Genomic DNA, 138,604 nt, shown 5'->3' with positions numbered 1-138,604 from the left:
ACTTGTCATCAGGGAAATGCAAATCAAACTACCATGAGATACCATTTCACACCGTGAGAATGGCACATAAAAAAAACTAGCAACAACAAATGTTGGCGAGGGTGTGGAGAAAAAGGAACTCTTCTGCACTGTTGGTAGGAGTGCAAACTGGTCCAACCACTATGGAGAGCTGTGTGGAGATTTCTGGACCTACGAAACATAGAGCTTCCATATGATCCAGCAATTCCACTCCTAGGTATTTACCTAAAGGACACAGAAACATCAATTCCAAAGAGCACCTGCACCCCTATGTTTATAGCAGCACTGTTTACAATAGCTAAGCTTTGGAACAACCCAAATGCCAAAATTAGATGACTGGATCAAAGAAGATGTGTACATATATACCATGGAATATTACTCAGCATTCAAAAAAGATAAACACATGCAATTTGCAGCAACATGGATGGCTCTGGAAGGGATCATGCTTCAGCGAAATAAGCCAGAAAGAAAAAGAAAATACCGGATGGTCTCACTCATAGCAGGAATCTAGAAAACTTAAATAGGGGACCAGGAAAATGAATATAAGAAAGTGAAAATCAAAATCAACAAAAAACTATGAACCAGAGACACTTTTTGGGGGTGGAGGGCGGGAGGGAGAAGGATTGGGGTCAGAATGGGGCGTTTGCAATTGTATGGGGGAATATAAAAATTAAATTTATTATTTAATAATAAATAAATAAATAAATAAATAAATAAAAATAAACAGATTAAGGGTGAAAAAAAAAATGGCGGGAGAGTATCAGAGAAGGAGGCCCTTGTGAAGGTGAAGATGTGGGCCCAGCTGTCATGTTGTGAAAGGACACACATCCAGCCTCACAGTCCAGAAAACCCCCACAATCTGGGATGGCTCCTGAGGAAGAAAGGAAGGTGCAGGACCAGTCAGGTGAATGTGGTCATCGTTTGGTGCCCTTGATGGCCCAGAAAGCAGACTGAGGCTCCAGCATCCCCTCTATGTCCCTGGGCACATTCTCCAGACAAACTCCCAAATCCCGCTCAGCTCCGTCTCCCACGTCCACTGCAAAGTAATGTCTCCCTGAGGTGAAGTCCTCACAGCCCGGGACACAGGGTCACACGCTAAACCTCCTAGAAGTGTGAAGCTTCTTCTCAAGGGTGTGTCCATAAGTCACTTCTCTCCGGTCCTCAGACAGAATTAGGTCATCCTGAGCTGTGTCTGCATCCAGAGTCACGCTGACTGCAGAGTGAACAAACAAACTAAAAAAGACATGTCTTTCAGCTAACGACAGTTTACCTCAAACAAAACCAGCCTATGTTCAAATGCAAGCTTGCTTTCCCAGTAGCTGTGTGAGTCATTCTTTGCCCCTCTGTTTAAAATATAAAGTAGATACTGCCCCCGGGTTCCCAAGAGTGAAGGGGGAAGGCAGGGGTTGATCTAATGTGTGCTTGCTCATGCTGTGGGAAATGAGCAAAAGGAGGGGCCATTATCAGTATCATCATCATCACCATCGCAGAGACACTGAGGACCTGAACAACCCAGGCTTGACAGAGACACTGTCCTCGCCAAAGCCCTTCCTCTCCCGTGAAGGACGAGGAGGCATCAAGGAGGCTGGGAGAGAACAGGCCCTTCCTGTCTTTCCCAACCACCACCCACCCCGAGGATCAGAGAGGAAAATAACACAGCTCATGTGACAGCTTGTCACTGAGGTCCTAGGATTTCCCCAGGCCTCAGGACACACGCCAGCCCCTCGGCTTGCTAGGGTGAGCTCTGTCCTGCTTCAGGTGATGTTCCCTGGGGATCAGCCTCAGGAAATAACCTCCACACCAGTGTAGCAAAAACAAATAACTGGAAGTCAAGTAAAATGGCAGCAAGTGTGCTACGCTGATGTGTCCTCTGGGGCCATGGGAAAATGAAGTGACAAGGGCATGTTAGCTGCTGAGTTCACCACTCACTCACTAGATGAAACACTGACGGGCTGGGCTGGACAGAAGCAGTGAGGGAAATCAAGGGGCAGAAACCCTTCCTCTCCTGGGGTGCGCTTTCTTTTTTCCAGCCAGGTTGCTTTCCACCTCTCTGGACTCTGCTGTCCCCAGGAAGGCTGACCCCTGTGCACACACCCACCAGACTCTCTCCCCTCTTACTCCTGTTTGTTTCAGTCCATGGGAAGCACTAGAGACCAGGGGCTAGAAGACTTTGCTTCTTTGCTTAGGAGCACATGACAGCTAGGTGAGAATCAGTCATTGAAGGTTGAATTATCAATGCAGACATAGAAAACATAACATCTATCTATAAGTATATCTATATGTATCCAGAGGAACTTTTTCTGTCAGGAAATCATAATGATTTTATGCCATAACATGAAGATGTAGAGAACTGATCTATAGTAAAATGAAGCATATAAAAAATTATACAATGGAAAATTTCCAGGCAAAATTTACAGGAAAATCGATAACCTTTACAAGCAAGTTTTAGAAAAAGAAGGTGACAGCCACTACACTCTGAAGCAAACTGAAATCAGAAAAGGGCAAGAGAAACCCAAAGAGAATTGTCTAGTAAGGAAAAATAGAAATTAAACATAATGAAGGTCAAAATGCAAAGAAAACCACAAAGAATGGAATGAAAATTGTCCTCCCCTCGGTACCTGTGACAAGAGGGATCCCAGGAGAAGGCCACTGGATAAGGATGTTTGAAAATTAAGAGAATTGATGATGATCTTTATGCTGCTATGAAACTGAGCAGAACTGACCAAATGAATCACTTTATGTAAAATCATTTCTTAGTAAAACTTACTCAAGGGTAAACAACGACATGAGTAAACCAGTAGCGAAATGATCACTGATTTAACATCTATAAACAGATAAGAAACAGGGACATACAGGAAACAAAGACCTTGCCATTTTTTTTTTTTTAAATCCTACCATTCAAAACATTGGAAACAGGAATTTAATACTAAATCTTCCAAAGAAAAGAGAATTACAGGACACTTTCACTTACAGACATGAAGTACTATAAAAATAAACAAAGTACTATAAAAAGAAAAAACAAACTTGAAAAATTATCGGATGGTTTCACTTATAGGAGGAATATAGGAAACCAATTAAGACTTCAGGGGAAAAATAATAACAGTACAAAACACAACACAACGAAACAAAAGCAAACAGACAATTATAAACCAGAGACATCCTGCAGGGAGGAGGAGGGAGAGGGATCAGAGGGAGGGAGGGAGGAGCACAGGGGGCTGAGGTGATGGTGCGCGGGGGCATTGATGGAGGAAACTGTGGGGACTACACCTGAGGGGGAAAAAAAAAGTAAACATTGTTTAAAAATGAACAATGATGTAAAATATATATTAATTAATTATTTAAAATATATAAAATTATTAAAACAAGATTAAATTTAAAAAACAGGGTCACATTTTATTTTATTTTATTTTTTAAAAGATTTATTTATTTATCCATACTAGAGCTGGGATACAGGTCAGAGACAGGTTGGTGAGAGGATCCACCAGAGACAGAGTGAGGAACAGAACAGGCAGAATGACTGAAATACACTGCTGAGGGGAGCAGCGGACGAGACAAGAGAGGTCTGCTGCGCCATGTGGGTTTCTCCCTGGCTGGCTGGGGCTCAAACTTGTGCTGCAGAGACTGTGAATTGCTTCATAGTGCGGTGCTTCACCCCTTAAGCCACCAGGGAGGCCCAGGTCACAATTTTAACAGAGGAATCAGTTGCTCAGTTTTCAGGAGAATGAAGACAAAATTTGACATGGATAGCAAGAAGTCATATAAAGCTCTTCAACACATATCTTGGCCGTGCCCCATTAAATTCTTTACATATCCAAGTCAAAGATGTGCCTTTTTTAACATTAGCATGATTATTAAGCAGCCTGGTCTATTTTGAGAATCTAAATCTGGGGCTGGGAGGTCTCGCAGCCACTGGTCATGCCTGTGACCACACCCAGCCTGTGCTTTCCTCTCCCACCATCACAGAGAAGAGGAGCTTAACCGTCATTTTGCTCAAATGCCTCAGCCTTGCTGTCATGACTACACATGATCCGCTGATCTCTACTTGGGTCCACATGTTGCTGGTGGATGTTTGAAACATTCTGGTACATGAGGGAGGCAGTGATTTTATCAAAAACCTCCAAAGCAACAAAGCAGCTAAGTCCATGCATCTGTCCCTAGAGACTTTCATGTGGGCATAAAATGAGGCAGCACTTCCACACACACACACCATCAAATACCTATTTGACCAGTTGTTTGCCTCCTTGGGATATCCATCCTCCTCTGCTGGAAGAGGAACACCTCTGCATTCTAAACATCCTGCTAGGGAACGTGGTCCCCTTGGTACAATGCCAGTCTCTTTCTCTCTTTACTTTTTAGATGTCCATGGAGGAGAAATGACACCTGCATTTTGGTGGAAACTCCTGTGCTGCAATGAAGTTTATGCTGTTCTGTTCAAGGACACAGTTTAAAAATCGCTATATGTTTTAAACAATAGGTATGGTTCTTGAAAATAGTCACCAGAAATTTTTGGGGAATGGATGGGAACAGCATGGAGAGCTGCTTCTCCCGCTAACATAATCTTTTACTATACTGAGAGGTTTTCTTCCCTGTAAAGCAATTTGCTCTGACATTATTTCTCAGTGTGACTCATAAATGTGAGTGTTCTCATGAATCCGTGAGCATATCAGGGGCCCTAAAGTCTATAATAACTTTTGTTTTCTGACAGGCTCAGGAGGAGAGATCATCAAAACCCATGGGGAAGATGATTTGCAATGCTAAGGGGACAGTCTTCAGGGATTGGTATGATTATGCTAAAATGAAGGTGGTTTTTTCCTGGTCCCTTATTTAGGTTTTCTAAATTCCTGCTATGACTGAGATCATCCAGTATTTTTCTTTTTCTTTCTGACTTATTTTGCTGAGCATGATCCCTTCCAGTTCCATCCATGTTGCTGCAAATTGCATGAGTTTATCTTTTTTGATTGCTGATTAATATTCCATTGTGTGTATGTACCACGTCTTCTTGATCCAGTCATCTATTTTTGGGCATTTGGGTTGTTTGCTAATTATAATAAAGTAAAAATCAAACTCAACAAGCAACTATAAACCAGAGATACTCAATGGGGGGGAAGGAGTAGGCTCAAAACAAGGGGATTGGGAATTGTATGGGAACTATAACCAAGATGAAAATGCATACCTTGTGCAAAAATGAAAAATGATGTAAAAAAGTACAAAATAAAAAAATTTTAAAGATGTTTAGAATCCTTATTCTACAAAATAGATAGATAGATAGATAGATAGATAGATAGATAGATAGATAGATAGATAGACAGACAGATAGATAAATAGCTTAAATAAAATGAAAGTGGGGATACGCAGGCTGACCCAATAGGGTTGGTTTGTCTGCCTTCCCAGTGACATCTGCAGATGTCCCCTGTCACCTCCTCCACTGGGGCAGCGGAAACAGCCCTTTTCAGGGACAGGTCAGAGGAATTGTTTTATAATTTAGTACAAACTAGCTTTGAGATCCAACTCTGAGCTGAGAAATAATTTCATAAACATCCATGGGGATGGATATGCCAAGAGTCCAGTCTCAAGACAGGTGGACCCCTGAGCTTCAAACAGAAGCAAGGAGTGTGATAGCCCCCTGGCCCCTGCTGTACTCTGTGAATGCTGGGTGGTCAGAATAACCTCTGCTGGTGACCATGGCAGTACACTGACTCCTGGCATAGAAGCCAATAACTATGCCACCAGCTTTTCTAAAAAAAGAAATAATTTAATGCAAGGCCACCTGCATTATGGCAGCAAAACCCTCAAATCAGTCTCCTTAAGAATGGATTTTGAGCAGTATTTATGGGGTTGAGGAACACATAAAGTGTAAAAATACAAGGTGGTAGAGTCTAATCTGTAGCTTTCTGCTGAATCACGGATGTAACTAGAATACAGTTTCAGAACTGCAATGAAATTAAGCACCCCTTGCTTCTGAATGTTGTTTAATCATCAACCAAGCACCACAGTTATGTTTTCCATGGCTATTTTCCTATCTGGGCAATGTAGATAATGACTGTTCTTTTGTGCCTGCACTCTGGAACATAATTTATCAATTTATGAAAAGCTGTTATTTTCATCATTTAAAATGGGTCTGGTTAAGAAAGGGAGGGAGTAGGATAAAACAGGGGAGGGAAGAGCACAAGGGAATATGGTGATGGTGCATGGATGACTTGGTGATGGGAATTTTATGGGGACTACACCTGAGAAGAGAAAGCATACATTGTACAAAAATGAACAATGTAAAATATTGATGTAAATATATTTATTTTAATTAACAAATAAAATAAAATGGATCAGGAAAAAAATAATGAACTTTACAAATACCTCTATATGTGTTTTCTACATGCATGTAAATGTTTAACATAGATAACTTATTATATGGATTCATTATTTTTGCAACACATTAAAATAAAAACCCAATATGACATATACTATATGTGTCATACCTATTCTATTTACAATATAAACTAAATACTAAATATATTGAAATATAAATATCCAATATGTAATTTTAGAACTATTGTTATAAACATATATTTTATATATGTAAGAGTATGTGCTTTCTTTCCATTGATCTGACAGTGTATCTATGGATTATAAAATTGGATGGCACTTATACTATGATATATAAACATATAAGATACATAAATATGTAAAATGTATTTTTTTCATATTTTTATGTAAGAGAATATTCAGCCAGATATACATTTGGAATGTGAAAATATGCATGAGAAATATATTTAATGACATAAAAGAGGCAAGAAATATGTATGTAAAATCCTGTTACCCTGCATATGTGTACATACTGTGCACAGTTAGTATCTATAGTACAGGACCAGGATGGTTTCGTGATCAAGTAGAGAAACAGTGCAGGACTCAAGGTGAGGAACCAGCACACACTATTGTCATCAGAGAGCTGCAGGTGGTGCTCATAGGCATGGGAGGGAGGTGCCTGCAGAGGCCCCACTGACAAGAACAGATGTTTACCTTATACTTTAGAAGGGCTGGCGTGTAGGCAACCTCTCTTCAAGCACCTCGCCCCTGTCTTTTTCTGAGAATACATCTGTGGTTCAACATTAGAAAGTAAATATCCATGATCACATATACACAGTGGGGGTAAATCACATGATCCTACCAAGGAAAGCAACTAACTCATGGATAAAGTCAGTGCCCAAGGATGGCTTAGCCCTCTGTTCCTTGAAGAATATGTGTTTGTCTGAACATTGAACTTTCTCCTTGGATCTCTATACTTTTTAATTGATTACAGTTTATTTGTAACAATTATGTAGTAAGAAATGTCTTAATAATGAGGGCTTTGAAAAGAAATAGAATTCTTTAGGGGTGACAGAGGCTCATTTCAGAAATACACTGAACCATAATGTAATGTCTTGTGTAAAAGATAACAGTAATAAGTCAAGAGAAAGACATACAAGGAATCCAAATAGGAAAAGAAGAAGTTAAACTATTACTATTTGCAGATGATATGATAATATACATAGAGAACCCCAAAAACTCCACAGAAAAACTAATTCAACTAATCAATCAGTTTAGTAAAGTGGCAGGATACAAAATCAACATGCAAAAATCAGTAGCCTTCCTATACACAAACAATAAATCTGAAGAAGAAGAAATAAAAAAAATCACTTTTATTATTGAAACAAAAAAAATCAAATACTTGGGAATAAATCTAACAAAAGAGGTAAAGGACCTATATAAAGAAAACTATAAAACACTGTTAAGAAATAGAAGAAGACACAAAGAAATGGAAAGGCATCCCCTGCTCATGGATTGGAAGAATTAACATTATCAAAATGGCCATCCCACCAAAAGCAATCTACAGATTCAGTGCTATTCCAATAAAAATTTCAATGACATGTTTCAAAGAAATAAAACAATTATTGATGAAATTCATATGGATTCACCAAAAACCCCAAATAGCCAAAGCTCTTCTGAAAAAAAATGAAGAGAATGGAGGCATCACACTCCCAGACTTCAAACTATACTACAAAGCCATAATCACCCAAACTGCATGGTATTGGAACAAGAACAGACACACAGACCAATGTAATTGAATAGAAAATCCAGAAATAAACCCACACACTTATGGTCAACTAATCTTTGACAAAGGAGCAAAGAATATGCACTGGAGCAAAGAAAGTTTGTTCAATAAATGGTGCTGGTAAAACTGGGTCGCTATATGCAAAAGAATGAAGCTTGACCACTACCTCATACCATACACAAAAATCAACTCACAATGGATTAAAGAACTAGACATAAGACTGAAACCATAAAATATATAGAAGGAAATAAAGGCAAAACACTACATGACATGCACCTCAAAGACATCTTTACAGATGCATCACCTAAAGCAGTGATAGTGAAGGCAAAGATAAACAGCTGGGACTACATCAAATTAAAGAGCTTCTGCATAGCAAAAGAGACAATAACTAAAACAAAGAGAAACCCCACAGACTGGGAGAACATTTTTGCACACAACACTAGTGATAAAGGCCTGATCACAAAAATCTACAAAGAGCTGATGAAACTCAACAAAAACAAAGAAAATAATCCAATCAAAAATGGGCAGAAGAGCTAAAAAGAAACTTCTCTGAAGAAGAAATGCAAATGGCCAACAAGCATATGAAAAAATGTTCAACATCACTTGTCATCAGGGAAATACAAATCAAAACTACCATGAGATACCATCTTACACCAGTGAGAATGGCACATATTAAAAAAAACGAGCAACAACAAATGTTGGTGAGGTTGTGGAGAAAAAGGAACTCTCCTGCACTGCTGGTGGGAGTGCAAACTGGTCCAATCACTATGGAAAGCTGTGTGGAGATTTCTTTTCTTTTCTTTTTTTTTATTAAAGGATTTTCTTTTATTAAAGCATACAAGAACCAGGGTACAGGCCAGATTGTGTGGAGATTTCTTGATCTACTAAAGATAGAGCTTCCATATGATCCAGCAATTCCACTCCTAGGTATTTACCCAAATGACACAGAAACAGTAATTCCAAAGGGCACCTGCACGCCTATGTTTATAGCAGCACTATTTACAATAGCTAAGCTGTGGAAACAACCCAAATGCCAAAATTAGATGACTGGATCAAGAAGATGTGGTACATATACACAATGGAATATTACTCAGCATTCAAAAAAGATAAACACATGCAGTTTGCAGCAACATAGATGGAGCTGGAAGGGATCATGCTCAGCGAAATAAGTCAGAAAGAAAAAGAAAAATACCGGATGGTCTCACTCATAGCAGGAATTTAGAAAACCTAAATAAGAGACCAGGAAAAAGACTAATCAATACAAAGTAAAAATCAAAATCAACAAGCAACTATAAACCAGAGGCACACTACAGCGGTTGCGGGGGGGGGGGGGGGGGGGGGGGGCGGGGGGGGGGAGGGTAGGGAGGGGCAGGGAAAGGAAAGACGGAAAGACTAGAGTCAAAATAAGGGGGGGTGCAATTGTATGGGTAATATAACCAAAATGAAAATGCATACATTGTGCAAAGATGAAAAAAGATGTAAGAAATATATAAAATAAAATATTAAAAAAAATAACAGTAGATAAATTAACTCCATTAAATATAAACACGAGTTACATCAACTCCTGCTTTTCCATTCCATGTATCTTTATTGGATTAAACTCGGAGATACTCTTTTTAAGTTGCTGGCACAGTAACTGTCTACAGTGGAAAAGAACCACATACAGGTTCATAATCCCTTATCTGAAACTCTTAGGGCCAAATATAAAAATTTGGAATACTTTTGAGGTTATAATGACAAAACATACAGGTCCTCTGAATTATGTGCCCACCCCAAACAGGGTCTGCCTTAGCCTTGAATCAATACGACAGTCTTAAAGCAGGTAGGACTAATAAGATGTTAAGTAGAGTCAGATGAGTGCAGTTCAGGGGGGACCACAATGGAGGGTGATTCCCAAGTCTCGCATGATCCCTGCCTCCTCATTTTCCCAGCCTTGTAAAATTCCTTCCATTTGAGTGTGTGCACAACCTGAGAATTGCCTCTGAGCAATGGCAAAAGTGATGGGATGCACCACTATGGTCATGTTTCCTGACATCAGACCCCATATTACAGATGACTTTATTTAAAGACTATCTCCTCAGCTCAGCTCACTCTCAAGAAATAACAGGCCATGTGGAAGGCCCAAGTGCCATGTGATAAGTGGTGGCTTCCAGAAGCTGAGGCAGCTCTCAGGTAACAAAAGCAAGGGCCAAGTCCTTTATTCACAAAGAAATGAATTCTGCCAACAACAGAAGAAGATGGGGAGAGGATTATTCCCCCCATGAGTCACCAGAAGACACGCAGCCCAGCCAGCACCATAACTGCTCTTTGTGACCCCACCTGTGCTGTGCCCAGATTTCCCATAAAGATTCTCTGAGCAAATGTGTGTGTTTAGTTGAAGCTACTAAAGTTTTTGTAGAAATTTATAAGTAAAAAAGGCAGCAAATAATTTCTGGTTAGGGCTAATTTAGCAAAGAAATGAGTTAGGGGGAAACACTTAGCTTTTTAGAGCCTTTCTACTCTGTAATGGTGGATGACATGGGAAGCCATAAAAAGCAAGTCCTGACCACTTTCAGATTCCACCTGCACCCTCACTGCCACCCATAAAACACACAGACACACAGACACACACACACACACACACACACACACACAGAGGCATGTCAGCACTTCATTTGAAAATGTTGGCCTCAGGTCTCCCTGGTGGCTCAGGGGTTAAAACAGTGCTATCAAGCTATTGCCAGCCACTGCAGCATGAGTTCTATCCCTGGCCAAAGAGCTATCCACATGGCACAGCAGACCTCTCCTGTCTTGCCTGCTGCTCCCATCAGCAGTGTATTTCAGTAGATCTGGCTGTTCTGTTCCCCACTCTCTCTGGTGAATCCTCTCACTCCCTGAACCTCTGGCTTGTATCCCAGTTCTTGTATGCATAAATAAATCTTTACAAAAAAAATGTTGGCCTGGATTTGGTCACTACCTTCACCACTCAGCACAGTCCCATATTCACTGCGAGTCCCTCCACACTGTGATTTCTTGTAGTTACAATAAAGAACTTAACTTTGACTGTAAAACTCAGAAATAAAAATAACATTGGGGTCAGAGTCCAGACATTAAGAGGCTTTGCTAATGTGTTGTGTACTCAGCTTATCTCAAGAGGATGTGGGATACAGTAGAAATAACACCCTTCATTTGTAGCAACAGAAAAAGGTGACAAAATACTGAGCAGGAATCTTCTGTGACAAAATGTAGAGATGTAAATGAACAGTCCAGTGGACTATAAACTGAACATCTTTCAAATAAATGAAATTGACCAAATACACGAGAAGATGTTCAATGCTCACAATTTGCACGTTAACATAGTGAGGTTGACAATAGCTTCCCTAAGAGTCATACAGCTTCAGGCACTCCCTATAGATACACGCTGTGGTTCTTTTTTGCTGTTGCTGTTACTTTGGTGTTTTGCTTTTGTTTTCATCTTTGTAACATCAGCCAATTTATTCTAAAATTCATCTGAAATTCAAGGAATCCAGAACAGCCAAAACAACTTGACAATGATCAACGCTGCAGGATTCACTACTTGCAACTTCAAATCTACATAACTACAGTGGTCAAGACTACGAAAATGTACTCGCATAAAGATATATGATTTTTAATAGTCCACAGATCAATGATTTATAATAGTCCAGAAATAAACCCATACATGTATACTAATTAACATTGACCTTTGTGAAGAGAATCCAACATCCAAAGAAGAATCGTCCTATCAAATGACGGTGGGGAAAGTACATACCCACAAGCAAAAGAATGAATTTGATGCCTGCCTCAGATCACATACAAAACTTAATCAAAATGTACAAAGAACTAAATGAAAAAACTGAAATAATTAAGCTTCAGGGACAAACGAGTGTTTGTTACCTTAGACCAGTTATTTGGATGATATAAAAGACCAACAATGAAAAACCGATAGAGAGGACAATAGCAGATTCTTGAACTTACAGTACTCTGTCAGGAATGTGAAAACAACTCAGAGAATGACAGGCAATTTTTGAAAATCATGTACCTAATAAGGGAATTACCTAAAATTACAATTTGTATATAGTGAGTTCCACAAAGACAAATAACCCAACTTAAAATAGGCCATGATCTGAATAACATTATCCCAAAAAAGATACAAAACAGACAATAAAAACATGAAAAGATGCTCTATCACCAGTCATTAGAAAATGCAAAACAAAATCACAACAGTCATTAGGACAGGTAAGTTTAAAAATACCCCATTAACAAGTAGAGAAATGGGAAACACATACATAGCTAGTGGAGATGTAAAATGATGCAGCTTCCTGGCAAAACATGCAGTTCTTTTAGAAGTTGAAGAGTGACCACATGATTCAGCAACTCTACTCCTAAGTATATATTCCATACTTCATCTAAGCCAAAAGTCAGTGAAGCCATCTCCTAAGTATATATTCCAAAATGGAAACACACTACATAAAAACTTGTACATCACTGCTCAGTGGCATTATTCAAATTAGCCCCAAAGTGGAAATGTCCATCCATTGATGAACTGACACACACAATGTGTGAAATTCACACAGCGAAGGTCAACCTTGCAGGTTTTGTTACAGGGCAGGGAGAGGGGCAGCCCAGATCCCGCAAACCTGTCTGCTCTAAATAGGTTTTGCCATTCGCCACATCAACACAAAACCTATGAGACTCTGTGGGAAGGAACTTTAATATAATGAGGAAAGAATACAGAAAAGACAAAGAACATAGTTTCCAAATCAAGCTCCCAAAGTTAACCGTCCCCTCATGGATAAAAGTGCACCCAAGCAGGATTGGCCCAGACCAAGGCCCCAGAGCATTTTCCAAGTCTAAAGCATCTTCCAGTGGAGACCCAGAGAAAAGGATCAGAAACAACCAGACAAGTCTGAAAGGAAAAGAGCAAATTGAAAATCAATACAAAAACCGCTATTGTCACCTCCCCACGGGTCTCTCGCCCACATCTGTATCACCCAGTCCATGACCAAAAGGCAAGAGCAGTTTCTTCATGTGTCTCTCCGCTCCATGTGCCTCCTCCATGTCTCCTTCTGGCTCCATCCTGCTTCCTTTCTCAGTCTCCTCTGCAGCTTCTTCTCTCTGCTCAGCTCCACCCTCCCTTGGGTGAGGCAAGAAACCTGGAACCTCCCCCTTTTCTGGGGACCACCCTGCTACAGATTTACCTCTTGCAATTTCAAATCTATATGACTATATTCATCCATAAAAACATACAAAATAGCAATTCATGCACCAGCAATGATGAATTTTGCAACACTGTATTGTTAATGGACAGAAGCCAGACACAGATATCACATATTGCATGATCATTTTTGTTAACTGCCTAAAACAGGCAAATTCAGAAAGAGAAAACATACGTGAATCCCCGTGGGAGTATGAAAGTAGAGGGGTGGAGAGTTACTTCTTAAAGATATGAGGTTTGTGTGTGAGCAGATGACAATGTTTTGGAATATAAATAGTGGTAACTGTTGTACAGATTTGTGAATACACTATAACTTTTTTTGTAAAGGTTTTTTTTTTAATTAATTAATTTATTTATACAAGCACTGGGTACAGTCAGAAGCACAGGAGGGTGAAAGAATTCACCAGAGCCAGAGTGGGGAGCAGACAGGCAGACGGAGGAAGTACACTGCTGAGGGGAGCAGCAGGCGCAGCAGGAGAGGTCTGTGCACCATGTGAGAACCTCGCCCGTGGCCGGGGATCAAACCAGCGCTGCAGAGGCTGCGGGAAGTTTGCAACCCAGCGCTCACCTGCTGCACCACCGGGGAGGCCCAATACACTATAACTTTACACTGGGACACTTTGTAGATGTAGATTTTATGTGCCACAAAATAGATCTTGATAAAAAATTCATTTCCTTGGAAAAACTATCCACATATGTAAAGGAATAAGAGACTGTGACCCATAATGAAAATAAGAATCAATCAATCAAAAATTAGCAGGACTGATACAGTTGTTATAAGCAGAAAATAGAAATTTAGGTAGTTGTTTTAACTACATTTCATAAATTCCAAAGTTGCAGAGACACCTAAAAGTAATTTATTTCTAAAACTTTTTTAAAGATTTATTTATTTATTTATACAAGAACAGATGCAGGCCAGATGCACAGGAGGGTGAGAGAATTCACCAGAGACAGAGCGGGGAACAGAACAGGCGAACTGATGAAATACATCGCGACAGGAGAGGTCTGCCATGCCATGCGGGATTCTCGCCTGCTGGCCAGGATGGAACCAGCACTGCAGAGGCTGCAGACAGCTTCACATCGTGGCGCTCAACTGCCTCTGCCACCAGGGGAGGCCCACCTAAAAGTATTTTAAAAGAAAGGAAACTCTGGTATGTGATATAAAGGTACAATGTGTGGAATTAATGATTGATTAACAATATGATGCAGTTACAAATGGCCAGTCTCTAGACGGGCATTAACAAATTTGTCTTTCCCCTATTTCCTGACAGGTTTGTCTTTGATGGGCATTAACAAGATGAACTGTTTGTCTTTCCCCCATTTGTTGCAATTTCCCCCTTGTTTGATAGATTTATGTTTATGACCCAGCCTCCCAGACAAGCACTCCTGCATTTCAAGGAAGAGAAAGTTAAACATCAGCTATGGAAGAAAAACAAGCTGGCCCCCACAGGTCTCAGTGCCCACCGCTTTCCCTTCCCCTTTGCAGGCCCTCGCCCATCTCCACTTTTTTCCTTTGTATAAATACCCCTGCCCTCTGCAAAGAGCAGGACGGGGTCTTTCAGACATGAGTCTGCTGCCCTCCTCATTTGTCAACAAATTAAACCACTTTCCTTTTCCTCAAACTCTGTTTCCTTTTATTGGCTGAGGGAAACCGGGGCCAGAATCCGGTAAAAATTGTGAAAGAACCAATTAGGAACTAGAAGGATACAGAAACTCTAGATAATGAAACCAAAAGAGAATAAAAACAATGCCCAGGGCATCTGTGAGCTGCGCCATCAGCCACAGGAGGACGAACAGGGGAGGGAGTAGAAAGAGCATGAAGAGAAATAATAGCTGGAAACATTTTAAATCTTTCCAGGAAACAACTCAGGGCACCTCCAGGGGAAAGAGTGACCAGGGGGTGGGTCCTCCCCTGCCCAAAGTGGACTCACTGAGAGAATGAGGGTAGGGTGGAGAGGAGTTTTATTTACAAAAGTACCTAGAAGGGATAAAAGCCAGAGACAGGGTATGTGTGTGTGTGTGTTCAGTAACCAACACGTGATCAAATACTATCAATCCTGCAAACAACAGGTACCTGGCACATTCAGAAGCCAAAACTCCCCGGCAAAAGAGCTCACTTAGTTCTACAGCAAGCATGGCCCCCAAGGGAAGTCCCTTCACAGCATGCTGGGACTTGTACTTCAAGGCTTGCTGGGATTTTAAGTCCACAGAGACAAGACTTGGGGGAGACCCTGGCTCCACTTCCTGGTGTTGCCTGACTCATCCCCGTTTTATCAAAATATATTCTGTATCAAAAACTCTAAACTGGGGGGCTTCCCTGGTGGCACATGGGGTTAAGACACAACCTATGAAGCTATCTGAAGCCACTGCAGCACGAGTTTGATCCCCAGGCAGGGAGCAACCCACATGGCTCAGCAGACCTCTCCTGACTTGCCCATAGCATCCCACAGCTCCGTTAGCAAGCAGCCTATTTCAGTCAAACCTGCTCTGTTTCTCCCTCTGTCTCTGGTGAATCCTCTCACCACGCCCCACCTCTGGCTGGTACCCCAGTTCTTGTATGCATAAATAAATAAATCTTTAAAAAAAAAAAACAGGGCCTCCCTGGTGGCACAGGCAGTTGAGCAAAGAGCTGTGAAGCTGTCTGCAGCCTCTTCAGTGCCAGTTTGATCCCCGCCATCCTTGGAGCAACCCACATGGTGCAGCAGACCTCTCCTGTCTTGCCTGTTGCTCCCCTCAGCAGCGCATTTCGTCAGTCTGCCTGTTCTGTTCCCCGCTCCGTCTCCTATGAAGGTGAATCCTCTCATCCTCCCACACATCTTGCCTGTACTCCAGTTCTTATATAAATAAAATAAATCTTAAAAAAAAATACTCTAAGCCTACTAATCCTGAAATTCAGTGAACCCATTTCAGAAGCAAGGCTTTACTAAGAGGTGGGAACAGGCGAGCCTCCTTAACTTGTCCTCTTTCATTTCTCAAAATGATCTGAAGGAAACAATGAAATGTTAATATTTTTTTTAACTGACAGTAGAACAGCAGATTTGCATTACACTCCTTTTTTACTTTTCCATTAGAATCACTCACAGTCACTGCAGAGGAAGCTGCAGGGGGAGGGGAGGGTTCTCTGGCATCAGCCTGACCCCCAGGATCTCTGATTCTGTCTCCCCCTCCTCTGCTCCCTGAGCAGACCCGCACCCACACCACCAAGGACACCCTCATTCCCTACTGTTCACTCCCCCAGTCAGACTCGGTTTCTCCCTTTTCCAGACCCACTTCCAGAGGCTGCAGGGTTGGGGCTGGTGGGGGCAGGGCCAGCAGGGCAGGGGTGGAGTCAGCATTGGGGAGGGGTTCCCAGAGGGCAGGGAGGAGAGGTCAGGAGGAAAGAGCCCCCAGTAGGCGCTCCCTGGAGATTTCCTTTCCCATAGATGCTGGCGGGGCCTTTGCTTGTTCTCCTCCCTCTGCGTGCTGTGGGGACTGGAAAGCGCAGCCCCCCCCTGTTGAAGCAGCCCCTGCCTCTGTGCTCTTGTTTCTCATCTGCGGGCGTCTCCTCAATAACTGACCATCAGTGAGAGAATCACCCAAGAGCATGGTGGGTTGTTCTCAGACAAGAGCCAGTCATGACAAGCATCTTTATCAGAGATCAACTTGCCCCATGGCCTTTCATCACTTTAGTTTCCAGGACGATGTCGCTGACAATGCCAGGGACAGGCTGTCACTGAAATTCCTGCATCCTCACAGGCAACAGCCCTTGTCAGCTCGTGGGCTGTGCAGAGGTTGGATTTCATCCTCTGACCACGGGTTCCCTGTAGATGGAAGTGGGCACTGAGGTCAGGACAGCCCAGGCACTGCCCTGCTTATCTGTGACAGCTCAGGAATTTCCCCACCTCAGGGGGCCCAGGGTAGAGGCCCAAGGCTGTGTGTTACCTTGAGTGTCTGCAGCACCCACAACATGTACACAGGGGGTGTGTACTTTCCTCTGTCATTTCTAAACTGAAGTTGTTTTTGTTTTTTTTTTTTTCTGGAGAAATGGAGACCCAAAGAAGAGAGAAAGTTACCCGGGAATCCACAAATATGAAATGATAGTGGCCCAAGCATCCCTCATTAGCAGGTCACACATGTGGAAGTGCTTTGCAGTCATCATATGAATCAACACCCCCAAAATCCTGTTTTTGTGCTCTATGCCTCAGGCTTTGTGCCTGAGCATTTCTCACAACCTGGGAGTAGAGCCCCAGTATTACATGGAGGAAACCGAGGCCTAGATGGATGGTGTCACTTGTCCAATTTTAAAGAAAATCAAATCAGACATAAACCAGGCTCTGCATTGGAAGGTGGAAAAACTTATTTTTATCTCCATCTAGTATCTTCCTCAGACCCACATGTCCATCTCACTAAAAGCGGCACTCAGGAGTGGTAGCATCATGTAAAAACAACCAACCCCACACATTCCCACCATCCTCTAAGAGGTCAGGGCTGGAAGAACAGAGAAGTAGGAGAAGGGCCGCTGAAATACAAGGTTACAGGAAGGAGCAATCTGAAAACTGAAGTCCCTGCCTGCCAATGACCAGCCTCGGCAAAATGTCACGTCAGGAGTCCCTAAAAGGATGAGATGGCATCGGCAAAACTTAAGGGCTAAGGGGAAAGGGATGAGGCAGACACAGACACTCTTATTTTTGGTGCAAGTATCTCCTACTCAAAAATACTGACACTGGGGTCCATTCTATCTCCTTCACATCACAAACCAGCCTCTAGAAGGACCGGAGAACTTCTGCTGCTGGGGATGCAGGACGCAGCATCGATGCTATGCTCTGGGAGGATGCACCTGACATCCGGGCTACATCCTGGGCTCTGTATGCGTGTGCACGAGTGTGTGTGTTTTCACACAGTTGCTCTGTGCCTTCAATACTCCTGTTCTGGACAGATAATTCAGAAGACTTCAGTGTCAACTAACATTGATGTTTTATATCAAAACAAATATAGTAATGTTTGACCACTTAGTGACTTTTTATTTTGTACTCATTGATGCTGTGTGACCAGGCTGACTACGCCATGGTGCTGCCTTTGCCAAATCAGGTCAGGAAATGAAGATGTGACAAAGAGTATACCTGTGTGTAGTGAAGGTCTATGTGAATATATCAGAGCCATAAAAAGACTATCAACAATTCTGACACTGATAAATATTTTTTGAAGTTTCCTAATATTTCAAGATAACTGGCACTAGCACAGTCAGGCACATATCTTCTTTTCAGGTACTGAGACCCCAGGAAATTTCATATTCTCTTAAGCTCCTCCGCATTGGGAGCCTCTCACTAGACCTCTGTAAATCTCTCACATCACTCCGTTATCACCCAAGTAGACTTGCTAAATCTGGTTGTTGTCTGCACTTGGGAGTCACCCAGGACTACAGTTCAGATAAACCATCCACATGGCAGTGGTGAAAAGAATCTAGGCCACAGGCTTATCCTGTTCTGGCAGTTGACGGAGGAAACTACAGATTCATCACCTCCCTACGTGTCTTTTAATGGCATCAAACACACTGGAGTACTCTGTCGCGAGCCTGCCGCAGCAGTCTGGGTGTCAGGGGTTCCTGAAGGATGGGAAGGCGTCGGCGCAATTGTAGAGAAAAAGGTAAGGGAAAGGGAAGGGGAAATGAGGAGACACGGACACTTGATCAGGGTGCTGACATCATCCTACTGAGGGTCTCAGCAGTCCTTTATTTATACTAAGCAAATCGTGAGTGCACAAGCATAAGGTAGGAAGGTAATCATCATCACATGTCCTTTTTCAGGAGCAGCCAAGGGTCTGTTTGCCTTCCCACAGAGGTGTAACATGTATTATTCTTTGTCTTAAAGAAGGCACAGGTGCTAAACAAATGTTTTCAAAGTAGTTATTTACAATCCAACAGTTATTGTACTACTAGCAAAAAAAAGCCTATGTGTCTGCAACTAACATTTCTAAGTTTGCCATGGTGAACAATTAACTAAGGGCTGAGGGAAACAAAGGGCAGGAGGTTACCTGGGGGAAGGGAGACAAAGAGATTATTTCTAACTAACCTATAAAGTTTAGACTAACATATAACTAATTGATTAAAGTAAAAACCAGAAGCCTTTTATATAGAAATCATCATCTATAGTATATTGTTTTAATATTGATTTGATATAAAGGAACCAAGGGCCTGGAGGGCTTTAATGCCAGGCAAGCCGCAGTGACTCTTCCCTAGCCCCAGCTCTCAATGAAGGGAGGAAGTCTCCTAATCTAAACAAAGAGTTTTCTACCTATCACTCCTCTACTTATCTAGTCAGCCTAGTTTCCGTATTTAACTTTAAGATCAAGGGGCAATTTCCTCTTCCATAAGGTTGCTGGTTGTTGTTCTAAAGAACTACGAATATTTTATCAGGGGTAGGGGAGGAGATGGTTATAGCCTTTGGTTCTCAAAAATGGTCAATATATGACATGGCAGTAGTTGTAACATTGACCATTTCTGAGTGCATTATTTGTGCTGCCATGGTTATCAGCTCAACCATTCACAAAATTGCTGTTGACTTATTCTTGACTGTATACTCTAACAGCTACCATACCAATTGTCACATCCTAGGGAATCAGCTCTAAACAAACAGGAAGAATTTAGCAGGAGTCAACTATGGTGTCTCCTGGTTTATCAGGAATTTTCTTATACTTGGAGCATGGCTCGCCTCTGCCACCCAACTGTTATCTTTAACTTTAAAGTAAAGGAATTTCTTTCTCCAATTAGCTCTTGCCTCAAGAGACCACATCTCTATATCAAAGACTTGGCCGATAGATGTTTACAACCTTTTGTTTCCAGAAGTTTTTTCACTGGTTAATGTAAAGCCAAATGTTGAATTGCTGCCTTTTTGTCAGAGGACTACCAATTTTATGAAAAATGTGATATTTGTATCATGCAGTGCCATTTGTCATCAAATTGGTTATTCAGTGATTGATCAGTATTTGCAGCTTTACTTTTAAGTGCGTATTTTAGCAATGGTAGAAACTAGCCATAGACAAATGAGGAGAATCTTGGAGTCAGCTAACGAGATTTCTGATTTTTCAGAAATCTGCCCCATGCCCGGACTTTTGTCAGACTGTTATAGAGCAGCCCCGATATTGAACGGGTTCCTTGCTGTGGGTCCTCACCGCGCGCTTAAAAGGGACTTATGAATACTCCACTACAGGCACACACAAAAGGTTAATAAAAGATTTATTTACAAGGGAAAAGGAAATAAGGAAAATGTACAACTCAGGGAGAAAATAGGGAAATAAAGTCTTTAATGCGTCCTACCTGATCCGCTGACCTGGAAACCCAAAGTCACTCTGAGAGCTGGCTGGACGCTGCGAGCTGGCAGAGAGCCAAAATGGGGATCCCCCAAAGCCCACGTGTCTGCCTTTTATATCCACCTGGCTGCTTAACCCCACCCTCAGGTCCCAGCCACCTTCCCTTTGGTGGTGATGGGATTTGGAGTTCCCAGTGTCTTTGGCCTGGGGTGGGGGTGGAGTCCACAAAGCCTGTATGGAATTAGCTTTAGGACATCCTTTTCCCCCTAACAAGACAACATGGGTAGCGCAGCTCCCAACAGTACTCAGCCCTCCAGGCCGCTGGCCACGCTGCTGCTCAGAGAAGGACTCTTGGAAATGAAGCCTCTGACCCCACTGAAAAGGGACGGAGAGGACGACATGTGATCACGGCTTTTATCTTGCTCCCCCCCAGCACAGATTGATCATCTACAGCATCTCAAGTCTTTATACCCACTCATTCCATGCAGATTTATTATTGATCATTCACTGACAGCTCAGTCCTGTTCCCAAGATGGGGAAATTAAGGTAAAGAAAACAAATGAAATTTTTGCCCTAAAGTATTTCTATGAGGGTTAAACCAACAAGAGAATTCACTCGTTTCCTGACGCATCTGGAGGAGGAAGGAATAAAGAAGAATGACTAACACTGAGAAAGGGCCAGAGAGTGTCATGGAAGGAGGCTTTTGCCAAAGTTTCGATGTGGAGGCCAGCTTTCAGGTGTAAAAGGATACACGTCCAGCCTCACAATCCAAAAAGACCCCCAAATCTGGGATGGCTCCCAAGGAAGAAGAGAAACTGCAGGACCAGTCAGGTAAATATGGTCATTGTTTGTGCACTTGATGGCCCAGAAAGTAGACTGAGGTTCCAGCATCCCCTCTGCGTCCCTGGGCACATTCGCCAAACAAACTCCCAAATCACACTTAGCTCCTTCTCCCACGTCCAAAGCAAAGTAAAGTCTCCCTGAGGCGAAGCCCTCACAGCCTGGGACACAGGGTCACACATTAAACCTCCTAGAAGTGTAATGCTTCTTCTCAAGGGTATGTGCACAAGTCACTCTCCTCTGGTCCTCAGACAGAATTAGGTTGCTCCCCTGACGTCTCTGGTTGGTACTCTGATGTCCCTGGTTGTTCCCCTGACGTCTCTGGTTGCTCCCCTGATGTCCCTGGTTGTTCCCCTGATGTCTCAGCTGCAGGGGCTGCAGTCATGGCTCCTCCTGAAAAGCTCAAAATTGTGGTTAGAGGCAGAGATGAAATAGACACAATTCTTCACAGTGAAGGACACTCAGGTCACCTGGTCCTTCATGCCTCCACAAATACTGTTTAACTGATTAGTGTATTTGTAACAATTATGTGTAAAACATGTCTTAATAATGAGGGCTTTAGAAAGAAAAAGAATTCTTTAGGTGCAACATAAGCCCATTTCAGAAATACACTGAACTATAATGTAATGTCTTGTATAAAAGAAAACAGTAAATGAAAAACCTCATTGAAATCTGTACACGAGTTACATCAATTCCTGCTTTTCCCTTTCATGGTCTTTATTGGATCAAGCTCAGAGACAGTCTATCTTAAATTGCTGGTGGTATTCACTTGTCAGGATAAGGGAGAGGAATCACTGACAGGTTCTGCTGGAGACCAGCTCCAGCTAGAAGTCGTGTCAGGGGTCTCAGAGAGGAGAGGACGGCGTCGGCCAAGTTTTCTCTCGGAGGACTGAGGGGAAGTGGAGCAAGGTAGGAGTGAGGAAGACACAGACACCTTATTTCGTGCAAGTATCTCCTGCTGAGGGTCTCAGCGGGTCTTATGGGATTACATCAGGTAAGCATTGAAGCAGAGCAAAGACAATCAACACATATTTTCTCATGACCATGTAAAGACTCCCTTGGCCTAACACCTGTAGGCCATTTCTTTGGTAACCTAAGAACAATTAGTTTCCTAGGTACAGCTCATTTACTAGCATGATCAACAGCACAACATTTGGCAACATTTAAACTTTCCCAATTACAAACGTGGGTGTAAAGTTCCTATTCTATATTCAATTACTAAAATCAATCTATTTCCTAGCACTCAATTATCTTGGTTAATATATTAATTACTTCAAAGTGGTCTAAAACAACTCATCAAATCTATGTAAGTTCTACTGAAGTCTAACTTGTAACTGGAAATTCCTAACCTCCACACGGCCTGCAAACGATTGACCTCTTGCATACACCAGGAAATGTATTGTTGCTGCAAACAGGTACCCACCAGGTTAGGCTACGATTTCCAAGCACAACTGGTTCAGGGCAGCTTGTTCTCCATAGTTCTCAGGGCCAGGACATTTCTATCCTAACTATATCTTTAAAAATTTTTACTTCTTTAGTGATAGTTCATGCATAAGATCAATAAGCCAATTGTCACCTGGGTCCAAATTAGGTTTTCACAGGCCAATTTATAACTAACTTACTTCAGCATTAACCAAGAACAAAGAGGAGAGCATTAGCAGGCATTGCATGGAGACTCCCTAGTTCAGATCTTTTTTGGGAAGTGCAAGAACTCCCCTCTTCTGGGAACTACAACTTTCCCTCTTCGGGGGAGCACAGGAACTCCCCTCTTCTTGGGACACTCCCCCAATGCCCAGACCATGTCAAGAGAGAGCCCGCACAGCCTGCTGCAAGGTTCATAATCCCTTATCTGAAACCTTTGGGGACAAATATGAAAATTCAGGATATTTTTGAGGTTATAGTGGCATAACATACAGATCCTCTAAATTATGTGCCCACCCCCAGCAGGATCTGCCATAGACTTGAATCAATACATAGGCAGTCCTGAAGCAGGTAGAACTACTAAAGATGTTAATTAGAGTCAGATGACTACAAATCTGGGGTGGCCACAATGGAGGGTGACTCTAGGGTGTTGGCATGATCCCTGCTTCCTCATTTTCCCAGTCTTGTAAAACTCTTTCCATTTGAACGTGGGCATAACCTGAGAATTGCCTCTGAGCAATAACAAAAATGATGGGATGCACCACTATGGTCATATTTCCTTACATCAGACCCCATATTACAGTTGACTTAATTTAAAGACTATCTCCTCAGCTCAGCTCACTTTCAAGAAATAACTGGCCATGTGGAAGGCCCAAGTGCCATGTGAGGAGTGGTGGCTTCCAGAAGCTGAGGCAGCTCTCAGGTGACGAGAATCGGGGTCTAAGTCCTACACCCACAAAAAAAGAACAGTGCTAACAACTGAAGAAGATGGGGAGAGGATTATTCCCCACATGAGTCACCAGATGACACGCAGCCCAGCCAGCACCATAACTGCTCTTTGTGACTCTCCCTGAGCTGTACCCAGAATTCCCACACACGATTCCTGCTTTAAGCCCCTAAAGTGTTTTACAGCAACATGTAACGGAATAAGCCAACAAATAATTTCTTGTTATGGCTAATTTAAAAGAGAAATGAGTTAGGAGGAAACACTGAGATTTTTAGAGCCTTTGAACTCTGTAATTGTGGATGAGGGGTTTGAAAAACGGCATTTGGGTCAAGGTCTTAAAACTATTTGCATCATCTGCCTTTCTTGCATTGTTCTCAGACTTACTGAAATATTAACAGTAAACTTTATGGCCCAGGTACTATACTAAGCTCCTTACAAGGGTTGAGGCACTTAATTTTTGTGACAACCAGTGCAAGGAAAACTGGAATGAAGGAATTGATTCTTCTTGGAGACACATTTAATCAATGGGCAAGCAGCATTTGAAGAGTCCCTAGAGGTCCCCAGTATCCTGTCCCTGAGGAAGCACTGGGGCATCCTCAAATCTCTACTGGAACAACTACACAGCCTGTCTGTCTATCAGCCTGTCCAGAGGTAGGTTGTGAATGTGGCTAAAACTGAAGAATTCTTGACTTTCCATACCTTCGTTGGTCTTTAATTTTTTCCTCTCATCACGGTGGAGCTCAGAATCCTTGCAGTCAGTGCGAGGCTCCGAAGACGCAGACTCTGGGACTGAACCCCTAGACTCAGAAGAGGGCGGATTTCTTCAGTGGGACATCCCGTGAGCTCTACATAATCAGACCCCTTCCCTTCAAATAAAAATAGCGCTTACCTGGTCAAGGTGACTTTCATGTCCTACAGAGACACAAGGACAAAAGGAGAGTTAGGGAAATCCCATGTTTCATGAGGCGTGACATGAGGGGTTTCTCTTTAAACCGTCCATCCAACACGGAAAGGAGTGGTCCTACCTGGATGCTGATGGACGCCCAGGTCTGATGAGTCCCATGCCCACCCCCAAGGGCCCAGAGCACAGCAGCACATTGATCCTCCCAGAGCTCAGAAACCGGCTCACTGTGACTGTGATCACAGTAGTGTGTGGGCAGCATGAGGTACAGGGTAGGAGACTATGTGCTCCCCCTTTCCTTAGTGAAGAATCCACACACAGCTCGTGAGAATGGGCCACTGCTGTGGTGGCAGGTGGCCTGTGCAAGTGGAGCAAATCAGGTGACACTGAAACCTTTCTGTGGGACTGAGTGGCAACTAAAATAACAGTGCTCACAATTACTGTTTCGGGGTTGATCCCTCATGACTTGGAAAAAGATCCAGGAATTCCTCTTGAGCAAGTGAGCTATCCACGTACAGGGGAGGAATTTTCATTCACGTGGCTGCCCATCATCTGGTGTTTGCAGCAGTCATCTCAGGGTATCTCTCAGGAGAGAGTCTCAGAGTCAGGGTTCTGTGCATATGGGACTGAGACCTGAATCCTTATTGTAAAAAGAGAAAATTGATCTCTTTTTAAAACATGTGTTTTCATTCTAAGTCATTGAGTTCAAAGAGATCACAGTATCATGGCTATTGCAATGTCTTACTAAAAACAGAGGCTGTCATAACCCTAAATGAAAGTAAAGTGAGATGTGCATTTAAAAGGAAAAAAAAAGTATTAAACATGGATATTTTCAAGGTATGGAATAGGGATCTGTGAAAAGGTCAAAAGGTAAAAGCAAGCATTAATGGTCCAAAAGAGAGTGAGAGGTTTTAAAAAGTAAAAGCTAATGCTGAGAGTCTGAGAGAGAGGGTAGATTAAGAAATTTTAAGAAAGTATTAAAAAGGCCAAAAAGCAAGAAAAAGTAAAAAGACAAAAGCAAGTCAGTCAGAGAAAGGAAAGAAATTTTTAAGAAAGCAAAAGAAAGTTTTAAAAAGTAGTGTTATAAGAAAGGAAGAAAAAGTAAAGAAAGCAAAAGCAAGTGTTAAAGTAAAAAGCAAAGAAAGTGTTTAGGCGTGAGAGAGGGATGGTAGGGAAAACAAATGTGTACAAGCTGCAGTGACTCACTGCAAACTCTAAAAGCACAAGCAATTTTAGCGGTTTATTTCATTAGCCACAGAGATTGGACATGGCCTTGAAGACCAACATTGACAGGGAGGAGACCAGTCAGGCTGAGGAAAAGATACAAAAAAAGGGAGAAGGACAACAGAAGGGCCCAGTATAGGGCAGCTGACACTGCCAGCCCCCTGTCACTTCAGACTCGCCTGAGGCCCCATTGTCTCAGGCATTCAGGACCTCACCCCTTCGTGGGCTGCCAGGCTGCTTCTTACTGCAGCAACTGGGACACCTCAGCCACGAGTGTCTGAAGAAGCCACCCCCATGGTGTGTCCTCAGTGCCACTGCACAGGGCACTGCAAGGGGGACTGTGACACTTTGAGAGAGACAGGGGGGTCAGCAAAATCCACTGGCCAAGATGGGAGGACAGGCTTGACCATCAGCTGCCTCTGACTGAAGAACCTGGTACAGGAGAAGATGACATTTTCTAAAGCAGCCCAGAGGTGAGACAAACCCAGGTGACCCTAAAAGTGGCAGACAAAAATAAGTCACCATCTTGGTGAATCAGGGGCCAAGTTTTCCTTACACTGACCTACTGATGACTAGCCTGAGTCAAGACACTTTCACACTTCTAGTGACATAAAAGAAAACCTAAAGTTATTAAAAATATCTATAGTATGATGTCCTTATAAGCGGGACAAGGATCTAGTTGGCTACAATCAATCTTGGCCTGTATAGCAAACCAATTTCTGTCCTGGTGGCTCCTCTTTATGATTTTCTTGTTTGGGCCTTGCATCCTCAACACCCTCGTCAAAATCATCTCCTGTCACCTCAAAGCCAGCAGACGTCAGATGGTCCTTTAGATGGAGCCTGATAGGACACCTCCTCCATCCTGCTCCCAAGGCCCTTAGATCGCCGCCCTACAGTGGCGCCCTGACTGCTCGCCCGTGTCACCCATTTTCAGCAGGAAGCAGTGACTGGTCAGATCGACACCCTCTGTCCTAACAGCATTGAGGGCTACATGTGTAGAAGGGGTACTGAGTTCCAGGTCAAGTCAGGGTTAAGGAGGCAGCTTCAGGGACAGTGCAGGCAGGGGATGTCTGAGACAAGGACAGTAAATTCCAAGTGCTAACCAACACATACACCAGAGGGGAGGTCAGAAAGTCCAGGAGGATGAAACAAATATAGTACACTGGGCAGTGTCTGGTGACTGACTGTAGTTTCTCCTACACACACTGGAACCCTAAATAAACTGTCCTTGAGAACTGCACCCAGAGATATGACCACCATAGAAATGACGGAATAGAAGTAAAAAGGGGGAAATGAAGTGGAATGAGTGAGGCTGGCTGTGGATGAGCTGAAGTCGGGACAGAGCCTGTAGACCGAGAATTTCGGGGAACAATGGATAAATGACCTCAAGGCCACACGCGCCCTGACTCACACATCCCCAGCTGCTGTGTCCCTTGCTTTACTCAATAAATACTCTGTACCCTAGTTGCTGGGGCTCAGATTGTGGAGAGAGATCTCCTCCGGGCTGCGGGTGTGAAGCCGCCAGTGTAAATAAAGAGCTTCCCTCCTCCTCTCTGAGTGCTCCTGCTCCCTCATGACAATCTGCCAGAACAGTCACCCTTAAAATAAAAGGAAACTCTGGTGTGTTAAACATGGATCGGTGCGAGCCAGGCTACTCATGCTGTGTGACAAAGCCCAAGCATGGGGGAAATTCTGAAAATGAGGAGGGTCCGCAGCTGGTTCCTGCTACTTCTTTTCATTTTGTTTATGGCAGTTCTTGCAATTATGGCCATTTTCTATGGGCTTCAGAATAACAAAATGAATATTGACATAATGACAATTTCAGTAACGCATATTCCAGTAATTTGAGTGACGTACATTCCTACACAACAGGCAATAAGACGATTTCCAATATTTCTCAATGTCCTCTGATTTGTAATTCATCTACCATGAGTAATGCTGAGTTCTTTAACAAATTACGCTTGAAAGAACTATTGGAACCAAGCCCAGTAAAAGTCCCCACTGAGGAAAGCCCTAAGGCGCCCTAAAATGACAAGATCCAAGAAAAGAAACACCACATGATGTAACACAGTTTGGGGGCCTTTTGGCCCTGCATATAAAATAGGAGGCCGCCTTTGGTATCCCCCTCAAGGCAAGGCTATGAGTAAAACAGATTTTCTTACTCCTACCCTACCCATTCCTTATACTGGAATTGATGATGATATGAACAAATGGTTCAAAATTAACGGTACGAAGGTTCTGGCTTCCTCGGTATCCTTATGGGAGAGAATAAAAAGGTCAGGTCCCCCTGGGTGCCTCTGGAGCAAACATAAAAGGCAAAAGAACAGGGAAAGGTGGAAAAGATATTTTAATAAAATGTAGTTATTGTAAGTTGCCGCTAGATGACATATAAACTCTGTAAGCTGGATATGTAACCCTTTCGCTTGGCAGAAAATACATAGCTTAAAGTTTAACATTTACTCACCAAGCTTGCATGACCACTTAGGTCACACTCTGTCTAACACCTTTGTTTCCCTTTTTTAGAATTGTTAAGGTTATAGGAACAATAATAAGGTCAACTTGACCAGAACTAGGAAAAGTAAAAGTAGACAGTGTGCTTTTGTTAAATGATCAGCTAAGTTAATTCAAAGAAAAATGTAATCACAAAATCAGGTCATGAAAAAATGAAAGAACAAAGAAATTTTCTAATGTATAAATAAAGCTCCGCTGAGGCTATCAGTAGGAGATGCTTGCCACCTGATCGAGTGTCTGTGTCTCTTCATTTGCTGATGCAGTTCTTTCCTTCGTGAACCCTACCTCGGCTAGAGCGGACTCCAGCAATGGACGAGCCGGGGAGACACTTTGGCAGAGACAAAAGGACATTATTCTCATGCTCCAGTAGGATTTAAAAACAGAACGTGGGAAGGGGGCGGAGCAACATGGCGGCGAGGAGACGCTGCGAGTAAGATCTCCCATTAAAAAAAGTGAATAGGGAGGAAAAGCGGCAGGTCCCAGTGAGAACTGGGACACGGAAGATAAACGGACGACTCCAGCAAACTGCCCGAAGAAGAAAGTGGCCATAGAAGAGGACGAGAAGGGAGGGAAGCGCAGAACCCTGCTCCCCTCCCCCGCCCACAGAGGCGGCACTCTCCGACCGGCAGAGAGGAGGGAAACAACAAACCAAAACAGCCAACAAGAACATACTACACAGCAAGCGGGACTGTGAGTGCAAAGGAACTATTGCAGCCACCACACCCCGTGAACGGGAGCTGTGGAGAACCCTGCAGGATCCGCCGCGGAGGTGAGCTCCAGGCGCCATTAAAGAGAGCACCGCCCCCCAGGAGGAGGCCAGACCAGCACACAGCCCCGGCCGCCCGGTAAGCTTGCTCGGAAAGCGGCGCTGATCCGGATAGATCGCAGCTGCCCAGGTCCCCGCGCCTGCGACCTAGGCTTGCGGGGAGACGGCGGAGGCCCTCCCTGAGTGAGCAGGAACAAGGCGCCCAGGCAGGGGAGCGGGATTCAAAAGGCGCCATTCCCGCGCCACTGATCTGGGCTACAGCCCGCGTCCTGGAACTGAGGGCTTTGGAACTGAGACCCGGGGCACGAAATTAGGGGCGTGGGTTCCCCACAACGGTGGGGCACAAGGCAGACAGCGCACCCCAAAGCCATTGAGGTGTACCCTACCATCCCCGCTCTGCTTCCTGTCCCACGGGGTGGAAAATCAGCTCCCCAAGGGCTCTAGGAGAGATCTCTGGCGCCACCTAGCGACTTGAAGCCAGCAGAGGCTCCTGAAGGAGCTAGTGGCCAGCTGGGGAGTTAGCCCACACCGGGCCCCTTCCGAACAAGTAGTCTGAGCCCACAGGGAGAGCGAGCACCCACAGCCGGGGCAGACCAGGCGCGCAGAAGAGTGTGCCTGAGACCAGACGCGCAGGGAGTGTGTCCCACATCACCATTTCTTCAGTAAAGACTACCTGCAGAAGGCTTCCTCAGGAGCCAGAGGTGAGCGGGGGAAGTTCGCCCACGCCAGACCCCCTCTGGCCTGCAGTCCAAGCCCAGAGGGGAGCAGGAACCCACCGCCGGGGCAGACCAGGCGCACAGGGGAGTGTGTCCCCATATCGGCATTTTAGAACAGGGACCTTTCTCCAGTAAAGACTGCTTGAAACTGACAGATGACTCCTAAAGGAACCAGAGGGGAACAGAGAAGCCCACCCAAGATGCCTGCCAGTCCCAACAACACAGTGTCCCAACGCATACGGCAAATTAGAAAACAGACAATAGGGAGGAGAAGAACCACACGCAACCTAGCAACTCTCCAGAGAAAAAGCACACCACAAAAAGAAAGCCAGCCCCCAGATTGCAACGACAATAACTTGGAAGAATTTCTGAGCCTTACAGAAAGAGAATTTAAAATTGCCGTGATTAAAAAACTGACAGAAGTCATAAAGGAAAACAATGATAAGGGAAAAATAATCAACGATCAGAAGAATGCAATTGAGTCCGTAGAGAGGGAAAACAATGGTCAGAAGAAAGAAATTGAGTCTCTAAAGAGGGAAGTAAAAGAAATGCAGGAGATCAAAGAATTAATGGAAGAACTAAAGAATTCTGGGAAAAGCAATGAAAGCAGAATAGATGAAATGGAAGAACGAATAAGTAATCTTGAAGACACAGAAATAAAAAGAACCAAAACAGAAAAGGAAAGAGAAGTACGAAGGAAAAAGAAGGAAGAAAGACTTCGGGAACTATCTGACTCCATGAGGAAAGGAAATATAAGAGTTATAGGAATACCAGAAGGAGAGGAGAGAGATGTAGGAACAGAGAAAATATTCAAAGAGATAATTGAAGAGAACTTCCCAAATGTGAAGAAGGAGCTGAAAATTGATATACAAGAAGCAAGAAGAACACCAAACTTCCACGACGAAAGGAAAAATACAGCAAGACACATAATAGTAAAGCTCCCAAGAATCCAGGACAAGGAAAAAATAATGAAGATGGCAAGAGGGAAGAAACAGATAACATTCAAAGGAAAACCAATCAGGCTGACATCAGTCTTCTCCGAAGAAACACTACGGGCAAGGAGAGAGTGGAGGGACATAGTCAACAGACTCCAAGAAAACAGATGCCAACCAAGAATACTCTATCCCGCAAAGCTCTCCTTCCTCTTTGAAGAAAGAATATGGACCTTCCCAGACAAACAGAAACTCCGGAATTTCATTGCAACTAAACCCCGAATCCAAAAAATACTACAAGGAGTCCTAAAGCCAGAACCTCAGAGGGACGAATAACAATGAAAGGAGGCCAAAAAAAAAAAAAGTTATTAAAAGAATAAATAAATAAAATCAAAGGAAAGACAAACACAATGGCAAATACAGATGTTAACATATCAATATTAACTCTAAATGTAAATGGACTAAACTCTTCAATAAAAAGACACAGAGTGGCAGCCTGGATTAAGAAACAAAGCCCAACCTTTTGCTGTCTCCAGGAAACACATTTAGCTACAAAAGATAAAAATAGTCTCAAAGTTAAAGGATGGAAAACAATCCTACAAGCAAATGGACCAAAAAAGAAAGCAGGAACAGCTATACTTATATCAGATAAAACAGATTTCAAACTCAAAAAGATAAAAAGAGACCCCAATGGTCACTACATTATGATCAAGGGGACAATACTTCAAGAAGAAATAACACTCATTAACATATACTCACCAAACGAAGGAGCACCAAAATATATCAGACAACTGTTGTCCTCTCTGAAAACAGACATCAGAGAAAACACATACGTAGTGGGAGACTTCAACACACCACTATCGACAATGGATAGATCAACAAGACAAAAAATAAGTAAAGAAACCAAAGCTCTAAATAAGGACCTAGAGCAATTGGGCTTAACAGACATCTATAGAACACTAAACCCCAAAAAAACGGAGTACACATTTTTCTCAAGCGCACACGGATCATTCTCCAGGATCGATCACATACTGGGGCACAAGACAAACATCAACAGATACACCAAGATTGAAATCATATCAACCATCTTTTCTGACCATGAAGGCATCAAACTAGAAATAAACCATAAAAAGAAGGCAAGGAACTTTCCTACCTCATGGAGATTAAAAACCACACTACTGGAAGACCATTGGACTAATGAGGAGATCAAAGAAGAAATTAAAAAATTTTTTGAATTGAACGACAAGGAGGACACCAATATCCTAAATGTATGGGATGCAGCAAAAGCAGTAATGAGGAAAATATATAGCAATAGAAGCTCACATCAAGAAACAAGAAAGAACGCAAAGAAACAACCTAATCTCGAAGCTCAAAGATCTAGAAAAAGAACAACAAAAAAACCCCAAAACCAGTAGAAGAAAAGAAATAATAAAAACCAAAGCAGAAATAAATGAAATAGAAACTAAAAAAACAATCCAAAAGATCAATGAAACCAAGAGCTGGTTCTTTGAAAAAATCAATAAAATAGACAAACCCCTAGCCAGGCTCACAAAGGATAAAAGGGAGAAAGCACAAATAAACAGGATCATAAATGAAAGAGGAGAAATCACAACGGACACAGAAGAAATCAAAAGAATAATCAGTAACTACTATGAACAGTTATATGGAAACAAGTTCAACAATCTAGAGGACATGGACAAATTCCTACAACTCTACAATCACCCAAAGCTAGATAAAGAAGAAATAGAACACCTGAACAGACCAATTACAATTAGCGAAATTGAAATGGTAATCAAAAACCTCCCCAAAAACAAAAGCCCAGGACCTGATGGATTTACAAATGAATTCTACCAAACATTCAGAGACGAATTAGTGCCTATCCTTCACAAACTCTTCCAAAAAATTGAGAAGGAAGGGACAATACCAAACACGTTCTATGAAGCCAACATTACACTAATACCAAAACCGAACAAGGACAACACAAAAAACGAAAACTACAGGCCAATCTCCCTAATGAACACTGATGCAAAAATCCTCAATAAAATTTTAGCTATCAGAATCCAACAATGTATCCATAAGATAATTCACCACGACCAAGTTGGATTCATTCCAGGGGCACAAGGATGGTTTAACATCCGAAAATCAATCAACGTTATCCAACACATCAACAAAAAGAAATATAAAAACCATATGATAATATCAATAGATGCTGAGAAAGCTTTTGACAAAGTGCAACACCCATTCATGATAAAAGCCCTTGAAATTCTTGGGATACAAGGAACATACCTCAACATCATAAAGGCCATCTATGACAAGCCAACAGCCAGTATCATTCTCAATGGTGAAAAGCTGAAAGCAATTCCATTAAGATCTGGAACAAGACAAGGATGTCCACTCTCACCATTGCCTTTCAATATAATACTGGAAGTCCTAGCCAGGGCAATAAGACAAGAGAAAGACATACAAGGAATCCAAATAGGAAAAGAAGAAGTCAAACTATCACTATTTGCAGACGATATGATATTATACATAGAGAACCCCAAAAACTCCACAGAAAAGCTAATTCAACTCATCAATCAGTTCAGTAAAGTGGCAGGATACAAAATCAACACGCAAAAGTCAGTAGCCTTCCTATACACAAACAATAAATCTGAAGAAGAAGAAATCAAAAAAACCATCCCTTTTGTTATTGAAACAAAAAAAATCAAATATTTGGGAATAAATCTAACAAAAGAGGTAAAGGACCTATACAAAGAAAACTATAAAACACTGTTAAAAGAAATAGAAGAAGACACAAAGAAATGGAGAGACATCCCCTGCTCATGGATTGGAAGAATAAACATTATTAAAATGGCCATCCTTCCAAAAGCAATATACAGATTCAATGCTATTACAATCAAAATTTCAATGTCATTCTTCAAAGAAATAGAACAATTATTGATGAAATTCATATGGAATCACAAAAAACCCCGAATAGCCAAAGCTCTCCTGAAAAAAAAAGAAGGGAATGGAGGCATCAGACTCCCAGACTTCAAACTATACTACAAAGCCATAATCATCAAAACTGCATGGTATTGGAACAAGAACAGACATACAGACCAATGGAATCGAATAGAAAATCCAGAAATAAACCCACAGATTTATGGTCAACTAATCTTTGACAAAGGAGCAAAGAATATGCATTGGAGCAAAGAAAGTTTGTTCAATAAATGGTGCTGGGAAAACTGGGTCGCTACATGCAAAAGAATGAAGCTTGACCACCACCTCACACCATACACAAAAATCAACTCAAAACGGATTAAAGATCTTGACATAAGACCTGAAACCATAAAATATATAGAAGGAAATATAGGCGAAACACTACGTGATTTGCACATCAAAGACATCTTTACAGACACATCACCCAAAGCAGTGATAGTGAAGGCAAAGATAAACAGCTGGGACTACATCAAATTAAAGAGCTTTTGCACAGCAAAAGAGACAATAACAAAAACAAAGAGAAACCCCACCAACTGGGAGAACATTTTTGCACCCAACGCTAATGATAAAGGACTGATCACAAAAATCTGCATAGAGCTGATGAGACTCAGCAACAACAAAGAAAATAATCCAGTCAAAAATGGGCAGAAGAGCTTAAAAGAAACTTCTCTGAAGAGGAAATGCAAATGGCCAACAGGCATATGAAAAAATGTTCAACATCACTTGTCATCAGGGAAATGCAAATCAAAACTACCATGAGATACCATCTTACACCAGTGAGAATGGCACATATTAAAAAAACTAGCAACAACAAATGTTGGCGAGGGTGTGGAGAAAAAGGAACTCTTCTGCACTGTTGGTGGGAGTGCAAACTGGTCCAACCACTGTGGAAAGCTGTGTGGAGATTTCTGGACCTACTAAACATAGAGCTTCCATATGATCCAGCAATTCCACTCCTAGGTATTTACCCAAAGGACACAGAAACATCAATTCCAAAGAGCACCTTCACCCCTATGTTTATAGCAGCACTGTTTACAATAGCTAAGCTTTGGAAACAACCCAAATGCCCAAAAATAGATGACTGGATCAAGAAGATGTGGTACATATATACCATGGAATATTACTCAGCATTCAAAAAAGATAAACACATGCAATTTGCAGCAACATGGATGGCGCTGGAAGGGATCATGCTCAGCGAAATAAGCCAGAAAGAAAAAGAAAAATACCGGATGGTCTCACTCATAGCAGGAATCTAGAAAACTTAAATAAGGGACCAGGAAAATGAATAACTATAAGAAAGTGAAAATCAAAATCAACAAAAAACTATGAACCAGAGACACTTTTAGGGGGGCGGGGGCGGGAGGGGAGGGACTGGGGCCAGAATGGGGGGGCTGCAATTGTATGGGGAATATAACAATAAAACTTATAAAAAAAAAATAAAATGAGAATAACAAAAAAAATAAATAAAAAAAAAAAAAAAAAAAAAAACAGAACGTGGGATGGGGGGACCAGGTGGCAGGAGGGACCTGGGAACACTGTTTACTGGGGAGAGTTCCAGGTTGGGAGGAGGAACCCGCTGTGCAGGTGGAGAGTGGAGATGGGGCTCCACAGTGTGATGCTGATGCCAGTAAAGACAATGCGTAAGATTGGGAGCAGGTACATTTGTGATTTGTTCTTTTTAACACTAGCCCCTATGCCCTTATCACACACACACCCCCACCCCCACACATACACAATGAAAAGTCTGTTCAGTGCCTCCCTGGTGGTGCAAGGTTAAGATGCAACCTATTAAGCCCTCCGCAGCCACTGCAGCATGAGTTCGATCCCTGGCCAGGGAGCTACCCAGATGCAAGAGGACAAAGGGCAGATGCTAGATAATTCATTGTGTAACTAGGGCCAAGGTACACCACTGGGGAAACCCAGGTTTTCTCTGAGATACAGTCTCCAAGTTTACCATTCTCCCCCGCCTACACGTTCTCTTTATTGGCATCATCTTCACACTGTGGTGCCGCCATCTCCTCTCCATCTGCACTAACAGTTCATTCTTCCATTCAGCTTCAAAAACACTCTTCACATGTGTCCGAGGAGGTGGAGGATGTCAGAAGCTTACTGCTGCCTAATCAACTGGGAGCTGTCATAGTTCTCTTTATTGTCATCATCTTCATATTGAGGTGCCCCCATCTCCACTCTCCACCTGCACAAATAGTTCATCCCTCCAACTGACACCCACCCACTAAACACCATCACCTTTGTTCCTTCTCTCACCTGGTCCCCACCAGGCACAGGGGTATGAAAATCACCATTCCCGAGGGAGTGTGTGAAGGGAAGGCTTTTGTTGAACCTCACTAAGCAAGGCCGGTAGGTGACACCCAGGTTCTCAGAGGGAAGGCCGGGGTTGTAGAACCTCATCATATTTACCAGCAAAAAGCATCCACCCAGCCAGAGTCCCATGTATCAACCGTTAGCTCACAACCAGTAGAAACCAAGCTAACCATCTAGGGGGACACCCTTAAATTTGGCAGATACAGAAATGCAGTTTCCATGGTTATACTATAAGCTCGTGCAGTGTGGCGGTGACTGAGATACTGTGGTCAAGGTCACTGACCAGGATGAACTGGAACGTTTGTGGAGGAAGAGAGAACAGCTCGAACTATTGCATTGGCGTGGTTTCCCTTCATGTCGGTCACAATGGAGGTTCTCCCCGCTACCCAAGACCCTAAAATGAGGGACGTGTGACTGTTCTTTGAGCGTGAACTTTAACACCCACACACAAGGGATTAGTGCAGAGGCTGGAAGACACCCCTGAGAGAAGAGGATGACTAATAGTCTGGAGCACTAACTGCCAACTGAGGGATGACCTCAATCTTCGCTCAAGGCTGGGTTCTCTTCCCAGGAGAGGGGCAGCCACGAAAAGTCTCAGACACCCCCAGTGCACATGAGCAGCAGCAGCTCTGTCCTCATCGTGAGCAGGAGGGACATGAACTCACCTGGAGCGACCCTGTTCTCACTGCTCGCAAAGAATGGTTTATGGAACATGGCAAGCAGTTTGGGGGGGCATATGCAAATGCTCTACGGTGGTGACTGTGTCAAAGTGATATGTTTGAGGTCTTCAAGTCATGAAGTTATTTAACATTCCTGTTCGTCTGTCTGAGGTATTTATAATGTGAAACCCAGTCTAGGATGTTCTATGCAAGAAAGATCAAATTCTGTCTCTATGGGCGAGGTGCTGGGCATCCTAACCAATCACTATTATAATGCTGGAAAGATACAGAGAAATTCATGCACACACTAGGGACATAAAAATAAAGCAATTTCTTTGGTTCTCATCCATTTCTCAAGGGCTAGTGACAATAAACCATTAAGTTTATACTCTCTGTGTATGTTGTAGGATGGGCAAGACTCAACTTCTTACCTCCTGTTCTCTTGTGTCTTCTCTTGACTCCAACTTCTTACTCTTAGATGGGGTGAACAGTTCTCTACTCCTTTTCCGAGCCGCCCTGCGTTTTTCCTGATCAAAATTGAGTGAAGAAGAAAGCGTAGTTAAGATGACAGATTCATCAGGTCCCTGAGAGGAATCCCTGCCTTCCAAGAGACTAGATTGTCATGAAATATTATTGAATCCTTACACTTTCAGTATAAGCGCCCAAGGACTGTGTGCAGTGATATAGTTAATTCCTTCGTCTCAGAGCACTTAGCAGGATGGCTGCCATAGTACCTGCTCTGTTATCGGAGGCTGGGGATTGGGTACTAACCTGCCCACGGCTGCGACCATTGGCTTCTTGAGCCTCATGTGCTAAGGCTCAGGTAGAGCTACATGGCCCTCGACAGCCTTGTCAGGAAACACTGCACACAGAACAGGACAGCTTTTTTTTTTTTCAGGGTTCCAATTGTTTAGCAATTTCCATGGCACACTATCAGCTCACACAGTGTGGCAGTGCTGAGATATCGTGGTCAAGGTCACTGACCAGGATGAATTGGAACGTTTGTGGAGGAGGACAGAACAGCTCGAACTACTGCATCGATGTGGTTTCCCTTCATGTCTGTCACAATGGAGGCTCTCCCCGCTACCCAACACCCTAACATGAGAGACGTGTGACTGTCCTTTGAGTGTGAACTTTAACACTCACACGCAAGGTATTCATGCAGAGGTTGGAAGGCACCCCTGAGAGAGGCAAGAGGACTAAATAGTCTGTAGTACTACCTGCCAACTAAAGGATGACCTTAGTCTTTACTAAATGTGGGTTCTCTTCCCAGGAGAGGGGCAGCCACTTGAACTCTCAGAGAACCCCAGTGCGCATGAGCAACAGCAGCTCTGTCCTCATCGTCAGCCTCATGAGCAGGAGGGACATGAACCCACATGGAGGACCCTGTTCTAACTGCTTACAAAGAATGGTTTGAGGAACATGGCAGGTAGTGTGGGGGGCAAATGCAAACCCTCAACGGTGGTGAACGTGTCAAAGTGATATGTCTGAGGTCTTCAAGTCATGAAGTTATTTAACATTCCAGATCTTTAATCTGAGGTACTTGCATTGTGAAACCCAGTCTAGGATGTTCTATGCAAGAAAGATCAAAATTCTGTCTCTATGGGCTGAGGTGCTGGGCATCCTAACCAATCACTATTATAATGCTGGAAAGATACAGAGAAATTCATACACACACTAGGAACATAAAAATGAAACAATTGCTTTGGCTGTCATCTATTTCTCATGGCCTGGTAGAATAAACCATCCAGTTTATGCTCTGCCTGTACACATACTCTGTATATTCTAGCCTGGAAAAGACTCAACTTCTTACCGGCCTTTGTCTTTCTTCTGTTTGATGCTCAGACTGTAGTTTCGAGAGTTTCACAATTTTCAAAGCCTAATGATCAAAATTAAGTGAAGAAAGAAAGCATAGTTACGATGACAGATTCATCAGGGTCCTGAGAGCAATCCCTGCCTTCCAAGAGATTAGAAAGACATGAAATATGGTTGAATCTTTACACTTTCTGTATAAGCAACCCCAGGACCATGTGCAGTGATACAGGTGACCCCTCACACTCAGGGCACGTGGCAGGATGGCTGCCATCTTGTCCACTGTAGAATCAGAGGCTGGCGAAGGGGTAACTAACCTGCCCATGGCAATGACTATGGGCTTCTTGAGCCTCATGTGCTCACCCTCAGGCGAGGCCAAATGGACCTCTACACGCTTGCCAGGTAATGCTGCACACAGAACAAGACAGAAACCATCTAAAAGAAGACTTTCTCCTCCTCCTCTATGTGGAAAGCTGTCTGTGACCATGAGGACTCTCTTCCGGGAATCTCCCCAGATTTGCTCCCAAATTGCTGGGACCATACCCACATGACCGAACTCCAGGTACTTTTCTTTGGGTGACTGGTTAGCCTCACACACCGCAGGAGAAATAAAATCTGGTGGTCTCTGCGGCTGTTTTGGGAATCTGTCACATGACCTTTCACATCGTGGCTTCTCTAGTGTTATACACACGTGCAGATAAAAAAGGCAGGCTGGTATTTCGACAACTGTACACTACAGCAGGGGGTCATCACGGTAAGAATGAGTAGGGAAGAGACTCCCCCTGTCCTAAGAACTGTACACCAACCAGGGGATTGTATCTTGGGGAAATGTGTGAGAGACAGGGGGTCAGCCCAAACCACAGGCCAAGAAGGGAGGAGAGGCTTGACCATCAGCCCCCTCTGACTATGAATAACCAGGTACAGGAGAAGACATTTTCTAAAGAACCCCAAGGTGAGACAAGCTTTGGGTGATGCTAAAATGCAGACTATATATATATATACACACACACACACACACACACACATAAACATAAACATATATATATAAAACATATACATATAAAAACATATATAAACATATATAAAACATATACATATAAAAACATATATAAACATATGTTTATATATAAACACACACATAAAACTATACATAAATAAATAAATAAACAAACAAATATATATATATATATATATATATATATATATATATATAAAACAACATTTTGGTGAATCAGGGGCCTCGATCCATTTTATTAGACAGGCCTACTGATGAATAGCCTCTGGCAGGGCACTTTAACACTTCTAGTGAGATACAAGAAAACCTGAAGTCATTAAAAAATATCTCTATTACAGATGGCCTTACAGAGAGGACAAGGGCCTAGTAGGCTACAATCAATCTTGTACTCCACGTGGAACCAACTTCTGTCCTCCTTGATCCTCTTCTGGTTCCCTCTCTAATTTTCATTATGATATTCCTGTTTGGGGGTGCATCCTCAACACCCTCGTCAGAATCATATCCTGTCACCTGAAAGCCAGCAGACGTCAGATGGTTCCTCAGACGGAGCCTGATGGGACGTTCCCCCCATGACCCTTACATCACCGCATGCAGTGGAGCCCTGACTGCTGGCCCACATCACTCATTGTCAGCAGGAAGCAGTCACTGCTCAGACCAATACCCTCTGTCCTAACAGCAGTGAGGGGCTCGATCCGTAGAAGAGGTAGTGAGTCCCAGGGCAAGTTACAGTTAAGTAGGCAGCTTCAGGGACAGTGCAGGCAGGGCCTTCAGGAGAGCTGAAGAGGCACCTGAGACAAGGACAATAAATTCTAAGTGCTAACCCACACATACTCCAGAGGGGAGGTCAGAAAGGCCAGGAGGACTAGTACACTGGACAGTGCCTGTAGCTTCTCCTCCACACACTGGGACCCAAAAAAAGACTGTCTTCGAGGGCTGCACCCAGAGATGTGAGCACAAGAGATATCATGGAATAACATTAAAAAGGGGGAGAGGAAGTGGAAAATGTCTGGCTGCCTTTGGAGGAGCTGCAGTTGGGACAGGGCCTACAGACTGAGAATTTCAGGGACCAACGGATAAGTGCCCTCCAGGCCACAGGTGCCCTGACTCACGCATCCCCAGCTGCTGTGTCCCTTGCTTTACTCAATAAATACTCTGTACCCTAGTTGCTGGGACTCGGATTTTGGAGAGAGATCTCCTCCTGGCTGCGGATCGAAAGCCACCAGCGTAACTAAAAAGCTTGCCTCCTCCTGTCCGAGTGCTCCTGCTCCCTCATGACAATCTGCCAGAATAGGCTCCCGTAAAGAAACAGGAAACTCTGACACGTGTTACAACATGGATGATCCGGGGAGACACTTCGTTCGGTCAGACACAAAAGGACAGTATTCTCATGCCCTGGGAGAATTGAAAAACAGCACGTGGGATGGGGGACCAGGAGACAGAAGGGACCCAGGGACACTGTTTACTGGGGAGAGTTCCAGGGTGGGAGGAGGAACCCGTTGTGCAGATGGAGAGTGGAGATGGGGGCGCCACAGGGTGACGCTGATGCCAGGAAGTAGAATGCATACGAAGGGGAGCATGGGGAATGTCGATACTTGTTGATTTGAACACTCTCCCCCACGCCCCCATCACATACACGCAGAAAAGTCTGTTCAGCTTCAAAAACATTCTTCACATGCGTCCCTGGAGGTAGAGGATATCAGAAGCTTACTGCGGCCTAATCAACTAAGTGGCTGCCATAGTTCTCTTTATTGTCATCATCTTCATATGGTGGTGCCCCCGTCTCCACACTCCACAAACACCCAGAGTTCATCCTTTTCAACTGAAACCCAACCCACCAAACACCATCACCTTTGTTCCTCTCCCACCTGCTCCCCACCAGGCACAGGGGTATGAAAATCTCCATTCCTGAGGAGTGTGTGAAGGCAAGGCTTTTGTTGAAAATCACCAAGCAAGGCCGGTAGGTGACACCCAGAACCTCAGAGTGGAGGTGGGGTCGCAGAATCTCATCATATTTACCAGCAAAAAACATCCACCCAGCCAGAGTCCAAGTATCAACCGTCAGCTCACGACCAGTAGAAACCAAACTAACCACCTGGTGGGACACCCTTATCTTTGGCAGATACAGAAATGCAGTTTCGATGGCTACTTATCAGTTCTCACAGTGTGGCGGTGAATGAGATTTTGTGGTGAAGGTCACTGATCAGGACGAACTGGAACATTTGTGGAGGAGACAACAGCTCCAACTATGGCACTGACGTGGTTTCCCTTCATGTCTGTAACAATGGAGGTTCTCCCCGCTACCCAAGACCCTAACATGAGGGACGTGTGATGGTCCTTGTGTGTGAACTTTAACAGTCACACGCAAGGGATTAGTGCAGAGGTTGGACGACACCCCTGAGAGAGGCAGGAGGACTATATAGTCTGGAGCACTAACTGCCAACTGCGGGATGACTTCAGTCTTAACTAAAAGTGGTTTCTCTTCCCAGGAGAGGGGCAGCCACAGGAACTCTCAAAGACCCCCAGTGCGCATGAGCAGCAGCAGCTCTGTCCTCATCGCCTGCTTCGTGAGCAGGAGGGACATGAACTCATGTGGAGGGACCCCGTTCTCACTACTCGCAAAGATGGTTTGTGGAACATGGCAGGTAGTGTGGGGGCAAATGCAAACCCTCTACGGTGGTGAATGCGTCAAAGTGATATGTTTGAGGTCTTCAAGTCATGAACTTATTGAACGTTCCAGTTCTTTAATCTGAGGTACTTGCAACGGGAAACACAGTCTAGGATGTTCTATGCAAGAAAGATCAAAATTCTGTCTCTATGGGCTGAGGTGCAGGGCATCCTAACCAATCACTATTATAATGCTGGAAAGAGACAGAGAAATTCATACACACTAGGGACATAAAAGTGAAGCAATTGCTTTGGCTGTCATCTATTTGTCATGGGCTGGTGAGAATAAACCATCGATTTTATGCTCTGTCCGACCATGCCCCCGTGTATATTCTAGCATGGAAAAGTCTCAACTTCTTACCAGCCTTCTTATTCTTTCCTCTCCTTCCTGATCAAAATTGGGTGAAGAAAGAACGTGTAGTTACAATGACAGATACATCAGGCTCCTGAGAGGAATCCCTGCCTTCCAAAAGACTAGAATGACATGAAATATGGTTGAATCTTTACACTTTCTGTATAAGCACCCGCAGGACCATGTGCAGTGAAACTCGTGACCCCTCACACTCAGGGCACGTGGCAGGATGGCTGCCATCTTGTCCACTGTAGAATCAGAGGCTGGCGAAGGGGTAACTAACCAGCCCATGGCAATGACTATGGGCTTCTTGAGCCTCATGTGCTCACCCTCAGGCGAGGCTATATGAAAAAATGTTCAACATCACTTGTAATCAGGGAAATGCAAATCAAAACTACCATGAGATACCATCTTACACCAGTGAGAATGGCACATATTAAAAAAACTAGCAACAAGAAATGTCGGCGAGGATGTGGAGAAAAAGGAACTCTTCTGCACTGTTGGTGGGAGTGCAAACTGGTCCAACCACTATGGAGAGCTGTGTGGAGATTTCTGGACCTACTAAACATAGAGCTTCCATATGATCCAGCAATTCCACTCCTAGGTATTTACCCAAAGGACACAGAAACATCAATTCCAAAGAACACCTGCACCCCTATGTTTATAGCAGCACTGTTTACAATAGCTAAGCTTTGGAAACAACCCAAATGCCCAAAAATAGATGACTGGATCAAGAAGATGTGGTACATATACACCATGGAATATTACTCAGCATTCAAAAAAAGATAAACACATGCCATTTGCAGCAACATGGATGGAGCCGGAAGGGATCATGCTCAGCGAAATAAGCCAGAAAGAAAAAGAAAAATACTGGATGGTCTCACTCATAGCAGGAATCTAGAACACTTAAATAAGGGACCAGGAAAATGAATAACTATAAGAAAGTGAAAATCAAAATCAACATAAAACTATGAACCAGAGACACTCTATGGGGGGTAGGGGACGGGGAGGGGAGGGATTGGGGTCAAAATAAGGGGGCTGCAATTTTATGGGGAATATAAAAATAAAATTTATTTAAAAAAATAAAGCCACAATTATATGAAGAACTAATCTTTGACAAAGGACCAAAGAATGTGCAATGGAACATGGACCGTGTGTTCAATAAATGGTGCTGGGAGAACTGGACCTCTACATGCAAGAAAATGAAACTAGACCACTACCTCTCACCATGCACAAAAATCAACTCAAAATGGATAAAAGAACTGGACATGAGACCTGAAACCACAAAATATATAGAAGAAAATACAGGTAAAACACTGCAAGACATACATCTCAGAAACATCTTTAAGGACTCATCACCCAAAGCAGTGATAGTGAAGGCAAAGGTAAACAGCTGGGATTACATCAAACTGAAAAGCTTCTGTACAGCAAAAAAGACATTAACCAAAACAGAGAGAAACTCTACTAATTGGGGAAAAATCTTTGCATTCCATTCAACTGATAAGGGACTGATCACAAAGATATACAAAGAACTTGCGTGGCTCAACAAAAACAAAATAAACAACCAGTCAAGAAATGGGCAGAAGAACTCAAAAAGACATTTTTCCAAAGAGGAAATGCAAATGGCCAATAGGCATATGAAAAAATGTTCAACATCCCTTATAATAAGGGAAATGCAAATCAAAACCACATTGAGATACCACCTTACACCAGTAAGAATGGCACATATCAAAAAAACAAGCAACAACAAATGTTGGCAAGGATGTGGTGAAAAAGGAACTCTCCGACATTGCTGGTGGGGGTGCAAATTGGTCCAACTATTATGGAGAGCTGTCTGGAGGTTCCTCAGTCTACTAAATATGGAGCTATCATATGACCCGGCAATTCCACTCCTAGGGATCTACCCAAAGGACACAAAAACAGTGATTCAAGAGAGCACCTGTAAACCTATGTTTATAGCAGCACTATTTACAATAGGTAAAACCTGGAAACAACCCAACTGCCCAAAAATAGATGACTGGATCAAGAAGATGTGGTATATATACACAATGGAATATTATTCAGCATTCAAAAAAGATAAACTCATGCCATTTGCAGCAACCTGGATGGAGCTAGAAGGAATGATGCTCAGTGAAATAAGCCAGAAGGAAAAATAAAAAATATCAGATGGTTTCATTTATAACAGGAATAGGGGAACCAAATAAGACATCAGTATAAAAAAATAATAACAGTACAAAACACAACAGAGCAAAAACAGACAATTATTAATAAGAGACATCCAGCAGGGGAGGAGGAAGGAGAAGGATGAGAGGGAGGGAAGGAGGAGCACAGGGGACTGCGGTGATGGTGCATGGGTGTCTTGGGGAAGGAAATTCTATGGGGACTCAATCTGAGGGGATAAGGGAAGGCAAATATTGTTTTAAAAATATAAACAAATGATAAATGTTAAAATTTAAAAAAAATGTGAATATGGCAAAAAAAAAAAGAAAGAAAGAAAAAGAAAGAAAGCGTAGTTAAGATGAGAGTTTCATCAGGTTCCTGAGAGGAATCGGTCTTCCAAGAGACTTGAATGATATGAAATATCGTTGAATCCTTATACTTTCAGTATAAGCACCCTGAGGACTGTGTGCAGTGATACAGGACAGCTGCCATCACCGCTGCTGCAGAATCGGAGGCTGGGGAAGGGTTAACCAACCTGCCCAAGGGCTATGACTACAGGCAACTTGACCTCATGTGCTGACCTTTAGGCAGAGCTACATGGCCCTCTGCAGCCTCGCAGCTTCATACAGAAAAAGACAGCTTTTTTTCAGGGTTCCAGTGTGTGTAGCACTTTCCATGGCGACACTATCAGCTCACACAGTGTGGCAGTGCTGAGATATCATGGTCAAGGTCACTGATCAGGATGAATCAGAACATTTGTGGGAGAGAACAGCTCGAACTCCGGCCTTGATGTGGTTTCTCTTCATGTCTGTAACAATCAAGGTTCTCCCCGCTACCCAACACCCTAAAATGAGCAATGTGTGACTGTCCTCTGAGTGTGAACTTTAACATCCACACACAAGGGATTAGTGCAGAGGCTGGAAGAAACCCGAGAGAGGAGGATGACTAAATAGTCTGGAGCACTAACTGCCAACTAAGGGATGACGTCAATCTTTCAAAAAGGCTGGGTCCTCTTCCCAGGAGAGGGGCAGCTATGGAAAGTCTCAGTGCGCATGAGCTGCAGCAGCTCTGTCCTCATCGCCAGCCTCATGAGTGGCAGGAACATGAGCTTCGCTGGAGGGACCCTGTTCTCACTGCCCGCAAAGAAGGTTTTTTGGAATATGGGGGAGACAATGTGGGGACAAAGGCAAACCCTCTATGCTGGCGATTGTGTCAAAGTGGTATGTTTGAGGTCTTCAAGTCATGAAGTTATCTAACATTTTAGTTCTTTGATCTGAGGTATTTATAATGTGAAACACAGCCTAGGATGTTTTATGCAAGAAAGATCAAAATTCCGCCTCTACGGGCTGAGGGGCTGGGAATCCTAACCAATCACTATTATACAGCTGAAAAGATACAGAGAAATTCTCAGACAGTAGGAACATAAAAAGAAAGCATGTTCCTTGGCTGTCATGTATTTCTCATGGGCTGGTGAGAATAAACAAACAAGTTTGTGCTCTGCCCAACCACGACCTCCTACTTGCTGGGGCTCAGATTGTGGAGAGAGATCTCCTCCGGGCTGCAGGTGTGAAACCGCCAGTGTAAATAAAGCGCTTCCCTCCTCCTCTCTGAGTGCTCCTGCTCCCTCATGACAATCTGCCACAACAGTCACCCTTAAAGACAGGAAACTCTGCTGTGTTACAGCATGGATGAGCCGGGGAGAAACAACAGTCAGAGACAAAAGGAGAATATATTCATAACTTAGTAGGATTTAAAAACAGAACATGGGATGGGGGACCAGGTGACAGGAGGGACCTGGGGACACTGTTTACTGGGGAGAGTTCCAGGTTGGGAGGAGGAACCCGTTGTGCAGATGGAGAGTGGAGATGGGGCTCCACAGTGTGACGCTGATGCCAGAATTGACAATGTGTGAGATGGGGAGCAGACACATTCGTGATTTCATTTTTTTTTTAACACACTCCCCTACGCCCTCATCACACACACACAGAGAATTTGTTCAGCTGCTCACTCTCTTCACATGACCTCCTCCTTGAGGTGGAGGAATGTCCAATGTTTACCACTGCTGAATTGCTGGACAGCTGGCACTTAGATGTGGGAGAGGCCGTCATACTTCTTGATAGTCACCTGAGTAATTTCTTTCTTCTTTAGTCAACATACGAGAGTACACCGTACAGATGCTAGACAATTTCATCATGTAACGAGGGCCAAGGTCCAATACTAGGTAAACCCAGGGTTTACCTGAGATTTAATCTCAAAATTTACATTTCTCCCATCTACACGTTCTCTTTGCTGCCATCATCTTCTCATTGTGGTGCCCCCATCTCCACTCTCCATCTGCACAAACCGAGAATCATTCCTACTTGAATCCCAACCCAGTGAACATCACCACCTGTGTTCCTTCTCCCTCCTGGTACAGGGATGTGTAAATCTCCATTCCTGAGTGAGTGTGTGAAGGGAAGGCTTTGGCGAACATCAGCAAGCACGGCTGGCTGGTGCTTCCCATGTCCTCAAAGGGGAGCTCTCCGGGCTGAATGTGATCATAGTTGCCAGCAATAAGCATCCACCCAGCCAGAGTCTGTTTACCATCTGTTAGTTTACTAGGAGCAGAAAGCAAACCACCCAGCTGGTGGGATTCACTTTAATTTGCAGATACAAAATTGCAATTTCCACTGCTCACCCCAAGTGGCAGTGACTGAGATATTGTGGTCAAGCTCACTGATCAGGATGAATTGGAACGGTTGTGGAGTGGGAGAGAGTAGCTCGAACCCTGGCTCTGTGTGGTTTCCCTTCATGTTTAACAAGGGAGGTTCTCCCTGCACCCAAGACCCTAACACGAGGGAACGTGTGACTGTCCTTTGAGAGTTAACTTTAACACCCACACAGGAGGGATTAGTGCAGAGGTTGAAAACACCCGTTTGAGAGGCAGGATGACTAAAAGCTGGGTTCCCTTCCCAGGAGAGGGGCAGCTATGGAAAGTCTCAGAGACCCCCAGTGCACTTGAGCTGCAGCAGCTTGTCCTCATCACCAGCGTCATGGCTTGCAGGATCATGAGCTCACCTGGAGGGACTCTGTTCTCACTGCTCACATAGAATGGTTTGTTAACGCAGGGGAGGCCTCATGTGCTGACCCTCAGGCACAGCTATATGGACCTCTACAGCCTCACCAGGAAACGCTGCACACAGCACAAGACAGTAACCATCTAAAAGAAGCCTTTCTCCACCTCCTATCTCTATGTCGAAAGTTGTGTCCATCAAGACTCTCTTCCAGGAAGCTCCCCGGATTCGCTCCCAAATTAGTGGGTGGGGTCTAAACCCACAGAAAGGAACTCCAGGGAGTTTCCTTTTGCTGATTGTGTGAGCCTCGCAGACTGCAGGAGAAATGAAATCTGGTGGTCTCTGTGCCCGTTTTGGGAATCTGTCACATGACCTTGCACATCGTGGTTTCTCTCATGTTGGACACGTGAAGATGAAAGAACTTGGCGCATATTTCGACCATCAGATTCCACAGCAGGGTGTCATTACTGCAAGAGGGAACAGGGAAGAGACTCTCCCCATCCTAAGAAAGTCCATATGGACCTAGGGATTGTATTTTTGGGAAACGTCCGAGAGACAGGGATGGGAGGTGAGGGGGGCAGCCCAAAGCACGTGACAGATAGGAGGACAGGCTTGACGGTCAGCCGCCTCTGACTATGAAGAACCAGGCACAGGAGAAGAAGACATTGTCTCAAGAAGCCCAGAGGTGAGACAAGTCTTGGGTGACCCTAAAAGTGGCAGACAAAAAAAAAAATCACCCACTTGGTGAATCAGGGGCCACTTACCTGCCTCATTCCATTTTCCTTAGACTGGCCTACTGATACTAGCCTGAACCAGGACACTTTAACACTTCTAGTGAGATAAAAGAAAACCTAAAGTCACTGAAAAAACATCTGTATTACAGATGGCCTTACAGGCAGGACAAGGGCCTAGTAGGCTGCAATCTATCTTTGCATCTAAAGGAAACCCTCTTCTTTCCTCCGTGCTCCTCTTTCTTGTTCCCTAATTTTCAGAATCTGTCACATGACCTTGCACATAGTGGCTTCTCATCTTTCACACACATGTGAATGTAAAACAGGTTGGCTGTGTCTGGACTAGTGTATTCTACAGCTGGGGGCATCATGGCAACAGTAAATGGGAGTGAGACTCTCCCCATCCTTGAAAGTCCATATGGACCATAGGATTATATTTTGGGGAACTACCATGAACTAATTTTCAGAAGAACAAGAGGGTGAAAGTTTTATATTTAGGCCACAATCTTTGATATTGATCTAAACAACCATAGATCTGGGAGTTCAGCCTTAGAGGAAGTGCTGCTGCAGGAGTCCAGGGTGCTTACTCCCCTTATACTCTGACACATCTTTGACAAGATGATGTTTGTCTGCTGTGCTGGAGGGACTGCGCTCAGCTCCAGCAGATGAGCTTCCAGGTGTCCTCACAGAACAGTTGGAGCTGCTCCCCGTGTTCCTCACACAGCCTCTCAGGCTCCCTATCTCCAGGTGGGCTTCTATAAGAGCTTGATTAAAAACCCGAACAAGCCCTCTCATCCTTTTTACCTCACACAAAGGACGGTCCGAGCTCCATGATGATTCCTCTGGTTGCTTGTCAACGCTGCCCTCTACGCGCCCACGGCAGCAGCTGTGCCCAGAGCTGGAGCTCACGGGCTCTGCCATAAGCTGCTTGCAGATGGCACAGGTGGCCTCCTTCCTTATCCTCTTGGAAGCAAGGAGGTTGGCCATTGCTTTTCCTGAAGAGCTCCCAATAATGGCTAGAGGCAGAGATGAAATACACATAATTCTTCACAGTGAAGGACACACAGGTGACCTCCGCCTCTGTGCCTCCACAATACCGTTTAATTGATTACAGTTTATTTGTAACAATTACATAGTACAAAATGTCTTAAAAATGATGGCTTTTAAAAGAAAGATAATTCTTTAGGGGCGATAAATGCTCATTTCAGAAATACACTGAGTGACAATGTAATGTCTTGTGTAAAGATAACAGTAGATAAATCAACTCAGTGAAATCTGAACATGAGCTACATCAATTCCTGCTTTTCCCTTCCATGTGTCTTCATTGGCTCAAAATTAGAGGTACTTTATTTTAAATTGCCTGTGTTATTCTCTTGTCAGGACAGGGAAGAGGAAATACTAACTAGGTCATAATCCCCTATCTGAAATCCTTGGGACAAATATAAAAATTAGTAATATTTTTGAGATTATGATGACATAATGTACAGATCCTCTAAATTATGTGCCCACCCCCAGCAGGGTCTGCCATAGCCTTGCATCAGTACATCAACAGTCCTGCACAAAGTAGAGCTAATAAAGATGTTAAGGGGGGACCACAATAGAGGGCGACTCCAGGGTGTTTGCATGATCCCTGCCTCCTCATTTTCCTAGCCTTGTATAACTCCTTCCATTTGAGTGTGGGCATAAGCTGATAATTGCCTCTGAGCAATGGCAAACATGATGGGATCCACCACTATGGTCATATTTCCTTACCTAGGACCCCATATCACAGTTGACTTAATTTAAAGACTATCTCCTCAGCTCAACTCACTTTAAAGAAATAACTACCCATGTGCCATGTAATGAGTGGTAGCCTCCAGAAGCTGAGGCAACTCTCAGGTGATAAGAATCACGGTCTCAGTCCTCTACCCACAACAAAAAGAATTCTGCCAACAACTGGAAGAAGATGGGGAGAGGATTATTCCCCACATGAGTCACCAGATGACACGCAGCCCAGCCAGTCCCATTAACTGGTCTTTGTGACCCCACCTGAGCTGTGTCCAGATTTCCCACACAAGATTTTTTGAGAAAATGCATTTATTTACCTTTAAGCAACTAAAGAGTTCTACAGCAACATATAACTGAATAAACCAGCAAATAATATCTGGTTGGGGCTAATTTAGCAGAGAAATGAGTTAGGTGGAAACACTGAGCTTTTTAGAGCATTGAATTATGTAACTGTGGATAAGGGAATTGAAAATGTCATTTGGGTCAAGGCCCCAAAATTATTTATATCATCAACCTTTCTTGTATTGTTCTCAGACTTACTGAAATATTAATGCAATCCTTATGGCCCAGTTACTGTACTAAGCTCGTACAAATTTGATGCACTTAATTTTTAGGGCAAGCGGTAAAAGGGAAACTGGAATGAAGGAATTGCTTTACTCTGAGACACAGTGAATCAATGGGCGAGCAGGCATCTGAAGAGTCCCCAGAGGTCCCCAGTATCTTGAGTCCCTGAGGAAGCTCTGGAGCATCCTGAAATCTCTACTGGAACAAATACACACCTGCTGTCTGTCAGCCTGTCCTGGGATAGGTGGTGAATGTGGTTAATAATGAAGTTAACTTCCATCCCCAGACTGAAGAAATCTTGACTTTCCATACCTGGGTAGATCTTTAATGGTTTTCTCACATCACAGTGGATCTCAGAATGGGTGAAGTCAGTGTGAGGCTCCGAAGACACGGACTCTGGGACTGAACGCCTAGACTCAGAAGAGGACAGATTTCTACATGGGACATCCCGTGAGCTCAATGTACTCATACCCCTATCCTCCAAATAAAGATAGAGCTTACCTGGTCAAGTTGTCTTTCACATCCTACAGAGACACAAGGACAAAAGGAGAGTTAGGGAATCCCCATGTTTTATGAGGCTTGGCATGAGGGGTGTTCTATGTAAACCCTCCATCCATCAAGGAACGCAGTGAGCCACACCTGGATACTGATGGGCGCCCAGGTCTCCCATCCCCACCCCCAATGGCCCACAGCATGGCAGCAAGTTGATCCTCCCAGAGCCCAGTAACCTGCTCGCTGTGACTGTGATCACAGCTGCGTGTGGGTGGCCTGAGGAGGAGGCCGGGAGACCTGTGCTCCCCCTGCACGTTCTTTCAGGGACCTGCCTGCCTTCAGATGAGTCTACATTAAGTCACTCATCACACAGGCCTCTCCTTAGTGAAGATCCACACACAGCTCTTAAGAATGGGCCACTATGGTGGTAGGAGGTGGCCATGCAGATGGAGCAAGTCAGGTAACATGGAAACTTTTCAGTGGGACTGAGTGGCTACTAAAATAAACAGTTCCCACAATTATTGTTTCTGGGATCAATCCCTCATGCATTGGGAAAAGGTCCAGGAAGGCCTCTTGGAGCATTTGAGCTAGCCACACACAAGGGAGGAAGTTCTCATACATGGGGATGTCCAGCTGCTGGTGGTTGCAGCAGACATCTCGAGGAGTCTCTCAGGAGAGAGTTGGACAATCAGGATCCTATGCACATGGGATGGATATGAAACTTACTGGAAAAAAAAGAAAATTGTTCTCTTTTAAAACATGTGTTTCCATCTAAGTCATCTAGTTCAAAGAGATCATAGTATCATGGCTATTGCAATGTCTTACTAAAAACAGAGCATGTCATAAACCTAAATGAAAATAAAGTGATATGCGAGTTTAAAAGAAAAAATAGTATTAAATTTGATATTTTATTTATTGATTTTTAAAATGATTTATTTATTTATGCACGCAAGAACTGGGGTATAGGCCAGAGGTGCAGGAGGGTGAAAGGATTCATCAGAGACAAGAGTGGGGAGGAGAACAGGCGGATTGACTGAAAACACTGTTCTTAGAGAACTGCTTGCAAAGAATGTTTTTTGTAATGTGGGGGAGGCAATGGGGAGCAAATGCAAACCCTTTCCGGTGATGAATGTGTCAAAGTGGTATGTTTGAGGTCTTCAAGACATGAAGTTATTTAACATTTCAGTTCTTGAATCTGAGGTATTTATAATGTGAAACCCGCTTTAGGATGTTCTATGCAAGAAAGGCCAAAATACTGTTTCTATCGGCTGAGGGGCTGGGCATGCTATCCAATCACTATTATAAGGCTGAAAAGATACAGAGAACTTTTCAGACACTAGGAACATAAAAAGAAAGCATGTCTCTTTGGCTGTCATCTATTTCTCATGGGTGGGTGAGAATAAACAAACAAGTTTGTGCTCTGCCCAACCACGCCCTCCGTCTATGCTCTAGCATGCAAAAGACTCAACTTCTTACCTGACATTCTCTTGATTGTTTGGCAGACTTCAAATTCTGACTCTCAGACTGTTTTACATGGTTGTTGTCTTTTTCCAAATGCTCCTGATCAAAATTGGGTGAAGAAATAAAGCATAGTTAAGATGACAGATTCATCAAGCTCCTGAGAGGAATCCCTGCCTTCCAAGAGACTAGAATGATATGAAATAACATTGAATCCTTACACTTTCAGTATAAGTGCCCAAGGACTGTGTGCAGTGATACAGGTGACCTGTTATTCCCAGGGCACAAGGCTGTAGAACTGGAGGCTGGGGAAGGGGTAACTAACCTACCCGAGGGTTATGACTATCGGATTCTTAGGCCTCATGTGCTGACCCTCAAGCAGAGCTACATGGACCTCTACAGCCTCGCCAGGAAACGCTACATGCAGAACAAGACAGTCACCATCTGAGAGAAGCCTTTTTCCACCTCCTTTATGTGGAATGTTGTCTGTGTCCATCAGGACTCTCTTCCAGGAAGCTCCCCGGATTCACTTTCAAATTAGTGGGGTCTAAACCCACATGAAGGAACTCCACGAAGTTTTCTTTTGCTGATTGTGTGAACCTCGCAGACTACAGGAGAAATGGAATCTGGTGGTCTCTGTGCCTCTTTGGGAATCTGTCACACGACCTTTCATGTCGTAGTTTTTCTAATGTTACACACAAGTGCAGATAAAAAAGACTGGCATGTATTTGGAAAACTGTATACTACAGCAGGGGGTCATCACGGTTAGAGTGAATAGGGAAGAGACTCTTCCCAACCTATGAACTCCATATGGACCACGGCATTGTATGCTGGGGAAACGTGCAGAGACAGGGGGACAGCCCAAACCACAGGCCAAGAAGGGAGGACAGGCTTGACCGTCAGCTGCCGCTAACTATGAAGAACCAGGTACAGGAGAAGAAGACATTTTTGAAGAAGCACAGAGGTGAGACAAGCCTCAGGCGAACTGAAAGGGGCAGACAAAAATAAATGACAGTCTTGGTGAATAAGGGGCAGTTACTCTGTCTTGCTCCATTTTCCTTAGACTGGCCTACGGATGACAAGCCTGAGCCAGGACACTTTGACACTTCTAGTGAGGTAAAAGAAAACTCAAAGCCATTAAAAAAAAATCTCTGTTAGATGGCCTTATAGGTGGGACAGGGCTTAGTAGGAAACAATCAGTCTTTGCAACTACAGTAAAGCCACTTCTGTCCTCCTTGATCCTTTTTCTGGTTCCCTCTCCAATTTTCATTATGATTTTCTTGTTTGGGCCTTGTGTCCTCAGCGCCCTAGTTGCTGGGGCTCAGATTGTGGAGAGAGATCTCCTCCGGGCTGTGGGTATGAAGCGGCCAGCGTAAATAAAGATCTTCCTTCCTCTCTGAGTGCTCCTGCTCCCTCATGACAATCTGCCAGAACAGTCACCCTTAAAGACAGGAAACTCTGCTGTGTTACAGCATGGACAAGCTGGGGAGACACCTCTGTCAGAGAGAAAAGGACAGTATTTTCATGAGCTAGTAGGATTTAAACAGAATGTGGGATGGGGGGACCAGGTGACAGGAGGGACCCGGGGACACTGTTTACTGGGGAGAGTTTCAGGTTGGGAGGAGGAACCCGTTGTGCAGATGGAGAGTGGAGATGGGGGCTCCACAGTGTGACCCTGATGCCAGGAATGACATTGTGTGAGATGGCGAGCAGGAACATTCGTGATTTCTTTATTTAACACACTCCCCTACACCCTCATCACACACACACACACAGAATTTGTTCAGCTGTGAACTCTGTTCAAATGACCTATTTGAGGTGGAGAAATGTCCGACGTTTACCGCTGCTGAATTGCTAGACTCATGCACTTAGATGTGGGAGAGGCCATCATACCTCATGATAGTCACCTGAGTAATTTCCTTCTTCTTTATTTAACATACAAGAGAACACCATACAGATGCTAGATAATTTCATCATGTAATCTGGGCCAAGGTCCAATACTACGTAAGCCAAGGGTTTAACTGAGATTTTTCTCAAAATTACCATTCTCCCATCTACATGTTCTCTTTACCAGCATCATCTTCTCATTGTGATGCCCCCATCTACACTCTCCCTCTGCACAAACCATGAGAATTCCTAATTGACACCCAACCCAATGAACATCACCACCTTTGTTCCTTCTCCCTCCTGGTACAGGGATTTGAATATCTCCATTCCTGAGTGAGTGTGTGAAGGGAAGGCTTTGGTGAACATCAGCAAGCACGGCTGGTTGGTGCTTCCCATGTACTCAAAGGGGAGCTCTCTGGGTCGAATGTGATGATAGTTGCCAGCAAAAGCATCCACCCAGCCAGAGTCTGTTTACCATCTGTTAGTTTACTAGGAGCAGAAAGCAAACCACCTGCTGGTGGGATTCACTTGAACTTGCAGATAGAAAATTGCAATTTCCACAGCTACACTATCAGCTCAGCTGGTGTGGCAGTGACTGAGACATTGTGGTCAAGCTGCCTGATCAGGATGAATAGGAACGGTTGTGGAGTGGGAGAGAGTATCTAACCCTGGATTTGCGTGGTTTCCCGTCATATTTAACAATGGAGGTTCTCCCTGCACCCAAGACCCTAACACGAGGGAACGTGTGACTGTCCTTTGAGCGTTAACTTTAACACCCACACAGGAGGGATTAGTGCAGAGGCTGAAAACACCCGTTTGAGAGGCAGGATGACTAAAAGCTGGGTTCCCTTCCCAGGAGAGGGGCAGCTATGGAAAGTCTCAGAGACCCCCCAGTGCACTTGAGCTGCAGCAGCTTGTCCTCATCACCAGTGTCATGGCTTGCAGGATCATGAGCTCACCTGGAGGGACTCTGTTCTCACTGCTCACATAGAATGGTTTGTTAACGCAGGGGAGGCAGTGTTGGGGCCAAATGCAAAAGCTGTCCTGTGGCTAATGGGTCAAAGTGCTACGATTCAGCTTGTCAAGTCATGAAGCTTTTTAACATTTCAGTTCTTGAAACTGAGGTTTTAATACTGGGAAACCCAGTCTAGGATGTTCTATGTAAGAGAAATTCTCATGACACCAGGGACATAAAAATAAAGCATGTTGCTTCTTTGGCTGTCATCTATTTCTCATGGGCTGGTGAGAATAAACCATCAAGTTTATGCTCTGCCCAACCACACCTGCCCTCTGTGGATTCTCTAGGATGGAAAAGACTCTACTTCTTACCTGACATTTCCATGTTTGTTCTCCTGTGCTCAACTTCAGACTGTCACACTGTTCTTCCTGTTCCCTCGGTTCTGTCACAATGACCGTGATGTCTTCCTAATTAAAGTTGGGTGTAGAAAGAAAGCATAATTAGATGACAGAGTCATCAGGTTCCTGAGAGGAATCCATATCTTCCAAGAGAATACAAAAACATGAAACATTGTTAAATCCTTACACTTTCAGTATAAGCGCCCAGAGGACCATGTGCAGTGATACAGGTGACCCCTTATTCCCAGAGTACATGGCAGGATGGCTGCCATCATGTCTGCTGTAGAATCGGAGGCTGCGGAAGGGGTAACTAACCTGCCCAAGGACGATGACCACTGGCTTCTTGAGCTTCATGTGCTGACCCCCTCGACAAAGCTATATGGATCTCTACAGCCTCTCCAGGAAATGCTGTGCACAGCACAAGACAGTAACCATCTAAAAGAAGCCTTTCTCCACCTCCCATATATGGGACGTTGAGTGTCTCCTAGATGGGAGGTCAAAAAGGCAAGGAGGACTAGTATACAGGACAGTGCCTTATGACTTACTGTAGCTTCCTCTACACACACTGGAACCCTAAAAAAAATGTCTTCCAGGGCTGCACCCAGAAATCTGAGGACCATTGATGTCATGGAATAAAATTAAAAAGGGGGAAATGAAGTGGAAAATGGCAGGCTGACTGTGGATTAGCTGAAGTCGGGACCGAGCCTGTTAGACTGAGAATTTCAGGGAACAACGGATAAGCGCCCTCAAGGCCACACGCACCCTGAGTCATGCATTCCTGGCTGTCTGTGTCGCTTGCTTTACTCAATAAATACTCTGTACCCTAGTTGCTCGGGCTCAAATTTTGGAGAGAGATCTCCTCTGGGCTGTGGGTATGAAGCCACCAGCATAAATCAAGAGCTTCCCTCCTCCTCTCTGAGTGCTGCCTGCTTCCCTCATGACAATCTGCCAGAACAGTCACCCTTGATAAAACAGTAAACTCTGCTGTGTTACAGCATGATGAGCCAGGGAGTCACTATGGTCAGAGACCAAAAGACAGTATTTTCATGACTTTTTTAACCTAGTCTGCTTTTAAAACAGAATGTGGAATTGTGGGACCAGGTGGCTGAAGGGACACGGGGACACTGTTTACTGGGGAGAGTTTCAGGTTGGGAGGAGGAACCCGTTGTGCTGATGGACAGTGGAGATGGGGGCTCCAATTGTGAAGCTGATGCCAATAAGTAAAATGTGTAGGAAGAGGAGCATGGAGACATTTTTGGTTGGTTTATTTTAACACTCTCGCCCACACCCCCATCAAATACACACAGAAAAGTCTGTTCAGCTTCAAAAACACTCTTCACATGTGTCCCATGAGGTGGAGGAATGTCAGAAGCTTAGCGCTGCCTAATCTAACTGGGAGGCTGCCACAATTCTCTTTATTGTCATCATCTTCATGTTGTGGAGCCCCATCTCCACTCTCCATTGGTGCAAATAGTTCATCCTTCCAACTGAAACCCAAACCACTGAACACCATCAGCTTTGTTCCTTCTCCCACCTGGTCCCCACCAGATACAGGGACATGTACATTTCTGAGGGAGTGTGTGAAAGGAAGGCTTTTGAGAAACATCACCAAGCAAGGCTGGTAGGTGACTCCTCTGTACTCAGAAGGGAGATCTGGGTCACAGAATCTCATCATAGTTACCAGCAAAAAGTATTCACCCCGCCAGAGTTCATTTATCATCCGCGAGTTTACGACCAGTAGAAAACAAACTAAAAATCTTGGGCCTCCCTGGTGGCGCAGCGGTTGAGCGCTGGGTTGCGAAGCTGCCCGCAGCCTCTGCCACGCCGGTTCAATCCCCGGCTGCTCCCCGGCCTCCGGAGGAGGGTCCCACATGGCACGCAGACCTCTCCTGCCGCCCGCTACTCCCCTCAGCAGTGTCCTTCTGTCCTTCTGCCTGCTCTGCCCCCCCCTCTGGCTCTGGGGAATTCTCTCACCCTCCCGCGCTTCTGACTGTACCCAGTGCTTGTATAAACAAAACAAACAAACAAACAAATAAATAAATAAATAAAAAATGCCTCTATAAAAAAAAAAAGAAAACAAACTAAAAATCTGGTGGGACACCCTTATACTAGGCAGATACAGAACTGGAACGTTTGTGGAGGAAAGAGAACAGCTTGACCTGTGTCATTGGTATATTTTCCCTTCACGTTTGTAACAATGGAGGTTCTTCCCACTACCCAAGATCCTAAAATGAGGGACATGTGACTGTCCTTTGAGTGTGAACTTTAACATCCACACACAAGGGATTAGTGCAGAGGCTGGAAGACACCCCTGAGAGAGGAGGATGACTAAATAGTCTGTAAAACTGCCTGCCAACTGAGGGATGACCTCAATCTTTCTCTAAATGCTAGAGGAGCAGCTATGGGAAGTCTGAGACCCCCCAGTGGGAATGAGCTGCAGCAGCTCTGTTCTCATCGCCAGCCTCATGAGTGGGAGGGACATGAGCTCACCTGGAGGACCCTGTTCTCACTGCTCGCAAGGATTGGGTTGTGGATCATGGGGGAGGCAGTGTGGGAGGCAAATGCAAACCCTGTACGGTGGTGAATGTGTGAAAGCGCTATGTTTGAGGTCTTAAGTCATGAAGTTATTTAACATTTCAGTTCTATATTCTGAGGTATTTAGAATGTGAAACCCAATCTCCGATGTTCTATGTAAGAAAGATCAAAATTCTCTCTCTATGGGCTGAGGTACTGGCATCCTAACCAATTAGTATTATAATGCTGGAAAGATACAGAGAAATTCTCATAGACACAAGGGACATAAAAAGAAAGCATATTCTTTAGCTGTCATCTATTTCTCATGGGCTAGTGAGATTAAACCATCAAGTTTATGCTCTGCCCATCTACATCCTCCATGTATGTTCTAGCATGGAAAAGACTCAACTTCTTACCCGCAATTCTCTTTCTTGTCTTTGATGCGCCAACTCTCTTTTCCAGAGTTGCTCTGTTTCCAAACGCTCCTGATCAAAATTGGGTGAAGAAAGCGAGTGTAGTTAACATGACAGATTCATCAGGCAGCTGATAGGAATCCCTGCCTCAAGAGACTAGAATGACATGAAATATATTTGAATCCTTAAGCCTCATGTGCTGACCCTCAGACAAAGCTATATGGACCTCTAGAGCCTCGCCAGGAAACGCTGCACTCAGAACAAGACAGTAACCATCTAAAAGGAGGCTTTCTCCACCTCCTCCATGTGGAAAGTTGTCTGTGTCCATCAGGACTCTCTGGGAAGCTCCCGGGATTCACTCCCAAATTAGTAGGGTCTAAACCCACAGGAAGGAACTCCAGGGAGTTTTCTTTTGCTGATTGTGTGAGCCTCACAGATTGCAGGAGAAATGAAATCTGGTGATCTCTGTACCTGTGTTGAGAATCTGTCACATGACTTTGCACATCAAGTTTCTCTAATGTTACACACATTAAGATAAAACAGGTCAGTGTGTGTTTGGACAACTGTATTCTACAGCAGGGGGCATCACAGCAAGAGTGAATAGGGACGAGACTGTCCCCATCCTATGAAAGTCCATATGGTCCACTGGTTTGTATTTTGGGGAACTAACATTAAGTAATTTTCAGAAGAACGAAAGGACTAAAGTTTTATTTGTGGGTCACAATCTCGGGTATCAACCTAAATAACCATAGATCTGGGAATTCAACTTAGAGGGTTGCTGCTGCAGGAGTCGGGCGGCACACTCACCTTGTAGCCTGGACACGCCTCATTGACAAGATCATGGTTGTGGCCACTGTGCTGGGGGGACTGCTCACAGAGCTGGCAGATGAGCTGCCCGGTAAACTCACAGAACAAGTAGAGCGGCTCCCTGTGATCCTCACATCGCCTCTCACTCACTCTCTCCTTGAGAGTTTGAATGACATTTTCCAGTTGCTTGTTGGTTTGCACATATTCCCTATGACATGGTGCCCTACACAAAGGACAGGGGGAGGGTGATGTGCTCTGCAGTGACGTCCCTGGTGTCTGCTCAATCCAATTCTCTATACACTGGCGGCAGAAGCTGTGCCCACAGTCCATGCTCACGGGCTCTGTCATCAGCTCCAGGCAGATGGAGCATATGACTTCCTCCTTCGAAATCTTGGCTGTGGGGTTTGAGGCCGTGGCTCCTCCTGAAATGCTCCAAATGGTGGCTAGAAGCAGAGATGAGGTAGACACAATTCTTCACAGTGAAGGACACAGGTGACCTCCGCCTCTGTGCCTCTACAATACCATTTAATTGATTACAGTTTATAACAATCACTAAGTAAAAAATGTCTTAATAATGAGGGTTTTGAAAATAAAAAGAATTCTTTAGGGGCGACATAAGCTCATGTCAGAAATACACTGAACCATAATGTAATATCTTATGTAAAAATAACAGTAGAAAAATCAACTCAGTGAAATCTGAACAGGAGTTACATCAATTCCTGATTTTCCCTTCCATGAATCTTCACTGGTTCAAAATCAGAGATGCTCTATTTTATTATATTTTATTTTTTCCTATAAATCCCACATTCTTTTAATATTTTATTTTATATAATTCTTATATCATTTTTCATTTTTGCACAGTGTGTGCATTTTCATTCTATTTTTAAAAAACTGGTGGTATTTTCTCATCAGGACAGGGGAAAGGAATCACTAACTAGTTGATAATCCCCTATCTGAAACCCCTGGGGCCAAATATAAAAATTAGAAATATTTTTGAGGTTATAGTAACATAATGTATAGGTCCCCTAAACTATGTAACCACCCACAGCAGGGCCTGCCATAGCCTTGAATAAATACATTGATAGTCCTGCCCCAGGTAGGACTAACAAGATGAGCACAGTTCAGGGGTGGCCACAACGGTGGGTGATTCCAGGGTGTTTGCATGATCCCTGCTTCCTCATTTTCCCAGTCTTGTAAAACTCCTTGCATGTGAGTGTGGGCATAACCTGAGAATTGACTCTGAGCAATGGCAAATATGATGGGATGTGCCACTATGCTCATATTTCTTTACAACAGACCCCATATTATAGCTGACTTAATTTAAAGACAATCTCTGCTGCTCATCAATTTATTTTATTTTTTTTTTTTTAAGAAGTGGGATATAGGCCATAGTCGTGGGGGAGGGGTGTGTTGTGTGAGAAGATTCACCAGAGAGCAGGGAGCAGAACAGACACATGTACTGAAATACACTGCTCAGGGGAGCAGCGGGCAGACAACAGACATCTGCTGTGCCATGTGGGCTGATCCCTGGCCGGCAGGGGATCAAACTCACACTGCAAAGGCCACGGGCAGCACCACAGCACTGCACTCAACCCACTGTGCCACCAGTGAGCCCCTGCACATCACTTTAAAGAAATAAATGGCCATATGGAAGGCCCATGTGCTATTTGATGAGTGGTGGCTTCCAGAAGCCGAGGGAGCTCTCAAGTGACAAAAATGGACCTATGACATCTACCCACAAAGAAATTAATTCAGCCAACAATTGGAAGAGGATTATTCCCCACATTAGTCTGTAGATGACAAGCAGACTAGCCAGCATCATAACTGCTCCCTGTGACATCTGAGTTGTGCCCAAATTTCCCACATGTGATTCCCTCAGAAAATGTGTGTCTTTAGGTGTAAGCCACTAAAGAGTTTTGCAGCAACCTATAACTGAATAAGCCAGCAAATAATTTCTGGTTTGGGCTAATTTTTAGCCAAGAAATTAGTTAGGGGTAAACATTGAACTTCTTAGAGCCTTAGAACTCTGTAATTGTGGATGAGGGATATGAAAATGTCATTTAGCCAAGGTCCTAAAACTATTTGCATCAACTGACCTTTCTTGCATTGTTCTCACACTTACTGAAATAGTGACAGTAAACTTTATGGCCCAATTACTGTACCAAGCTCCTTACAAAGGTTGATGCACTCTTTTATACAACCATTAAAAGGGAAACTAGAATCAAGGAAATGATTCACGTGGGGGACATAGTTAATCAATGGGTGAGCAGGCATCTGAAGAGTCCCCAGAGGTCCCCAGGATCGTGTGTCCCTGAGAAAGCATGGGGGCAACTAAAAAACCTGTCTCTCAGCTTGTCCAGGGGTAGGTTGTAAACATGGTTAACACTGAAGTTAACTTCCATGCCCAGCACTGAAGAATTCTTGACTTTCCATACCTTCGTTGCTCTTTAATCTTTTCCTCTCATCACAGTGGAGCTCAGAATCATTGCAGTCAGTGTGTGGTTCCGAAGACACGGACTCTGGAACTAAACTCCTAGACTCAGAAGAGGACGGAGTTCTTCAGCGGGACATCCTGTGAGCTATATGTACTCAGACCCCTTCCCTCCAAATAAAGATAGCACTTACCTGGTCAAGGTGTCTGGCTCGTCCTACAGAGACACAAGGACAAAAGGAGAGTTAGGGAATCCCCATGTCATGGGGCTGGGCATGAGGGGTGTCTCTGTAAACCCTCCATCCAACAAGGAAAGCAGTGAGTCCCACCTGGATGCTGATGGGAGCCCAGGTCTCATGAGTCCCATCCCCACCCTGAGGGCCCAGAGAACCGTAGCAAGTTGATCCTCCCAGAGCCCAATAACCTGTTCGCTGACTGTGATCACAGCAGCGTGGAGGGGGCTTGAGGAGGAGGCTGGGAGACCCTGTGCTCCCCCTGCAGGACGTTCTTTCAGGGACCTGCCTGCCTTCAGATGAGTCTACCTTAAATCACTGATCACATAGGCCTTTCCTTAGAGAAGACTGCGGTCATGTGTTTGGGGGAACTAACATGTACTAATTTTCACAAGAATGAAATGAGGATGGTTTTACTTTAGATCACAATCTCAGATTTCAGCCAAAATAAGCTTAGAACTGGGAGTTCAGTCTTAAAGGGGGTGCTTAAAGGAGTCCAGGATGCTCACTTACCTTGTAGCCTGTACTGGCTTCTTTGACAAGAACATGGTTGTGTCCTCTGTGCTGCCCATCACCCTCACAGAACAGGCGGGGCTGCTCCCTGTGTTCATCACACAGCCTCTCATGCTCCATCTCCCCTAAGGGTGCCCTGGCTTCTTCTGCAAGCGGGACACACTCCTGTTCACGTGCTGCCTCACACAAAGGACTAGGGGAGGGCGATGTGCTCAAACATGACAGCCAGGTAATCAGAGGCAGCAGAGTCGAACTCCTAGAATCATGAAAGGACGGAGACAGGGGGAGCTGTTCTCCGTGTTCCTCACATGGCCACTCATGCTCTGGCTCCCCGAGGGTTTCACTGGAGTCTTGATTTACATTCCGGACACTCTCCATCTGACTTGCTGCCTGACATGAAGGACTGTCCGAGCTCCACAATGATTCCTCTTGTTGCTCCTCAACACTACCCTCTCCGGACCCACGGCAGCAGCTATGCCCACAGGAGAAGCTCAAAGGCTCCGTCATCAGCTGCTGGTAGACTGGGAACATGGCTTCCATCCTCATCCTCTTGGCTGCGGGTGCTGAGGCCGTGGCTCCTCCTGAAACGCTCCAAATCATGGCTAGAGGCAGAGATGAAGTAGACACATTTCTTCACAGTGAAGGACACACAAGTGACCTGGGCCTTTGTGCCTCCATGAATACCATTTAATAGACTACAGTTTATTTCTAAAAATTACATAGTAAGAAATATCTTAATAATGAGGGCTTTAAAAGAAAAATATTTTTTTAGGGGCAACATAAACTCAAATACACTGAACCATAATGTAATGTCTTGTGTAAAAGATAACAGTAGATAAATAGACTCAGTAAAATTGGAACGTTGAGTTACATCAATTTCTGGTTTCCCTTCCATGTGTCTTTATTGAATCAAACTCAGAGATACTCTATTTTAAATAGCTGGAGGTATTCACTTGTCAGAACAGGTGAGATGAATCACTTACAGGTTGATAATCCTTTATCTGAAATACCCGGGGCCAAATATAAGAATTCAGAATATTTATGAGGTTATCATATAATGTACAAATACTCTAAAATATGTGCCCACCCTCAGCAGGGTCTGCCATAGCCTTGCATCAATACATCCACAGTTCTGCAGCAAGTAGGACTAATGAAGATGTTAAGTAGAGTCAGATAAGTGCAATTCAGGGGTGATCAAAATGAGGGCATCTCCAAGGTGTTTGCATGATCCCTGACCCCTCATTTTCCCAGCCTTGTAAAATTCCTTCCATTTGAGTGTGGGCATAACCTGAGAATTGCCTCTGAGCAATGGCAAACATGATGGGATGCGCCTCAATGGTCATGTTTCCTTATGTAGGACCCCATATTACAGATGACTTAATTTAAAGATGGTCTCCTCAGCTCAGCTCACTTTAAAGAAATAACAGGCCAGGGGGAAGGCCCATGTGCCAGGTGATGAGTGGTGGCTTCCAGAAGCGGAGGCAGCTCTCAGGTAACAAGAGTCAGGCCCTAAGTCCTACACCCACAAAAACAGGAATTCTGCCAACAATTGGAAGAAGATGGGGAGAGGATTATTCCCTACCTGAGTCACCAGATGACACGCAGCCCAGCCAGCACCATAATTGCTCTTTATAATCACACCTGAGCTGTGCCCAGATTTCCCACACATGATTCTTTCAGAAAATGTGTCTTTAGCTTTAAGCCACTAAAGTGTTCTAGAGCAACATATAACTGAAAAAGCCAGCAAATAATTTCTGGTTGGAGCTAATATAGCAGAGAATGAAAAAAAGGGAAACATTTAGCTTTTTAGAGTCTCTGAAATCTGTAGTGGATGTAGGATTTGATTATGTCATTTGAGCCAAGGTCCTAAAACTATTTGCATCATCTACACTTCTTACATTGTTCTTACACTTACTGAAATAAATATTAAGAGTAAATTTTATGGCGCAGTTACTGTACTAAGCTCTTTACAGAGATTGCTGTACTTAATTTTTATGGCAAATGGTAAAAGGGAAATAGGAATGAAGGAATTGATTCTCTTGGGGGGCAAAGTTAATCAATGGGCGAGCAGGCATCTGAGAGTCCCCACATATCCTCAGGATTCTGTGTTCCTGAGGAAGTACTGGAGCATCCTGAATCTTCCCCTGAAACAACTAAACAAACTGTCTGTCTATCTGTCAGCCTGTCCAGGGGTAGGAGGTGAATGTGGTTAACACTAAAGTTAACTTCCATACCCAGCACTGAAGAATTCTTGACTTTCCATACCTTCGTCGGTCTTTAATCTTTTCCTCTCATCACAGTGGAGCTCAGAATCTTTACAGTCAGTGTGAGGCTCCGAAGACGCGGACTCTGGGACTGAACTCCTAGACTCAGAAGGGACAGATTTCTTCAATGGGACATCTCGTGAGCTCTATGTACTCATACCCCTTCCCTCCAAATAAAGATAGCGCTTACCTGGTCAAGGTGTATGTTTCATCCTACAGAGACACAAGAACAAAAGGTGAGTTCGGAATACCCATGTTATGGGGCTTGGCATGAGGGTTGTTCTCTGTAAATCCCCCATCCAACAAGGAAAGCAGGGAATCCCACCTGGATGCTGATAGACGTCCCGATGATGAGTCCCACCCCTACCCACAAGGGCCCAGAGCACAGCAGCAAGTTGGTCCTCCCAGAGCCCAGTAACCTGCTCATTGTGACTGTGATCGCAGCAGCATGTGGGCGGCCTGAGGAGGAGGCCGGGAGACCCTGTGCTCCCCCTGCAAGACGTTCTTTCAGGGACCTGCCTGCCTTCAGAGGAGTCTATATTAAATCAGTTATCATACAGGCCTTTTCTTATTGAGGAATCCACACACAGCTCATGAGAATGGGCCACTGCAGTGGAGGCAGGTGACCCGTGAAGGTGGAGCAAGTCAGGTGACTTTGAAACCTTTCAGTGGGACTGAGTGGCAACTAAAATAACCTGTGCAATTAATGTTTCTGGGGTCGATCCCTCATGCCTCAGAAAAAGGCCCAGGGAGGCCTCTGGAGCAAGCGAGCTATCAACAAAGAAGAGAGGAAGTTCTCATACACGTGGCTGCCCAACAACTGGTGGTTGTACCAGGTACCTCGAGGCATCTCTCTCTCAGGAGAGAGCTGGACAATGAGAGTTCTGTGCACATGAGACTGAGATGAAATTTACTATAAAAAAAGAAAATTGTTCTTTTTTAAAATATGTGTTTACATCTAAGTCATCTACTTCGAAGAGATCATAATATCATGGCTATTGCAATGGTTTACTAAAAACAGAGCATGTCATATTCCTCAATGAAAGTAAAGTAACATGTGTTTAAAAGGAAAAAAAAAAGGTATTAAATATGGGTATTATAAAAGCCTGAAAGAGGGATCTTAGAAAAAGTAAGAAGGTAAAGGCAAGTGTTAAAGGTTTAAAAGAGAGCGAGTGTTTTAGGAAAGCAAAAGCAAGTGCTGAAGGTCTGAGAGAGGTGGTAGAAAAGAAATTTGAAGAAAGTGATAAAAAGGCCAAAGAAAGAAAAACTAAAAAATCAAAAGCAAGTAGGTCTGAGAAAGGAAGGAAATTTTTTAGAAAGCAAAGAAAGTGTGTTAAAATGTAGTGTTCTAAGAAAGAAAGAAAAAGTAAAAAAAAAAGCAAAAGCAAGTGTTAAAGAAAAGTAATAAAGCAAAGTGTTTAGGTGTGAGAGAGGAATCCTAGGGAAAACAAATGTGTATGTGCTGCAGTGACTCACTAGAAACTATAAAAGGACAAGTGATTCTAGCAGTTTATTTCATTAGCTCCAGAGATGGGACATGGCCTTGAAGACCTACATTGACAGGGAGACTAGTCAGGCTGAGGAAAAACAGAGAAAAAAAAGAAAAAAGGGAGAAGGACAAGAGAAGGGCTCAGTATACAGTAGTTGGCACTGCCAGCCCCCTGCCACTTAAGAATCTCCCAAGGGCCCAACATCCCAGGCTTCAGGACCTCAGCCAGTTTGTGGGCTGCCAGCCTGATTCTACTGCCACAAGCTGGGGCATCTCAGCCAGTAGTGTCTGAAGAAGCCACCCCCACGCCTTGTCCTCAGTGCCCCTGCACAGGGCACTACAAGAGGGACTGTTTCACTCTGAGAGAGACAGGGGGGCAGCCCAAACCACAGAAAAGATGGGAGGACAGGCTTGACCATCAGCTGCCTCTGACTATGAAGAACCAGCTACAGGAGAAGAAAATGTTTTCTAAAGAAGCCCAGAGGTGAGACAATCCTCAGGTGACCCTAGAGTGGCAGACCAAAAAAAAAAAATCACCCTCTTGGTGAATGAGGGGTCACTTACTCTGCCTTGCTCCATTTTCCTTAGACTGGCCTCCTGATGACTAGCCTGAGGCAGGACACTTTCACACTTCTAGGGAGATAAAAGAAAACCTGAAGTTATTAAAATATATCTGTATTAATAGACGGCCTTGCAGGTGGGAAAGGGCCTAGTTGGCTACAATCAATCGTGGCCATTATGGGAAACAAAAATCTGTCCTCCTTGCTCTTGTTTCTGATTCCCTCACTAATTTCCCTTATGATTTTATTGTTTGGGCCTTGCATCCACAACACCCTTAAGAATCATCTCCCATTGCCTCAAAGCCAGAAGACTTCACATGGTCCTTCAGACGGGGAGCCTGACAGGATGCCTCCACCCTCCTTCCTCCCATGGCCCTTAGATCGCCGCCCGGCAGTGCAGCCCTGACTACATGTCTGCGTCACCCATTTCCAGCAGGAAGCAGTTACTGTTTAGATAGATGCCCTCAGTAATAATAGTAGTGAGGGGCTCGATCCATAGAAGGGGTACTGAGTCCCAGGGCAATTTAGGGTTAAGCAGGCAGCTTCAGGGACAGTGCAGGCAGGGACTTCAGGAGAGTCAAAGAGGCTTCTGAGACAAGGACAGTGAATTCTAAGGGCTAACCCACACATACACCAGAGGGGAGGTTGGAAAGTCCAGGAGGACGAAACAAAAACAGTACACTGGGCAGTGCCTGGTGACTGACTGTAGCTTCTCTCACACGCTGAAACACTAAAAAATAAAACTATCTTAAAAGGCTGCAGCCTGAGATCTGTGCACCATAGATCTGACGGAATAAAAATGAAAAAGGGAGAAATAAAGTAGAAAATATCAGGCTGACTGTGGCTGAGTTGACATTGGGAGAAAGCCTGGAGACAGACTTTCAGGGAACAATGGATAAGCGCCCTCAAGGCCACACGTGCCCTGAGGTGTCCCCAGCTGCTGTGTCCCTTGCTTTACTCAATAAATACTCTGTACACTAGTTGCTTGGCTCATTTTGCAGAGAGATCTCTTCCCAGTTGTGGGTGTGAAGCCACCAGCATAAATAAAGAATGTCCCTCCTCCTCTCTGAGTGCTCCTGCTCCCTCATGACAATCTGCCACAACAGTCACCCTTAAAGACAGGAAACTCTGCTGTGTTACAGCATGGATGGGCCAGGGAGACACTTCAGTCAGAGACAAAAGGACAGTATTTTCATGACCTTACCAGGATTTAAAAACAGAATGTGGGATGGGGGGACCAGGTGGCAGGAGGGACACAGGGACACTGTTTACTGGGGAGAGTTCCAGGGTGGGAGGAGGAACCTGTCATGCAGATGGAGAGTGGAGATGGGGCTCCACAGTGTGAGGCTGATGCCAGTAATGACAATGTGTGAGATGGGGAGCATGACATATTTTGTGATTTGTTTATTTTAATACTCTCCCCTACACCCCATCACACACACACAGAAAATCTGTTCAGCTATGAACACTCTTCACATGACCCTCTGAGGAGGAGAAATGTCCAACGTTTACTGCTACTGGATCAACTGGGAGGCAGGCACTTAGATGTGGGAGAGGCCATCATAATTCTCTATGGCCACCAGAGTAATTTTCTTCTTCAGTCCAGATACAAGAGAACAAAGAACAGATGCTAGATCATTTCATTGTGGAACTAGAGCCACAGTCAAATACTAAGTAAACACAGGTATTATCTGAGATGCAGTCTCAAAAGTTTCTTCCAACGACCACTCTCCCAACAACATGTTCTGATTATTGGCATCATCTTCTCACTGTGGTGCCCCCATCTCCACTCTCCATCTGCACAAATCGTTCATCCTTCTGACATGAAACCCAACCCACTAAACATCATCTTTGTTCCCTCTCCCACCTGGTCCTCACCAGGTACAGGGATGTGTAAATCTCCATTCCTGACAGAGTGTGTGAAGGGAGGCTTTGGATGAACATCACCAAGCAAGGTTGGTAGGTGACTCTCCTGTACTCAGAGGTCTGGGTCTCAGAATGTGATCATAGTTACCAGCAATAAGCATCCACCCAGCAAGGGTCCATTTACCATTCGTGAGCTTATGTTCAGCAGAAACCAATCTGATCATCAGGTGGGACTAGCTTTAATTTGGCAGATACAGAACTGCAACATCCATTGCTACACTATCAGGCCACATAGTGTGGCAGTGACTGAGATACTGTAGTCAAGGTCACTGATCAGGATGAATTGGAACATTTGTGGAGGAGGAGAGAGCAGCTCTAACTCTGGCATTGATGTGATTTCCCTTCATGTTTGTAACAATGGACATTCCCCCCCCTACACAACACCCTAAAAGGAGGGAAGTGTGACTGTCCCTTGAGTGTTAACTTTAACACCCACACACATGAGATTAGTGCAGTGACTGGAAGAAACCTGAGAGAGGCAGGATAACTAAATAGTTTGTAGCACTAACTGCCAACTGAGGGATGACCTCAAACTTTTGCTAAAAGATGAGTTCTCTTCCCAGGAGAGGGGCAGCTATGGAAAGTCTCAGAGACCCCCAGTGCGCATGAGCTGCAGCAGCTCTGTCCTCATCACCAGCTTCATGAGCAGCAGGAACATGAGCTCACCTGGAGGGACCCTGTTCTCACTGCCTGCAATTAATGATTTGTGGAACTGGGGGAGGCAGTGTGGGGGGCAAATGCAAACCCTGTATGGTGGTAAAAATGTCAAAGTGCCATGTTTGAGGTCTTCAAGTCATGAAGTTAGTTAACATTTCAGTTCTTGAATGTGAGGTATTTATAATATGAAAGCCAGTCTAGGATGTTCCATGTGAGAAAGATCCAAATTCTGTCTCTAGGGGCTGAGGGGCTGGGCATCCTAACCAATCACTGTTATAAGGCTGAAAGGATATAGAGAAATTCTCATACACATTAGGGACATAAAAAAAAAGCATATTTCTTGGGCTGTCATCTATTTCTCATGGGCTGGTGACAATAAACCATGAAGTATATGTTCTGCCCAAGCACCCACTCTGTGTATGTTCTAGCCTGGAAAAGACTCAAACTCTTACCTTCCATTGTCTTGACTGTTCTCTAGACTTCAACTTCTGACTCTCAGACTCTGTTACCCGGTCTCTCTCTTTTTCCAAAGCCTCCTGAACAAACTGGGTGAAGAACAAAGCGTAGTTAAGATGACAGATTCATCAGGCTCCTGAGAGGTATCCCTGCCTTCCAAGAGACTAGAATGACTGGAAATATTGTTGAATCCTTACACTTTAGTATAAGCGCCCCGAGTACTGTGTGCTGTGTTCAGTTGACCCTTATTCCCAGAGCATGTGGCAGGATGGCTGCCATCATGTCTGCTGAAGAATGGGAGGCTGGTGAAGGACTACCCAAGGGCTATGATTATCAGCTTAGAGCTTCATGTGCTGACCCTCAGGAGGAGCTATATGGCCTTCTACAGCCTCACCAGGAAACACTGCACATAGAACAAGACAGTAAACACCTAAAAGAAGCCTTTCTCCACCTTCTCTATATGGAAAGTTATCTGTGTCCATCAGGGCTCTCTTCCAGGAAGTTCACCAGATTCACTCCCAAATTGGGGGGGCTCAAACCCACATGAAGGAATTCCAGGTAGTTTTCTTTTGGTGATTGGTTTATCCTCGCAGACTGCAGGAGAAATAAAATCTGGTGGTCTCTGTGCCTGTTGTGGGAATCTATCACATGACCTTGCACATTGTGGTTTCTCTAATGTTACACACATGTGAAGATAAAATAGCCCGGAGTGTGTTTGGACAACTGTATTCTAGGGCAGGGGGCATCACAGCAAGATTAAATAGAGACGAGACTCTCCCCATCATATGAAAGTTCATATGAACCAGAGGATTATTGGGGAACCAACATGAACTAATTTTCACAAGAAACAGAGGATGAAAGTTTTAATTTGGGCACAATCTTTGGTATCGACCTAAATTACCATAGATCTGGGAATTCAACCTTAGGGGGTTGCTGCTGCAGGAGTCCAGGGCACTCACTTACCTTGTAGCCTGAACATATATCCTTCACAAGATGTTTTTGTCCTCTGTGCTGGGAGGAGCACTCAAAGCTCCAACAGATGAGGTGCCTGTCGTCCTGACAGAACAGGTGGAGCTGCTCCCCATGTTCCTCACACAGCCTCTCACGCTCCATCTTCAGGTGGGTTTCAATGAGACCTTGATTTATACCTCGATCACTCTCGCTCTCCAAATCAGCCTGACATGGAGGAGAGTACCTGCTCCACCATGATTTCTCTTGCTGCTCCTCAAAGCAGCCCTCTGTGTGCTCACAGCTGCAGCTCTGCCCACAGTAGCTCACGGGCTCCATCATCAGCTGATGGCAAATGGGGCATGTGGCTTTCCTCCTCATCCTCTTGGCTGTGGGGGCTGAGGCCTTGGCTCTTCCTGAAGAGCTCCAAGTCATGACTAGAGGCAGAGATAAAGTAGACACAATTCTTCACAGTGAAGGACACGTAGGTGACCTGGGCTTTTGTGTCTCCACAAATGCCGTTTAATAGATTACAGGTTATTTATAACAATTACGTAGTAAGAAATGCCTTAATACTAGGGCTTTTAAAATATAAAGAATTCTTTAGTGATGACATAAGCTCATTTCAGAAATGAGAAATACACTGAACAATAATATAATGTCTTGTGTAAAAGGTAACAGTAGAAAAATCAGCTCAGTGAAATCTGAACACAAGTTACAACAATCCCTGCTTTTCCCTTCCATATGTCTTTATTGGATCAAACACAGAGATACTCTATTTTAAATTGCTGGTAGTATTCACTTGTCAGTACAAGGGAGGGGAATCACTAACAGGTTCATAATTTATCTGAAACCCTTGGGTCCAAAATAAAAGTTTAGAATATTTTTAAGGTTATGATGGCAAACAGTGCAAATATTCTAAATTATGTGCCCACCCCCAACAGTGTCTTCCATAACCTTGAATCAATACATAGAAAGTCCTAGAGCAGGTAGGACTAATAAAGACTTTAAGTAGAATCGGATGAGTACAATTCATAGTGGCCACAAAGAAGGGCCTTTGTGTTGGCCCAACAACTCCCAGTTGTTGGCATGATCCCTCCCTCCTCATCTTCCTAGCCTTGTACAATTCCTTCCATTTGAGTGTAGGCATAACCAGAGAACTGACTCTGTGCAATGGCAAAAAATGATGGGATGCACCATATTTTTGGGATGGTCATATTTCCTTACGTAGGACCCCATATTACAGTTGAGTTAAAGACTATCTCCTCAACTCAGCTCACTTTAAACAAATCACTGGCCATGTGGAAGGCCCATGTGCCATGTGATGAGCAGTCACTTCCAGACACTGAGGCAGCTCTCAGGTGACAAAAATCAGGGTCTAAGATCTACACCCACAAAAAAAGGAATTCTGCCAACAACTGGAAGAAGGGGAGAGGATTATTCCCCACATCAATCACAAGATGGCACACAGCTGAGCCAGCACCAAAACTGCTCTTTTTGACCCCACCTAAGCTGTGTTCAGATTTCCCACACACATTCTCTCAGAAACTGAATCTTTACCTTTAAGTCACTAAAGTGTTCTAGAGCAACATATAACTGAATAGGCCAACAAATAATTTCTGGTTAGGGTTAATTTGGCAGAGAAATGAATTAGGGGGAAACATTGAGCTTTTCAGAGCCTTAGATGTCTGTAAATGAGGATGAGGATTTGAAAATGTCATTTGGGTCAAGGTCCTAAAATTATTTGCATCATCTACCTTTATTGCATTGTTCTCACACTTAGTGAAATATTAGCAGTAAACTTTATAGCCCAGTAACTGTACTAAGCTCCTTACAAAGGTTGAGGCACTTAATTTCTATGACAACTGCTAAAAGGGAAATTGGAATCAAGGAATTGATTCACTTGGGGAACACAGTTAATCAATGGGCGAGCAGGCATCTGAGAGTCCCCAAGATCCCCAAAATCCTGTGTCCATGAGGAAGCACTGGGGCATCCTGAACCCTCCAATGGAACAACTACACAGCCTGTCAGTCTGTCAGCCTGTCCAAGGGTAGACAGTGAACGTGGTTTACAATGAAGTTAACTTGCATCCACAACACTGGAGAATATTATGACTTTCCATACCTAGGTGGATCTTTAATTTTTTCGTCACATCACAGTGGAGCTCAGAATCCTTGCGGTCAGTGCAAGGTTCTAAAGACATGGACTCTGGGACTGAACTCCTAGACTCAGAAGAGGACGAATTTCTTCAGTGGTTCATCCCGTGAGCTCTACATACTCAGACCCTTTCCCTCCAAATAAGGATAGCGCTCACCTGGTCCTGGTGTCTTTCATGTCCTGCAGAGACACAAGGACAAAAGGTGAGTTACAGAATCCCCACGTCATGTGCTTGAATGAGGGGTGTCTCTGTAAACCCTCCATCCAACAACGAAAGCAGTGAGTCCCCCCTTTTACTGACAGACGACCCAGTCTCATGAGTCCCATCCCTACCCCGAGGCCCAGAGCATGGAAGCAAGTTTATCCTCTCAGAGCCCAGTAACCTGCTTGTTGTGACTGTGATCACAGCAGCGTGTGGGCGGCCTGAGGATGAGGCCAGGAGATCCTGTACTCCCTCTGCAAGACATTCTTTCAGGGACTTGCCTGCCTTCAGATGGGTCTACATTAAATCACTCATCACATAGGCCTTTCCTTAGTGAAGAATCCACACACAGCTCATGAGAATGGGCCACTGCATTGGGGGCAGGTGGCCCATGCAGATGGAGCAAGTCAGGTGATATTGAAAACTTTTATTGGGACTGAGTGACAACCTAAATGAAGACTCCCCCAATTATTGTTTCTGGGGTAGATCCCTCATGCCTCGGAAAATAGTCCATGGAGGACTCTTAGAGCAGTGAGCTATCAAGAATAAAGGGAGGAAGTTCTCATACACTTGACTTCCCAAGAACTGGTGGTTGCACCAGTCATCTAGAGGAGTCTCTCAGTAAAGAGCTGGACAATCAGGGCTCTGCATACGGGACTGCGATATATCCTATTGTAAAGAAAGAAAATTGTTCTCTTTTAAAACATGTGTTTACATCTAAATCATCTAGTTCAAAGACATAATAGTATCATGGCTATTGCAATGTCTTACTAACAACAGAGGATGTCATAATCCTAAATGAGTGTAAAGGGAGATGTGCCTTTAAAAGAAAAAAAATGTATTAAAGATGGATATTGTAAAGATCTGAAAGAGGGATCTTAGAAAAAGTGAGAACGTAAAAACAAGTGTTAAAAGTCTAAAAGATAGTGAGAGTGTTTAAAGAAAGCAAAAGGAAGAATTGAAGGTCGAGATGGAGGAAAAGAAATTTTAAGAAAGTGTTAAAAAGGCCAAAGCAAGTAGTAAAAACACAAAAGCAAGGTCTGATAAAGGTTTGATAAAGGAAGGAAATTGTTAAGAAAGCAAAAGAAAGTGTTAAAAGTGTTGTAAGAAAGGAAGAAAAAGTAAAAAAAAAAAAGCAAAAGCAAGTGTTAAAGTAAGAAAGCAAAGAAAGTGTTTAGGTGTGAGAGAGGGATCTTAGGAAAAACAAACGTGTACATGCTTCAATGACTCACTACAAACTGTAAAAGGACAAGTGATTCTAGTAGTTTATTTCTTTATCTATAGATTGCACATGACCTTGAAGACCTACATTGACAAAGCAGAGACCAGTAAGGCTGAGGATAAACAGAGAAAAAAAAGAGAGAGAAGGAGAAGAAACAGTATATGGAAGTTGCCGCTGCCAGCCCACTGCTACCTCAGACTCACCCGAAGGCCCAGGTATCCCAGGCATAAGGGAACTCACCCCGTTCATGGGTTGCCACCTTGCTTCTACTACCAGTTTCTACTATCAGAAAGCAAAAGCTGGGATACCTCAGCCACAAGTGTCAGAAGAAGCTACCCCCACACCGTGCCCTCAGTGCCACTGCACAGGACACTGTTCCACTTTCTGAGAGATGGGGGGCAACCCAAACCTAGGCCAAGATGGGGGGCAGACTTTACCATCAGCTGTCTCTGACTATGAAGAACCAAATACAGGAGAAGAAGACATTTTCTAAAGAAGCCCAGAGGTGAGACAAACCTCAGGTGACCATAAAAGTGGCAGACAAAAATAAATCACCCTCTTGGTGAATAAGCGGCCACTTAATCTGCCTTGCTCCATTCTCCTTACACTGGCCTACTGACACCTAGCCTGAGCCAGGGCACTTTCACACTTCTAATGAGATAAAAGAAAACCTAAAGTTATTAAAAAATATCTATAGTATAGAGGGCCTTAGAAGCGGGACAATGGCCTAGTTAGGTACAATCAATCTTGGTCTCTACAGAAACCAAATTTTGACCTGGTTGCTCCCCTTTCTGGTCCTCTCACTAATTTTTATTGTTTTCCTGTTTGGGCCTTGCATCTTCAACACCCTCATCAGAATCATCTCCTGTCGCCTCAAAGCCAGAAGACTTCACATGGTCCTTCAGACGGAGCCTGACAGGACGCCTCCATCATCCTTCCTCCCAGGTCCCTTAGATCTCCGCCCTGTAGTGGCACCCTGACTGCTCACCCGCATCACCCATTTTCAGCAGGAAGCAATTACTGGTCAGACCAACGCCCTCTGTCCTAACAGGAGTGAGGGGGTCCATCCGTAGAAGGGATACTGAGTCCCAGAACAAGTTACGGTTAAGTAGGCAGCTTGAGGACAGTGCAGGCAGGGACTACAGGAGAGTTAAGGAGGCTTCTGAGACAAGGACAGTAAATTCTAAGTGCTAACCAAAGCATACACCAGAGGGGAGGTCAGAAAGTTCAGGAGGACGATACAAAACCAGTGCACTCAGCAGTGCCTGTTGACTGACTATAATTGCTCTTAAACACACTGGAACCCTAAAAATAACTGTCCTTAAGGGCTGCACCCAGAGGTGTGACCACCATAGAAATGATGGAATAAAAGTGAAAAGTGGGAAATGAAGTGGAAAATGTCAGGCTGACTGCATGAGCTGAGGTCGGGACAGAGCCTGTAGACTGAAAATTTCAGGGAACAACGGATAAGCGCTCTTAAGGCCACATGGGCCCTGAGTCATGCATCCCCAGCTGCTGTGTCCCTTGCTTTACTCAATAAATACTCTGAAAGCTAGTTGCTCTGGCTCAGATTGCGGAGAGAGATCTCCTCCGGGCTGCGGGTGTGAAGCCACCGGCGTAAATAAAGAGCTTCCCTCCTCCTCTCTGAGTGCTCCTGCTCCCTCATGACAATCTGCCACAACAGTCACCCTTAAAGACAGGAAACTCTGCTGTGTTACAGCATGGATGAGTTGGGGAGAAACTATGGTCAGAGACAAAAGGACAATGTTTTTATGACCTAGTCAGATGTAAAAACAGAACATGGAATGGAGGGTACCAGTGACAGGAGAGATACAGGGAACCCTGTTTACTGGGGTAGAGTTCCAGGTTGGGAGGAGGAACCCGTTGTGCAGATGGAGAGTGGAGATGGGGGCTCCACAGTGTGACGCTGATGCCAGTAAAGACAATGTATAAATGGAAAACATGGGAATTTGTGATTTTTTTAACACTCTCCCCTATGCCCCATCACACACACACACACACACACACACACACACACACACACACAGAAAAGTCTGTTCAGCTACAAAGACACTCGTCACATGAGTCCTTTGAGGTTGAGGAATATCCAAAGCTTAATGCTGCTGAGTCAACTAGGAGGCTGTCATAATTCTCTTTATTCTCATCATCGTCATATTGTGGTGCCCCCATCTCCACTCTCCATCTGCACAAATAGTTCATCCTTCCAACAGAAACCCACCCACTAAACATCATCCTTGTTCCTTCTCCCACCTGGTCCCCACCAGGCACAGGGATGTGTAAATCTCCATTTCTGAGAGGGTTTGTGAAGGGAAGGCTTTTGATGAACATCACCAAGCAAGGCTGGTAGGTGACTCCCCTGTACTCAGAGGGGAGGTCTGGGTCGCAGAATCTCATCATAGTTACCAGCAATAAACATCCACCCTGCCGGAGTTCATTTATCATCGTGAGTTTACGACCAGTTGAAACGAAACTATCCATCTGGTGGGACTCGCTGTAATTTGGCAGATAAAAAACTGCAGCTTCCATGGCAACACTAACAGTTCACGCAGTGTGACAGTGACTAAGATATTGCGGTCAAGGTCACTGATCAGGATAAACTGGAAGGATTGTGCAGAATGAGGAGACAGCAGCTCGAACTCTGGCATTGATGTGGTTTCCTGTTTGTAAAAATGAAGTTCTCCCTGCTAGGCAAGGCCCTAAAATGAGGGACGTGTGATTGTCCTTTGAGTGTGAACTTTAACATCCACACGATTAGTGCAGAGGGTGGAAGACACCCCTGAGAGAGGAGGATGACTAAATAGTCTGGAGCACTAACTGCCAACTGAGGGATGACCTCAGTCTTTCACTCAAGGCTGGGTTCTCTTCCCAGGAGAGGGGCAACTATGGAAAGTCTCAGACACCCTCAGTGCGCATGAGCTGCAGCAGCTCTGTCCTCATCACCAGCCTCATGAGCAGCAGGAACATGAGCTCACCTGGAGGCACCCTGTTCTCACTGCTCACAAAGAATGGTTTGTGGAACCTGGGAGAGGAAGTCTTAGGGACAAATGCAAACCCTGTATGGTGGTGAATGCGTCAAAGTGATATGTTTGAGGTCTTCAAGTCATAATGTTCTTTATGATTTCAGTTCTTTAAGCTGCAGTATTTATAATGTGAAACCCAGTCTAGGATGTTCTCTGCAAGAAAGATAAAAATTCTGTCTCTACGGGCTGAGCTACTGGCATCCTAACCAATCACTATTATACAGCTGAAAAGATACAGAGAAATTCTCAAAGACACTAGGGATATACAAATAAAGCATGTTTCCTCGGCTGTCATCTATTTCTCATGGGCCGATGAGATTAAATAATCAAGTTTATACTCTGCCCAATCACGCCCCCTGTGGATGCTCTAGAATTGAAAAGACTCAATTTCTCATCACCCATTCCCCTGTTTGTTCCGTGCTCAACTTCAGACTGTCACATTGTTCTTCCTGTTCCCTTAGTTTTGTCAGAGTCTTCTCGAGTTTTTCCGGATCAAAATTGGGTGAAGAAAGAAAATGTAGTTAAGATGACAGATTCATTTACCAGATTCCTGAGAGGAATCCCTGCCTCCCAAGAGAGTAGAAGAAAATGAAGTATTGTTAAATCCTTATACTTTTAGTATAAGTATAATAAGTATAAGTATAATAAGTATAATAAGTATAAGTATAATAAGTATAAGTATAATATAATAAGTGTAAGTATATAATATATAATAAGTATAAGTATATAATAAGTATAAGTATAATAAGTATAATAAGTATAAGTATAATCCTTATACTTTTAGTATAAGCATCTTATCTTTTAGTATAAGCATCTGTCCTAATAAGATTCCTTATTCCCCGAGTATGTGGCAGGATGGCTGCCATCATGTCTGCTGTAGAATCAGAGGCTGGGGAAGGGGTAACTAACGTACCCGAGGGCTATGACTATCGGATTCTTGAGCCTCATGTGCTGACCCTCAGGTGGTGCTATATGGACCTCTACAGCCTCACCAGGAAACGCTGCACCCAGAACAAGACAGTAACCATAAAAGAAGCCTTTTTCCACTTCCTCTATATGGAAAGTTGTCTGTGTCCATCAGGACTCTCTTATAGGAAGCTTCCCCAGATTCCGTTCTCAATTTAGTGGGGCCCAAACCCACATGAAGGAAATCCGGGCAGTGATCTTTTGCTGACTGGTTTAGCTTCACAGACTGCAGGAGATATAAAATCTGGTGGTTTCTCTGTGCCTGTTTTGGGAATCTGCCGCATGACCTTGCACATCATGATTTCTCTAATTTTACACACATGTGAACATAAAACAGGCTGGTGAGTGTTTGGACACTGTATTCTACAGCAGGGGGCATCACAGCAATAGCAAATAGGGGGACAAGACTATCGCCATCCTATGAAAGTCCATATGGACCATGGGAATTGTTTCGGGGATTAACATAAACTAATTTTCAGAAGGACATTTGGGTATATGAAAGACAGTAAAAGTTCCACGATGGTACCTCAACGCTGCCCTCTTGGCACCCGTGGCAGCAGCTGTGCTCACAGTAGAAGCTCACAGGCTGTGTCATCAGCTGACCGCAGATGGGACACTTGGATTCTAGCCTTATCCTCTTGGCTGAGGGGGCTGAGGCTGTGGCTGTTCCTGAAAGCTCCAAATCGTGGTTAAAGGCAGAGATGAAATAGACACAATTCTTCACAGTGAAGGACACACAGGTGACCTGGGCCTTTGTGCCTCCACCAATACTGTTTAACTGATTACAGTTTATTTGTAACAATTACATCGTCAGAACTGTCTTAATAATCAGGGCTTTTAAAAGAAAAATAATTCTTTAAGGGCAAGATAAGCTCATTTCAGAAATGCAAGAACCATAATGTAATGTCTTGTGTAAAAGATAACAGAAGATAAATCAGCTCAGTTAAATCTGAACACAAGTTACATCAATTTCTGCTTTTCCCTTCCGTGTGTTTACTGGCTCAAACTCAGATACTCTATTTTAAGTTGCTGGCTGTATTCACTTGTCAGAAGAGGAGAGAGGAATCACCTAAAGCTTCATAAACACTTATCTGAAACCCTTGGGGCCAAATATAAAAATTCAGAATATTGGGGCCTCCCCAGTGGCGCAGTGGTTGAGCGCTGGGTTGCAAAGCTGCCCGCAGCCTCTGCAGTGCCGGTTCGATCCCCGGCTGCTCCCGGGCCACCAAAGGAGGGTCCCACATGGCGCGCAGACCTCTCCTGCCGCCCGCTGCTCCCCTCAGCAGTGCACCTCGGTACTTCTGCCTGTTCTGTTCCCTGCTCTGGCTCTGGTGAATTCTCTCACCCTCCCCACTGTTCTGACTGTACCCAGTGCTTGTATAAATAAATAAATAAATAAATAAATAAATCTTTAAAATAAATAAATTTAAAAAAATGTATAAAGATCTAAATGTAAAAATAATTAAAACCTGTTGTAAGAAAACTTCAGGGACAAACGAGTGTTTGTTACCTTGGACTAGATATTGGATGACATCAAAGACCAAAAATGAAAAAAAGATGGGGAGGATAACAGATACTTGAACTTACAGTACTCCGTCAGGAATGTGAAAACAACTCAGAGAATGACAGACAATTTTTGAAAACCATGTATCCGATAAGGGACTTACCTAGAATTATCACTAGTATCTAGTGAGTTCCTACAAACCAACAACAAAGACAAATAATCCAATTTAAAATAGGCCATGGATCTGAGGGCCTCCCTGGTGGCACAAGGGGTTGAGACACAACCTATGAAGCTGTCCACAGCCACTGCAGCACAAGTTCGATCCCTGGCCAGGGAGTTACCCACATGGCGCAGTAGACCTCAACCTGCTGCTCCCCCCAACGGTGTATTTCAGTAGATCCACCTGTTCTGTGCCCCACGCTGTCTCTGGTGAATCCTCTCACCCTCCCGTGCATCTGGCCTGTACCCCGGTTCTTGTATAAATAAATAAATAAATGTTTGAAAAAAAAGAAGACTATGGCACATGATATATGATATACAGGTACAGTGAGTGGGATTAATGATGATTTTACATTGGGAGAAAAGCAATGAGGAAGCAGCAGGCACAGCCACAAAGACCTCCGGACAATGAAAGCGACAGAGAACAAACCAAGCAACGCCCAGGGCTTCTGTGAGCTGCGCCATTTTAAAGCTTTCCCGGAAACGACCCGGGGCTGGGGGGGGGGCCGGTAAGAGTGACCAGGGGGTGAATCCTCCCTGCCCAAGAGGGATCAGGAAGAGGGGGAGGAGAGGAGGGGGAGGAAAAGAGGGAGGGGAGGGGGAGGGAGGGGGAGGGAAGGGGAGGGAGGGAAGGAGAGGGGGAAGGGGGAGGGAAGGGGAGGGGAGGGAAGGAGAGGGGGAAGGGGGAGGGAAGGGGAGGGGGAGGAGGGGGAGAGGAAGGGGAGAAGGAGGAAGGGAAGGAAGGCGAGATCAAGGAGAGAGGGAGCAAGAGAGCAGGGAGGGAGGAGACTGAGAGAACTAGTTCGCTGGGGAAACCAAGAGAATGCCCGCCCCAGAAAGCCAGAGAGCACTAGCTAGCAAGCCTTTGCTGACCCCCAGCGGGGGAACTCTGCGCCCCGCTGACCTGTACCTGTCCCGGCAGCAGCGCGATCTCCGCGGCCAGGAGCGCGTTCCTTCCACAGCACACGCAGCACCACGGAAAGTCCCTTCTCAGCCTGCTGCGACTTTTATTCAACCCGCGCTGACGTGTACAGCTCTCGGGCTGCGGCTAGTGGTTCACGCACCGGTTGGGGCGGGGGGAGGGGGAGGAAGAGACTTGGGACTCACTGCAACCCGCTTGAGGCGGAAGAACATCTCCAGCTCCTGGCGCTGCCGGCCCCGCTTGACTCGTCCGCCTCAAACCCGTGACCCTCTCGGTCCGGATCAGGCCCTCCCAGGGCAGGGCTGTGCTGGAGGGCGAGGGGCTTCCCGAGATCACCTTCTCCTTTCTCAGAACCACCTGAGGGAACAGGGAAATGTTCACTTTTTTTTTTTTAATGTGAGGGTTGAACACGCAGGTTTGCATCACGCTACTTTCTCATCTTCCACCAGCATCACCACAGTCATATTCTGTCCATACCCTTGAAATGGGTTTTATTTGGGCAGTTGCAGCAAATCCTTGTGTAAAGACCTCGTGCTCTTGAGCTCAGGGGATTCTACGAAAAGCACTGCAGGGTTTTCTGGGTTTCAACTTCAGTCTGAAGTCCCTGGTGTTTTGGTGGCTTAGGGTTTCAGGGCGGTCTGTGAATTTTAGAGTAATTTACTCACTTGAATTGAAACTGCACCCACTTTTCATGAACCACATCACTTACTGGCTCTGCAGATCTGGCCCTTGCCTGCAGACTCATCTGTATGAAATCTATGACCATTTTGGTCATGATCAGCCCCTCCTGGAGCAGGGCTGTGCTGGAGGGCGAGGGGCCTCCTGAGTTTAACTTATCCTATTCGTTGTCAAACCATCTGAGCAGGAAATGTTGAGTTTCGTTTTTAATTTTGGTTGAACATACAGGTCTGCATTATAGCAGTTTCTCATTGTCCACCAGCATCACCACAGTAACCACAGAGGAAGCTGCGGGGGGAGGGGGGGTTCTCTGGCTCAGCACCAGCCTGGCCCCCAGGACCCCGATTCTGTCTCCCCCTCCTCTGCTCCCCGGGCAGACCCGCCCCCACCCCACAAGGACACCCTCATTCCCTTCTCTTCACTCCCCCAGTCAGACTCAGTTTCTCCTTTTCCAGACCCGCCTCCAGGGCTGCAGGGTGGGGGTGGGCGGGGGCGGGGCCAGCGGGGCGGGGGCGGGGCTCCCGAAGGAAGAAGGGGGAGGTGGGGGGGAGGTGGGGGGAGGTGGGGGGAGGTGGGGGGAGGTGGGGGGGAGGTGGGGGGAGGTGGGGGGGAGGTGGGGGGGAGGTGGGGAAGGTGGGGGAGAGGTGGGGGGGAGGTGGGGAAGGTGGGGGGAGGTGGGGAGGAGGAGGTGGGGGGGGAGGTGGGGAGGAGGAGGTGGGGGGGAGGTGGGGAGGAGGTGGGGGGAGGAGGTGGGGGAGGAGGGGGGAGGAAAGAGCCCCCAGCAGGCGCTCCCTGGAGCTTTCCTTTCCCATAGATGCTGGCGGAGCCCATGCTTGTTCTCCTCCCTCTGCGTGTTGTGGGGACTGGAAAGCGCAGCCCCCCCTGTTTAAGCAGCCCCTGCCTCTGTGCTCTTGTCTCTCATCTGCGGGCGTCTCCTCAATAACTGACCATCCGGTGAGAGAATCACCCGAGAGCATGGTGGGTTGTTCTCAGACAAGAGCCAGTCATGACAAGCATCTTTATCAGAGAGAAACTTGCCCCACAGCCTTTCATCACTTTAGTTTCCAGGACGAGGTCGCTGCCAATGCCAGGGACAGGCTGTCACTGAAATTCCTGCACCCTCCCAGGCAACAGCCCTTGTCAGCCCTGGGCTGTGCAGAGCTGGATTTCATCCTCTGCCACGGGTCCCTGTAGGTGGAAGTGGGCACTGAGGTCAAAGACAGACCCAGGCGCTGCCCTGCCTCCATCCTGCTCACCTGTGGCTCAGGAATGTCCCCACCTCAGGGTCCCAGGGGAGAGGCCCTAGCCTGGGTGTTACCTTGAATGTACACAGGGGTTGCTTTGTGGGGGAGGAGGGAAAGGGGGGTGGGTAGGGGGGGTGCTAAAAGCATTCAAGCCTCTCCTTGGGAGCCTCACCTGGACCTGAGTAAGGAGAAAGAAGTGGCCATGGGCACCACTTCTGGGAAAAGAGACCCTCCGTGTCCCTGTGGACACTACATGGCAGTCCTCTGCCTGGGGCCTCTTCATGGCCTATTTAAGATGTGTGGCCCAGGCTGAGGGTCACTGTGTTATCAGGCAGCTTCCCAGGTGACTGGGATACAAAGCAAGGGTCGAGGACCTCTAATCTGGGCTAAGCCTAAACCAGGAAGGAATTCTTTCCTCTGTCTTTTCTAACTGAAGTTCCCTCTTTTCTGGAGAAATGGATCCCAGAGAAGGGAGAAAACAAACCAGGAATCCACAGAGATGAAATGACGGTGGCCCAAGGATCCCTCATTAGCAGGTCACACATGTGAAAGTGCTTTGCATCTTTATATGCATTAACACCCCCAAAACCCTGTTTTTTTGTGATCTATGCCTCAGGCTTTGTGCCTGAGCACTTCTCACAACAACCTGAGAGTAGAGCCCCAGTATCACATTGAGGAAACCAAGGCCTGGATGGATGGTGTCACTTGTCCAGTTTTAAAGAAAATCAAATCAGACATAAATCAGGCTCTGCATTGGAAAGTAGAAAAAATTATTTTTATCTCCTTCTAGAACCTTCATCAGACCCAGCATGTCCATCTCACTAAACAGGTGCTCAGGAGTGGTAGCACCATGTAAAAACAACCAACCCCACACATCCCCACCATCCTCTGAGAGTTCAGGGCTGGAAGAAGAGAGAAATGGAGAAGGTGCCTGAAATACAAGGTCTGCAGGAAGGGGCAGTCTGAAAACTTAAGTCCCTGCCTGTGGACAAAACCGATTCATAGTAAGGAGAGGGAGGAAGTAATCAAAATGTACCAGGACCTACCCAACTGCTAGAATAAGTAGAAAGGGACTTTCAGGCATTTTTATAACGCGTTCCATGTTCACAAGTCACACACACACCCCTAAAAGGATTTTTTTCAAAGATTCTATTTATTTATATTTGCCTAGAGGATCTGGGATGTAGGCCAGAGGTGCTGGGGGTGAGAGGATTCACCAGAGACAGAGTAGAGAGCAGAAAAGGTGAGTTTACTGAAATACACTGGAGAGGGGAGCAGCAGGCAAGACAGGATCTGCTGTGCCATGCAGGTTAACTCCTTGGGAATAGAATTCAAAACATCAAGGTGGATCTTCATGGTGGTAACATTGAGACTTAACCCCTAGGCCACCAGGGAGGAGCTAAGAGGATTTTAAAAGACCCAAATTAAACTTCTACAAAAGGAAACTAGGGCATATGAGAGAAAGGTACGTGATGGGATCAGTGACTAATTAGACACTGCAGAAGAAATAATTAGGAACTGGGAGTCACAGGAATAAAAACTATAGAAAATAAAACTCAGAGACATATATTTTATATGTGTATGTGATTTCTTTCCATTCGTCTGACAATGCATATATGCATTATATAATTGGATGGCACTTATGATATATATATATAAAAGCACACAGATACATAAATATGTAAAATGTATTTTTAGATTTTTATGTAAGAGCATCTTTAGCCAGATAGATATTCAGAATGTGAAATATACATGAGAAATATATTTAATGACAAAAAAGGCAAGAAATATATATGTATAATCCTGTAACCCTGCATATATGTACATACTCTGCACAGTTAGTATCCATAGTACAGGACCAGGATGGTTTCGTGATCAAGTAGAGAAACAGTGCAGGACTCAAGGTGAGGGACCAGTACACACTACTGTCATCAGAGAGCTGCAGCCTCTCTGCAAGCACCTCCCCCCTGTCTTTTTCTGAGAATGCATCTATGGTTCGACATTAGAAGGTAAATTTCCATGATCATCTACACAGCAGGGAGGGGATCACAGGATCCCACCAAGGAATGCAACTAACTCATGGATAAAGTCAGTGCCCATGGATGGCTTAGCCCTTTGTGTTTTGAGGATTATGTGTCTGTCCGAACATTGAAGTCTTTCTATCAAAAGACACAATGACAAGGTGCTGTGCTATACACACATTAGAGAATATTGGCTATAATTAGCTTCCATAAATTAACCAGGAAAAGAACCCAAGAGGGAAATTCTCAAATCAAAGTAAATCAAGGGTAAGTCACAGAAGCCCAAAGTGCTAATGAACTTACAAGTGAAGCTCATCCTCGCTAATGGAATTAGAGAAAAAAAATGAAGTTCACAATTAGGTTCCTTGTTCAATCCATTGGATAGTCAGAAGTATACATGATGCGTCAAGCACAGCAGTGGAGTCTCCTATTGAGGTTGGGGTAACACTCATATAATTTCAACACCTAGAAATCTAGAAAAAAAATGTGAATCCCTGCACAGCACCAATTCCATTCAAGGACTCTCTCGAGGACCCCATTCAAAGAAACAAAGAAGTATGGAGCAGAAATGCTCGCAATAACGATAAGCAAACAAGAAAAGAGCTACAAGGAACCTCAATCTTCAACCAAAGAAGAGCCTCACATTTATTTGTTGCTGCCTGTAGGTTGATAACAAGAGTGAGTTCTGGCTACATCCTGTCTGACTTACCACTCCCCTGCCTGGGGGACCTGACAACCCTCACTTCACTTCCTGTGTCTCAGCTTCCTCATTTCTAAAATTAAAAATCTTCCATCAGAGAGGACTGTGACTACAACAGGAGAGCACATGCAGAGTCTTCTCATCAGAAGACAGAAACCCTAAACAAACGAATCAGCACAGAAAGAGCCTAGGTTAGTTGAGGGGAAGCTTGCAGGTGCCTGTTGTTCCAGTGGAACAAGCTTCCTGGTAACAGGCACCAAGATAGCACCTTCCAGCAACCTGGGCCTTAGGAACATGTCCCACAGAAATGAAGGTCTGCGACCCGAGGTGGCATGGACAGGAGAGTCCCTGATGCACCACCAGTCCTGGGAAACCTGAAGCCCCATCAGCAGGGAGGAGGTGACATGTGATTAGGAAAGCTGCATGCAGGGGCAGCTGTAAATTTAATGGGTGACATAAGACAAGACAGTCTGTCTCATCAGTGTTGGCACAAACAATGAAAAAGCCATTGGTCTTGTTACCTAGTAGGTAGGAATGGAGCAAGAGGGGAAAACTCTGAACTTTCTCCTCTGATCTCGATACGTTTAATTGATTATAGTTTATTTGTAACAATTGTGTATGTTACCAAAGGCCTCAGTTTCCCTCAGCCAATAAAAGGAAACAGAGTTTGAGGAAAAGGAAAGTGGTTTAATTTGTGGACAAATGAAGAGGGCAGCAGACTCATGTCTGAAAGCCAACCGTCCTGCTCTTTGGCAGAGGGCAGGGGTGTTTATACCAAGGGAAAAAAAGTGGAGCTGGGCGAGGGTCTGCAAAGGGGAGAGGGAAGGGGTCAGCAATGAGACAGGTGGGCGCCAGCTTGTTTTTCTTCCATAGCTGATGTTTGACTTTCTCTTCCCTAAAATGCAGGAGTGCTCATCTCCGGGGGCTGGGTCATAAACATAAATCTATCAAACAAGGGGGAAATTGCAACAAATGGGGGAAAGACAAACTGTTCATCTTGCTAATGCCCATCAAAGACAAACCTGTCAGGAAATAGGGGAAAGACAAATTTGTTAATGCCTGTCTAAGAGAGTGGCCATTGGTAACTGTATCATATAGACCATGGCTCCCTTTCCTGTTATTAAGTCTCCTGGGCAAAAGAACACGGAATTTCCAGAGCAAACTTGGCCCCCACAGAAAGTCCCTTCACTACATGCTGCCACTTGGTAGTTCACGCCCAGGTGGGGACGGGGGAGGACTAGATTTGGGGTCCACAGAGCCAGGTTTGGGGCAGGACTTTGTCTCCAGCTCCAGTGCTGCCGGCTCGACCCCACATCTGGAGACTCATCTGCATCAACCGGTGACCCTACCATTCCTGATCAGGCCCCTCCCAGAGCAGGGCTGTGCTGAAGGGCGAGGGACCTCCTGAGTCACTTTCTCCTCCTCATTCTCAAACCATCTGAGGGAACAGGGAAATATTGACTTTTTTTAAATCGACGGTTGAACACGCAGGTTTGCATCTCACTACTTTTATAATTTCCATCAGCATCACCACAGTCACTGCAGAGGAAGCTGCAGGGGGAGGGGAGGGTTCTCTGGCTCAGCATCAGCCTGGCCCCCAGGACCCCCGATTCTGTCTCCCCCTCCTCCTCTCCCCGGGCAGACCCACCCCCACCCCACAAGGACACCCTCATTCCCTTCTCTTCACTCCCCCAGTCAGACTCGGTGTCTCCCTTTTCCAGACCCGCCTCCGGGGCTGCAGGGTGGGGCTGACAATGCCAGGGACAGGCTGTTACTGAAATTCCTGCATCCCCACAGGCAACAGCCCTTGTCAGCTCATGGGCTGTGCAGAGCTGGATTTCATCCTCTGCCATGGGCCCCTGTAGATAGAAGTGGGGTCTGATATCTAAGACAGCCCCAGGTGCTGCCCTGCCTCCATCCTGCTCATCTGTGGCTCAGGAATGTCCCCACCTCAGGGGTCCAGGGTAGAGGTCCAAGGCTGGGTGTTACCTTGAATGTCTGCAGCACCCACAACATGTACACAGGGGGTGCTCTGTGTACTTTCCTGTCATTTCTAAACTGAAGTTCTATTTTTTTCTGGAGAAATGGATCCCAAAGAAGGGTGAAAATTACCGGGGATTCCACAAAGATGAAATGATGGTGCCCAAGGATCCCTCAGTACCAGGTCACACATGTGAAAGTGCTTTGCATCTTTATATGCATTAACACCCCCAAAACCCTGTTTTTGTGCTCTATGCCTCAGGCTTTGTGCCTGAGCACTTCTCACAACCACCTGGGAGTAGAGCCCCAGTATCACATGGAGGAAACTGAGGTTTGGATGGATGGTGTCACTTGTCCAGTTTTAAGGAAAATCAAATCAGACATAAATCAGGCTCTGTACCAGAAGATGGACAAAATTATTTTTATCTCCGTCTAGTAACTTCACCAGACCCAGCATGTCCAGCTCACTAAAACCGGCGCTCAGGAGTGGCTGCACCACGTAAAAATAACCAACCGTAGGAGTGGAATTGCTGGATCCTATGGAAGCTCTATGTTTAGTAGGTCCAGAAATCTCCACACAGCTCTCCATAGTGGTTGGACCAGTTTGCACTCCCACCAACAGTGCCGGAGAGTTCCCTTTTCTTCACAACCTCGCCAACATTTGTTGTTGCTAGTTTTTTTAATATGTGGCATTCTCACTGGTGTAAGATGGTACTCCTAGGTATTTACCCAAAGGACACAGAAACATCAATTCCAAAGAGCACCTGCACCCCTCTGTTTACAATAGCTAAGCTTTGGAAACGGCCCAAATGTCCCAAAATAGATGACTGGATCAAGAAGATGTGGTACATATATACCATGGAATATTACTCAGCATTCAAAAAAGATAAACACATGCAATTTGCAGCAACATGGATGGCGCTGGAAGGGATCATGCTCAGTGAAATAAGCCAGAAAGAAAAAGAAAAATACCGGATGGTCTCACTCATAGCAGGAATCTAGAAAACTTAAATAAGGGACCAGGAAAAAGAATAACTATAAGAAAGAAAAAACCAAAATCAACAAACAACTATGAACCAGAGACACTGTATGGGGGGTGGGGGCCGGGGAAAGGAGGGATTGGGGTCAAAATAAGGGGGTTGTAATTGTATGGGGGATATAAAAATAAAATTTTAATTAAAAAAAATAAAAAAATAACCAACCCCACACATTCCCACCATCCTCTGAGAGTTCAGGGCTGGAAGAACAGAGAAGTAGGAGAAAGCGGCTGAAACACAAGGTTGCAGGAAGGAGCAGTCTGAAAACTGAAGTCCCTGCCTGTGGACAGGAGTGATTCATAATGAAGAGAGGGAGGAATTAATCAAAATGTACCAGGACTGACCCACCTGCTAGAATAAGTAGAAAAAGGACTTTTAGACAGTTTTATACCTGCATTCCATGTTACAAGTCACACACACCACAAGGATATTTTTCAAAGATTTTACTTATTTATATTTGTATAGAAGAACAGGAGTGTAGGCCAGAGGTGCTGGAGGTGACAGAATTCACCAGAGACAGAGCAGGGAGCAGAACAGGTGGGTTTACTAAAATATACTGCAGAGGGGAGCAGCAGGCAACACAGGATCTGCTGTGCCATGTGGGTTAACTCCCTGGGGATTGAACTCAATACATCAAGGTGGATCTTCATGGTGGTAAAATTGAGACTTAATCCCTAGGCCACCAGGGAGGTGCTAAGAGGATTTTAAAAGACCCAAATTGAACTTCTACAAAGGGTAACTAGGGCATATGATAGAAAGGTACATGATGGGATCAGTCACTGACTAGACACTGCAAAAGAAACTATGAGGAACTGAAGGCACAGGACTAAAAACTATAGAAAAGAACCTCAGACACAGAAGGAAAACACAACAATGAGCAGGCATCAGTGAGCTGTGCCCCTGGCCTTGGTGAAGCAGAGGAAACTTGGGCAAGGAGCAGAAAGGACTAAAGAAATAACAGCCAAACATGCTTAAATTGGGTGAAAACTAGAAACCTACTAATCCAGGCATCTCAATGATCCCATGTCAGAGCATGGCTGCACTGAGGAGGTGCGGCTCATTCTTCCTTCAGTATCTTCATTACCTTTTATTTCTGCAACGATTTGATCCAATATAGAGACATGGCAACTGTTCTGGATCTGATGTGTATCTGCAGGTTTGCCTGACATGACTGCAGTTCCCATTAGAAATCTGTCAGAGGAGAGCCAGTGACTGCAGACCATGGCCACAGGCTGCAGAGGTAGGGGTTTTTCTGGCTCAGCATCAGCCTGGCCCCCAGTTTGGAGAATTCCTGCCCTCTACCACTCCCCCACACCACCATGGGGGTCACTCCACTCACCTCACCTCTTTTCTCTCCCATGTAGTCACACCTGAAGTCCCCAAATGATCACCTGCAGTTTCCTTTAGAGTCAGCCATTTTCTCAGAACTTTCACTTTTCAAAGGAGAAGAGAAGCCTCCCTGGGACCCACAGGACATCTGCTGGGAGCTGACTCCAGCCCCTCTAGGTGAGGACGGTGAGTGGCTTACCAGGTGCAGGGACGCTGGGTCTGTGCAAGGGAGCTGCCCCAGAAAACAAGACCTGTACAGGGGGTCCCAGTGTGGCTGGAGGTTGAGGGGGTGGTTTTGAAGGGACAAGTAATGTGTGTGTACATTCCCTTCTTAGAGTAAAAGCAACAAAGTTTGCAGGGAGAGCCATCCAATTTCTAATTATCCATTTACTAAATTTCTCATTATGGTTTTCAAAGGCTTGTAATTGTTTAATTTCTTTAGCTAAATGATAATCTAAGTGTAGAAGGGCACAGAATTTCCTGTGAGCGCAGTACTTCCTACTGACCAGCCCAGAGGAGGGAGCCCACCCCGGGCTGGGAAGGCCACACTGGGCTGAGACAGGCCTGCAGTACAGGTAGAGGCAAAGATGGGCTTGGGGAGACTCAGAGTTTCTAGAGGTGAGAGGTGGGGCCTCTAACTTCAGTTGTGTTCACTGACTTGATCTCCAAGACACCTAAAGTGATGGGGAAAAGCCCCCACATCTGGTGTCAGCCATGAAGTGTGTGTGGTCGTGGGAGCACAAAGGAGAATGTGGGGACTCTTCCCAAACACAGGTGCCTCCTGCACGGACATGGAGCCCTGGAGGAAAAGCTCAGAGGGGTGGTTACAGCTTGGGCTGAGAGGGAATTTTCAGTAAAGAATAGAATTTTTTAATACACTGAGAAGACAAAGGAAAACGACTTTCTTTGTAGGTGGGGAGTTCAGGGAAGGCGCCTCGTGGGGAGGACGGCAGACAAGGGTCAGGGTCAGCAGGTGTGTTCTGTGGCTGCCCCTGGTGTGGTCTCTGGGTTGAGGAGGGTCAGGAGGTGTCTGGTGATAACTTCTGTCCTTCTGATAAGAAGAGATGATGACATCATACAAATGTATTTCCACAATCTGGCAGCAGGAAGAGAGCAGAGAACTTTTCTTCATCTGACTTTTCTCAATAGGCTGCAGCTCAGCAGTATTCTGTGTCAAAGATGCATATTGGAGGGGTCCGTTCTCCAATCAGTCACTTCAAGTCACAGTCTAACTCTAGGAGCTGGACGTGAGACCCTCTGATGCTGGGGATGCAGGAGATAGCAGTATCGATGCTATGTCTGGTAGATGCACCTGACATCAGGGGTATATCTTGTGCTCTGTGTGTGTGTGTGAGTGTGTGTGCACACGCATATGTTCACTCAGTTGCTCTTTGACCTCACTGCCCCTGTCCTGGACAGATGATTCAGAAGACTTCAGTGTCAATAAACTTTGATGTTTTTGTATCAAAAGCCATTATATAAACGTTTGGGAACTCGGTGAGTTTTGATTTTGTCATCATTGAAGCTGTGTGGTCAGGCTGACGGTGGCGGCCTGCTGCCCTAAAGGGAGCAGAGTTCTCTGAGAGCACCTGTATTCACTTCATTCGGAGTTCCAGGAGGTTAGACGTTCTGCAAACAGAACTTCCCAGAATTAACTCCTGTTCTCCGAGGACGTACTGCCTGTGTGCATTTCCCCACAAACTAGAAAAAGTTGTTCCAGCAGTAATGTATTAATTTGCATCACAAAAACACAATTGCATGCTTTTTGCGTGTCCTTTGTTCCAATCTTTAATAAAAGCTTGGGCTGGGAGAGTGAAAGGCAGAGTTGCTCCCAATGGTTCTCCCCAGCTGCAAATTCATTTAGACTCTGAGTCATCATTCATAGCTGACAACCTCTCATAGGCAGTGAGCAGCAGCTGCCTACACCATGGTGCTGCCTTTGCCAAGTCAGGAAATGTAGGTGTAACAAAGAATGTACCTGTGTGAGCAAAGTTCTGTGCAATCACATCTGAATCATAAAAAGACTATCAACAATTCTGCCATGGACAAATATTTTTTGAGGTTTCCTAATATTTCAAGATAACTGGCACCAGCACAGTCTGGCACGTACCTTCTTTTCAGGTACTGAGACTGCAGCAAAATCCATATTTACACTTAAGCTCCTCCCCATCGAGAGCCTCTCACTAGACCTCTGTAACTCGTCTTACACTTCACTATTGAGTCTACGCGAGTAGACTCAATAAGTCTGGTCATTGTCTGCACTTAGGAGTCACCCAGGACTACAGTTCAGATTAACCATCCACATGGCAGTGGTTAAAAGAATCTAGCCTACATGATTGTCCTCAGGTTTTACAGTTGACGGAGGAAACACAGCTTCACCTCCTCCCCACACATGTCTTTTAATGGCAACAAACACACTGGAGCACTCACCCTCTAGGCTGCTGGCCACCCTGCTGCTCAGAGAAGGACCCTTGGAAATGAGGCCTGTCAGCCCATTGACCAGGGACGGAGAGGGCGACGTGTGATCACCGCTTGTATCTTGCTCCCCAGCACAGGCTGGTCATCTACAGCATTTTGAGTCTTCACACCCATTCGTTCCATGCAGATTTATTATTGATTATTCACTGACAGTTCAGCATAGTCCAGGAATAGGGAAATCAAGTAAAGAAAACAGATGAAATTTCTGCCCTCAAGTGTTTCTATTATACTCTCTATGAGGGTTAAACTAAAAATTTTAATCTTTTCCTGACACATCTGGTGGAGGCAGGAATACAGAATGATTAACCCTGAAAAAGGGCCGGAGAGTATCAGAGAAGGAGGCCCTTGTGAAGGTGAACATGTAGAGGCCAGCTGTCATGTTGTAAAAGGACACACGTCCAGCCTCACAGTCCAGGAAGACCCCACAATCTGTGACAGCTCCTAAGGAACAAGAGAAGTTGCAGGACCAATCAGGTGGATGTGGTCATTTTTGTGCACATGATGGCCCAGAAAGCAGACTGAGGCTCCAGCATCCCATCTATGACCCTGGGCACATTCTCTAGACAAACTCCCAAATCACACTCAGCTCCTTCTCCCACGTCCACTGCAAAGTAATGTCTCCCTGAGGTGAAGTCCTCACAGCCCAGGACACAGGGTCACATGCTAAACCTCCTAGAAGTGTGATGCTTCTTCTCAAGAGTATGTCCATAAGTCACTTCTCTCCGGTCCTGAGACAGAATTAGGTTATCCTGAGCTGTGTCTGGATCCAGAGTCACACTGACTGCAAAGTGAACAAACATAAACCAAAAAAGACATGCCTATCAGCTAAGGACAGTTCACCTCAAACAAAACCAGCCTGTGTTCAAAAGCAAGCTTGGTTTCCCAGTAGCTGTGTGAGTCATTCTCTGAATCTCTGGTAAATATAAGTAGATACAACACCCGTGTCACCAAGAGTGAAGTGGGAAGACAGGGGTTGAGCTAATGTGAGCTTGCTCGTGCTCTGGGAACTCATGACATGTGGGAAATGCCCAATAGTAGGGAGCATTGTCAGTATCATCATCACCATCGCAGAGTCGCTGAAGACCTGAACTATCCAGACTTCACAGAGACACTGTCCTCCCCAAAGCCCTTCCTCTCCCATGAAGGACGGGGAGGCATCAAGGAACCTGGGAGAGAACAGGCCCTTCCCCTCTTTCCCAACAACCACCCACCCCGAGGATCAGAGAGGAAAATAACATGGCTCATGTCACAGCTTGTGACTGAGGTCCCAGGATTTCCCCAGGTCTCAGGACACACGCCAGCCCCACGGCTTGTTAGGGTGAGCTCTGTCCTGCCTCAGGTGATGTTCCCTGGGGATCAGCCTCAGGAAATAACCTCCACACCAGTGTAGCAAAAACAAATAACTGGAAGTCAAGTAAAATCGCAGCAAGTGTGCTAGCTGACATGTGTTAGTGCTCTCTGGGGCTATGGGTTTGTTAGCCACGAGTTCACCACTCACTCGCTGTGAAACACTGACGGGCTGGGCTGTACGGAAGCAGTGAGGGAAACCAAGTGGCAGAAACCCTTCCTGTCCTGGGGCGTGCTTTCTTTTTCCAGCCAGGTCACTCCCCACCTCTCTGGACTCTGCTGCCCCCAGAAAGGGTGACCCCTGTGCACACACCCACCAGACTCCATCCCCTCTTACTCCTGTTTGTTTCAGTCAATGGGAAGCGCTAGAGACTAGAGGCTGGAAGAGTTTGCTTCTTTGCTTAGGAGCACATGACAGCTAGGTGAGAATCAGTAATTAAAGGTTGAATTATCAATACAGGCATAGAAAAATAATATCTATCTATAAGTATATGTGTATCTAGAGGAAGAAGTCCATTAAGAAATCATAATGAGGACCTCCCCGGTGGTGCAGCAGTTGAATGCAGGGTTGCAAAGCTGCCCGCAGCCTCTGCAGCGCCGGTTCGATCCCCGGCTGCTCCCCGGCCACCGGAGGAGGGTCCCACATGGCGCGCAGACCTCTCCTGCCGCCCGCTACTCCCCTCAGCAGTGTGCTTCGGTCCTTCTGCCTGCTCTGCTCCCCGCTCTGGCTCTGGTGAATTCTCTCACCCTCCCGCGCTTCTGACTGTACCCAGTGCTTGTATAAACAAACAAACAAACAAACAAACAAACAAATAAAAATCTTTAAAAAAAATCATAATGATTCTATGTCATAACATGAAGATGTAGAGAACTGATCAATAATAAAATGAAACATACCCAAAATTATATAACGGAAAATTTCCAGGCAGAATTTACAGGAAAATCAGCCTTTACATGCACATTTTAGAAAAGAAATATTACAACCACTACTCTGAAGCAAACTGAAATCAGAAAAGGGCAAGAGAAGCCCAAAGAGAATTGTCGAATAAGGAAAATAGAAACTAAACAATAATGAAGGTCAAAAAGTAAAGAAAGCCACAGAGAAATGAAAGAAAAGTGGCCTCTCCTTGTACCTGTGACAAGAGGGATCCCAGGAGAAGGCAACTGAATAAGGGTGTTTGCCAATAAAGAGAATTGATGATGATCCTCATGCTACTATGAAATTGAGCAGAATTGACCAAATGAATCACATGATATAAAATGATTTCTTAGTAAAACTTACTCAAGGGTGAACAACGACATGAGTAAACCAGTAGCGAAATGATCACTGATTTAACATCTATGAACAGATAAGAAACGGGGACATACAGGAAACAAAAAAGACGTTGCCTTTTTTTTTTTTCAAAAATCCTACTATTCAACAGATTGAAAACAGCAATTTCATACCACATTTTCTAAAGAAAACAGAATTCCAAGACACTTTCACTTACAGACATGAAGTTCTATAAAAATAAACAAACATGAAAAAACCTTGGATGGTTTCACTATAGGAGGAATATAGGAAACCAAATAAGACTTCAGGGGAAAAATAATATTACTAAATACAGCACAACAAAACAAAAACAGACAATTATAAACCAGAGACATCCTGCAGGGGAGGAGGAGGGAGAGGGATCAGAGGGAGGGAGGGAGGAGCACAGGGGACTGAGGTGATGGCGCAGGGGTGCCTTGGGGAAGGAATCTGTATGGGGACTACAGTTGGGGGGGGAGGGAGGGGGAGCAAACATTGTTTAAAATGAATGATGTGAAATATATTTTAATTAATTAATTAATAGAAATATATAAAATATTAAAACAAATAAATTAAATTAAAAAACAGCATCACAATTAGAGACACAAGTATCAGTTGCTCAGTTTTAAAGAGAATGATGAGAAAATTTGTCACAGTTAACAGAAGTCATTATCTCTTCAACACTTATATCTTGGCTGTGCCCCTATTCAATTCTTTACACTTTCCAGTCAAAGATGTGCTTTTTACTGTTATCAGGATTATTAAGCAGCCTGGTCCAGTTTTGAGAAACTAAAACTGCATTTGGGAAGGATTTAAGGCTTCGGTTTTGAGAACCTAACGCTGGGGCTGGGAGGTGTGGCAGCCACTGTTTCATGCCTGTGACCACACCCAGCTGTGCTTTCCTCTCCCACCACCACAGGCAGGAAGAACTTAACCTTCATTTTGCTCAAATGCCTCAGCCTTGCTGTCATGACTGCACATGATCCACTGTTCTCTACTTGGGTCCACATGTTGCTGGTGGACGTTGGAAACATTCTGGGACAAGAGGGAGGCAGGGATTCTATCAACAACCTCCAAAGCAGCAAAGCAGCTAAGTCCATGTGTCTGTCCCTAGAGACTTCCATGTGGGCAGAAAATGAGGCAGTACTCGGTATTTTTTGCCTCCTTGGGATACCCATCCTCCTCTGCTGGAAGAGGAACACCTCTGCCCTCCAGCCAGCCTGCTGGAGGACGTGTCCCCTTGGTATAAGGCCAGTCTCCTTTTCTCGTTACTCCTTAGATGTCCATGGAGAAGTGACACCTGCATTTTGGCGGAAACTCCTGTGATGCAATGATGTTTATGCCCTTCTGTTCAAGGACACAGTTTAAAAATTGCTATATGTTTTAAGAAATAGGTATGGTTCTTGAAAATAGTCACCAGAACTTTTTGGTGAATGGATGGGAATTGCTTGGAGAGCTGCTTCTCCCTCTAATATAATCTTTTACCATCCCAAGTGGTTCCCTTTTCAGGTCTTTTTTTTTTTTTCCTGTAAGGCAATTTGCTCTAATATTATTTCTTGGTGTGACACTCATAAATGTGAGTGTTCTGAGGAATCAGTGAGCATATCAGGTGTGTTATAGTCTGTAACAACTTGTGTTTTCTGACAGGCTCAGGAGGAGAGATCATCAGAATGTTTGGGGAAGATGATTTGCGATGCTAAGGGGACAGTCTTCAGGGGTTGGTAATGATTATGCTAAAATGAAGGTGGGGGTGTGCAGGCTGACCCAAAAGGGCTGGGTTGTCTGCCTTCCCGGTGACATCTGCAGATGGCCCCTGTCACCTCCTCCACAGGGGCAGCGGGAACAACCATTTCCAGGGACAGGTCAGAGGAACTGTTTTATAATTTAGGAAAAACTGCCTTTGAGATCCAACTCTGAGCTGAGAAATAATTTCATAAACATCCATGGGGATGGAGATGCCAAGCGTTCAGTCACAAGTCAGGTGGACCCCTGAGCTCCAAACAGAAGCAAGGAGTGTGATAGCCCCTTGGCCCCTGCTGTGCTCTGTGGATGCTGGGTTGTCAGAGTAACCTCTGCTGTTGACCATGGTGTACACTGCTGATGGCATAGAGGCCAATAATTATGCCACCAGCTTTTTTTTTCACATCATTGTTCATTTTTTAAAAAGGTTTGCTTCCTCCCTGCCCCCTGCTTTTCTAAAAAAAGAAATAATTTAATGTAAGGCCCCCTGTCTAGGGAAGCAAGACCCTCAAATCACTCTCCTTAAGAATGAATTTTAGGGGCCTCCCTGGTGGTGTAGGCGGTTGAGCGCATCCTCTGTAGTGCGAGTTCACAGGTTCGATCCTGGCCAGCCAGGGAGAAACCCACATCGTGAGGCAGACCTCTCCTGTCTCGCCTGCTGCTCCCCTCAGCAGTGTATTTCAGTCAGACTGCCTGTTCTGTTCCCCAATCTGTCTATGGTAAATTCTCTTACCCCCCACACCTCTGGCCTGTTGCCCAGTTCCTGTATGCATAAATAAATAAACCTTAAAAAAAAGAATGAATTTTTGGGTAGTATTTATGAGGTGAGGAACATAAAGTATAAAAATACAAGTTGCGAGAGTAATCTGTAGCTTCCTGCTAAATCATGGTGTAACTAGAATACGGGTCCAGGACTGCAATGAAATTCAACACCCCTTGCTTCTGAATGTTGTTGTTTAATCATCAACCAAGCACCTTAGTTACGTTTTCCATGGCTATTTTCCTATCTGGGCAATGAGCAATCTCCTTGTATATAATGACTGTTCTTTTGGGCCTGCACTCTGGAACATAACTTGTTAATTTATATGAAAACCTGTTCTTTTCCCCTTTAAAATGGGTCAGAGTAGGAAGGGGAGGGAGAGATCAAAACAGGGGAGGGAAGAGCACACAAGGGATTATGGTGATAGTTCACAGATGAACTGGTGGTGGGAATTTTGCAGGACCTACACCTGAGAGGAGAAAGCATACATTGTACAAAAATGAACAATGATGTAAAAGATTGATAAATTCATTAAAAAATAAAAATGGATCAGGAAAAAATATAAGAAACTTTACAAATATCTGTATATGTCTTTTCTACATGTATGTAAATGTTTAACATAGATAACTTCTCATACACATTAACTATTGTGCAACACATGAAAATAAAAACCCAATATAACATAGACTATGTGTGTCATACCCATTCTATTCAAAACATAAACTACATGTACATGTATGTGTATATATGCATGTATATAGGCACTTACTGAGTTAATATTGGTTAACATCATTATTTCTGTTTTAGAGGTACAGGATCTCCCCCTCTAGGTATTGTTACTACACCACACCCAAAGACGACTTTGGGTAAAATATTCCTGGTTGATAATTTTTCTTTGAACACTTCAATTTATTCACATCTTTACTATTATATTTGTTGCATGTTCTATATTTGTTCCATGAGGATGTTCCTTTACCTAGATTTCATTTTTGGTATTGGTGCTCCCTTATTTTTAACATCTGTTGGTAACTTTTTTTTTGAGAATATTCTCTTTTTAATAAAATTTTATTTATTTGCCATTGATTTACAAAACAACATAAATTTCAGCAGCTGTTAGTAATTTCAAAAGGATTGGTAAGAACGACTTAGGTCACTGTTTTCACTTATGTACCTTACTCTACCCCAGACTCAGACTTTCAAACCTTTGAAAGGAAATTTCTTAATAATCTGTTCATATTTTGTACAGATTAAACTTGTATGTTAGTAATTAAGTATTTCAAAAATAAAGTGACAATAATGTACTTGTGTGATATACGTATTGCTTAATCCATATCAAGGATAATAAACACTAATTATAATTTCAAAAAAACAACATAAACTAAATACTGAATATATCAAAATATAAATATCCAATATGTAATTTTAGATATATTATGTCATACACATATATTTTATATATGTAAGTGTATGTGGTTTCTTTACATTGATCTGACAGTGTATATATATATATATATGCATTATAGAATTGGATGACACTTATAATAGGCTATATATATAAAAGCACACAGATACATAAATTTGTAAAATGTATTTTTAGATTTTTATGAAAGAGAGTCTTCAGCCAGGTATATATTAGAAATGTGAAAATATGCATGAGAAATACATTTAATGATGTAAGATAGGCAAGAAATATATATATATGTAAAACTGTTATCCTGCATATGTTTACATACTGTACAGCAGCACGAGTTCAATCCTAGCCTAGGAGATACCCACATGGCACAGCAGAACTCTCCTGACTTGCCCACTGTCCCCTCAGCAGTGTATTTTAGTAGATCTGCCTGATCTGTTTCCCACTCTGTCTCTGGTGAATCCTCTCATCCCCCACCTCTGGCCTGCACGCCAGTTCTTATATGCATAAAAAAAAAACTTAAAAAAAAATAGAATGGACAATAAATGCATGAAAAGATGCTCACATCACCAGTCGTTAGAAAAATGCAAAACAAAAACTACAACGGGATACCACTTAACAGTCATTAGGACAGGTAAGTTTAAAAATGTGCACAATAATAGGCACAGAAATGGGAAACACAGACATGGCTAGTGGAGATGTACAATGGTGCAGCTTCCTAGAAAAACAGACAGTTCCATTAGAAGTTGAAGAGTTACCACATGATTCAGCAACTCTACCCTCAGTATATGCTCCACACTTGATGTAAGCCAAAAGGCAGAGAAGCCGTCTCCTAAGTATATATTCCAAAACTGAAACACACTCCATAAAAACTTGTGCAGAACTGTTCACAGTGGCATTATTCCAATTAGCTCCAAAGTAGAAACCCAAATGTCCATCCAGTGATGAATTGGCAGACAGTGTGTGAAATTTACACATTGAAGACCAACCTTGTAGGATTTACCTTTTGCAATTTCAAATCTATATGACTATTTATCCATAAAAATTTACAAAATACTAATTCATGGGCCAACATTGATGAATTTTGGAACACTGTATTAACTGACAGAAGCCAGACACAGATTTCACATTTTGTATGATCATTTTTGTTAACTGCCTAAAACAGGCAAATTCAGAAAGAGAAAACATAGGTGAGTCCCCGTGGGAGTGTATAAGTAGGGGGAGTGTTGTAGAGCAACCCCGATACAAAACGGGGTGCCTGACTGTGGGTCCTCACCTGCGCGCTTAAAAGGACTTATCAATGCTCTACTGCAGGCACACGTGAAAGGTTAATAAAAGGTTTATTTACAAGGGAAGGGGAAATGAGGAAATGTACAGCTTTGGGAGAAAAGTGGGAGACAAAGTTTTAAATGAGTCCTACCTGCCCGGGACCAGCCTCCGGCAAAACGTCGTGTCAGGGGTTCCTGAAAGGATGAGACGGCGTCGGCGAAAACGAAAGATCTGAAACTTAGGGGCTGAGGGGAAGGGGATGCGAAAACGAAAGATCTGAAACTTAGGGGCTGAGGGGAAGGGGATGAGGTAGAATGAGGAGACACTGACACTTGGTGAGGTGCTAGTATCTTCTGCCTAGAGACTCAGCAGGTCTTTTTTTATTCATTATTAGTAATAATAATAAGGAAATACATTATCATGTGTAAAGCAAAAACAATTAGTATATTATGTTTCCCATAGACTACTGGCCCCTACAGGTCTCAGCTAGACGGCAGCTTTCAAGGTTAATAGATAATAAACCAGACCTAACATTAAAGCTACTTATTTTTTCATTTAGACAATTATTTAAAACAGTGAATAACAGCCAGTGCATCCCTATCAGCTAAAGCCTAAGCATCAAAGGACTATTCTATTCACATGACCTTCAGCCGGAGACCAGCTGCTGCTTAGTTATCAGAACTTTTTCTGCCTACAAACTTCTTAACACAGTTAACTTCATTTAAAAACTTTCCTAAGAAACTTCTAAATAAAAAGGAAACTTCTAAAAATCAAAACAAGGTTATACTATAATTGTTATGCTGGATTGCTTGTCAGATATATACAATAAATTGTCTCCCATTGTTAATTGGGCCGAATTGTGTAGTAACTAATTTCTAAACAGGTAATTTTCTGTGCCAATTGCTTGCAGTCCGCTGATACATATAATTTATAGCCCAATGTACCTTTCTGATAAATTTTTCTCTCTCTATGACCAAGAACAAAAAGCAAAGGAATGCCAGATCTTCAGCCCCACGGTGTGAGGCCCTTTCTCTTTGCTGCTTGTCAGTATCCTATCTGGCTGGAGCAACAAGGCCTCCTGCAGCATCTCCCCCTTTTTTGTTTTTGACCATCATTTTCATGGAGATGAAGATTGAATATATGGATGTTGGAATACAGTCTTAGATGAAAATTTAACGGGTTCCAGTGTGAAAGAAAATCAGTCCCTCCAGGTATTGTCCATTGTAGAAAGCAAAAGTCCTCCATTTTTGGAAAAACAGCTCATCAGTCCAAGCAAAAAAAAATTCAGAGACATTAGCCAAAACAAGACAGCAAATATGTCAAAATTTCAGAAAAAGAAATCTTGAAATGGCTCAATTTATGTAAAACACAAATTTTCCCAACCTTGATCCCAAACTTTAACAGCATAGCAAAAGTTTGTAAACTAAATTTACTTTTAAACCATATTACCTATTTTTGTATACAATCACAGGGCAGAATAACTAAACAGCAATTTCAGCTGGCTTTGTTGGAACACTCCATATACGATCAGAGCAAACTGTTGGCATCCGGTCCATGTAGGCTTCAGGAACAAAGTTGGTCTCTTCAGACTCCACCTGGGCTTTCCTCTCCATGAGGGTACCAGGGACTTTTTGTTGGCTGGGTTATCCAGTCCTGCCAATGGAGGCAAGCTTCCTCACCTTCTTTGGAGGTTTTTGTAACCCTACAAACAAAGCAAACAGGTTCTCCTCTTCTTGGTTCAGCTCTGTTTTAACTTTTTGGAAGAACTCCACACAAAGCCACACAATTAAACTCATGTCCAAATTTGTTTGTTTAAACAGACAAAATCCCTATGTAAGTTATGCAAAAACAGACTCTGAGATAAGTAGTAAAAGATTTCTACTACTATTTTTATGCTGTGTTGGTATCAAGGGGAGAGAGAATGCAAACACAAGTTAGCTTTTCTGAAAAAAAAATTGCAACCTTGCTGCAGATCCTGATCACCAAAACAAGAAAACTTTGTGGATTCACTCGCCTTATTATGGTTCTGACTTACTGCTCCCCTCAAACCTGCTTTTTTGTTCTGAATCCACAAAGTCTCAGCCACCCTCCCTTTGGTGGTGATGGGATTTGTCTTTCCCAATGTCCTGATGGCTTTAGTCTGGAGTGGGGGTGGAGTCCACAAAGCCTGTATGGGATTAACTCAGGACATCATTTCCCCCTAACAGGAGGGGAGTTATTGCTTAAAGATACAAGGTCAGTGTGTGAGGGAATGAAAATGTTCTGGAATTTAAATAGTGGTAACTTGTACAGATTTGTGAGTACACTATAACTTTCACTGGGGCACTTTGTAGAAGTAGGTTTTATGTTCTACAAAATAGATCTTGATAAAAAATTCAATTCCTTGGAAAAAGTATCCACATACGCAAAGAAACAAGAAAAAGTGATCCATAATAAAGAGAAGAATCAGGGGCCTCCCTAGTGGCTCAGTGGGTTCAGCAAGCACTGTGAGGCTATTCGCAGCCGCTGCAGCACAAGTTTGCTCCCCGGCTGGCCAGGAAGCTGCCCACATGGCGCGCAGACCTCTCCTGTCTCACCTGCTGCTCCCCTCAGCAGTGTCTTCAGTCTGTCTACCTGTTCTGCCTTCTGCTCTGTCTCTGGTTAATCCTCTCACCCTCCGGCGAATCTGGCCTGTACCCCGGTTCTTGTATAGATAAGTAAATCTTTAAAAAAGAAGAAAAAAAAAAAAAGAAAATGAAACCGAAAGAGAATAGAAACCAAACATTGGCCAACTAGTTGTGAGCTGCGCCACCGGCCGTGTGTAAAGGGGGACGGACAGGGGAAAGAGCACAAAGAACAGGAGGAGAAATAACAGCTGGAAACAGTCAAAGCTTTCCCGGAAACCACCCAGGGCGCCCCCAGGGGAGAGAGTGACCAGGGGGTGGGTCCGCCCCCGCCCAAAGCGACTCAGGGAGAGAAAGAAGTGGGAAAAGTTTTATTTACAAAAGTACCTAGAGAAGGGAAGAACGCGAGAGACAGTGTGTGTGTGTGTGTGTGTGTGTGCGTGCGCGCGTTTACTGAACAACACGTGATCAAATACTAGCAATCGTGCTAACAACAGGTACCTGCACACGCAGAAGCCAAAACAACGTGGAAAAGAGCTCACTTAGTTCAATACCAAGCCTGGCCCCCAGGGGAAGTCCCTTCATGGCCTCCCAGGACTTGTAGCTGAAGGCTTGCGGGGAATGTTGTCCAAAGCACCCGGGTTGGGGCAAGACCACGAGTTTGGTTCCAGGTGTTGCACGGCTCCTCCCTGTTTTATGGACATACATTCTGTAGCAAAAGCTCTAAACCCACTAATCCGGAAATTCAATGACCCCATTTCAGAAGTAAGGCTTTACTAAGAGGTGGGAGGGGGTGTTCCTCCTTAAGTTTAACTTGTCCTCTTTGATTTCTCTAAATGATCTGAAGGAAACAGGGAAATGTTAACATTTTTTTTTAAAGTCTGACGGGGGAACACGCAGGTTTGCATCAAGCTACTTTCTCATCTTCCACCAGCATCACCACAGTCACTGCAGAGGGAGCTGCAGGGGGAGGGGGGGTTCTCTGGCTCAGCACCAGCCTGGTCCCCAGGACCCCGATTCTGTCTCCCCCTCCTCAGCTCCCCGGGCAGACCCGCCCCACCCCACAAGGACACCCTCATTCTCTTCTCTTCACCCCCCAGTCAGACTCGGTTTCGGTTTCTCCCTTTTCCAGACCCGCCTCCGGGGCAGCAGGGTGGGGGCTGGCGGGGGCGGGGCAGCGCTGGGGCGGGGCTCCCGGAGGGCAGAGTGGGAGGGGGTCAGGAGGAAAGAGCCCCCAGTAGGCGCTACCTGGAGCTTTCCTTTCCCATAGATGCTGGCAGTGCCCTTGCTTGTTCTCCTCCCTCTGCGTGTTGTGGGGACTGGAAAGCGCAGCCCCCTCCCCCCCCCCTGTTTAAGCAGCCCCTGCCTCTGTGCTCTTGTTTCTCATCTGCGGGCGTCTCTTCAGTAATTGACCATCCGGTGAGAGAATCACCCAAGAGCATGGCGGGTTGTTCCTAGGCAAGAGCCAGTAATGACAAGCATCTTTATCAAAAGAACTGGACATAAGACCTGAAACCATAAAATAGATAGAAGAAAATACAGGTAAAACAATACAAGACATACATTGCAATAACATCTTTAAAGACTCATCACCCAAGGCAAAGAAAGTCAAGGAAAACCTAAACTCCTGGGATTACATCAAACTGAATTGCTTCTGCAGAGCAAGAGACATTAACCAAAACAGAGAGACACCCCACTGATTGGGAAAAAATATTTGCACTCCAGGCTACTGATAAGGGACTGATCACAAAGATATACAAAGAACTCACAAGACTCATAAACAATCCAGTCAAAAAATGGCAGAACTTAAAAGACATTTCTCCAAAGAGGAAATGCAGATGGCCAACAGGCATATGAAAAAATGTTCAACATCCCTTTTAATCAGGGAAATGCAAATTAAAACCACACTAATATACCACCTTACACCAGTAAGAATGGCACATATCAAAAAAACAAGCAATAACAAATGTTGACAAGGATGTGGTGAAAAAGGAACTCTCCTACATTGCTGGTGGGAGGGCAAACTGGTCCAACCACTATGAGAGCTGTGTGGACATTCCTCAGTCTACTAAAAATGAAATTACCATAAGACCCAGCAATTCCACCACTAGGGATCTACAAAAAGGACACAAAAACATTGGTTCAAAAGAGCACCTGTACACCTATATTCATTGCAGCACTATTTATAATAGGTAAAACCTTGAAACAACTCAAATGCCCAAAAATAAATGACTGGATCAAGAAGATGTTGTACATATACACAATGGAATATTACTCAGCAATCAAAAAGGATGGAGCTAGAAGGAATTATCCTCAGTGAAAAAAGCAAGAAGGAAAAAGAAAAATAATGGATGGTTTCACTTACAGCAGGAATGTAGGGGAGCCCAATAAGACATCAGTGTAAAAAAAATAATAACAGCGCAAAACACAACAAAGCAAAAATGGACAATTATAAATCAGAGACATACTGCAGGGGATGAGGAGGGAGAGGGATCGAAGAGAGGGAGAGAGGAGCACAGGGGACTGAGGTGATGGTGCACGGGTGCATTAGTGAAGGAAACTCTATGGGGACTACACCTGAGGGGGTGTGAGGAAGCAAATATTGTTTAAAAATGAACAATGATGTAAAAAATAATAAAAAAAAAGAAATGCATCTTTATCAGAGATAAACTTGCACAACATCCTTTCATCACTTTAGATTCCAGGACGATGTCGCTGACAATGCCAGGGACAGGCTGTCACTGAATTCCTGCATCCTCCCAGGCAATGGCCCTTGTCAGCTCATGGGCTGTGCAGAGCTGGATTTCATCCTCTTACCAAGGGTTCCCTGTAGGTGGAAGCGGGCTCTGAGGTCAAAGACAGCCCCAGGCATTGCCCTACCTCCATCCTGCTCACCTGCGGCTCAGGAATGTCCCCACCTCAGGGTCCCAGGGTTGAGGCCCTAGTGGGGTGTTCCCTTGAATGTCTGCAGCAGCCACAACATGTACACAGGGGGTGCTCTGTGAGAGGGTTTGTGCTCAAATCATTCACGCCACTCCCTGGGAGGCTCACGTGCACCTGATTAAGGAGAAAGAAGTGTACCATGGGCACCACTTCTGGGAAAAGAGACCCTCCATGTCCCTGTGGAAGCTCCACTACATGGCAGTCCTCTGACTGGGTGCCCCTCTTCACGTCATTTTAAAAAAAGATTTATTATTTATGTGTACAAGAACTGGGGTACAGGCCAGAGGTGTTGGGGGTCAGAGGATTAACCAGAGACAGAGAGGGGAAGAGAACAGGCAGACTGAAATAAACTGCTGAGGGGAGTAGCGGGCCAGACAGGAGAGGTCTGTTGTGCCATGTGGGTAGCTCCCCAGCGGGCTGGGGATCAAATTTGTGCTGCAGTGGCTGCGGACAGCTTCATAGGTTGTGCTCAACCCCTTGCACCACCAGGGAGGCCCCTCTTCCCATCATTTTTAGTGTGTGTTGCACAGGCTGAGTGTCCTTGTGTTATCAGGCAGCTTCCCAAGTGACAGGGATATACAACAAGGGACTAGGACCTCTAATCTGGCTAAGTCCAAGCCAGGAAGGAATCCTTTCCTCTGTCATATCTAAACTGAAGTTATATATATATATATATATATATATATATTTTTTTTTTTTTTCCTGGAGAAATGGATCCCAAAGAAGGGGGAAAACTACCTGGGATTCCACAAAGATGAAATGATGGTGCCCAAGGATCCCTCAGCAGGTCACACATGTGAAACTGCTTTGCCTCTTTTTATCAGTTAACATCCCCAAAACCCTGCTTTTGTGCTCTATGCCTCAGGCTTTGTGCCTGAGCACTTCTCACAACCACCTGGGAGTAGAGCCCAAATATTACATGGAGGAAACCAAGGTTTAGATGGATGGTGTCACTTGTCCAGTCTAAAAGAAAATCAAATCAGACATAAATCAGGCTCTGCATTGGAAGGTGGAAAAATTTATTTTTATCTCCATTTTTATCTTCATCAGACCCAGCGTGTACATCTCACTAAAACAGGAGCTCAGGAGTGGTAGCATCATGTCAAAACAACCAACCCCACACATTCCCTCCATCCTCTGAGAGTTCAGGGCTGAAAGAACAGAGAGGTAGGAGAAGGGCAGCTGAAATACAAGGTTGCAGGAAGGAGCAATCAGAAAACTGAAGTCCCTGCCTGTGGACAGGAGTGAGTCATAATAAAGAGAGGGATGAATTAATCAAAATTTAGCAGGACTGATGCACCTGCTAGAATTAGTAGAAAAGGACTTTTAGGCAGTTTTATACTTGCATTCCATGTTCACACATCACACACACACCTAAGAGGATTATATTTTTTTCAAAGAATTATTTATTTTTGCGGAGAAGAACTGGCATGTACACGAGAGGTGTAGTGGATGAGAGGATTAAACAGAGACAGAGTGGGGAGCAGATCAGGCAGATTTACTGAAATACACCGCTGAGGGGAGCAGCAGCCAAGACAGGAAGGTCTACTGTGCCATGTGTGTTAACTGCCTAGGATCTATTCAAAACATCAAGGTGGATCTTCATGGTGGTAGTGTGAGACCTAACCCCTAGGCCATCCAGGAGGCACTAAGAGGATTTTAAAAGACCCTAATTAAACTACTACAGAAGGAAACTAGGGCATATGACAGAAAGGTACATGATGGGATCGGTGACTGATTAGACACTGCAAAGAAACACTTAGGAACTGGAGGCACAGGACGAAAAACTACAGAAAATGAAACCCAGAGACAGAAGGAAAACACAATGAGCAGGTGTCAGTGAGCTGTGCCCCTGGCCTTGGGGAAGAGAGGAAGCTTGGGCATGGTGCAGAAAGGACTGAAAAAATAACAGACGAACATATTTAAATTGGGTGACACCTAGAAACCTACTAATCCATGCATCTCAGTGATCCCATGTCAGAGCCTGGCTGCACTGAGGGGGTGTGGCTCATTCTTCCTTCAGTCTCATCCTCCCTTCTTATTTCTGAGAACAGTCTGATCCAATATAGTGACGTGGTAACTGTTCTGAATCTGACAGTGTATCTGCAGTAGACTTGCCATGTCTGGTTGTTGTCTGCACTTGGGAGTCACCCAGGACTATAGTTCAGATTAACCATCCACATAGCAGTGGTGAAAAGAATCTCTGCCACGGGCTTATCCTCTGGGTTTTGCAGTTGATGGAGGCAACTACAGCTTCACCTCCTCCCCACCGGGGGCTTTTAATGGCATCAAACACACTGGAGCACTCAGCCCTCCAGGCCGCTGGTAACGCTGCTGCTCAGAGCAGGCCCCTTGGAAATGAGGCCTCTGACCCCACTGAAGAGGGATGGAGAGGACAATGTGTGATCACAGCTTTTATCTTGCTCCCCCAGCACAGGCTGTTCATCTATAGCATTTTGAGTCTTTACACCCATTCGTTCCATGCAAATATATTAATGATCATTCACTGAGAACTCAGCACTGTTCCCAGGATGAGGAAATCCAGGTAAACAAATGAAATTTCTGCCCTAAACTGTTTCTACTATAGTTCTTTTAATTAAATATTTATTTATGCATGCAAGAAGCGGGGTACAGTGGGTGAGAGGATTTACCAGAGACAGACTGGGGAACAGAAAAGGTGGGCTAACTGAAATACACTGCTGAAGGGAGCAGCAGGCAAGATAGGAGAGATCTGTGTGTGATGTGGGTAGCTCCCTGGCCAACTGATCAAACTCATGCTTCAAAGGCTAGGGATGGCTTCACATTGCTGTGCTGAACCCCTTGCACTGCCAGAGAGGCCTATCTATTATATTTCTTTTTTTTTAAAGATTAATTTGTTTACTTATTTATACAAGCACTGGGTACAGTCAGAAACGCAAGAGGGTGAGAGAATTCACCAGAGCCAGAGCGGGGAACAGAACAGGCAGAGTGATGAAACATACTGCTGAGGGGAGTAGGGGGTGTGACCAGCAGCCAGGGATTGAACCGGCGCTGTGCCACCAGGGGAGGCCCACCATCTATTATATAGATATGAGGATTAAACCAAGGGGAAAATTTACTTTTTTCCTGATGCATCTGGTGGAGGTAGGACTAAAGAGGAATGATTAACTCTGAGAAAGGGCCGGAGAGTGTCATGGAAGGAGGCCTCTGAGAAAGTTTTGATGTGGGAACCAGCTGTCAGGTGTAAAACGAACAAATCCAACCTCACAGTCCAGAAAGACCCCCAAATCTGGCATGGCTCTTGAGGAAGACAGAGGGTGCAGGACCAGTCAGGTGAATGTGGTCATTGTTTGTGCCGTTGATGGCCCAGAAAGCAGACTGAGGCTCCAGCATCCCCTCTACATCCCTGGGCACATTCTCCAGGCAAACTCCCAAATCACACTCAGCTCCATCTCCCACGTCCACTGCAAAGTAATGTCTCTCTGAGGTGAAGCCCTCACAGCCCAGGACACAGGGTCACATGTTGAACCTCCAAGAAGCGTGAAGCTTCTTCTCAAGGGTGTGTCTTCCATAAGTCACTCTTCTCCAGTCCTCAGAGTTAGGTTGCTCCCCTGATGTTTCTGGATTGCTCCTCTGATGTCCCTGGTTGCTCCCCTGACGTCCCTGGCTCCTTTCTGACCTCCCTGGTTCCTCCTCTGACATCCATGAATCCTTCTCTGATGTCCCTGAGGGCTCCCCTGACGTTTCTGGTTGCTCCTCTGATGTCCCTGGTTGCTCCCCTGACATCCCTGGCTCCTCTTCTGACCTCTCTGGTTCCTCCTCTGACATCCATGAATACTCCTCTGATGTTCCTGCTTGCTCCCCTGGCGTCTCTGGTTGCTCCTCTGACATCCCTGGCTCCTCGTGTGACCTTCCTGGTGCCTCCTCTGACATGCATGAATCCTCCTCTGAGGTCCCGGTTGTTCCCCTAATGTCCCTGTTTCTTCCCCTGACATCTCGGCTGCAGGGACTGCGTCCATGGCTTCTCCTGAAAATTTCAAAATTATGGTTAGAGATAGAGATGAAGTAGGCACAATTCTTCACAGTGAAGGACATGCAGGTCACCTGGTCCTTCATGCCTCCACAAATACTGTTTAATTGATTACAATGTATTTGTAAGAATTACATAGTAAGAAATGTCTTAATAATGAAGGCTTTAGAAAGAAAAAGAATTCTTTAGGGGCAACATAAGCTCATTTCAGAAATACTGAACCATAATGTAATGTCTTGTGTAAAAGAGAAGAGTAGATTAAAAAAACTCAGTGAAATCTGAACATAGTTACATCAATTCCTGTTTTTCCCTTCCATGTGTCTTTATTGGATCAAGCTCAGAGACACTCTATCTTAAATTGCTGGCTGTATTCACTTGTCAGGACAGGGGAGAGGAACCACACACAGGTCCATAATCCCTTATCTGAAACCCTTGGGGTCAAATACAAAAAATCAGAATATTTTTGAGGTTATAATGACATAACGTACAGATGCTCTAAATTATGGGCCAACCCTCAGCCGGTCTGCCATAGCCTTGAATCAGTACAGTGACAGTCCTGCAGCAGGTAGGACTAACAAAGATGTTAAGGAGAGTCAGATGAGTGCAGTTCAGGGGTGGCCACAATGGAGGGCAGATGGAGGGAGGGTGCATAATCCCTGCCTCCTCATTTTCCCAACATTGTTAAACTCTTTCCATTCAAGTGTGGGCATAACCTGAGAATGGCCTTGGAGCAATGGCAAACATGATGGGGTGCACCACTATGGTCATATTTACTTACATCGGACCACATAAAACAGTTCACTTAAAGACCTACACCCCCCCAAAAAAAGGAATGATTCCAACAACTGGAAGATCGGGAGAGGATTATTCCCCACATTGTCACCAGGTGACACGCAGCCTAGCCAGCACCATAACTGTTCTTTGTGACCCCACCTAAGCTGTGCCCAGATTTCCCTGCGAAAATGTATGTGCTTAGTTTTAAGCTACTACAGAGTTTCGCAAAAATATATAAACGAAAAAGACAGAAAACAATTTCTGGTTAGGGCTAATTTAGCAGAGAAACGAGGTGGAAACATTTAGCTTTGTAGAGACTCGAACTCTGTAATTGTGGATGAGGGATTGGAAAATGTCCTTTGGGTCAAGGTCCTAAAACTTTTTGCATCATCTACCTTTCTTGCATTGTTCAAGACTTGCTGAAATAGTAACAGTAAACTTCATGCCCAGATACTGTACTAAGCTCCTTAAAGGTTGAGGTACTTAATTTTTATGACAACAGTAAAAGGGAAACTGTAACCAAGGAATTGATTCAACTGGGGGGACAAAGTTAATAATGGATGAGCAGGCATCTGAAGAGTCCCCAGAGGTACCCAGGATCTTATGTCCCCGAGGAAGCACTGGGGCATCCTGAACCCTCCACTGGAACAACCAAACAATCTGTCTATCAGCCTGTCCTGGGGTAGATTGTGAAAGTGCTGAGCACTGAAGTGAACTTCCATTCCCAGCCCTGAAGAATTCTTGACTTTCCATACCTTAGTAGATCTTATTTTTTCTCCTCATATCACCTTGGAGCTCAGAATCGCCGCGGTTGGTGTGAGGTTCCAAAGATGAGGACTCTGGGACTGAACTCCTAGACTCAGAAGAGGACAGATTTCTTCAGCGGGACATCCCGTGAGCTCTACGTACTCAGACCCCTTCCCTCCAAATACAGAGTGCTCACCTGGTCATGGTGTCTTTCACATCCTGCAGAGACACAAGGATAGAAGGAGAGTTAGGGAATCCCCATGTCATTGGGCTTGGCATGAAGGGTGTCTCTGTAAACCCTCCATCCAGCAAGGAAAGCAGGGAATCCCACCTGGATGCTGATGGAAGCCCCCGTGATGAGTCCCATCACCACGCCTGAGGGCCCAGAGCATGGCAGCAACTTGATCCTTCCAGAACCCAGTAACTTGATCACTATGACTGATCACAGCAGCGTGTGGGCGGCCTGAGGAGGAGGTCGGGGGACCCTGTGCTCCCCCCGCAAGACATTCATTTGGAACCTGCCTGCCTTCAGATGAGTCTACATTGAATTACTTATCACACAGGCCTTTCCTTAGTGAAGAATCCACACACGGCTCATGAGAATGGGCCACTGTGGTGGTGGCAGGTGGCCTGTGTAGGTGGAGCAAGTCAGGAGACATTGCAACCTTTCACTGGACGAGTGACAACTAAAATAAACAGCTCCTGCAATTAATGTCTCTGGGGTCGATATCTCATACATCAGAATGTCCAGAGGGTCACTTAGAGCAAGCAAGCTCTCCACAAACAAGGGAGGAAGTTCTCATACACGTGGCTGCCCAAAAACTGGTGGTTGCACCAGTCACCTCAAGGAGTCTCTCAGGAGAGAGTTTGACAATCAGGGTTCCATGATCAGGGACTGAGATGAATCCTTATTGTAAAAAAAGAAAATAGTTCTCTTTTAAAACATTTGTTTCCATCCAAGTCATCTAGTTCAAAGAGATAACAGTATCATGGCTGTTGCAATGTCTTACTGAAAACACAGGATGTCATAATACTCAATGAAAGTAAGTGAGATGTGTGTTTGAAAGAAAAAAAAAGTATTAAACATGGAATATAGCCACGATGAAAATGCATACATTGTGCAAAAATGAAAAATGACATAAAATTATATAAAATAAAGAATTATAAAAATTAAAAGAAAATATATTTTAAAGGTCTGAAAGAGGGATCTTAGAAAAAGGAAGAAGGCAAAGGCGAGTGTTAAAGGTCTAAAGATGGGAGAATTTTTTAAGCAAGCAAAAGCAAGTGTTGAAGGTTTGAGAGAGGGAGGGAAAGAAATTTTAAGAAAATGTTAAAAAGGCCAAAGCAAGAAAAAGTTAAAATACAAAAGCACGTAGGTCTGAGAAAGGAAGAACTTTTTTTTTTTTTTTTAAGATTTATTTATTTATTTATGCAAGCACTGGGTACAGTCAGAAACACGGGAGGGTGAGAGAATTCACCAGAGCTAGAGCAGGGAACAGAACAGGCAGAGTGAATGAAATACACTGCTGAGGGGAGCAGCGGGTGGCATGAGAGGTCTATGGCGCCACATGGGATCCTTGCTGGCAGCTGGGAGCTAACCAGTGCTGCAGAGGCTGCGGACAGCTTCGCAGCCCAGTGCTCAACTGCTGCGCCACCAGGGGAGGCCCGAAAGGAAGGACATTTTTAAAAAAGCAAAAGAAACTGTTAAAAAAAAAATAGTGTTGTAAGAAAGGAAGTAAAAGTAAAAAAAGCAAAAGCAAGTGTTTAAGAAAAAGTAAGCTAACAGTTTGCACTCCCACCAGCAGTGCAGGAGAGTTCCTTTTTTTCCACAACCTCGCCAACATTTGTTGTTGCTAGTTTTCTTAATATGTACTATTCTTACTGGTGTAAGATGGTATCTCATGGCAGTTTTGATTTGCATTTCCCTGATTACAAGTGATTTGAACATTTTTTCATATGCCTGTTGGCCATTTGCATTTCCTCTTTGGAGAAGTTTCTTTTTTAGTTCTTTTGCCCAATTTTTGATTGGGTTATTTACTTTATTTTTGTTGAATCTTGTCAGGTCTCTTTAGATTTTTGTGATCAGTCCTTTATCATTAGTGTTGTGTGCAACAATTTTCTCCCAATCAGTGGGGTGTCTCCTTGTTTTGGTTACTGTCCCTTTTTGCTGTACAGAAGCTCTTTAATTTGATGAAGCCCAAGCTGTTTATCTTTTCCTTTACTATGACTGCTTTGGGTGATGTGTCTTTCAAGATGATCCAGGACTGTGTGGAATTGGGAAGGGGTTGTCCCCACAACCAGAGGTGAGCTGAAAAGCCAGCCAGGCCCCTTGGGCTTCAAGTAGGAGCCCAGAGGATGATTCAGCCACCGCAGGGACAGAGCGAGGGCACAGGGAAGTGTCCCCCAGACTGGTCATTTTAGGACAGGGAGATCATGTCTGGAACCCACCAGGACTGTGTGGAACTGGGAAGGGGCTGTCCCCACAAACAGGGATTAGCTGAAAAGCCTCCACAAGCCAGGCCCCAATTGGCAGCGAATTTGAGCCCAGAGGGGGATCCAGCCATTGCCAGGGCAGACCGAGGGCGCAGGGAAGTGTCCCCCAGACTGACATTTTAGGCCGAAATTTGGAGCTCAGAGGGGGATCCAGTGATTTGCCGCTCTGGGGTGATCAGCCACAGCCAGGGAAGTCTGTGGTACCTCCAGATCCACCTCTGGATTTAAACAAATAGAGAGGGAGGATATTTTTCAGGGATAGCGACCCGTTAACATATCCATAATACCATTGCCCTCCTGGAATTTTGTTGTAACAGCATTTGACTTGTTTGGACCACCAGTTTCCGAAATCCCAGAAAGAGCATACCAAAAAGATACCGGTCAGTACCAGTGTTGTCCCAATGCATAGGGCAAATTAGAAAATAGGTTAGCAGGGAGTAGAAAAGTACATGCAATCTAGCAACTGCTCAGGAAAAAGACTCACCACAAAAAGAAAAGCACCCACCAGATTGCAACGACAGTGACTTGGAAGAACGTCTGAGCCTTCCAGAAAGAGAATTTAAAATTGCCGTGATGAAAAAACTGACAGAAGTCATTAAGGAAAACAATGCTCAGAAGAATGAAATTGAGTCCCTAAAGAGGAAAATGAAGGAAATGCAGGAGATCAAAGGATTAATGGAGGAGCTAAGAACTCTGGGAAAAGCAATGGAAGCAGAATAGATGAAATGGAAGAACGAGTAAGCACTCCTGAAGTCACAGAAATAAAAAGAACCAAAACAGAAAAGGAAAGAGAAGTACAAATGAAGAAGATTGAAGAAAGACTTCGGTAACTATCTGACTCCATGAGGAAAGGAAATTAAGAGTTATAGGAATCCCAGAAGGAGAGGGGACAGACATAGGAATAGAGAAAATTTTCAGGGAGATAATTAAAGAGAACTTCCCAAACATGAAGAAGGAGCTGAAAATAGACATACAAGAATCAAAAAGAACACCAAACTTCCATGATGAAAGGAAAAATACAGCAAGACACATAATAGTAAAGTTCCCAAGAATCCAAGACAAGGAAATAATAATGAAGCTGATGAGAGGGAAGAAACAGATAACATACAAAGGAAAAGCAATTAGGCTGACATCAGACTTCTCTGAAGAAACACTATGGGCAGGGAGAGAGTGGAGGGACATAGTCAACAAACTCCAGGACAACAAATGCCAACCAAGAATACTTTATCCTACAAAGCTTTCCTTCCTCTATGAAGAAAGAATAAGGACCTTCTCAGACAAACAGAAACTCTGGAATTTCATTAAGACTAAACCCCCACTCCAAAAAGTTCCACAAGGAGTCCTCAAGCCAGAACCAATAGAGGGATGAATAAGAACGAAACAAGACATATCAATATTAATCCTTAATGTAAATGGACTACAATCTTCAATAAAAAGACACAGAGTTGCAGGCTGGATTAAAAACAAAACCCAACTTTTTGCTGTCTCCAGGATATGCATTTAACTACAAAAGATAAAAATAGACTGAAAGTGAAAGGATGGAAAACAATCCTACAAGCAAATGGACCAAAAAAGAAGGCAGAAACAGCTATAGTTGTATCTGATAAAACAGATTTCAAACTCAAAAGGGTAAAAAGAGACCCATACAGCCACTACATTATGATCAAGGGGACAATACATCAAGAAGACATAACACTCAGTAACATATGCTCACCCAATGATGGAACGCCAAAACATATTAGGCAACTATTATCATCTCTGAAAACAGACATCAGAGAAAATACTTATGTAGTAGGAGACATCAACACACCGCTATCAACAATGGATATATCAACAAGACAAAAATAAGTAAGGACACTAAAGTTCTAAATAAGGATCTACACCTCTTGGGCTGAACAGATATCTACACAACGCTAAACCCAAAAAAATCTGAGTACACATTTTTCTAAGTGCACATGGATCATTCTCCAGAATCAATCACATACTGGGTTTTGATTACCATTTCCATTCCACTGCTTGTAATTGGTCTGTTTAGGTGTTCTATTTCTTCTTTTTCTAGCTTTGCATGATTGCAGAGTTGTAGGAATGTGTCCATCTCTTCTAGATTATTGAACTTGTTTGCATATAACTGTTCATAGTAGTTTCTTTTTATTCTTTTGATTTCTGCTGTGTCTGTTATGATTTCTCCTCTTTCATAGATCATTCTCCAGAATCGATCACATACTGGGCCACAAGAAAAATATCAACAAGATACACCAAGATTGAAATCATACCAACTATCTTCTCTGACCTAGAAGGCATCAAATTATAAATAAACCATAAAAAGAAAGCAAGGAACCCTCTTACCTCATGGAGATTGAAACCCACACTACTGGAAGACCACTGGACTAATGAAGAGATCAAAGAAGAAATTAAAAAATACTTTGAGCTGAACAACAAGGAGGACACCAACTTCCTAAATGTATGGGGTACAGCAAAAGCAGTAATAAGAGGAAAATATATAGCAATAAGGCTCAGATCAAGAAATAAGAAAGAACACAAAGAAACAATCTAATCTCACATCTCAAAGAACTAGGAAAAGTATAAAAAAAACCCCTAAAACCAGTAGAAGAAAAGAAATAATAAAAATCAAAGCATAAATAAATAAAATAGAAACTAAAAAAAATTCAAAAGATCAATGAAACGAAAGTTGGTTCTATGAAAAAATAAATAAAATAGACAAAACCCTAGCCAGGCTCACAAAGGAAAAATGATCTCTTCATTAGCACAGATAAATAGGATCACAAATGAAAGAGGAGAAATCACAACAGACATGACAGAAATAAAAAGAATAATCAGAAACTACTATGAAGAGTTATGTGCAAACAAGTTCAACAATCTAGAAGAGATGGACAAACTCCTACAAGTTTACAATCACCCAAAGCTAGATAAAGAAGAAATAGAACACCTAAACAGACCAATTACAAGCAGTGAAATTGAAATGGTAATCAAAGCCCTCCCCCAAAACAAAAGCTCAGGACCAGATGGATTTACAAATGAATTCTACCAAACATTCAGAAAGGAACTAGTGCCTATCCTTCACAAACTCTTTCAAAAAATTGAGAAGGAAGGGATAATACCAAACATGTTCCATGAAGCCAACATCATACTAATACCAAAACTAAACAAGGACAACACAAAAAAAAGAATGAGTGGCCAATCTCTCTAATGAACACTGATACAAAAAACCTCAATAATATCTTAGCAAACAGAATCCAACATTGTATCCATAAGATAATTCACCACCACCAGGTAGGATTTATCCCAGGGACACAAGGATGGTTCAACATCCCCAAATCAATCAGTGTAATCCAACACATCAACAAAAAGAAATATAAAAACCATATGATCTGGGCCTCCCTGGTAGCACAGGCAGTTGAGCACAGCACTGTGAAGCTGTCCGCAGCCTCTGCAGCACCAGTTTGATCCCGCCAGTCTTGGAGCAACCCACATGGCCAGTAGACCTCACCTGTCTCGCCCTCTGCTCCCCTCAGCAGTGTATTTAGTCAGTCTGTCTGTTCTGTTCCCTGCTCTGTCTCTGAATCTTCTCATGCTCCCGAGCATCTGGCCTGTGCCCCAGTTCTTTTATAAATACAACAAATCTTAAAAAAAACCCCACCAAAACCATATGATAATATGCAAGGTACTAGAAAACTTTGGACAAAGTACAACACCCATTTATGATAAAGGCTCTTGAAATTCTCAGGATATAAGGAACATACCTCAACATCATAAAGGCCAAATATGACAAGCCCATAGCCAGTATCATTCTCAACAGTGAAAAGCTGAAAGCATTTCCATTAAGATCTGAAACAAGACCAGGATGTCCACTCTCACCACTGCTTTTCAATATAATACTGGAAGTCTTAGCCAGAGCATTAAGATAAGAGAAAAACATACAAGGAATACAAATAGGGAAAAAAGAAGAAAAACTATCACTGTTCAAAGATGATATGATTACATACATAGAGAACCCCCAAAACTCCAAAGAAAACCTAATCAACCAGTTTAGTAAAGTAGCAGGATATAAAATCAACACACAAAAATCAGTAGCCTTTCTATACAAAAACAATCAATCGGAAGAAGAAGATATCAAGAAAACCATCTTTTTTATTATTAAAACAAAAAAAATCAAATATTTGGGAATAAACCTACCAAAAGGGGTAAAGGACCCACCCAAGACAACTATAAAACACTGTTATTAGAAATAGAAGAAGACACAAAGAAATGGAAAGACAACCCTTGCTCATGGATTGGAAGAATTAACATTATCAAAATGGCCATCCTACCAAGAGCAATTTATAATTCAATGCTATCCCAATAAAATTTCAAGGACATTCTTCAAATATATAGAACAAATATTGATGAAATTCACATGGAGTCACCAAAAACCCCAAATAGCCAAAGCTCTCCTGAAAAAGAAAGAAGAGAATGGAGGCTTCACGCTCCTAGATTTCAGACTATACTACAAAGCCATAATCATCAAAACTGCATGGTATTGGAACAAGAACAGACACACAGACCAATAACACTGAATAGAGAATACAGAAATGAACCCACAGATCTACAGTCATCTAATCTTTGACAAAGGAGCAAAGAATATGCACTGGAGCAAGGAAAGTTGGCTCGAAAAATGGTGCTGGGAAAACTGGGTCACTACATGCAAAAAAAAAGAAACTTGACTACTACCTCACACCATGCACAAAAACAACTCAAAATGGATTAAAGAACTAGACATAAGACCTGAAACCATAAAATATATAGAAGTAGTATTGGCAAAAGAGTACATGACATACACCTTAGTAACATCTTTAAATACACATCACCCAAAGCAGTGATAGTGAATGCAAAGATAAACAGCTGGGACTACATCAAATTAAAGAGCTGTACAGCAAAAAGACAGTAACCGAAACAAAGAGATACTCCGTTAACTGGGAGAAAATTTTTGCACAGAACACTAATGATAAAGGACTGATCACAAAAATCTACAAAGAGCCGATGAGACTCAACATAAACAAAGAAAATAATCCAGGCAAAAAATGGGCAGAAGAGCTAAAAAGAAACTTCTCTAGGGAGGAAATGCAAATAGCCAATAGGCATATGAAAAAAATGTCCAACATCACTTGTAATCAGGGAAATGCAAATCAAAACCACAATAAAATACCATCTCACACCAGTGAGAATGGCACATATTAAAAAAAATAGCAACAACAAATGTTGGCGAGGTTGAGGAGAAAAAGGAACTCTCCTGCACTACTTGTGGGAGTGCAAATTGGTCCAACCACTATGGAGAGCTGTGTGGAGCTCTCTTGACCTACTAAACATAGAGCATCCATATGATCCAGCAATTCCACTCCTAGGTATTTACCCCAAGAACACAAAAATATTAATTCAAAAGGGCTCCTACACCCCCATGTTTATTGCAGCACTATTTACAATAGGTAAGCTATGGAAACAATCCAAATGCCCAAAAATTGATGACTGAGTCAAGAAGATGTGGTTCATATACACAATGGAATATTACTCAGCAATCAAAAAAGATAAACTCATGCCATCTGCAGCAAGATGGATGGAGCTGGAAGGGATCATGCTCAGCAAAATAAGCCAGAAAGAAAAAGAAAAATACCGGCTGTTCTCACTCATAGCAGGAATTTAGAAAACATAAATCAGGGATTAGGCAAAAGACTAACTATAATAAAGTAAAAATCAAAATCAACAGGCAAATATAAGCCAGAGACACACTAGTGGGGGGTTGGGGGGGAGAAGGGAGCAGGATTAAAACAAAGGTGATTGAAATTTTATGGGGACTAAAACTGAGATGAAACTGCACATATATTGTGCAAAAATGAAAAATGATATTTAAAATATATAGAGAAATAGATAAAGAAAAGTATGATAACAAAGAAAGTATTCAGGTTTCAGAGAGTGATCTTAGGGAAAACAAATTTATATATCTACAATGACTTACTACAAACTGTAAAAGCACAAACTATTCTAAAAGTTTATTTCATTAGCTCCAGAGACTGGACATGGCCTTGAAGACATATTGACAGGGAGGAGACCAGTCAGACTGAGGAAAAAGAGAGAAAAAAAATGGAGAAGTACTATAAAAGTTCCCAGTACATAACAGTTGTCACTGCTAGCCCCCTGCTACCTCAGACTCAGCCTAGGGCCCGTCGTCCCAGGCATTAGGGACCTCAACCCATACGTGGGCTGCCAGCCTGCTTGTACTGCCAGCAGTCAGGACACCTCAGCCACATGTGCCTAAAGAAACCACCCCTACGCTGTGTGCTCAGTGCCACTGCACAGGGCCCTGCAAGAGGGAATATTCTACACTCCGGAGAGACAGGGAGTCAACCCAAACCACAGGCCAAGATGGAGGACAAGAAAGACTGTAAGCTGCCTCTGACTATGAAGAACCAGGCATAGGAGGAGAAGTCCTTTTCTGAAGAAGCCCAGAGGTGAGACAAGCCTCGGGTGACCCAAAAAGTGGCAGACAAAAAAAAAATCACCTTCAGGTCAAAAGAGGCCACATACTCTGCCTTGCTCCATTTCCTTAGATTGGCCTACTGATGACTACACTGAGCGAAGACTCTTAAACACTTTTAGTGAAATAAAGGAAAAATGAAAGTTATTAAAAAATATCTACAGTACAGATGGCCTCACAAGTGGGAAGAGGACCTAGTTGGTTACAATCAATCTTGGCCTCTGTAGAAAACTGACTTCTGTTCTGGTAGCTCCTCTGTCTGGATCCCTCACAAATTTTCTTTATGATATTCTTGTTTGGGCCATGCACTGCCAAACCCTCATCAGATCATCTCCTGTCGCCTCAAAGCCAGTAGACGTCAGATGGTCCTTCAGATGGAGCCTGATAGGATGCCTCCACCGTCCTTCCTCCCCGGGCCCTTGGATCGCCGCCCTGCAGTGGAGCCCTGACTGCTCCCCACGTCACCCATTTTCAGCAGGAAGCAGTGACTGGTCAGATTGACGTTTTTTGTCCTAACAGCAGTGAGGGGCTCCATCCGTAGAAGGGGTACTGAGTCCCAAGGCAAGTCAGGGTTAAATAGGCAGCTTCAGGGACAGTGCAGGCAGGGACTTCAGGAGAGTTAAAGAGGCTTCTGAGACAGGGACAGTACATTCTAAGTGCTAAACCACACACACACCAGAGGGGAGGTCAGAAAGTCCAGGAGGACTGAACAAAAGCAGTACTCTGGGCAGTGCCTGGTGACTGACTGTAGTTTCTCTCACACACACTGGGACCCTGAAAAAACAACAACAACAACTGTCCTTGAAGTCTGCACAGTGAGATGTGAGCACCATAGAAATGATGGAATAAAATGAAAAACGGGGAAATGAAGTGGAAAACATCAGGCTGACTGTGGATTACCTGAAGTTGGGACAGAGCCTGTAGACTGAAAATTTCAGGGAACAACAGATAAGTGCATCCAAGACCACACGTGCCCTGAGTCACGCATCCCCAACTGGCTGTGTCCTTTGCTTTACTTAATAAATACTCTGTAACCTAGTTGCTCCAGCTCAGGTTGTGGAGAGAGATCTTCTCCGGGGTGCAGGTTTATAGCTGCTAGCGTGAAAAAAGAGCTTCCCTCCTCCTCTCTGAGTTCCGCCTGCTCCCTCACGACAATCTGCCACAACAGTTCAAGCTTTAACAAACAGGAAACTCCGATACCTGTTACAGCATGGATGAGCCGGGGAGACACTACGTCAGAGACCAAAGGACAATATTTTCACGACTGTTTTTTAACCCAGTCAGATGTAAAAACAGAATGTGGGATGGGGGGACCAGGTGCTAGGAGGGCCCAGGGACACTGTTTACTGGGGAGAGTTTCAGGTTGGGAGGAGGAACCCGTTGTGCAGATGGAGAGTGGAGATGGGGCTCCACAGTGTGACGCTGATGCCAGTAAAAACAATGTGTGAGATGGGGAGCAGGGGGGATTTTGTGATTTGTTTATTTTAACACTCCCCTACAACCCCCTCACACACACACACAGAAGTTTGTTCAGCTACAAAGACACATTTCACATGAGCCCTGTGAGGTGGATGAATGCCCGACATTTACTGCTGCTGGATCAACTGGGAGGCGAACCTTTAGATGTGGGAGAGGCCGACATAATTCTCTATGGCCACCGGAGTAATTTCCTTTTCTTCAGTCCAGATACAAGAGGACAAAGCACAGATGCTAGATAATTTCATTGTGTGACTAGGGCCAAGGTCAAACACCAGGTAAACCCAGGTTTTCTCTGAGATGCAGTCTCAAAAGTTTACCATTCCCCCATCTACATGTTCTCTTTATTGGCATCCTCTTCTCATTGTGGTGCCGCCACCTCCACTTTCCATCTGCACAACGAGTTCATCCTTCCGAGATGAAACCCACGCACTAAACACCACCACCTTTGTTTCTTCTCCCACCTGGTCCCCATCAGGTACAAGGATATGTAACTCCCCATTCCGGAGGAAGTTGTGAAAGGAAGGCTTTTGATGCACATCACCTAGAAAGGCTGGTAGGTGATTCCCCTGTACTCAGAGGGTGGTCTGTGTCACAAAGTTTGAACATAGTTACCAGCAATAAGCATGCAACCAGCCAGAGTCATTTATATTCCATCACTTTACAACCACGGGAAAACCAACGGACTATCTAGTGGGACTCCCTTTAATTTGGCAGATACAGAGCTGCAATTTCCATGGCTGCACTATCAGTTCATGCAGTGTGGCAGTGACTGAGATATTGCGGTCAAGGTCACTGATCAGGATGAATTGGGACATTTGTGGAGGACAAGAAGAGAGCAGTGGAACTCTGGCACTGATGTGGTTTCCCTTCACGTCTATAGCAATGGAGGTTCTCCCCGCTACTCAAGACCCTAACATGAGGGACATGTGACTGTCCTTTGAGTGTGAACTTTAAACATCCACACACAAGGGATTAGTGCAGAGGCTGGAAGACACCCCTGAGAGAGGCAGGATGACTAAATAGTCTGGAGCACTAACTGCCAACTGAGGGATGACCTCAGTCTTTCATGAAAGGCTGGGTTCTCTTCCCAGGAGAGGGGCTGCTGTGTAAAGTGTCAGAGACCCCCAGTGCACATGAGCTGCAGCAGCTCTGTCCCTATAGCCAGCCTCATGAGCAGCAGAAACTGGAGCTCACCTGGAGGGACCCTGTTCTCACTGCTCGCAAAGAATGGTTTGAGGAACATGGGGGAGTTAGTGTGGGGGTCTAATGCAAACCATGTGTGGCAGGGAAGATGTCAAAGTTCCATGTTTGAGGTCTTCAAGTCATGAAGTTATTCATCATTTCAGTACTTTAAACTTAGGTGTTTATAATGTGAAACCCAGTCTAGGGTGTTCTATGCAAGAAAGATAAAGCATGTTCCTTTGGCTGTCATCTGTTTCTCATGGGCTGGTGACAATAAACCATCAAGCTGAAGCTCTCCCCTAATGCCCTCCCTGTATGTTCCAGGATGGGAAAGACTGAACTTCTTATCTCGCATTCTCCTGCCAAATCAACATATGGTCTATCAGTTTTCTCCGCCTTGAAATTGATGCCAGGTGTTTTTCCTGATCAAAATGGGTGAAGAAAGAAAGTGTAGTTAAGATGACAGATTTGTCAGGCTCCTGAGAGGATCCCTACTTCTCAAGAAAGTAGAAGAAAATGAAACCTTGTACGGTGGTGAATGTGTCAAAGTGCCATGTTTCAGGTCTTCAAGTCATGAAGTTAGTTAACATTTCAGTTCTTTAATGTGAGGTATTTATAATGTACAATCCAGTATAGGATGTTCTATGCAAGAAAGAAGAAAAGTCTGTCTCTATGGGCTGAGGTGCTGGGCATCCTAACCAATCATTATTGTAAGGCTGAAAAGACACAGAGATATCAACGTGGACACTAGGGACATGTTTCTTTGGCTGTCATCTATTTCTCTGGGCTGGTGAGATAAACCATCAAGTTTATGCTCTGCCCAACCATGCCCTCTCTTTATGTTCTAGCATGGAAAAGACTCAACTACTTACCTCTTGTTCTCTTGATAGTTCTCCAGACTTCAACTTTGGGCTCTCAGACTCTTTTGACTGGTCTCTCTCTTTTTCCACAGACTCCTGATCAAAATTGGGTGAAGAGAAAAGGCGTAATTAAGATGACAGATTCATCAGGTTCCAGAGGAAATCCCTCCCTCCAAGAGCCTTTAGAATGACATGAAATATCACTGAATCCTTACACTTTCAGTACAAGTGCCCTAAGAACTGTGTGCAGTGATACAGGTGACCTCTTATATCCAGGGCATGTGGCAGGATGGCTGCCATCATGTCTGCTGTAGAATCGGAGGCTGTGAAGGGGTTACTAACATTCCCAAGGGCCACGACTATCAGCTCTTGAATCTCATGTGCTGACCCTCAGGCAGAGCTATATGGACCTCTGCAGCCTTGCCAGGATCACTGCACCCACAACAAAATCATAACCATCTAAAAGAACACTTCTCCACCTTGTATATGTGGAAAGTTGTCTGTGTCCATCAGTACTCTCTTCCTGGAAGATCCCCAGTTTCACTCCCAAATTGGTGGGGCCCAAGCCCACATGACAGAATTCCAGTGAGTTTTCTTTTCATGATTGACTTATCATGGCAGACTGCAGGAGAAATAAAATTTGGTGGTCTCTGTGCCTCTATTGGGAATATGTCACAAGACCTTGCACATCATATTTCTCTAATGTTACACACATGTGAAGATGAAAAAGACTGGTCATATTTTGACAACTGTATTTAGAGCAGGGGGTCATCATGCCCAGAGTGAATAGGGACGATTCTCTCACCATCCTATGAATGTCCATATGGACCATGGTATTGTATTTTGGGGAAACGTCTGAGAGAGACATGGAGTCAGCCCAAAGCCCAGTCCAAGATGGAAGGAGAGGCTTGACCGTCAGCTGCCTCTTACTACGAAGAACCAGCAACAGGTTTAGAAGATGATTTCTAAAGAAGCCCAGAGGTAAGACAAGCCTCGGCTGACCCTAAAAGTACCAGACCAAAACAAAAAATCACCCTTTTGTGAATCAGGGGCCACCTACTCTGCCTTGCTCCATTTTCCTTAGACTGACCTATGATGACTAGCCTGAGCAGGGCACTTGAACGGATCTAGTGAGATGAAAGAAAACCTTTAGGTCATTAAAAAATATCTGTATTACAGATGGCCTTACAGGCGGGACAAAGGCCTGGGAGGCTACAATCAATCTTGCCCTCTATAGAAAACCAACTTCAGCCCCGGTTTCTCCTCTCTGTGGTTCCTCACTAATTTTCATGATTATTTTCTTGTTTGGGCCTTGCATCGTCAACACCCTTGTCACAACCATCTCCTGTCACGTCAAAGCAAGCAGACGTCAGAGCCTGATAGGACACCTCCACCATCCTTCCTCCCAGGTCCCTTAGATCTCCGCCCTGCAGTGGAGCCCTGACTGCTCGCCCGCATCACCCATTCTCAGCAGGAAGCAGTTACTGGTCAGACTCACGCCCTTTGTCCTAATAGCAGTGAGGGGCTCCGTCTATAGAAGGGAAGTGAGTCCCCAGAGAGAGAGGGTAAAGTAGGCAGCTTCAGGGACAGTGCAGGCAAGGACATCAGAAGACTTAAAGAGGCTTCTGAGACAAGGACAGCAAATTCTAAGTGCTAACCCACCATACACCAGAGGGGAGGTCAGAAAGTCCAGGAATAAGAAACAAAAGCAGTACACTGGGCAGTGCCTGGTGACTGACTAGTTTCTCTCACACACACTGGAACCCTGAATAAAAACTGTCTTCAGGGCCTTCCCTGGTGGCGCAGGCAGTTGAGCACCACACTGGGAAGCTGTCTGCAGCCTCTGCAGAACCGGTTTGATTCCGGCCGACCAGCGAGGGTCCCACATGGCACAGCAGACCTCTCCTGTCGCACCCGCTGCTCCCTCAGCAGTGTATTTCGTCGGTCTGCCTGTTCTGTACCCTGCTCTGTCTCTAGCGAATTCTCTCACCCTCCTGCGCATCTGGCCTGTACCCCGATTCTTGTATAAATAAATAAACAAATCTTTTTTAAAAAAAACTGTCTTTGAAGGCTGCACCCTGAGATGTGAGCACCATAGAAATGATAGCATAAAATGAGAAAGGGGAAAAGGAAGTAGAACATATCAGCTGACTGTGGATGAGCTGAAGTCATGACAGAGCCTGTAGACTGAGAATTTTAGGGAACAGCAGAGAAGCACCCTCAAGGTCACATGCACCCTGAGTCACGCATCCCCAGCTGCTGTGTCCCTTGCTTTACTCCATAAATACTCTGAACCCTACTTGGTTTGGCTTAGATTGAGGAGAGGGATCTCCTCCGGGCTTGTGATAAGAAGCCCGCCAGTGCAAATAAAGAGCTGTCCTTCTCCTCTCTGAGTGTTGCCCGATTACTTAATGAAATACTGCCATGACAGTCCAACCTGAGAGAAACAGGAAAATCAGATCTGCGTAATAACATGAACAAGCTGGAGAGAGACTATGGTCAGAGACAAAAGGATAATACTTTCCTGACCTAGTCAGCTGAAAAAACAGAATGTAGGATGGGGGGAGCAGGTGACAGGGGACACTGTTTACTGGGGAGAGATTCAGGTTGGGAGGAGGAACCCGTTGTGCAGATGGAGAGTGGAGATGGGGGCGCCACAGAGTGACGCTGAAGCCAGGAATGACAATGTGTACAACAGGAAACATTGGAATTTGGTGATTTCTTTAAAATCTCTCTTCCGCCCAATCACACACACACAGAGAAGTCTGTTCAGCTAGGCAGACACTCTTCACATGACCCCTTGAGGTGGAGGTTGTGTGATGCTTACTGCTGCTGAATCACCTCGGAGGCAGGCACATAGATGTGGGAGAGGCTGTCATAATTCTCTATGTCCACCTGAGTAATTTCCTTCTTCTTCAGTCAAGATACATGAGAACCAAGGAGAGATGCTAGATAATTTCATTGTGTAACTAGGGCCAAGGTCTAACACTAGGTCAACCCAAGTTTTCTCTGAGATGCAGTCTCAAAAGTTTACCATTCCCACTATCTACACGTTCTTGTTATGGGCATCACCTTCATATTGTGGGTGGCCATCTGCACTCCATCTGCACAAAGAGGTCATCCTTCTGACACGAAACCAATCCACCAAACACCATCACCTTTGTTCCTCCCCCCACCTGCTCCCCACCAGGCACAGGGATGTGTAAGTCTCTAAGCTGAGGGAGTGTGTGAAGGGGAGGCTTTTGAGGAACATCACCAAGCAAGGCTGGTAGGTGACTCCCATGTACTCAGGGGGAGGTCGGGGAGGCAGAATCTGATCATAGTTAGCAGCAATAAGCATCCCCCTAGCCAGAGTCCACTTACCATCCAGTCAGTTTACGACCAGTGGACAGCAAACCTAACAGCTGGTGGGACTGCCTTCAATTTGGCAGATACAGAACTGCAACATCCAAGGCTGCGCTAACACTCCACACAGTGTGGCCGTGACTGAGATACTGTGGTCAAGGTCACCGATCAGGATGAATTGGGATGTTTGTGGAGGAAGAGGAGAGAGCTCTCAAAACTTGGCATTAACATGGTTTCCCTTCATGTCTGTAACAATGGAGGTTCCCCCCACTACCCAACACCCTAAAATGAGGGCTATGTGACAGTCCTTTGAGTGTGAACTTTAACACCCACACACAAGGGATTAGTGTAGCGGCTGGAAGACACCCGTGAGAGAGGAGGATGACTAAAGAGTCTGGAGCACTAACTGCCAACTGAGGGGTGACCTCAATCTTTCTCTTAAGGCTGGGTTCTCTTGCCAGGAGAGGGGCAGCTATGGAAAGTCTCAGAGACCCGCCCCCAGTGCTCACGAGCTGTGCAGCTCTGTCCTCATCGCCAGCCTCATGAGCATCAGGAACATGAGCTCACCTGGAGGGACCACGTTCTCCCTGCTCGCAAAGAATCATTTACGGAACGTGGGGTGGGCAGTCTGGGGGGTGGAGGGCAAATGCAAACCCTGTAGGGTGGTGAACGTGTCAAAGTGCTATGTTTGAGGTCTTCGATTCATGCAGTCATTGAACACTTGAGTTCTTTAACCTGAGGTATGTATTATGTGAAACCCAGTCTAGGATTTTCTATGCAAGAAAGATCATAGAGGTGCTGGGCATCCTAACCAGTCAAAATTACATGGCTGGAAAGACACAGAGAAGTTCTCACAGACACGAGGGACGTAAAGACAGAGCATGTTGCTTCTTTGGCTGTCATCTATTTCTATTTCTCATGGGCTGGTGAGATTAAACCATCAAGTTCATGCTCTGCCCAACCATACCCTCTGTGAATGCTCTAGCTTGGAAAAGACTCAAGTTCTTATCTCCCATTCCCTTGTTTGTTCTCTTGAGTTCAACTTCAGACTCTTACACTGTCTCCCTGTTCCCTGATTTTTGTCACAGCCCAGTGGAGATTTTTCTGATCAAAATTGGGTGAAGAAGAAAGCATAGTTAAGATGACACATTCATCATGTTCCTGAGAGGAATCCCTGCCTTCCAGGAGACTAGAATACTATGAAATATTGTTGAATCCTTACACTTTCAGTATCAGCACCCAGGGGTCTGTCTGTGCAGTGATACAGGTGACCCCTTATTCCCAGAGCACGTGGCAGGATGGCAGCCATCATGTCTGCTGCAAAATCGGATGCTGGGGAAGGGGAAACTAACCTGCCCAAGGGCTATGACTACTGGCTTCCTGAGCCTAAGCCTCCCCTGACCCAGGCGGAGCTATATGGACCTCCACAGCCTTGCTGGAAACGCTGCATGCAGAACAAGACAGTAACTGTCTGAAAGAAGCCTTTCTCCACCTCCTATGTGTGGAAACTTGTCTGTGTCCGTCAGGACTCACTTCCGAGAAGCTCCCCAGATTCACTCCCAAAATGCAGGGCCCAAACCCATAGGCAGGGACTCCGGGAAGTTTTCTGTTGCTGACTGGTTTAGCCTAGACGACTGCAGGAGAAATAAAATCTGGTGGTCTCTGTGCCTGTTTTTGAGAATCCGTCACATGGCCTTGCACATCACGGTTTCTCCAATTTTACACACATGTGAAAATAAAACCGGACGGCGTGTGTTTGGACAACTGTATTCTACAGCAGGTGGGCATCACAGCGAGAGTGAACAGGAATGAGACTCTCTCCGTCCTGTGAAAGTCCATGTGGACCATGAGAATGTGTTTTGGGGAACTACCATGAACTAATTTTCAGAAGAATGAGATGACGAAAGTTTTATTTGCGGATCACAATCCCAGGATGCAGCTTAAATAAGCTTAGATCAGGGAGCTCAGCCTGAGAGAAGGTGCTGCTGCAGGAGTCTGGGGCCCTCACTCAACTTGGAACACAGGCACACATCTGTGTTACGGACATGTTTGTGTCCTCCTTGCTGGGGAGAACGTGCACAGTGCCCACAGATGAGCTGCCCGGTGTCCTCAGATAATAGGGAGAGCTGCTCTCCACGTTCCTCACGCAGCTTCTCACCCTCTAACTCCCTGGGGGCTACCATCTCGGCTTCTGACGGGGCTTCCATTTGAAGCTGGAGAGTTGAACATGATTTGCTACCTCACACAAAGAAGAGCGGAAGGGCGGCCTCCTCCACCATTGTCACCTCCTCCTTGGTGCTCCCCGTTGTCCCTGGTGCTTACCCTGTTTTCCCTGATTCCTCCTCCAATGTCCCCGGTTCCTCGTCTGACATCCCTGGTTCCTCTTCTCCTCCGTGATTCCTCCTCTGACTCCCTGGTTGTTCTCCTGAAAAGCTCCAAATCATGGTTAGAGGCAGAGAAGAAACAGACACAATACTTCACAGTGAAGGACACGCAGGTGACCTGGGCCTTTGCGCCTCCACAAAGACCGTGTAGTCGATTACAGTTTATTGTTAACAATTACGTGGTAAGAAATATCCTAATAGGGATTTTAAAAGAGTAAGAATTCTTGAGGGGCGACATAAGTTCATTTCAGAAATACACTGAACCATAATGTAAAGTGTTGTGTGAAAGATAACAGTAGATAAATCGACTCAGTGAAATCTGAACACGAGTGATATCAATTCCTGCTTCTCCCTTCCATGTGTCTTTGTTGGATCAAACTCAGAGATAGATACTCTTTTCTTGAACTGTTGTTGGTATTCACTAGTCGGGGCAGGGTAGAGGAACCACTACCAGGTTCATAATCCCTTATCTGAAACCCTTAGAGCCAAATACAAAAATCTGGAATATTTTTGAGGTTATAATGGAATAACGTACGCATCCTCTAAATTACATGCCCACCCCCAGAAGGGCCTGCCATAGCCTTGAATCAGTACATCGACAGTCCTGCACCAAAGTAGGATTATTAAAGATGTTAGGCAGAGTCAGATGAGTTCAATTCAGGGGTGACCACAATGGAGGGCAGCTCCAAGATATTTGCATGATCCCGGCCTCCTCATTTCCCCAGCCTTGTAAAATTCTTACATTTGAGTGTGGGCATAACCTGAGAATTTCCTCTGAGCAATGGCAAATAATTATGGGATGTACCACTACAGTCTTATTTCCTTACGTAGCACTCCAAATTACAGCTGACATAATTAAAAGACTATCTCCTCAGCTTTGCGTGCTTTAAAGAAATAACTGGCCATGTGGAAGGCCCATGTGCCATGTGATGAGTGGTGGCTTCCAGAAAACAAGGCAGCTTTCAGGTGACAAGAATCAGGGCCTAACTCCTACCCCCACAAAGAAACAAATTCTGCCAACAACTGGAAGAAGATGGGGAGAGGTTTTCTCCCCACATGAGTCACCAGATGACACGCAGCTCAGCCAGCACCATAACCGGTCTTTGTGACCCCACCTGAGCTATGCCCAGATTTGCCACACACGATTCTCTGGGAAAATGTGTGTATTTAGCTCCAAACCATTAAAGTGTTCTACAGCAACATGTAACTGAGTAAGTCAGCAAATAAATTCTGGTTAGGGCTAAGTTAGCAGAGAAATGAGTTAAGGGAAACATGGGGCTTTATGGACTCCTAGAACTCTGGAATTGTGGATGAGGGACTCGAAAATGTCATTTGGGTCAAGGTCCGAAAGCTATTTGCATCATCTACCTTTCTTGAATTCTTCCAGACTTACTGAAATATTAAGTATAAATAAACTTCATGGCCCAGTTACTGTACTAAGCTCCTTAAAAAAGTTGAGGCACTTAACTTTGATGACAACAGGAATTGTCAAGGAATCAAGGAATTGATTCAACTGAGGGGAGAAAGTTCATCAATGGGTGAGCAGGCATCAGAAGAGTCCCCAGAGGTACCCAGGATCTGGATACCCAGCACTGGGGCATCCACTGGAACAACTCCACAGGCTCTCTGTCTGTCAGCCTGTCCATGGGTAGGTTGTGAATGTGGTTAACACTGAAGTGAACTTTCATTCCCAGCACTGAAGAATTCTTGACTTTTCATACCTTGGTAGGTCTTATTTTTTCTCCGCACATCACCGTGGAGCTCAGAATCACCGCGGTTGGTGTGAGGCTCCAAAGATGAGGACTCCGGGACTGAACTCCTAGACTCAGAAGAGGATGGATTTTTTTTTCAGTGGGACATCCGTGAGCTCTACGTACTCAGAACCCTTCCCTCCAAATACAGATAGTGCTCACCTGGTCGTGGTGTCTTTCACGTCCTGCAGAGACACAAGGACAGAAGGAGAGTTAGGGAATCCCCATGTCATGGGGCTTGGCATGAGGGGTGTCTCTGTACACCCTCCATCCAGCAAGGAAAGCAGTGAGTTCCACCTGGATGCTGATGGGCACCCCCGTGATGAGTCCCATCCCCACCCCGGAGAGCCCAGAGCACGGCAGCAAGTTGATCCTCCCAGAGCCCAGTAACCTGCTCACTGTGACTGTGATCACAGCAGTGTGCGGGCAGCCTGAGGAGGAGGCAGGGAGACCCTGTGCTCCCCCCTGCAAGATGTTCTTTCAGGGACCTGCCTGTCTTCAGATGAGTCTACATTGAATCACTTATCAGTCAGGCCTTTCCTTAGTGAAAAATCCACACACGGCTCATGAGAATGGGCCACTGTGGTGGTGGCAGGTGGCCTGTGTCGGTGGAGCAAGTCAGGAGACATCACAACCTTTCACTGGACTGAGTGGCAAGTAAAATAAACAGCTCCTGCAATTAATGTCTCTGGGGTCGATATCTCATACATCAGAATGTCCAGAGGGCCACTTAGAGCAAGCAAGCTCTCCACAAACAAGGGAGGAAGTTCTCATACACCTGGCTGCCCGAAAACTGGTGGTTGCACCAGTCACCTCAAGGAGTCTCTCAGGAGAGAGTTTGACAATCAGGGTTCCATGATCAGGGACTGAAATGAATCCTTATTGTAAAAAAAGAAAATAGTTCTCTTTTAAAACATTTGTTTCCATCCAAGTCATCTAGTTCAAAGAGATAACAGTATCATGGCCGTTGCAATGTCTTACTAAAAACACAGGATGTCATAATACTCAATGAAAGTAAGTGAGATGTGCGTTTGAAAGCAAAAAAAAAAAAAAAGTATTAAACATGGAATATAGCCACGATGAAAATGCATACATTGTGCAAAAGTGAAAAATGATGTAAAATTATATAAAATAAAGAATTATAAAAATTAAAAGAAAAGATATTTTAAAGGTCTGAAAGAGGGATCTTAGAAAAAGGAAGAAGGCAAAGGCGAGTGTTAAAGGTCTAAAGATGGGAGAATTTCTTAAGAAAGCAAAAGCAAGTGTCGAAGGTCTGAGAGAGGGAGGAAAAGAAATTTTAAGAAAATGTTAAAAAGGCCAAAGGAAGAAAAAGTAAAAATACAAAAGCACGTAGGTCTGAGAAAGGAAGAACTTTTTTTTTTTTGTTTTGTTTTGTTTTGTTTTTTAAATGATTTATTTATTTATTTATGCAAGCACTGGGTACAGTCAGAAACATGGGAGGGTGAGAGGATTCACCAGAGCCAGAGCAGGAAACAGAACAGGCAGACTGACGAAATACACTGCTGAGGGGAGCAGCGGGCGGCAGGAGAGGTCTGTCGTGCCACTTGGGATCCTTGCTGGCAGCTGGGAGCTAACCAGCGCTGCAGAGGCTGTGGACAGCTTCGCAGCCCAGTGCTCAACTGCTGCGCCACCAGGGGAGGTCCGAAAGGAAGGACATTTTTAAGAAAGCAAAAGAAACTGTTAAAAAAAATAGTGTAAGAAAGGAAGAAAAAGTAAAAAAAAAAAGCAAAAGCAAGTGTTAAAGAAAAGTCAGCTGAGGGGCCTCCCCGGTGGCACAGCGGTTGAGCGCTGGGTTGCGATGCTGACTGCGGCCTCTGCGGCGCCGGTTCGATCCCCGGCTGCTCCCCGGCCACCAGAGGAGGGTCCCACATGGCGCGCAGACCTCTCCTGCCGCCCGCTGCTCCCCTCAGCAGTGTACTTCGGTCCTTCTGCCTGCTCTGTTCCCCGCTCTGGCACTGGTGAATTCTCTCACCCTCCTGCGCTTCTGACTGTACCCAGTGCATGTATAAACAGAACAAAAAAAAAACAAACAAACAAATAAATAAATAAAACATGCCTCTATTTAAAAAAAAAAAAAAAAAAAAAACTTTAAAAAAAAAAAAAAAAAAAAAAAAGAAAAGTCAGCTGACAGTTTGCACTCCCACCAGCAGTGCAGGAGAGTTCCTTTTTCTCCACATCCTCGCCAACATTTGTTGTTGCTAGTTTTTTCAATACGTGCCTTTCTCACTGGTGTAAGATGGTATCTCATGGCAGTTTTGATTTGCATTTCCCTGATTACAAGTGATTTGAACATTTTTTCATATGCCTGTTGGCCATTTGCATTTCCTCTTTGGAGAAGTTTCTTCTTTAGCTCTTTTGCCCAATTTTCGATTGGGTTATTTACTTTATTTTTGTTGAATCTTGTCAGTTCTCTTTAGATTTTTGTGATCAGTCCTTTATCATTAGTGTTGTGTGCAAACATTTTTTCCCAATCAGTGGGGTGTCTCCTCGTTTCGGTTACTGTTTCTTTTGCTGTACGGAAGCTCTTTAATTTGATGCAGTCCCAGCTGTTTCTTTCCCTTCACTATGACTGCTTTGGGTGTGTGTCTTTAAAGATGTTACTGAGCCTCCCCAGAGCCCTCCAGGACTGTGTGGAACAGGAAGGGGCTGTCCCCACAGCCAGATGTGAGCTGAAAAGCCCCCACAAGCCAGGCCCCATGGGCTTCAAGTAGGAGCCAGGAGGGGAATTCAGCCACCACAGGGCAGACTGAGGGCACAGCGAAGTGCCCCCCAGACTGGCCATTTTAGGACAGGGAGATCATGTCTGGAACCCACCAGGACTGTGTGGAACTGGGAAGGGGCTGTCCCCACAACCAGATGTTAGTTGAAAAGCCCCCACAAGCCAGGGTCCATCTGGCAGCAAGTTTGAGACCAGAGGGAGATCCAGCCACTGCCAGGGCAGACCAAGGGCAAAGGGAAGTGTCCCCCAGACATGCCATTTTAGGACCAGGCTCTGCGACTGGCCGCAATGGAACAGACACACGGGCCAACGGAACTGAATAGAGAACCCAGAAATGAACCCACAGATCTATGGTTATCTAATCTTTGACAAAGGAGCAAAGAATATGCACTGGAGCAAGGAAAGTTGGCTCCAAAAATGGTGCTGGGAAAACTGGGTCACTACATGCAAAAAAAAAAAAAAAAAAAAAGAAACTTGACTACTACCTCACACCATGCACAACAACAACTCAAAATGGATTAAGAACTAGACATAAGACCTGAGACCAGAAACTATACAGAAGGAAGAATAGGCAAAACAGTACATGACATACATCTCAGCAACACCTTGAAATACACATAAAGTCTGAGACCAAAGGACAATATTTTCATGACTCTTTTTTAACCCAGTCAGATATAAAAACAGAACGTGGAATGGGGGGACCAGGTGACAGGAGGGACCCGGGGACACTGTTTACTGGGGAGATTTTCAGGTTGGGAGGAGGAACCCGTTGTGCAGATGGAGAGTGGAGATGGGGCTCCACAGGGTGACGCTGATGCCAGGAATGACAATGTGTGCAACAGGAAACGTTGGAATTTGGTGATTTCTTTAAAATCTCTCTTCCGCCCAATCACACACACACACAGACAAGTTTGGTCAGCTAGGAAGACACTCTTCACATGACCCCTTGAGGTGGAGGTTGTATGATGCTTACTGCTGCTGAATCACCTTGGAGGCAGGCACATAGATGTGGGAGAGGCCGTCATAATTCTCTATGGCCACCTGAGTAATTTCCTTCTTCTTCAGTCAAGATACATGAGAACCAAGGAGAGATGCTAGATAATTTCATTGTGTAACTAGGGCCAAGGTCTAACACTAGGTCAACCCAGGTTTTCTCTGAGATGCAGTCTCAAAAGTTTACCATTCCCACTATCTATACGTTCTTGTTATGGGCATCACCTTCATATTGTGGGTGGCCATCTGCACTCCATCTGCACAGAGTTCATCCTTCTGACACGAAACCAATCCACTAAACACCATCACCTTTGTTCCTCCCCCCACCTGCTCCCCACCAGGCACAGGGATGTGTAAGTCTCTAAGCTGAGGGAGTGTGTGAAGGGGAGGATTTTGAGGAACATCACCAAGCAAGGCTGGTAGGTGACTCCCATGTACTCAGGGGGAGGTCGGGGAGGCAGAATCTGATCATAGTTAGCAGCAATAAGCATCCCCCTAGCCAGAGTCCACTTACCATCCAGTCAGTTTACGACCAGTGGACAGCAAACCTAACAGCTGGTGGGACTGCCTTCAATTTGGCAGATACAGAACTGCAACATCCAAGGCTGCGCTAACACTCCACACAGTGTGGCCGTGACTGAGATACTGTGGTCAAGGTCACCGATCAGGATGAATTGGGATGTTTGTGGAGGAAGAGGAGAGAGCTCTCAAAACTTGGCATTAACATGGTTTCCCTTCATGTCTGTAACAATGGAGGTTCCCCCCACTACCCAACACCCTAACACGAGGGACATGTGACAGTCCTTTGAGTGTGAACTTTAACATCCACACACAAGGGATTAATGCAGCGGCTGGAAGACACCCCTGAGAGAGGAGGATGACTAAAGAGTCTGGAGCACTAACTGCCAACTGAGGGGTGACCTCAATCTTTTGCTCAAGGCTGGGTTCTCTTCCCAGGAGAGGGGCAGCTATGGAAAGTCTCAGACACCCCCAGTGCACATGAGCTGCAGCAGCTCTGTCCTCATCGCCAGCCTCATGAGCATCAGGAACATGAGCTCACCTGGAGGGACCACGTTCTCCCTGCTCGCAAAGAATCATTTACGGAACGTGGGGTGGGCAGTCTGGGGGGTGGAGGGCAAATGCAAACCCTGTAGGGTGGTGAATGTGTCAAAGTGCTAAGTTTGAGGTCTTCGATTCATGCAGTCATTGAACACTTGAGTTCTTTAACCTGAGGTATGTGTTATGTGAAACCCAGTCTAGGATTTTCTATGCAAGAAAGATCATAGAGGTGCTGGGCATCCTAACCAGTCAAAATTACATGGCTGGAAAGACACAGAGAAGTTCTCACAGACACGAGGGACGTAAAGACAGAGCATGTCGCTTCTTTGGCTGTCATCTATTTCTATTTCTCATGGGCTGGTGAGATTAAAGCATCAAGTTCATGCTCTGCCCAACCATGCCCTCTGTGAAGCTCTAGGTTGGAAAAGACTCAAGTTCCTATCTCCCATTCCCTTGTTTGTTCTCTTGAGTTCAACTTCAGACTCTTACACCGGTCTCCCTGTTCCCTGATTTTTGTCACAGCCCAGTGGAGATTTTTCTGATCAAAATTGGGTGAAGAAGAAAGCATAGTTAAGATGACACATTCATCAGGTTCCTGAGAGGAATCCCTGCCTTCCAAGAGACTAGAATAATATGAAATATTGTTGAATCCTTACACTTTCAGTATCAGCACCCAGGGGCCTGTCTGTGCAGTGATACAGGTGACCCCTTATTCCCAGAGCACGTGGCAGGATGGCTGCCATCATGTCTGCTGCAAAATCGGAGGCTGGGGAAGGGGAAACTAACCTGCCCAAGGGCTATGACTACTGGCTTCCTGAGCCTAAGCCTCCCCTGACCCTCAGGCGGAGCTATATGGACCTCCACAGCCTTGCTGGAAACGCTGCATGCAGAACAAGACAGTAACTGTCTGAAAGAAGCCTGTCTCCACCTCCTATGTGTGGAAACTTGTCTGTGTCCGTCAGGACTCACTTCCGAGAAGCTCCCCAGATTCACACCCAAAATGCAGGGCCCAAACCCATAGGAAGGAACTCCGGGAAGGTTTCTGTTGCTGACTGGTTTAGCCTAGACGACTGCAGGAGAAATAAAATCTGGTGGTCCCTGTGCCTGTTTTTGAGAATCCGTCACATGGCCTTGCACATCACGGTTTCTCCAATTTTACACGCATGTGAAAATAAAACCGGACGGCGTGCGATTGGACAACTGTATTCTACAGCAGGTGGGCATCACAGCGAGAGTGAACAGGAACAAGACTCTCTCCGTCCTATGAAAGTCCATATGGACCATGAGAATGTGTTTTGGGGAACTACCATGAACTAATTTTCAGAAGAATGAGATGACGAAAGTTTTATTTGCGGATCACAATCCCAGGATGCAGCTTAAACAAGCTTAGATCAGGGAGCTCAGCCGGAGAGAAGGTGCTGCTGCAGGAGACTAGGGCCCTCACTCAACTTGGAACACAGGCACACATCTGTGTCATGGACATGTTTGTGTCCTGCTTGCTGGGGAGACCGTGCACAGTGCCCACAGATGAGCTGCCCGGTGTCCTCAGATAATAGGGAGAGCTGCTCTCCACGTTCCTCACGCAGCTTCTCACCCTCTAACTCCCTGGGGGCTACCATCTCGGCTTCTGACGGGGCTTCCATTTGAAGCTGGAGAGCTTGAACATGATTTGCTACCTCACACAAAGAAGAGCGGAAGGGCGGCCTCCTCCACCATTGTCACCTCCTCCTTGGTGCTCCCCGTTGTCCCTGGTGCTTACCCTGTTTTCCCTGATTCCTCCTCCGATGTCCCCGGTTCCTCGTCTGACATCCCCGGTTCCTCTGCTCCTCCATGATTCCTCCTCTGACGTCCCTG

The 138,604-nt window shown here is 44.6% G+C and overlaps 1 protein-coding gene across 1 annotated transcript; it reads right to left on the bottom strand.

The window, feature by feature from the left end:
• Window positions 1-18,972: 18,972 nt before the first annotated feature.
• Window positions 18,973-81,661, bottom strand: LOC119251743 (uncharacterized). The gene is made up of 24 exons (XM_037519002.2): window positions 81,566-81,661; window positions 79,459-79,601; window positions 73,659-73,681; window positions 73,469-73,566; window positions 71,359-71,780; window positions 70,392-70,484; window positions 67,361-67,429; window positions 65,498-65,520; window positions 65,309-65,406; window positions 63,044-63,645; window positions 62,492-62,514; window positions 62,302-62,399; window positions 59,867-60,309; window positions 59,063-59,131; window positions 56,106-56,201; window positions 52,908-52,991; window positions 51,441-51,463; window positions 51,252-51,373; window positions 49,413-49,624; window positions 38,635-38,700; window positions 37,253-37,348; window positions 24,701-24,723; window positions 24,511-24,608; window positions 18,973-21,836 (listed from the first exon to the last, which is right to left on the bottom strand). Exons 2-24 carry the CDS (start codon window positions 79,525-79,527, stop codon window positions 21,691-21,693), a joined length of 3,096 nt encoding a protein of 1,031 aa, XP_037374899.2. The 5' UTR covers window positions 79,528-79,601; window positions 81,566-81,661; the 3' UTR covers window positions 18,973-21,690.
• Window positions 81,662-138,604: the final 56,943 nt, after the last annotated feature.

This window comes from Talpa occidentalis, unplaced genomic scaffold (assembly GCF_014898055.3).
Source record: "Talpa occidentalis isolate TD23 unplaced genomic scaffold, MPIMG_talOcc4v2.1 talOcc4.2, whole genome shotgun sequence".
Lineage (NCBI taxonomy): Eukaryota > Metazoa > Chordata > Mammalia > Eulipotyphla > Talpidae > Talpa > Talpa occidentalis.
This window is presented reverse-complemented; position numbering and strand designations above follow the sequence as displayed.

Bases quoted from the DNA above. Each gene is read 5' to 3' on its own strand.
- LOC119251743 (XM_037519002.2), bottom strand. From the start codon at position 79,527: ATGACACAGCCTGTGAGCTTCTACTGTGAGCACAGCTGCTGCCACGGG. The intron at 49,625-51,251 runs GTATGGAAAGTC...CTCTGCCTCTAG, and splicing joins ACCATTAAAGATCTACCCAG to CCATTATTGGGAGCTCTTCA. The intron at 38,701-49,412 runs GTAAAAAGGATG...TTTGATCATTAG, and splicing joins CGGACCGTCCTTTGTGTGAG to GCTTTGAAAATTGTGAAACT.